Source organism: Ahaetulla prasina, chromosome 2, assembly GCF_028640845.1.
Source record: "Ahaetulla prasina isolate Xishuangbanna chromosome 2, ASM2864084v1, whole genome shotgun sequence".
NCBI lineage: Eukaryota > Metazoa > Chordata > Lepidosauria > Squamata > Colubridae > Ahaetulla > Ahaetulla prasina.
Window position 1 is genome coordinate 259,314,137 of NC_080540.1, and position 121,896 is coordinate 259,436,032.

The 121,896-nt window shown below is 38.0% G+C and overlaps 3 protein-coding genes and 1 long non-coding RNA gene across 8 annotated transcripts; 2 read left to right on the forward strand and 2 right to left on the reverse strand.

The window, feature by feature from the left end:
* Positions 1-12,184: 12,184 nt before the first annotated feature.
* LOC131193375 (uncharacterized) lies at positions 12,185-66,398 on the reverse strand. 3 transcript variants are annotated; one of them, XM_058173468.1, is made up of 12 exons: positions 66,271-66,398; positions 59,262-59,399; positions 57,549-57,598; positions 56,585-56,684; positions 55,032-55,120; positions 52,484-52,598; positions 47,534-47,653; positions 33,506-33,736; positions 19,898-20,056; positions 16,038-16,185; positions 15,707-15,850; positions 12,185-14,010 (listed from the first exon to the last, which is right to left on the reverse strand). In XM_058173468.1, exons 1-12 carry the CDS (start codon positions 66,319-66,321, stop codon positions 13,556-13,558), a joined length of 1,800 nt encoding a protein of 599 aa, XP_058029451.1. In that variant the 5' UTR covers positions 66,322-66,398; the 3' UTR covers positions 12,185-13,555. The 3 variants fall into 3 exon arrangements, with proteins under 3 accessions (XP_058029451.1, XP_058029450.1, XP_058029452.1); XM_058173467.1 differs by lacking the exon at positions 66,271-66,398 and adding an exon at positions 65,583-65,655; XM_058173469.1 differs by lacking the exons at positions 19,898-20,056; positions 66,271-66,398 and adding an exon at positions 65,583-65,655.
* Positions 66,399-66,695: 297 nt separating this feature from the next.
* On the forward strand, positions 66,696-84,183 carry RIOK2 (RIO kinase 2). Its single transcript, XM_058167901.1, has 10 exons — positions 66,696-66,852; positions 68,027-68,165; positions 69,683-69,799; positions 69,955-70,130; positions 71,811-71,899; positions 72,617-72,808; positions 73,299-73,391; positions 74,398-74,889; positions 77,248-77,344; positions 79,716-84,183. The coding sequence occupies exons 1-10, from the start codon at positions 66,787-66,789 to the stop codon at positions 79,875-79,877; spliced, it is 1,623 nt and encodes a 540-aa protein (XP_058023884.1). The 5' UTR covers positions 66,696-66,786; the 3' UTR covers positions 79,878-84,183.
* On the forward strand, positions 84,169-120,139 carry LIX1 (limb and CNS expressed 1). 3 transcript variants are annotated; one of them, XM_058167904.1, is made up of 6 exons: positions 84,169-84,292; positions 97,146-97,309; positions 110,085-110,225; positions 114,772-114,867; positions 115,717-115,794; positions 118,038-120,139. In XM_058167904.1, exons 2-6 carry the CDS (start codon positions 97,160-97,162, stop codon positions 118,320-118,322), a joined length of 750 nt encoding a protein of 249 aa, XP_058023887.1. In that variant the 5' UTR covers positions 84,169-84,292; positions 97,146-97,159; the 3' UTR covers positions 118,323-120,139. The 3 variants fall into 3 exon arrangements, with proteins under 3 accessions (XP_058023887.1, XP_058023885.1, XP_058023886.1); XM_058167902.1 differs by having other exon boundaries at positions 84,205-85,980; XM_058167903.1 differs by lacking the exon at positions 84,169-84,292 and adding an exon at positions 92,880-93,816.
* Positions 101,688-110,091, reverse strand: LOC131190567 (uncharacterized). Its single transcript, XR_009153297.1, has 2 exons — positions 109,087-110,091; positions 101,688-103,596 (listed from the first exon to the last, which is right to left on the reverse strand). It is a non-coding gene; the product is annotated as an uncharacterized LOC131190567 (long non-coding RNA).
* Positions 120,140-121,896: the final 1,757 nt, after the last annotated feature.

Below are 121,896 nucleotides of genomic sequence, written 5' to 3' on the forward strand. Positions count from 1 at the left end.
TTTTCCAATGTGTAAGACAGAGCATTTGTTGGTTCAGTACAGTCTGTGTTTCCATGCTTTGTTAGTAGTGTAATGTTTCTGGAGAAGAAGCTACGCAAGATTAAGTTTACAACTCTTAAAGCCTTATATTAGTTGCATTATTTGGCAAGAAACAAATAATTTATACAATGTGTAGAACAAAGAGAATGTTTCTGTCAAAATTGAAAATATATTGGAAAGAATGATTTTAATAGTTTAAATAATTTCAGTAATAGGTCAAATAGTGAAACATATTACTAAACATTAGCAAATAATTTGAGGCTGTGCTAAAAGCCTTGCTTAATTTCATCAGCATGAAATTAAGTACATGCATATTTGCATCCAATTTATATTTTGTAATTGTAATTAATCTTACCTCAGAGAAGTTAATGGCAAAATAAGAATAACTACAGGAATGAATTTTTAATTTGTGACTAAACTTTGGCTCTATATAATCATATTTATAATTTTATTCTATAAACTTCCTCTAACTCTGCCCATACAGATGATGATAAAATTCAGACATAACAAAAAGTCCGGTATCATCTGGTTCTAGCATAATTGATAATTATTTAAAGATAATGAAATCTTCCCAAAGTTAAGACGATGCACCATGTAAAACTAAGCATTTCAAGTAACTAACCATCCAGTAGAGAAAATATGGGGAATTGTAAAAAAAGAGGAGAGGGAAATCTTTGGAAGAAATAATGACAAGTCTCTGGGGCAATTGGTTCCCTGGCTCCTTCTCGCCTTTAAATCAACACATAGATTTTTGTTACTGAAACAATGTATGAAGGTAGTCCTCGACTTACAGCAGTTTGCTTAGTGACCATTAGAAGTTACAACGGTACTGAAAAAAGTGACTTATGACCATTTTTCACATTTATGACCTTTGCAGCATCCCCATGGTCACATGATTTACATTTGGATGCTTGACAACTGACTCATATTTATGATGGTTGCAGGGTCCCGGGGTGATGTGATCCCCTTTTGTGACCCTCTGGCAAGCAAAGTCAATGGAGAAACCAGATTCACTTAACAACCGTGTTATTAATTTAACAAATGCAGTGATTCACTTAACAAATGTGGCAAGAAAAGTTTAAAATGGGGCAAAACTCACTTAACAAATTTCTCACTTAGCAACATAAATTTTGGGGTCAGTTGTGGTCATTAATAGAGGACTACCTGTAATGCAGGGAACCATTAAGAGAATTATTGATCGATGATGCAGCATCATGCTGAATCCTGCCTATTGGTCAGCACAGTAAGATTTTTCAGAATAATATTATCAGCAAAATGAATCTTCCCAAAACAGGATGTCTTGCCTGATTTGCTTCCCACTCATTCTTAAGATTTTCTGTATCAAGTCACACATCTGGAAAAAAAATAGCAAACCACAACCGCATCTGGAAAAAAAAATAATTTAATGTGGCCCCAAAGTCATCAGAAATTGATTTCAGCTCAGAGAGGATTTTAAAAGAGGTCACAAATGCTCATGAGAAAGATGGTATGCTCCATTATCATAAACTCTGTGCATGTAGTTAACTTCCCTTGATAGCAACAAAAAAACAGGCACAGAATTGGAGGGGGAGGAATACTGCAGAAAATACAACTTCAGCAACCAAGTGGTCAGTGCCTGGAATGTACTACCTGTTGTGACCCAAGTTCCTGGACCCGGACTCCTGGACTCGGATGATTCAGAAAGTGAGGGAGAAGACCTGGCCAGCCCTGCTTCTCGTGAGCCCTTTCCCTCCCTGGCACCCACTCAAAGGGAGGAGGAGGGGCCGGCAAAGCCTGATTCCATGGAGCCTCCTTCTGATTTGGCAACGCCCCAAGAACAGTTTTGGAGTGATGCAAGATTACGAAGACGTGATCGGCGTGCGCAGCAGCGGAAGAGTTGGGACAAAGCCAAGTCATAATTGTCATGCAGTGACATCTGCAGAGACTATAAATAGGAGGCGGGACTTCCTGGTTTTTTGTCTTGGACAAAGTAATGAATTTCTTGTGGCAATCTGTATCTACGGAGGAAGAATATATTCGTGAGTAATTCTGGCCTTATCTGTAATTTCCTTGTTATCTCCAGAAACTTGGCAGGCCCGTGGGTAGACGTAGCCAGGACATTTATATATATGTAAATAAATCAGAAAAGAGGCCTCTGACTGACTCTTTGCTGGGAGTATTGGGGGAAGGGAAACAGAACATTTTGTCCAAGACCTGACTAAAACATCTTCCACCAAAGATGGACCAGCAGCAGGTACAGCAGCAGTTAGAGCAGCTACAAGCGGCTAATCAACAGCTCCAGCAGCAAGGGGCTCACTTGGCAGGCCAACTTGCTGCCAGGAATGTGCCTGCAGCCCGCCCCCCATCTTCCCACTCCTCCTCCTCGTCGCAAGTGCCCGATAACCGTGCCGGATAAGTTTTCTGGGCAGCCTGAGATGTTCCCGACCTTCTTGGGATAGTGCCAGCTCTACATGGCTATGAGGCCAGAGGATTTCCCAGACGACCGGGCTAAGGTGGCCTTCGTGATTAACCTTCTTTCCGGCTCGGCTGCTCGATGGGCCACGCCCCTCTTGCTCCAGGACAGCCCCCTGCTGGCGGACCAACAGCGTTTTTGGCAGCGCCTGCGCACCATGTATGAGGACCCCGTTCGAATGCTGACAGCAACCAGGCGCCTTAAGGAACTCCGTCAAGGGAAACGCCCCTTGCAGGAGTACATCGCCGAATTTCGTCTTTTGTGCCAGGACTCTGACTGGAATGATGCAGCGCTGGTGGACGCGTTCCAGGAGGGACTCTCAGAGGAATTGCAAGACGAGCTGGCCCGCGTGGAGGCGCCGCGGACCCTCGACAACTTGGTGCCCCTTTGTCTCCGCCTCGATGCCCGTCTGCAACGGCGACCGTCCCGTCGCACCCCCCGGGACCCACCATCGACATCTGCATCCCCACTTCCTGCACCACCAGCACCCAGGGTCGCCCCACGTTTTGTAACCGCTGCGGAAGAGCCCATGGAGTTGGGAGCGGCCAGACCTCGCCTGACAGCCCAGGAGCGGAACCGGAGGCGCCAAGGGGGATTGTGCCTGTACTGTGGGGGGCCCGCCACCGCCGCTTCTTGCCCCAGAAAGCGGCGGCACGCACGCCGTCCCGAATCACAGTGTGACCAATCGGGAAACGGAGCAGGCCCGACCTCGGGGAAACCCTAGGTCGGGCATGTACTAAGTCCCCACTGGACTTTGCGGAAGTAGACTCTGGGCCCCCTCGGCATCTGATTCTGGACACACGGATATGGTTGGGGAACCAGTCGGACGGGCTCCAGGCGCATGCGCTGGTGGACTCAGGGGCCACAACAAACTTTATGGACCAGGCCTTTGTGACCCAGTTTGCGGTCCCGTGGTTCCGTGGACCCTCCGATGCGGGTAGAGACAATTGATGGACGAGAACTGGTGTCCGCCCCATTAAATTCGCCACCCAGCCTTTGCGCCTGGCTATTGGGGACCATGAGGCGATCCAGTTTTATGTCACGGCGGACCTTCATTTTCCCTTGGTCCTTGGGTTGGCCTGGCCGGACCCACGATCCTCAGGTGGCCTGGTCGCGAACGCCATCTCTTTCCCGAGTCTGCAGTGCGTCGATCACATCCGCCACACCTGTGCCGGCCAGAACGTCCCCACCGCTGCCATCACCTTGCCTCCTGAGCTGACGGACTTCGCCGACGTGTTCAGCGAGAAGGAGGCGGACCGACTACCCCCGCATCAGCCCTACGATTGCCCCGTGGACCTTCTGCCCAACGCACCACTGCCTGTGGGACGCCTGTATTCCATGTCGGAGCCCGAGTTGGCCACCCTCAGGGACTTCCTGGACAAAAACCTGGCCCGAGGGTTCATCCGGCCTTCAAAGTCCCCTCTCTCGGCCCCGGTCCTCTTCGTGAAGAAGACGACAGGGGACTTGCGCCTATGCTGTGATTACCGCCGGCTAAACGCCATTACGGTGCGGAATCGCTACCCCCTGCCGCTCATCCCGGAGCTACTGGAGAGGTTGCGGGAGGCCACGATCTTCACCAAGCTCGATCTCCGGGGGGCCTACAACCTGGTGCGGATGCGAGAAGGAGACGAATGGAAGACGGCATTCGGCACCCGATACGGACACTACGAATACACTGTCATGCCATTTGGGTTGACCAACGCTCCCGCCGTTTTTCAGCACTTCATGAACGACGTTTTCCGAGACATGTTGGATCGGTTTGTGGTTATCTACCTGAAAGACATCCTGATTTACTCCCAGTCCAGGGAAAGCCACCTTCGACACGTCGGTCTGGTTCTGCAACGCTTGCGGGAGCAACAACTCAATGCGAAGCTGGAGAAATGCGTCTTCTTCCGGACTTCCATAGAATTCCTTGGGCATATCATCTCGCCCGAGGGCATAGCCATGGACCCATGTAAAGTAGAAGCTTTGTGTAGCTGGGAAGCCCCTCGTCGGGTGAAGGATGTTCAGCGCCTGCTGGGCTTCGCCAATTACTACCGGACCTTCATCCCGGGCTTCGCCACACTGACGGCTCCACTTACCCAGCTCCTCAGGAAGAAGGTTGCGTTCCGGTGGGGTCCCCCACAGCAAGAAGCATTCACAGCCCTCAAGAAAGCCTTCGTCACGGAACCCGTCCTGAGGCATCCCGACCCGCTCCGGCCTTTTGTGGTGGAAACGGACGCGTCCAATGTGGCTCTGGGAGCGGTGCTGCTACAGGCTCCGACGAATGGCGGCACACTTTTTCCCTGTGCTTACTACTCCCGGAAACTCAATCCTTCCGAGCGCAACTACACTATCTGGGAAAAAGAGTTGCTGGCTATCAAGGCTGCATTCGAGGCTTGGCGACACCATCTGGAGGGGGCCCGACATCAGGTGGAGGTCCGAACGGACCATCGGAATCTCGAGCACCTCACCACAGCTCGGAAGTTGAACCAGCGGTAGATCCGGTGGTCGTTGTTTTTTGCCCGGTTCAACTTCCGCATGACCTACATTCCCAGCGGTCACAACCGGAGGGCGGATGCCCTGTCCCGCAAGCCAGAGTACCTCTGCGCCAAGGACCCCCTTCCTCCACGGACAGTGCTGCCGGCAGAAGCCTTGGCTGCAGCACGGGAGCCAGTGGACTTGCAGGCCCAGGTGCGAGAGGCGCAGCGCCAGGACGCCTGGTCGCAGCAAAGGAGAGCGGAGGTGGGCCCCACGTCTCCTTGGACCTTGGAGGAGGACTTACTCAAGTTTCGGGGGCGATTATATGTGCCCACAGGACCACTCCGAGCCCTTGTCATGACCCAGTGCCACGACAACCCTGCAGCAGGACATTTTGGGTTCTTCAAGACCCTCCACCTGGTGACACGGACCTTTTGGTGGCCCCGAGTGCGGCATGATATACATGCCTACGTGACATCCTGCGTACCGTGCCGGCAAGCCAAGACGGCCACGGGGGCACCTCCCGGGCTCCTCCAGCCCTTGCCGACACCCGACAGACCCTGGGGGGCGATCTCTATGGACTTCCTGACAGACCTGCCGCCGTCCTCTGGGTTCACCACGGTGCTGGTGGTGGTGGACATGCTCACCAAGATGGCACACTTCATCCCATGCCGCGGACTGCCCACAGCCGCAAAAACGGCCCGTCTCTTTCTGCAGCACATCTTCCGCCTCCATGGTCTACCGGACAGGGTGGTTTCGGACCGCGGAGTTCAGTTCACAGCCCGCTTCTGGAAGAGCCTGATGGCTGCGTTGGAGGTGCAGGTATGTCTGTCGTCATTGCACCATCCGGAGACCGACGGGGGTACAGAGAAGGTCATCGGTATACTGGAACAGTATCTCCGTTGCTTCATCAACCAGCAACAGGACAACTGGGCCGACTACCTGTCCCTGGCGGAGTTTGCTTTTAACAACTCTCAGCACACCTCTACTCAGATGACCCCGTTCTTTGCCAATGTGGGGTACCATCCGCGCTCTTCCTCTGGCACCACCGGACTCTCCTGTTCCCGAAACGCAGACCTTCCTGACGGAATTGCATGCGGTCCAACAGTTGGTACGTCAGCAGCTGAATCGGGCAAAGGAGGACTACAAACGGTCCGCCGACCGCTCCCGACGGGCAACGCCCCCGCTGGCAGTTGGAGACCGGTGTGGCTCTCCACCAAACACCTCCCGTCCGACCGCCCGGTAAAGAAGTTGGACCACCGATTCATCGGCCCGTTCCTGTCGAGGCAGTCATCAACCCGGTAGCCTACCGACTGACCCTGCCACGATCCATGCGGATCCACCCGTTTTCACGGTCCCTTCTGGTTCCTGAGGCCACACCGAGTCCCCTTCGTGCCCAACAGCACCGTCACTGTCGCCGAGGACGGATCGGAGGAATCTGAAGTCCACAGCGTCTGAGACTCCCGCTGGCTGAAGGGTCATTTCAATATTTGATCGCGTGGAAGGGATATGGGACTGATTTCTCCTGGGTAGATGCCTCCGGCGTTCATGCCCTGACCTGGTGCAGGCCTTCCATGAGCAGAACCCAGCCCGACCGCATCCCGATCGTCAGCCCGGGGAAGGGCCCTGCGGTGAGGATAGTGTTGTGACCCAAGTTCCTGGACCCGGACTCCTGGACTCGGATGATTCAGAAAGTGAGGAGAAGACCTGGCCAGCCCTGCTTCTCGTGAGCCCTTTCCTCCTGGCACCCACTCAAAGGGAGGAGGAGGGCCGCAAAGCCTGATTCCATGGAGCCTCCTTCTGATTTGGCAACGCCCCAAGAACAGTTTTGGAGTGATGCAAGATTACGAAGATGTGATCGGCGTGCGCAGCAGCGGAAGAGTTGGGACAAAGCCAAGTCATAATTGTCATGCAGTGACATCTGCAGAGACTATAAATAGGAGGCGGGACTTCCTGGTTTTTTGTCTTGGACAAAGTAATGAATTTGCGCGGGCAATCTGTATCTACGGAGGGAAGAATATATTCGTGAGTAATTCTGGCCTTATCTGTAATTTCCTTGTTATCTCCAGAAACTTGGCAGGCCCGTGGGTAGACGTAGCCAGGACATTTATATATATGTAAATAAATCAGAAAAGAGGCCTCTGACTGACTCTTTGCTGGGAGTATTGGGGGAAGGGAAACAGAACACTACCTTACTCTGTGGTTACTTCCCCAAACCCCTATAACTTTAAACTTAGACTGCCTACTGTTGACCTCACCCCATTCCTAAGAGGTCTGTAAGGGGCGTGCATAAACGCACTAACGTGTTTACTGTCCCTGTCTTACTGTCCCCATTTATTCGTATCCTTATCCTGTAGTCATAATCATGTTTATACTTATATCTGTTATCTTACGTGTTTGACAAAATAAATAAATAAATAACGAATTTGGTTCCCACCTTCCCAACTACCACAGTCAATAGTCACTGTGCCTGGGAATAATAAACATTGTAGTTGAAAATGTTTGGAAGGTATCATATTGAAGGTTGCAATGTCATCAAACGATCCTCGATACCCACTTTTTATCTTTCAAGTTTTAACAAAATAATAGTTTTCTAATAGTTTCTAAAATAAGGAATTCAGGCTAGGGTCAACAGGTTGAATGTTGGTAAATCAATGCTGTTTAACTATTTATGTCAGCCCCTCTCATATCTGTTTTATAAATGAGCAAATAACTCACTGCTAGCCATTTTACAGGAATGACCAGAACATATTCCTAAAATTTTGAAATTCTAAAGAGGTGGAAGAATGTAGGGCCTTTCGGCTCTCTCTGCCTTCTAACTGATTAATTAATATTTTACTGTTTCAATCAGGCCAAAGCACTGCAGGGTTTTTATAATTTCCCAAAGAGAGGAGAAAGTTGTAATATATAAGGCAACATCATTTCATGTTCTTACTGCTGGAAAGACCCAAAGTCAGAAAGCAGCTTTATGTTCGAGGGTCTTCTGAAAGTCAGAGAAATAGACCAAGCAGCACTTCAATAGATGAGAGAGATCAGGAAATACAGTTCTTCACAGATAACTGGTGTTGCCACCTGCAGCAGCTACAAGTTCAGATACCAGAAGGAGAATGGACAAGAGACACTAGAATAAAAGCAACCAACAAAGCTTTATTAAATTGTTCTAGGTTCTTCAATAAGAGGCTCCTCTTCCTTCTCCCCAGTGCATGTGGAGAGCCCACCCACAAGGGACTGCCTTGGCTGGTCATTTTTTAAAGCCCACCAACTCTTCTCTCCCTCCCCCGCCCGCTTTGCTTAAATGCCTTTGGGGAAAATAAGTCTGTATATTTTAGAATAAAATTGTAAGTCTAACATCAGCAAAGGAAGGTTGCTGATGGTTATGGAATCAGACTACACTAGAGATTAGGAGATCGTGAGTTCTAATCCTTCCTTAGGCCAAGCGAGTCACTCTCACTCAGCGCTAGGAAGGAGGCAATGACAAAACACTTCTGTAAAATGTTGCCAAGAAAACTTCAGGGACTTGTCCAGGCAGTTGCCAGTTTGACTCAATGGCACACACACAGACACACTGACACACAGACACAGGAAAAGTTACATATTACTGAGAATCAAGTGCATTGTTAAGTGTCCAGTAGGTATTAACTTAAAGCAAAAATGGAAAATAATTAGCTAATTGAGATAAATAAATTGGAAGAGACTAGCTTATCTATGCAAGTCTTTGAGTGCTAATCAAAAATATAGACACACTACAACTGCTATTTTATTATACTTAATAAAATATGTTGAAATTATAGCTATATTATGTTTTGCAAAAATGGAAATATTTACACACACACAGGTCTGCTACAAAGGCTTATAAATAAATTTAGAATAATCTGGAAAAAGCAGGTAGCTTATAAAAGCTGCATTACAACTACCTGATTTGCAAAATCATGTCTGTCCATGCAAAATGCAGTCTAACAAATACAGTGTTCCTTCACAAAACAGATTTTTGCTATTATCATAATACGGCATTAACATGTAATTAATTGTACTAAATTTCCATAAACCTGTATCATACAATTAGAATGACTGGGACTGAATATCATTTTTTCTGGAGTAAGTTCAAAAGAAACAAATTCCAAAGCAAAGCAGTTTTTATTATTAAAAATGGATGCTGTGGATGATTTTCAAAGAAAACAGTTTGAATCCTTTGAAAATTAATTATGTTAACATTGCTTTAAATTATGTTGGTATCCAGACACATGTTTCCAGTATACAAATTAATTAAATCCTAATGATTTGTAATCTTTTAATGAAATGACTGTGTTGACAGAGGAAGTAGCATCAACCCTTTTCTTTTTAAAAAAAGTTTCCTGATTAAAATATCTAATAAAATTATAGAGGCTGTGGTTTTAATTTGTACTAGTTAAAGTCAATAATTTCCAAATAAATATCTATCATATAGTAATCTAAAGATTGGGGCGGGGGGGGGGGGGAAACAACACGTGTACAATCTAATTAAAATGCAGAGCAGAAGAAATAGTAGGTGGCTGAGGTTCTCAAAACTCAGAATAGATGAGGCTTATATATTATTCACAGAAAGCCAGCAGGATTATAAAGACTTTTAAAGCATGAAGTAAGGACTGCTGGCAGTAGGTCTCAGTTCTCCTCTTAGTAAGCCAAGAAGAAGAAAAAACAATCTTTGTAGTAGTAATATAAAAACCAAATGAATTCCAATTGTAACTCTGTGTAGTAGCAAGGCCAAGAATCATATTAAAAAGGAACAGGCAATCTGTTCAGCTGGTAGTTTTCAAGCAAAGCCCTTTGAAAGATCAAGTTTCCCCAAAATGGGAAATAGAACATTTTGCATTTGCATTTTCTAGCTAAAGTATCTAGATTATCTATACTAGCCATATTGTGATAGGAATTTCATTTATAATTTTGCTGCCTTGAGAAACCAAATTACCGATTTTCTATTCATGGGTAACTAGGGATTTTGCCTTAGTTTATCCCTGGAAAGAATTATCCGTCTCTGTTTTACATTAACTCTTGCCAGCTCCAAGTAGCCTTGTAAAACAACTGATTATTTATAGTTGTGCTCAGAATGAAATCTACACAGGTTGACAATACACTGGACTGACTATTCAATGGTTCTGATAGTATTGAACATGGGAGCCGTGACCAAATTGGTCTGTTTTCTCCCTCCTTCTTGTCAGACTGTTTCTCCCATAAAGGATTTTCCCAAACATACAAACTATTAGAAACATATTCCACCTTTGGCTCAGCTTTGAACGAAGTCAGTACTGAATGAATCATGTTCTTTCTGGAATCTGTTCACTTTCCTAAAAGTCCACCAGTTAATGGAATGTAATTTTGCCCTCAAGCATCAGGTCAAAAATGAAAGCCTGAACATGCTATATCCTGGGATGGTCTATAAGTGTCTTCAGACATACTTAGCAATTACACCCATTTCGTTTTATTTTTTAATTCTTTAATAAATGTATCTAACTGGGGACTGGATTTAGTCTTGTACATAACCTGGAGAGTGGTCTTAGCCACATGCTGGACTGCTAGATGTACATGATTACCTGGAATTAGATTAAAACTCTAAATAGAGATCCTTCTATAAGTGGAATCTAAAAGCCTGGACTCTTGAATGTCCAGGCTGTAGTTTGCAAATTAAAATGCAACCTGTTTTGCAGCAACTCATCAAAAGGTTCAAAACCAATAAATCAATCTACACTTTCTACTTTTGTTATATTAATAGTATCCTCAATGTGATTGGCTGTCAAAATTATTCTTCAGAGGGCATAGAAATCAAACTATGTGAGGAATAGTAAAAGATCTTAATATATTTGTAAAAAAGAGACAGTTGAAGGGAGATATTCTAATACAAGATTCAACAATCTGAAGGACTGTCATAGAAGAACCCATAAACTTTTGTTTCTTGTGTGCTCCACAGGGTAGGAGCAGAAACATTGGACTAAAATTACAAGGAAGGAGGTCCAGGCTAGACATCAGGTGGAATTTCCTGAGTCTATGAACTAAAAGTTAATAAAACAGACTAACTAATGAAATGTTAAGGTCTGCTTCACTGGAGGTCTTCAAACAGTCTGGATTGTTATTGTCAAAAATATTATCATGGGTTCTGAATTGAGCAGGATGCTAGACTAGGTCATCACTAACGTCCCATTTAACTCTATGGTTCTAGGTTCTGTTAAAGAAACTCTGTTGCCAAGCCATTTTAATTCATCAGACCAGCTCAACCCACCTGTATTAGGGAAACTTTAAATTCCCATTTTCAATCCAAAAATACTATTGAGAATTTCAATTCAGCTCTATAGATTAGAAGAGGGTACTTGGGCTACATTTCCCTTAGCAATATAATGAAATTCTGTATCATATGAAATGTAATATAGGTAGTCCTTGACTTTTGACCACAACAGGGACCAGAAAATCAATCATTAACTGATGTGGTCATTAAGTGCGATACCACACGACAGCTCTCAATTTATGACCTTTTTTGCAGTCATTATTAACCACTGCAGTGTTTAACAATCACATGACTGCTACTTGCACCTTCTTGCCAGCTTCTGCATTGACTTAGCTTGTCAAAAGCTGGCTGGGAAGGTTGCAAATAGCAATCATGTAATTGTAGAATGACTAATTGTCATAAGATCACATTAGCATAGGATGGTGGGCAGTAATAAGTGAGAGGACAGGTCATAAGTCACACTTTTCAGACCAACTTCCAATGATTGTTAAATAAATGGTTGTAAGTCAAGAATCACCTGTATTTTTATCAGTTACTCACATTTTGTATGCTATTATCCTACCTAAAAGTCCACCCTCCTCCCATTTTTTCTGACAACTTGTCTGTGTTTATTGCTGCTTTTATAAAGCAGTTTTATGTTTTATAGTGAGCTTATTTTTACATTTTAGGTTAATTTTTAGACCGGCCAAGTTTATTAGATTTTGCTATCGTATAAATTTTAAGCTATTCTTAAAGAAGTTTTAAAGAAATATTAGAAGAAATTATGATTTCAAAAATAAATTCAGTTTTGAAATGATTTTTATACTACTTTTACCTCAGAAACACTACGAAATAAACAGTAAAAGACGCACATGCATATTGAAACAAATATATATACTATACCTATATTAGTATCTTCTACTATTCTATAGAATTTGGTGGAAAATAAAGTAAATCTATAAGAAATATTGTACTCTAGGTCATTGACAAAAAATGTTTTTAACATTTCAGTAAATACAATAAAAAATAAATCCATTTAATGCATTTTATTTATGTGCAAGCTATGTGCACATCTCCAATCATATTAGCTCAGGTTGGTGTACAATAAATGAAGAAATATCTTCATTTATTTATCATTACAAAACTACTACAAAATCACTACCATTCATTTCTCACTACCAAAATAAAATCACAAAATAATTTCTGATAGTTATTCCTAATCTTTCAAAGTTATAATGTTTTGATTATTTTTATAAAACATTCTCTATATATTAGTTAAAATTGGTAAAATATTTTGAAGATTTTACTTGGAGCTCACTTCAAGCAACTTGATTAATCTAGCTTTCAAGCATGAATTCAATAGAGAATATGCCAAAGAGAGCGACTACATTCCTCTGACACACTAGAACCATATGAAGAAATATGTTTGGATTTATAAATATTACAATGCAAAAATTTAATTTCATAAAAAGGCAATAGTAAAGGAACATGCTTTCTACAGAACAGCAATGGATCTGGTTGAAAATATTACTATCTAAAGCACTTATTTGTCCATGTGCATAGCTATTTCCTATGATCTTGGTTCAGCATTCAAGAAAGCAGTTAAATTCATCTTTCTATAAAATAGTTCTTCTACTGACACCAAAAAACAAAATGGCCAGACTACTCAGCTTCTAAATGTCACTTAACAAAATCTTCCATCTACTTCATTTAATAAGAATGTGAGTAAAAGAATGAAGCGTGGGACAGGACTTTTAGACTGAACAGCAAAAAGCCTTTTATTGTGGGTATTTATTTCCCTTCCAAGTGACTACATGGTTGGTATCTTCCTACATATACATACATTATATCTAACAAATATTAATACTGAGTAATTCAGTAACTGTTACTTAAAATACACTTCTGAAAGTTCTTGAAAAATTGAGAGATGGAATTATATATGAAAAGTGTGTCTGTGTGGATGAGTGTGAGTGGATGAATGGAAGTGTGTGTGTAAGTTTATGTGTATGTGTGTATTTCTCTCATATTCATACATACACAAACACATTATATATTATAAATAAATATGTATGGAACGTAACTTTGGCTCTGGCAAGTTTCAAGGAAGCTGTCTGGGTCAATCAGATTTCACAGACTTAACTTATTGCTTTTACATATCTTCAGAGATATATGATGTTTGGGGACACTGCTATGCCTTTTGACGTTAATGTGAGAATTGCTTTAACGTATCAAATGTTTCCCATTTCCCAAACAGTTTTACATAACCATTGAAGTGGCACTGAGAAGATGCTGGAAAGGCAACATTGACTCCCACTCAATCATTTTTGTACCACAGGGTTTCTCTATACAAACCGTAACAAATGCAAAGCGAACTAATCTTGCCATGCTGCCCTTTCAGTGGCCTTCATACTCTTGCTCCTATGAAGGGTCTTTCCCTTCTGCTGAATAACTGTATCATCAGAATTGCCCAGTCTCTGCTTGGGGAGCAAACTGGTAGGTTCTTTCTCTGCAACAGAAGCTTGTTTTAGCAAAGGGTTAAGTCTGGTTGGAGGAAAATTAGATGGGAAATGAGGTTCAGACTTTTGGGAAACAACATTCAAGCAACTTGTGGTTGAAATTTCTTCATAATTAGGGAAATGCTGGAAGGTCCCTGATTTTTTCATCTTTTGCTCCCTTAAATTCCGAAGCTTTTCTAAAGCCTGATCCAGTTCCATCTGTAAGATTCCCATTTCGTTGGCTGCTTTATCCCGTTGTTCTCCACAGGCTTTGAGTGACTGTTCTAAAGATAGAAAGAACTCTTTTCCAAATTTTGACAGGGCTTCATCACCTTTAAAAAAAAGGCAGAGGATTACATTGTAGCATCATGGTTTAAATCAGCAGTTGCTCTCAGGTTGCTTGAATACATACATAGTTTTAAATAGCTTTAGTAATAACTAATTTTTTCCAGTTTATTGGTTTACACTCAATGTAGAAAAACCAGATACTACAAGGCCACATAAATCTTGTTGTTAAAGCAAATAAATGTATCATAGTTATTCTTCATTATCAAATAAAGCCAGAAACGTACTCTGCAATTGCTTAGAGATGTTATTAGAGCCATCAATGGGTTAATATACTGAATATGCCTTATACAGATAGTCCTTGACTTATGATCCCAAAATTTCTGCTGTTAACCAAGACCATTGTTAAATGAGTTTTGTCCCATTTTATGACTTTTCTTGCTGCAGTTGTTTAAGTGAATCACTGCGGTTGTTAAATTCGTTGTAATGTTAGCTGACTTTGCCTGTCAGATAGTCAGAAAAATTAATCACATGACCTCAGGACACTGCAACCGTCATAAATACATGAGATGCCAAGCAAATGAATTTTGATCACATGATCGTGGGAATGCTGCAATGGTTATGTGAAAAACGGCCATAAGTCACTTTTTTCAGTGCCATTGTGACTTCAAATGATCACTAAACAAATGGTTGTAAGTTGGGGACTATTTGTAACAGATTATACATACAATCTTTGGGAGTTTGCCATAGGCCCAAATTCTTGGCTCAATTCCTGCATGGTAATTAGGTTTATGCCTTTAAAAAAACTCTTTTACCTGCAAAAGTTAAGTCTTAAACTTAAAGGACTTTTAAATGAGAGTTAACTATGTTAGTTCTTGGTTTCAACTTCTCTGCTGCATTATCTTGACTATATCACCTCAAGTCAAAAAGATATTTGGGCCAAGCAGGTGGTATCATCATGATTCATCCAAATATGGTTTGGACAATGCTTAGTGTTACATGTGTCTAGATCTCAGACTGAACCACTCTTTCACTTGGATAGTTGTGACTAATTCCTTTTCTAAACAAGAGGATATGGTCAAATGTTATTTGTTCAGAGGCAGCTATCTTGCTGATATATTATAGACTTCATCTTTAACCATAGACATGCTATTTCCATTATACTATTTATATGAGGAAATAAATTCCACTTACATGCATATGATTCATTCTCCAAAATGAAAGCATGCTTATGAACAAAGTATTAGAAAACATTGGCCATGTTTCCATGTATCAAGTAACTATTAGGTTGGGGTTAAATTTACATTAAGGAATACTGTATATAGTCAACCTTACTAAAGATAGACTAATGTTAAATGTTACATTGCATCTCTTGACTACCCTTGCAATTAATTGTGACACTAAGTCTGTTGCAAGGATCTTGGGTGAATTGTTTCCTTCAGGTTTTTTCCCCCCATTAATAAAGTATTGAGCACTTGAGACAATGGATATTTTCCAGTCCATTGGAAAGAAGTGGCTTTTCCCCTTTACTCCCTTATGAAGGGATAGGGTATTTTCCCTCCTCTTAGTTCTGTAAAACCCATTCAAGTCAACCCCATGTGGAAAATCCTGCCATGAATTTAAGTGTAAATCTGTGTAACAATTTGATATTTGATCAAGAACAGTGATTGTTGCTTTCTTACTAATCATTTTTAAGTACAAGAAACCAAGTCAAAATGCCATCATACATTTACAAGTTCTCACCTTCACGTTGCTGACTTGCTGATGGAGTCAAAGTTTCAATAGCATATTGGATTTGTTCAGCATTGTTTTTAAAAGCAGTGAGAAAGTCTCTCAAAGCATCCTCTGAGGCTCCAGTTTTAAGTTTTGTGTAAGAAGAAAAAATATCTGCATGAAGAGATGGAAAGCGATAATTTCCTAGAGATTTTTCTCAAAAATATCATAGAGTTGACATATATGTTATTAAATTTGAATTGTTCTCAGGTGATTGGTGTTTAAATGCATCCTTGGTATACATTAGTACTAAGTACTGGATGTGATTGATACTGTTATTCCCAGACCTATATTCATTTACCTTGCAGTGGGGAACAAAGAACCATAGCAACATTATCTTGAAATGTGTGGTATGCTTGTTTTATCCCATCAAATACAGCTTCAATATATTTAACCTGAAGATTATATAAATTTCTGTGGAAATTTAGTTCAGCTTGCAAAGCAAGTATCTAAAAGAGAAAAAAGAGCACAAATATGATTGGAATTAGAAATCACTCATAAAAAGGGCAAAAAAATATAATTGCATAAACTATATGTAACAACCATTAATTCTATAAAATGTGCAATTCTTTCTATCAAATGCATTACAATGTAGAGGAAATCTATGGTCATGTAGCACATGAAAAATAGGCTAACTTGCTTTTTCCTTTGTAGATCATATTTTTGTAATTAAGTGTTATGACATTATGGAACACTTTTACAATTATAACCAAAGACCTCATCCAAACATATTACTAGCAACCTAAATATAACTAAATCACCATTTTAAATGTCAAATGTATCAACTTCCCCATATCCAGATTTGGGATTATCTCAAAATAAAGATGACCTTAAACGTAGCTCCCTGCCCCCACCAAAAAAACCCTTTCTAAGCTCATTATTATCTTATTAGACGATAACAGTTACTAACCAAACCTCTGAGATGCTAGCTGGTAGTATTTGTCTTTACCCAATACCTCTAATCCATAAACATGATAATATTTCCCAAACAATATACAGAAAATAATCTAGAATGAAGTTTGAATATTTGTCAAGTTGCTTTAAAAAGCATTACTTGCAATGTTTCCCTAAAACTTTTTAAATTATACTTTTTAATAGATTGCTTTACAGGGTCACAAGAAAACTTATATGGCAAGATTCATTTGTATTGTAAGGAGCAATCTTTCCCTTTCCTGCTTCAGTTTGTATAACTGAAGAGGGAGTTGAGCGTTACAACAAAATAAATTATACTTTCTAAAGTACAATTTATTGGGTGATTTGTTTATTTTTTTGCTACACTGATCTTTATTCCATTTGTGTTGAAAATATTTTTCACTACACAAGATTAATGAAATCCTTGAGATGGAATTAAATGCAGGCAGCAGAATAATACAAACACACTGGGAATTTAGGTTTAAATTTGAATACAACTTGCTACTAATACACTGTACTATAACATCAAGGTATCACAGAAGAGAAAAATGAAGACACGTTCTTTGCAGAAAGTCATTAAATATTCTCTTCCTTGCCCGCAGGGAGAATCCAATAGTCTATGGAAAAATAAATATTATGAAATAGGTCTGAGACAATTTTGACTTCAGGGTTATTGGCTATCTTATTGAACTAGCAGTCAGATTATTTTAGTGATCTAATGTACTTTCCCAGACAAAAGATAAAATGGTTCCAAGACAAAACAATTGAAAATGAAGAGCAGATTGGTTTTTCTATTAGAAAACTCCAATGAACTAGATCCCAAAGATACCATCCTGGCAGTGTCTTTCTTGCTAGAAGTAGTCCGCACCTTGCATGCTAGTTTCATATAAAAAATAAACAAACAAATAAATCAAAGTATGATGAGAATTCTGGAGAATTTTAATTTTTTAAATTTTCTAATCTAACCTAAGAGAATGTTAGAGAGAAATTATGTAAAGTTGTCCTTCAAATTATATATGCAGAAACACACACACACACACACACACACACACACAACGTACACACACAAGATATAGATAGTCCTCAACTTATGACAAGTGAACCCAGAATGTATGTTGCTAAGCAAGAAATTTGTTAAGTGAGTTTTTATGACTTTTCCTGCCACAATTGTTAAGTGAATCACAGCAGTTGTTAAATTAGTAACACAGTTGTTAAGTGAATCTGGCTTTTCCGTTGACTTTGCTTGTCAGAAGGTTGCAAAATCTTCATGATCACATGACCCCCCCGGAATACTGCAACCGTCATAAATATGAACTAGTTGTCAGGAATCTGAATGTAAATCATGTGACCATGGGGGTGCTGCAGCAGTCATAAATGGCCACAGGTTACTTTTTTCAGTACCACTGTAATTTTGAACGGTCACTAAACAAACTGTTGTAATTTGAAGATGACCGGTATCCAGTTACACAGACAAAAAGGATACCTATGACAACTGAAGATAAAAGCACTGTAAAAAAACTTGAAAAAGTCCTGCTCTGCAATGCTTTCCCTAACCTTATTAGTATTTTTAAACTTCTTTTTTTAAAAAATTCTCACATAAATAGATTTAGAACAATGCTAGCAAATCATTATATATATAAAATCCAGTTAGCTCTAAATTAACCAGATTAAGTCTCAATTTTTTATCAATTAATGGATAACTAAAGACATTACTATTATTTTAATTATAAGATACTCCAGAGGCTAGTTAATGGTATTTTAAGATATAAGTCCAAACTTTATTTTTTGTCTCAGCTTCAAATAAACAATTTAATATTAGAAGTTATTTAAGTTAGAGCAATTGGTAATAACGAACAACTAGAAGCACCAAGATAGGCATTTGTGTAGCTAAAATTATAGCATGATTTCATGTAAACATATCCAACAGTGTATATTCAAAGCAGCAGCATGGCATTTCTGTTACTCTGTTACCTTACCTTTTAAGGATACAAAAGAGCTGCTGAATCAGGAGAGGAAACCTTCTACTTTATTTTATCTATGTTATTACATAACAGGCAATGGCTTTTCTAACATTACTGGCACGTTTCAAGCTTTTTCTAATATTTCTTCTCAGTCTTCCCCAATATCCCTTCCATTAAGAATATCAAGACCTGACTTTGGGACTTTATGTTATTTATAGCATGGGCTGTAGTGATGGATTTTGGTTCTCCTTCTAAAAGAAAAAAGGGGACTATAACCATAACTGAATTGAAAATCCTTGATGTAACTGTTGTGCCAAAGTTGAAGATTTAATTTACTGAGCATTGTTAAATTGTTACTATCTTTCACACACAATGTCTAGGTCCCATTCAAATTGTTTCTTGATCACTGAAGAAGCATCTCTCCCAATATACATTTCCTGATAAATAAAATTCTGTGTGGGATGAGCTCTCCGCAGCACCCCTAGAATTAAGAAAGGTGCATAATGAGAGACCACAATGCACAATACCATTTGAATACTACTGTCTTTTTGGTACTGGGGAAGATCTAACTTCTTACTCATGCATTTGGATGTTAAAAATCAGAGCCTCATCATAATATTTGGTGATTGTCCATCCTTGTGTTACGGTCACTGTTGTTTTAATGTGTGAATTATTATACATTTTATTGCATGTTGTTTTATCTTACCTATATTATGGTCTGCAACTCATCAGACAATCATTAGAATAGTGGGGAGGCCATAGGTATTTTATTAAAGAAATGGAATACCTTCAAGCATTAGCTTACAGGTAGTGCTCAACTTATAACTATGATTGAGTATGGAATTATAGGTGTTAGTCATGCCAGTTGTTAAGTGGGTTGTCATTTTTATACCCAATTTTACAACCTTTGTAGCAATGGTTAAGTGAATCAATTGTCTACAATGACTGTTTTTTGCTGGAAATCAAAAGAAAATGCCAGTTTTTGGCAAAAAAAAAAAATTGCAGTTATGTGGCTGTAGAATGCTGCAAACGGCAATAAATGCAGGGCAGTTGTCAAGTGACCAAATGCAAGACCACAGGGGGCAGGCATCCATTGGAATTTCAAATTTGGGTCATAAGTAGGCCTGGGAAGGTTCATCATAAATTCGAATGATTACTAAATGACTGGTCTCAAGTTGAGGACTACCTGTAGTAAGAAAAATATGTCCAGTGATTGTGAATTACACAAAATTTCAATTTTTCTTCTCAGTATAAAACGCTGGGTTGCATTAAATTCACATCCACTCACCTGCTGCATTGACATTTGCCTGGAATAATTCTGAGCCTTTACAAAGGCATCTACTGCTCTCTTAGCCCGCTGCTGAGGGGCACCCTTGGGAAATGCTGGAAGTGTTGCAAGCACATTCTCCACAGTGAACTCCTGGCTCAAAGAATTTTCTAAAACATCCTGAAAAACATTTTGGAAACTACTAAAAGAAGTGCTTTACCCAGTACACATATTTATATATATTTTAATGAGGATGGAGAAATAATGTTTCACTGCCCTTATCACCACAATATAATGTTGAATTCCTGGTTCAATTACTCTAGATTTGCTCTTCAACTTCCTCCAAAAGCACTCCAGGCATTTCTTCAATTGCTTCATCACCTGGAGGTCCTTGCAGAACCAAGCTGTTACCCTAGATCACGATGAGCACACAGGAAAAGGTCCAATAGTAGCCATGCAGTCTGAGGCTTTTACCGTCTACTAATTCCAGATTATGATAAATATTCTCAAGGATAGCCTGAAGATCCTTCTGGAACCCAGTAGGGTCCATAAGTCGCATGGGGTGGTCAATCTAATAGGCCCTATCTCCCTGCATAACAAAAGACAATCAAAAAGTTATCAGACCATGACAACTGACAGATGGTAAGATCCTCTGCTACCAGATCACACTGCAATTGTTCTGAGACCAAAAAAAAAAAACCAGACCTAAAGTCCAACCACTAGTACAATCAGTCTTTCAGCTCCATGGTGGTTGTGAAGTCCTGACTTCCCCAGGACTCAACTCTGTGTGGCAGCAAGTTGAAATTCCTGAACCATGGGGTTACCAGAATCAGTCAGGCAATAATATCCAGAAGGAAAGGCAGGAATGGCACTGGGCAGCAGGCAGTGGTGAAATTCAAATTTTTTTATCACTGGTTCTGTGGGCATGGCTTGGTGGGTGTGGTATGGCTTGGTGGGTGTAGCTTGATGGGTGTGGCAGGGGAAGGATACTGCAAAATCTCCATTCCTGCCCCACTCTGCGGCCAGCCAGAGGTGGTATTTGCTAGTTCTCCGAACTGCTCAAAATTTCTGCTACCGGTTCTCCAGAACCTGTCAGAACCTGCTGTATTTCACCCCCGGCAACAGGGAAGACAGTACAACAGGACCAGTCCCAACTGTTTCCTAGAACCCAACTTCAACCAAAATGTCTTACATTCAGTTATGTAGCCCAGAACTTTAAAATTTCTTGAAACCTCATAAATGACAGTAGTCACCCAACTTCCTCAGCTCTGGGCTCAGGCTAATGTCAACCCTGAAATCTAGGCAGGCACATTTGTGAGAGGGGAACTCCCCATTCTGGACCTATCTAGATTTAGTTTTAATGCCAGGAGAGACATTGAGGATCTGGTAACCTAGTAAAAAAGGTGAACATCATGAGGGCTGGATGTCATGAGCACTCTCAAATAGTGAGAACCCAAGTACAGCCCACCATCAGATCCCTATGATACTTACCTGTATGTGACTCAATATTGGTGTTTATGCCTTTTCTTTCTCCTCCTTTACTTCCCTCATGCCCCTTGCTCCCCTCCCAGGTTGACAAACCCTACCCCTCACTTACTTACCTTCCTCTCACACCACACCTTCATACAATATAGTTACCCTAGCTCCTCATAGCAACACCAAGTACTTTGCCAGGCTATTTCTGGGATGTTGCTAACGTCAAGAAATGGATGCTGTAATAGGGAGCAGGTTGCCAGGTGCCCAGATTCTGAACATGGGACTGCAGGGATGCTACTACTAACTCAAGAAATACTCGTACCATACAGACTCATGGACAAGTCGAAAATTAAATTCAGCTTATGCACAAGTGATATGATAATATTGTACTATATAAGGAGTGGTATTTTTCAGGGTGTTTTGGTTAAAAACTCGAGGGTCGCTAATCCATAGTTGGGTTTATCACTGAGTATATATGGTACCAATAACTACAGTTGGGCAATATAATTTAAAATAAAAATAAAGTAGTTTCTATAATATATATAAATATTATATAATTTTATAAATCTTTGACATAATAAAACATGAGAAAAGGTTTCTGTGAATCAACACTAAGAATTCACCATACTACAACAGTGTTTAAGGGGTTAGGAGGCTCAGTTCTCCCATAAACCAAGCTTTAACATTCAGAGTGTGTTGAAATATTTTACTTTACAAAAGTCATTATTAGCATTATTTTTAAAAGATAAAGCTTGGGGGCCTGAGAAATAATAGCCTGCTACTTGCTGCCAAAAATACAATATATTAACAAAAATCTAGGCTTCCTATATTCAAGTCAACCTACTGAATTATACTGCGCTCTAATTACAATGGTTTCTACAAACACATTTTAATGTATATGTTTTATCAAGGCATTAAAATCACTGGTTAAATTGGAAAGCCTTGGCATACCATTATTGTAGCAAATTACTGCCATCTACAGACCAAAGAAAACAGTATTCACATTAGAAAAAGAAGCCATGTAATATCCTGTATTCTGATCTGTAAGTTTAGCAACTTTCTTTTATTTCCATATCTTAAGCCTTCAGTATCTGCTTCTTCTAACAATTCTGGATTTTGTGTTCATAGTTATTCTAGTTTGATTATTTATCGTTATTTCCAATTCTGTATTATTTTATACAAGCTAATCATGTGTATATTTTCCATACGGACTCTAGTTTAAATAAATAAAGCAGAAACCATAGAATTTTTTTCTTACTCAAAGTGGTCTTCCATTATCATATTCTTTGGCATTTTTAACTGGATAGGAGAACTTTATGCCACAAAGAATACAATAGGGAATCAACTATTCCTGAACGGTTCCTAACAAATAGGAAAAGTGTTCATGTAATGATTGATTTTTTTAAAAATTAAAGACAAAAATAAAATACATATTGATTTAATTACAGCAGTTATATGCAGGTCCAGCTGAAGCCAACTTTAACTGGCTTATATATCCAATTTATGTAAATTAGGTTAAAAAAAGGACAAAGTTTGAAACATAAATAATTTCAAGAAGCAAATTTTAATGCACTTAGTGATGGCAAGTGGTACTTTATGGTAGAACAAGCTGAGATAGGAAAAGCTCAAAAGGGTGAAATTTCCTAATAAAGAGGAAATTAAAAGCACAGTATAAAATAATTCCTGAGATGAAAGAAATGCAAAAGCCAATATATCTGCACAAGGATCTTTGTAAGGATCTATACATCAATATGGATATATATATACAACAAAAAAGAGTAGAGCTTAACAAGATACCATCCATGCAGGTAACACACATTTGTAGATATTGTAACACAGATTTGTAGATTAAAACAAGCTAAGGTTAATGAAGAATAACAAAAAAAAAAATCTCTTACACCAACATTCAAAATAAGGAGAAAAAAGGAACTGTATATAGCTACTGAATAAAAATAACAGAAAATTACCCAAAGACAAAGAAAAGGTAGAGTAATTCAATTTTTACAAAGTGTGAATGCATTAACCTGGACAATTGTGAGAAATAAATTGCGCACAGCCGTATTTGGGTAAGATGGGAGGGGGGGAATCAGGATGATAGCACAGCATCACCATGCAAGTCCCACTCCCTCTCTATATGTGTTGTGACCTTCCATGCTCACCCAAAAGGGGCTGACCTTGCAGTGTGACTTCGCTTTCATCATTCTGATGAAACTAGCAAGTTCTTGCAGATGCTACTGGCTGAAAAAGGATGACAGCTTGAACTTGAAAGAGATACCATTAGGAAACGTCTACTGACTTTCGGTAACTACAACTTTCAGAACCAGCTGAAATACAACCTAGGCTACTGAAGGAACTTCCTTGTTAGCATTGGCTGAACCTCTCTTCATTATTTCTGAATACTCTTGGAAAATGATTTAGTACCAGATGTCTTGAGGAGGGCAAACATCAAAAAGGAGAAAAGAATAATTCAGAAACAACAAAGAACTAATCTTCAAACATCTTGAAAAAATGCAATATTTGCTAGAAATCTAAAAGGATTTGTAGAATGTCATGCTAATCTAATTTCTGTTTTGTTAGGATAACTTCCTCAGTAGATCATCGAGGAATGCTCTGCATATACAGTAGTGGCCAAAATTATGGAAACCTTTTGGGAAAAGTATATTTTTGAGGTTTAATGGCTAATACCACTTTTTGGGGGGAGTTTCAAGATAATCATATTCCACTGCTGTAATGGCCTGGGAATACCCTAGACCTTAACCCAATTGAAAATCTATGGAGTCAACTAAAGAAACTTGTTAGGCAGAAGTGACCCAGCAATAAAACCCAGTTAATAGAAGCAATCATTCAATCTTGGTTTCACATTATAAGAGCTGCAGAACTAAAAGACTTGGTTCATTCCATAGGAAGACATTGTAAGGCCATAATTCATGCAAAAGGTTACCCAACTAAGTATTAACTGACATGATAATTTTTACATATCTAGTTTTTTCTATGTTTCACTTTTCTTCTTTATACTGTACCTGCAATTCTAATAGCAAATCCTTCAAAAAAGTTATTGCATTACATTCTTGATTAAATTATCTTTCTATTGATATATAATTTTATGGTACTACTCCCCCCCAAAAAAAGTGGTGTTATTAGCTAGTTTTAGAAAATACACTTTTCCCAAAAGGTTTCCACAATTTTGGCCACTACTGTAATATATTTTGTTTTGGCAAAGCCCTTTATTATTCTGAGTAGTAAATCAGTTAAATATGAACAGGATAACACATGTTATTAGGTGGGTCCATAGTAGTTTAAAAAGTATTTAAAGAAATGCTGATTAATAGTTTCTCATTAAAGTGGATTGAGTTACTGAAAAGGAATGTCACAGGTTTTGGTCCTGGTAGTTTTGTAAATTTTTATTAATGACTTAGATACTTATGAGATTAGAGATGATATAAAATCCAGTGAGATGGTTAAGTATCTAATAGAAAAACAAAAATCAAGATAATGTATACGTAAGAGAAGTGAACTGAAAATAACAATGTGGAATTTGAGAGACAAACTTCTTTTTTTTGTAAACACAGAACAAATGATAAAATAGGATGGGAGATGTGGAAAGCATCTTTGAATTTTAGTTGATCCAAGCTCCATGTGAGTCACCAGTGGGAGGCAATTTCAGTTAAATCCAACCTAAAAAGGCACTGAACACAGGATTTCATTCAATAGCCTAATTACCCTTTCTAACTATAAATCAATATTCCTGCTTTCTATATTGATTTATTGTTTACTTTATTTTCATTTCTTTTAAATTTAAATTTGCAGCAGTTTTTCCCCAGGATTAATACCGTGTTTCGCCAAAAATACGATTTACCCCAAAAATAAGTCTAGCCTGATTTTTTGGGGTGGGTCTAATATACACCCTACCCCAAAAATACCGTATTTTTCAGAGTATAAGATGCCCCCTTTTTCCCCAAAAAAGAGGGTGAAAATCTGGGTGCGTCATATACTCCAATGTAGCCTCGTCCAACTTCTCAAATAGAGGTTTCAGAGGCTGAAAAAAGCATCAGAAAAGAAGCTTTGGAAAAGAAGCTTCCAAACAGAGCTTCAGAGGCTTTTTTTTCTGAAGCTGTTTCAGAGGCTTTCAGACACAGAAAAAAAAGTTTTTTCTGAAACAGAGTTTCAGAAGTTTCAGAAGCCAAAAAAAAAAGCCAAAAAAAAAAAAAAGCAAGACACAGAGCTCACAACCAAGGAACCTGTTGCTAAAATTCATCTCTGGGAACAGCTAATTGGAGGTATTCTGGGAGGCCGATCCACCTGCCAATCAGCTTTTTTCTTATTTTCCTCCCCAAAAACTAAGGTGTGTCTTATATTCCGGCACATTTTATACTCCGAAAAATATTGTAAGTCCTAATGAAAGGGGTGGACATGGCCAGCACAGGAGGCAGCCTTTCCCTGGTCACCACCTGGCTGCTGGACCCCTTAACCATGGCCCACTGATCAGCTGATCCAGCAAGGGCTGAGAGTTCTGTCTCTCCAGGTGACTGGAGATATTTCCAGAGCACTCTTGCTAGCCCCATGGCACCAGGCAACCTTGCAGCCAAGGGCCCCTTTGTTCCAGAGCTCACCTTGTGGCTATGGAGCAGGTGGTGATCACAGTTTGCGCTCTGCCAGGCCTGAAGCTCAGGTGTTGCTTAGGCTGCTGTACGATGAGGCAGAAAGCCATGAGGCCCATCGGAATCAGCTCCCACCACAGCCACCTCTACCCGGCAGCTGCTGCTTGAGAAAAGGACAGGCAATTGTGGAAGATTGTGGGACGCGTGTGCTTATGATAGAAGCAAAGCCCAGTCTGTCCCTTTCAAGCAATCAAATGTCTGTGTATGTGAGAGATAATGAGATAGAGAAAAAGAGAAACAATGGAGAGGAGTAACAAGAATTGCAGGCAACGCTGTTTGAAAGGATTTCCTCTCTGCCGTTTCTCTTTCTCTTTCTCTCTCTCTGTCACACACACACACACACACACACACACACACACCATGAAAACGGCAGAAGGCAGGCAACCGGGTAAGGGGACTTACTTGCCCCGCCCCTTCCAGGAGCCCACGCACCCCATTTTGGCTCCCAGGTAAGTGCAGGGAAGCCTACTAGACCAAAAAGAGAGCACGGGGGTCAGGCACGGCCCCCCAGCAGCCAATTTTCAGTCCCAGGAGGCTGCAGAGAGGCCTAATAGGCCCCAATCAGGGGATCGGGGTGCCCCCACAGCCCGTTTCGCTTCCAGGAAGCTGCAGGGAGTCTTCCTAGGCCCAAAATGAGATAAAGGAGTTGACGCACCCCCCGTGCCCCATTTTCACTCCCAGGAGGCTGCAGGGAGGTCTACTAGGCCCAAAATGGGGAGTGGGGGGCAGCGCATCCTGCCCTTGGCCCATTTTTGCTCCCAGGGGGGTGATGGAGGCCAAGTGCTTCTTGTCACACCTCCTGGCCATGGCCACCATGGCCACGGCCCACCTAGATGGTCATTAGGGCAGAGAACTGGTTGTTAAATTATTTGAATCCCACCACTGCAATACATGTGTGAATATAGATGACTGCAAAACTCAGTGAATAAAAAATATTTTCAGCTAATGCAAAATGGCCACTGAATCCAGCTGTTTTCTTTCCACAACAATGTTTATATTACATATAGTCTTTCCTGAATTGAATCCCAAAATAACTCTTACTCTTTTAAGTTTGAAATATCCTTGAAAACCCTATTTCAATTATTTTCAGATCCTTTTAGAAGCCAAAATGAATTAAATTAAAATCTAGAAATCAGAGTTCCTGAACCTTAACTTAAGTCTTCATAACTATTATTATGTTTCAGAGATACATAAAGAGAATGGTGACATTTATGCACCCTTTCTAAATATTTACGAAATTCTAGCACTTCTAAATAACAGGTCTAGTGGCTCTGCTGAGATTTTACTACAAATGCTCCTGTGGTTTTGGCTAGACACTATATTCCTATCACAGATTTCAGGATCTAATTCCCAGCTACAGAAGAATTTCCAACCAATCTTATAATTAACCCTAGGAGTAATAAAAAAAAGATTAAAGCATCCAAAGCATACCGGAAAGAACACTAAAGAGAAATGGCTTGGTCTGTACAACAAAACAAGATGAAAGAATTTGGGGTCCTATTTTTCTGTTCCAAAAGAACTGACAGTATTGAAAACTGCTCCTTACATGCAGATTATATTTCCTATTTCCATATTTCTAACTGTTCCTTGATTTGCATGCAAAAAAATTGTATATAAGAAACAAAATTTAACATCTGGTACATTCTAGTACCACAGCACTGTAACAAATTGTTTTATAAATATATGCTTGATTGTGTATCTGAGCAGATACAAATCAAGTCATTTTATTATATAATTTAGCTAAAATAGTACATTTAATGGAGAATCCAGTGAATCTTGTTATATCGCTACATCAACTCAGGACCAGAAAGCATCAAATGTCAATTCCTGATTTCTTTGCCTTTGATTCTGATACTCTAGAGAATGTAGGTTTATTCATGAGACTTCATCAAGTCTTTTTTCTTTCCATCTCCATGGGAAGAAAACATAAAAGACTCTTAAATAATTCATCACAGTCACCCACTTACCAATCTCTCACTAACCTGAGGCACTAAATGTCCTTGCTTGCTAACACCATAAATAACTGCCCATAACCCTCTAGAGAATTTAGGTGCTTGTGCGCTCATATAGAGTTGTTGTTATATTCAAAAATCAAATTAGAGATAATTAGATCTACATCTATTTTAATTATTAATTAATACATTTTTGCCAAATCAGCTAATTCAAGCAAAACTGTTTTCACAATCCTTGCTCAACAAGGATTTTGTTAAAATAAATTAGCATATTTAGTACTGAGAAGAATAATACTAAAAATATAAAATTATAATTAATATATTGCAGCATAACAATGTCTATACAAATTCTATAACAAATGTTTATTCCTGAAAAACTAATGACAAGGTTGTTTCCTTTTCCTTTTCTTAATGTGTATTATTCTATATATGTTAGAAAGTTAATTACTACAAAATCATTACAGTATACACCAGGGGTGGTCAACCTTTTTATACCTACCACCCACTTTTGTATCTCTGTTAGTAGTAAAATTTTCTAACCGCCCACCGGTTCCACAGTAATGTGCCGTGTATCGTCTGCGCATGCCTCTCGCGCATTGTGGATTGGGTTTGGGGGGGTGCCAGCTACCAGCTCTGCTTGTCTGTTACAGCTGGGTGGTGTGGGGGGAGATGCATGAGCTATTCTGGGACGAGGCTCTTTTGTTTGCGGTCGCACTATAGTGCCATTTAATTTCACTTAAGTAACATGAACTAAACTTATGCGCAGGCGATACAAATAGTATATTTTCAGAAATTTAAATTGCCACGGGGAATTTTATGAAAACCTAATGAAAATGTTTTTAAATAATGCTATGAATTTTTTTTAAAAAGTCAATTAAATTAAAAAAAAGGAAAGTGCTTCAGTATCGGACAAAACCCCTACCGCCCACCATGAAAGATGGAACGCCCACTAAGTGGGTGGTAGGGACCAGGTTGACTACCACTGGTATACACAAAGCAGTTTTACAAATAACTATATACATAGACGTACTTCTTTCTAATCATAAGGAGCCATTAACTGAATTATATAATTAAGAATGGGAGAAAATGTAACCATAGTAATAGATACATCTTACTATATTGTGGCAAAATGATGGGAAGGAGATTTGTTGGATACTCTTTGCATGTGACTAGCCCATTAGCTACCATATTTTTCGGAGTATAAGATGCACCTTAGTTTTTGGGGAGGAAAATAAGAAAAAAGCTGATTGGCAAGTGTATTGACCTCCCGGAATACCCCCAATCAGCCGTTCCCAAAGGTGAATTTTAGCAACAGGTTCCTTGGTTGTGAGCTCTGTGCCTTGCTGCTTTTTTTTTTTTGCTTTTTTTTCTGCCTCTGAAACTCCGTTTGAGAAGCTGGGTGGGGCTACATTCAGAGTATAAGACGCACCCAGATTTTCATCCTCTTTTTTGGGGAAAAAAGGTGCATCTTATGATCTGAAAAATACGGCATTTAGAACTCGTGATGAAAAGTGGTTCCTTGATAGAACTCTGAACTCATATTTATAGAGAAATTCTGTGCAGGCAGGTGCTTTGCAGGCAGCTTATATTTATTATAGCAATCCAGACATCCCCAGAAATAACGTCTTAAGCAAAAATTATATTATTATTATTTATTAAATTTATTGGTTGTCCATCTCACCACAGAGTAACTCTGGGTAGCTTACAATGTTTAAAGATAAAACCCTTACACAATACAAATAAAATATTATAAAAATACAAATATTCAGCCCTAACTAAAAGAGGGAGTGGGAAGGAGTAGGATGAGCATGGGGTGGGGGGAGAAAAGTTGGGATCTGTTATTAATATATCAACCACCCCAATGTGAAGCCCCTCCCTTGGAGTCCCAAGCCAACTGAAAGAACCAGGTCTTTAAGCGCTTGTGGAAGGCCGGAGGTTGGAGCCGACCTCACTCAGGGGATTGTGGGGGGCAAGATGTTCCAAAAGGCAGGAAGGATAGTTGATAACACTAAGCACCAACAGCAGCATTCCTCAACCTGAGCACCTTCTACAATAACTGGAGAATAATGGGTGTTGGTCCATATTCTGGTAAGTCTGCCTTAAGAGAAGAGAATGGAAAGAACCAACCTTTCCCATTCATACAAATAGATTGTATCCATTTTGTGATTTTCCAGACAATTTTGGGGAAGGACTTGCATGATATTATCTTACTGTAAGATATATGATTAGGTTTTTTTCATTCTAAGCATTGTGTTCCTTCCTTCTCATCTGTTTGTATAGGAATTATAAAGCATGGGCAGCAGTAACTTTTCAGAACAGAAAAAGAATTAGGAGCTGTGGTGATGCAATGGTTAAAATATTGTAAAATGTTCAGAGAGTGCTGTAAAGTATTATAAAGCAGTTTATAAATTTAAGTGCTATTGCTATGGCTCTTTAGCAATGAAACAGAGTACATTGCTTACAAATTTGGATGGGTGGAGTTCAGGACTGAAAAGTAATCAATAAATGATCCCTTTATCTCATCTTTGGCATAAGGCTTTTACTTAACCATTCCCAAAACCCTGATTCTAATATTTAGAATTTTAACATGAAATATATTAATTTCTGAATTTACAGCAATATTTTGAAGTAACAGGTCCCAATATCTTCCAATATATTGATTTATAAAAATAAGCAACTGCATGCAGTCTAGATTCCTGTTCTTTTTTTTCATACAAATAGGTAATAAAATGTCACAAAACACCAAATTGTATATTAATCTCTTCATTTCTGGATTCATCTCATTAATTCTCAGCTCACACCTTCACCATATTACTCCGAAAACTGATACTATTATTGATTTTTTTTAAAAAAATCTCTGAACATTGAGATGGTCCTTTCAGCATCTACTAGCCTGAGCCTCAGGATAAACAAGTTCTTACTCATTCATGTCTAAAGGGCATTTTTGTCTGAAGGCATTTGCATCTTCTCCAAATAGCTATGACATATTTCAAATACTTCCTTTTCTCTTTACGGCTATGTTTCTTCCAGGAAAATAGCATTTTAGAATCCAAATAAAGCTCTGGTACCAAAAACTGATCTCATCATAGGGATGTAGAGGGATAATTATCTTGTAACTTTTATTACAAAAAGAGGGATGGAACCAATACGTTTATTTGCAGTTCTTTTCAAAATCATTTAATCATAAGAATTTATGTTCAATTTCTTGTGTAAGAAAAAGAGCAAAGATCACTTTCAAGTCTAGCATTAAAAAATCACCCTAAATTTTATTTTTCCCTTACAGAAATAGACCAGAAATAAGATATTCAATGAAATAAATTGAGAATATATTGAAACTATTTCAGACTAGAACAAGAAGCATAGTCACATTTGTCTTCCCCAAAATTGAGAGAAATTAATTTTTAATATGATATGTTTCTGAAAATCTTGGAATTTTACTAAGCTTATTGACATTTTTGTTTTGCAAATAATTTATTTTAGCTATACATATTGGTGTCACTCTTGAACTTGTGAAAGAAAAAACCAATAACTTAAGTGAGTCAGTAATAAATGAAAGAAATATATAGAGTTAGTCTTGCAAAAGTTAATTTAGTATCGTTTCTGGAATACAATAAGCTTTTCAATATTACAATTCTTATCTGTTTATACGTTTAATTATTTTTATAACAAAATATTTTATTTCTTAAAGAAAATAATACAATTCAATCTTAACTAATATTATTTGAGAATTAAACCTCTTTATGTTCAATAGAGCTGAACCCCAAAATTAACAACAGTTGGTTTGCATCCCTAATTATCTAATAAAACCAGATGAAATAAGAAAGTGAGCCATTTTAATTGTACTTTAGCAGCATTTTTCAATTAAAGTTTAGCTATAAAATTTTCACAAATCTACTAAAAAGTCAAAGCATAAATGAAAATAATTAGGAATATTTCAAAGTAGGTTACGATAGTTTTCCTGAACGCTATTCATTTGAGAGATTTCTAAGTTTCTTATGACTAATTGAAGATTTTAATCTGCATAAAGAGTTAAATTCTATTGTCTTGAAAGAAAAGCAACTTATTTCACAACACACTAATTTATCTCAATGCCATAAGAATCTAAGGGAACCTTGCCACAATATTTTGAAAATTTTCTAATCTTTTTTGGGAGACTCTACTTCCTACACTGAGATATTTATTTATATTGTTTGTACATTTAGATAAAACACTAAAATTGCATCTTGCAGAAAGACTCCTTTTACTAACAGTTCATTTTTTTCTAGAGGAGCAGACGTCAAACATGCTTTAACAGTTTATAAGTGTACTGTTTGTTGTCTGAAAATGTCAAGACCATTGCAAAACTTGCACTATGTTAGAAAACCTGTTTTTAAAAATGTTGCCAGAAGAGTGGGGTTTTATTTATTCAAATTAATTCATTTTCTTTAAAATGCTGTTTAATAACATTCGAAAAGATGTTTTATAGCATGCCACTACTCAGAAAATAATGCTTATTTCTATTCCATCAAGCTTCCAATGTACTGAAAATCTGAAGATGTTGATACATATTCAGTTAAAAAGTATTTATTGAGGGCATAAAACCAGAATGTCCTCAGATTTCAAAACAAAAACCAGAAAACAAGATCTAGAAAAAATTACTGAGGTGGATGATACTTCCATGGCACAAAGTGAAATAAATGAATACCCATATATGTTTTGATATAAAAAGATGAAGAGAGGAGCACATTCTTCTCAAATGAAAAAAGGAAATAAATCATTTTCAAAGTGCTTTATTAGCATATTACCTACAGTTCAAAGCCTTTGAAGTATAACGTTTTTTTCAAGATACTATCTAATTATCTTTCCACTTTCAAAGTCCTTACAAAGGACTACATCTCTAAAAGGTGAGCCCATTTTTAAAGTTCTTTTAAAGTCCACTTTCATCCTTGATATCAAATCACTCCATTTAATGGAGTCAGAATCTAACCCATTTCCTCCCTGCAAGAAGGGAAAACTGGAGAAGTTACACCAGAGGTCCTCCATGCTCCAGTGCTACCCAATCTTCACCTCTAATACGGAAAGAAAATATTGTGCCATTGCTTATAGCTTGCTCATATAATATAAGAGAGGAGCCTGAGTAGCAAACTCTGAAATTCTATTTCATGCTTAAAAAGAAATTTGGTATTGAATGCTACATTTGAGAGAAGGAAAGGAAGACGAAACAGACTATGAAGGGGGGCAAGGGATCCCAAGAGTGGCAAATGACTTTACATGCCTCATAATTTGCAATGATGTCATGTTACACAAACATTACTAAATCATGATTATTAAATCATACTAAGTACATATGACACATAGCATTTTAGCTAATGACAATACAAGTAAGTAATTTATGTCACATTTTCTCTCTGTCTCTGAGAAAATGACATCTTTTGTCTCAGGTCAAATAACACTGGAGAATATAACATCACTAAAGCCTGATTCCGAAAGATTTTGAGTATTTCAGCAGTATTTGGAGCAGTACTTAAAGTGCCACTTTTCAATATACCACATCTTCCACTCACCCAAGGAGCTGAAGGTACCAGAAGTGTCAAAGTGAGCAAATCACTGCAACATTCCTCCACAGCCTGATGACACTGAACTACTTGATTTATCAGCCGAGCATAAACAACAGTTGGTAGAATCTGATGAGCTGTTTCAGAAGACACTTGTCCCGGGGCAAGCAAGAAACTCAGATTTTGCCTCATGGCAAGCAGGTGCCTCCACAACTTGCTCAGTTTTCCTTCAAGAGCACTCTACGAAAACAAAACAAAAACGACAAATATGATAAACATCTGAGGAAATAAAAACAAGTTAATTACTCTGGGTGAAAGGCCACTTGCCTCATTGAGCACCTGCGAGCACAACAGCAAACACACTGACATTTATATATTTTTTAAAAATGTATCTTGGGAACTTGGTGAAACGGGAAACTTCAGGCATTTTGCTGTGCCTTCCCCCCCCTCTCCCTTTTCAGGCCATCTGTGGAGAACATGTGTTGAGAGGGCATGATCTTGACAAAGTCAAAAACACAATAAATTGCCAGACTTCTAGCTTCTTAAAATAAATAAAAAAACAGAGATCAAAGCCACCCTCCAAACAGGGCTGATTGGTTTTCCAAAAGAACAGCTTAAAGCAAGGGTAGTAAAAGGGAGGGAGAGATTAAAAATTGCAAACTTCTAAACAGAGTATTAGAAAAGTATAAACATGAGAATGTTTATCTTTTACCTACCACAGAATCTTATGTTCTTTTTCTGTTTAAACTTTTAGCCAGCTGTTACTTGCAATGTACTGAACAGCATGTTTTCATCAAGCGAAAATGAAAAAGACACTGTAAGAGCTCATTTGAAGTAATCAACATAAAGAGATTAGGTTTTTAGCGAAGTTCGAGACAAAGGCACAGAAGTGTAAGGAAAATGCTGCTAAACCAAAAACAAAGAAATTGACCAGCATCCATTCTGAAGATATAGACAATAAGTATCTATTTAAAATAACAAACAATGGGAAAAATGTGCTGCCCATGCATTTTTCTTCCTTGAACACCACAATGTGAATGAGCTTTCTAATTTTTATGCAGTTTTGAAAAATTCATTTTAATCACTGATGTTCCCCTCTGCTAATCATAATTATGCTGCCTACAACTGATATTGTTCATTGTATATAGAAAATTGCCAATGGAAAACATGTGTATTTCAATATAGAGGGGGGAAACCCATCAATACATGTGCATATTGTATATAGACAATTACAGAAAGGACAGTAGAAGGTACTCGCTACCAAAAGAAAACTAAATCACACACACAAACACATACCTTAGTCCATGCACATTTAAAAATGAGGCAATTGATCATTCTAATATTCAAAACGGAAAATAATTTACTATATATAATAGGGAGGGCAAACTGAATTCAGTTTTAGTTAAAGACACCTAAGTCATTCATTTCTTTGTGCAGAAGACAGGAAATAGCAACAGAGACTATGTCTGGAGAAAGGCTATTCTCATTGGCACAAATAGAGAGAAGGCTATTTTTGTCTTTCTTCTTCTGTCCTCTAATCCAAAAGGTATTTTCATTTAGTTCTAAAAGGTTCCTCAGCCTTTCATGAAAATAGTAAAAGTACAATGAACTACAAGGAAAGTGGGAAATAAGCAAATATAACTTCCTCTTCTAATGGATGTTCTTTATCAGGGCCTCTGGTGGCTCAGCAGACTGTCTGTTATTAACACAGCTGCTTGCAATTACTAAAAGTTCAAGTCCCACCAAGGCCAAGGTTGACTCAGCCTTCCACCCTTTATAAGGTAGGTAAAATGAGGACCCAGATTGTTGGGGGCAATAAAAGTTGACTTTGTATATAATATACAAATGGATGAAGACTATTGCTTAGCACAGTGTAAGCCGCTCTGAGTCTTCGGAGAAGGGCAGGATATAAATTCAAATAAAAAAAAAAGATTTGAAATGTTGGTATTTTGCAGATATTGGATAGATAGAATATAAATATTAGGTAAATATTGGATAAATATTAAAATGCTCCCTGAAATGTATTTTTGTAACTACAGAAAGATTCCTTTTTTGCACTATATTTTAAATTATTCACATTGCCTGATTCTTAAAAGAATCTTTTCAAATAATTTCAAAATAGTTCATTTTATTATTGGGATTTTTTGGTCTGAGCAGACAACAGATAAGAACAATGGACAACAAACAGGATCACCCAGGGGTGAAATGTAAAATTTGTTACTACCGGTTCTGTAGGCGTGGCTTGGTGGGGGGAGTAATGTGACTGGGTGGGCATGGCCAGTTGTTTTTTTTTACTTTTAAAAGAGGTTGGGAAAAAAATGCTTTTAAAAGGTTCTGGTGATCAGGCAATTCAGCTGGGATTGCCAGAGAAGCCTTTTAAAAGCTTCGGCCGAAGAGGTTGTAGAAAAAATGCTTTTAAAGGGTTCTGACAATCCCACCTGAGCCGTGCAACCATCAGAGGCTTTTTTTTTACTTTTAAAAGCATTTTTTCGCCAAAGAAAAAATGCTTTTAAAAGTAAAAAAAAACACCTCTGATGATTGCACGGCTCAGCTGGGACGGGGGTGGGTGGGCAGGGATTTTTGCTACCGGTTCTCCGAACCACTTGCCGCCATTGCTACCGGATTGGGCGATCCAGTCCGAACCAGGAGCATTTCACCCCTGGAAACACCTCAGTTTATAACACAAGAAGATTTCCCAATCAAGAGCCCTTCCTATTTGCCAAATACATTGTTCTTACTACTAAATGTCAGAAAAAGTTCTAACACATTTCACATTATCCAACTAATTTTCTTTATGCCCTTCATTATAGAAATTAAACAAGTTTTTATACTCACACTCAGAAAGGTGCCAGCATAAATTTGCTAATATGTTACACCAAGCCAGGGAACTGTATGCTAACATAAAATAAATAATATTTGCCTTAAAATATATTCAATAATTAGGCAGTGTAATAGGTGAGTTCAAAAACAAGTTCCCTTTTCTAAAATACCTGTATTATGCTTTCTGAACATACATAAAAATGATATAAAAAGGTAAAGGTAAAGGTTCCCCTCGCACATATGTGCTAGTGGTTCCCAACTCTAGATGGCAGTGCTCATCTCCGTTTCAAAGCCGAAGAGCCAGCACTGTCCAAAGATGTCTCCGTGGTCATGTGGCCGGCATGACTAAATGCCAAAGGTGCAGAGAACGCTGTTACCTTCCCACCAAGCATTTTTACATGCTTTCGAACTGCTAGGTTGGCAGACGATGGGACAAGTAACAGGAGCTCACCCCATTACGCAACACTAGGGATTCAAACCGCTTAACTGCCTACCTTTCGATCAACCATCTCAGCATCTTAGCCACTGAGCCACCATGTCCCTTAAAAATGATATATAGATATTTTAAAAAAGAAAATTCACCCTCTTCCCTAGTGATCAATGGAAGCACTTTTATTAGTAATCAACAAAACAGAAACTTAGCCAAAATAACTGTCATTATGCTTTCAAAAACACTATATCACAACATGCAGAGTACGTATACAAAACACCTCTTTCCAAATTATTAAAGCAGCCACATTTTTGCAAAGCTGAAACAACTGCCTAGTTATTGCCATGGACAGCCTTTGCATGCATGTGCTCATTTAGTTGCTTCAGTTCACTTTTTTCTCATAGCCCTCAATTTTAACAAGGAATATCATAATTAATGTAAAAGGCCAGGACTTACAGAATATGTATTTGAGAAAGTAGAAATATTATTAATTCTGTGCAATTTGTTTCAATTCATATCACCTGATATGATTAGAGACAGTCCTTTGCTGATCAGTGATTTCATTTGAAAGAAGTAAGGCAGGAGATTAAATATACCATATTTATCATATACCATATGATATATTTAATTCTGTGGTATGGTATAAGTATCTATTGTTCCTTTTCTTTACAAAGCAAACTCATTCACTGTTTGAAAGTAGAAGGAACATTGTACTTACCTGAATGTTCGTTCTATGTGTGCTGTGTGAGAGCCCAAGCAATGGGTGATAACCTTGTCTGATTGGCCAGAGACTGAGTGGTAATTTGTTTAGTCATGCCTCCTCCTTCCTGCTAGCTCCAGTTTGTTAATGATGGTCTGGATCTGGAGAAGACGTAAACTGTAATGATAAAAAACATACTTTTCCAAACCCTGGACCCCCGTTAGAAAATTAGGGAGAGGTTGGAGTCTCACGCAGCGCACATAGAATGAACGTTCAGGTAAGTGCAATATTCCTTCTCCTGTGTGCTGTTTAGAGAGTCCAAGCAATGGGATATGCCCAAGCTAAGCATCCCTAGGGTGGGGAGTAGAAACCTCCAGGGTCCTGTCAACTGGAAGAACCTGCTGCAAGATTCTTCTCCCAAAAGCCGCCTCTGCTGAAGCTGAGTTTGTAGTTGAGTTTGTAGTTTCTGATGAAGAGTGAAGGTAATGCCCAAGTGGCTGCCCTGCAAATCTCTAGTATAGAAGCTTGAGTGGCCCAAGCCACCATTGTGGTGGCACTTCTTGTAGAATGGGCCATAATGCAGCCCGGAATAGGTTGAGCCTGATGACTGTAAGTCAAAGAAATACAGGCCTTGAGCCAGTGACCAACGGTGGATGGAGTCACCTTTGTGCCCAGAGACCGGGGCTGAAAAGAGATGAATAACACCTCTGTCTTCCGGAACGTTGCCATCCTGGCAATGTATATGCACATGCCTCTGAGTACTTCTAAGGTGTACCTCCGGTGTTCCCTGTGATGTTTGGGATTTGGACAAAGATACAGTAAGATGACCTCATGGGCCCAGTGGAACCAGGAGTTGATTTTTGGAATGAATATCGGGTCCAGGCGGAGGATGACTCTGTCAGGATGCACTGTCAGGATGCTCTGTCAGGATACACAAATCCTTCTGTACTGAGAGAGCTGCCAGTTCTGAGATTCTACAAGCAGAAGTGATTCTACGGGACCGCCTACTTCCACCAGTAGCCTCACACCGACCAGTGCACTCTCACAGAGAGGGCCTCCTTCGGATACCGTCAGTCAAACAATGTCGGCTGGCGACCTCCAGGGGGAGGGCCTTCTCTGTGGGGGCTCCTGCCCTCTGGAACGAGCTGCCTCCGGGGCTTCGTCAACTCCCCGACTTCCGGACCTTCCGCCGCGAGCTGAAGACATTGTTGTTTCGACGTGCAGGACTAGCTTAAACGTAGTTTTAAATCGGGGTTTTAATTGGGGTTTTTAAATGGGGTTTTTAATTCGTATTTAAAATTTTTAGGCCATATATCGAATTAGTTTTTTATACTGTTTTTTAATCTGTATTTTGGTTTTTATTGGCTGTGAACCGCCCTGAGTCCTTCGGGAGAAGGGCGGTATACAAATTAAATAAATAAATAAATAAATAAATAAATAAATAAATAAATAAATAAATAAATAAATAAATAAATAAATAGTGATGAGAAAGGTGACCTTAAGGGTCAGAAGGCTCAGACTGGCAGAACTCAATGATTTGAACAGAGAGGACATGAGTGCCTGTAAGATGAGGGACAGGTCCCAAGAAGGATATCTGTGAACAGGTGGAGGTCACAGATTAGAAGTCCCTTTTAGAAAGCTGCAAACCCTCAGGTGTTGAGAGAGGGTTGAAGCTCTCTCACAGGAGAAAATGGCTGCCAAAGCGGCTACCTGGCTACGGAGAATATTAACCGCTAATCCTGTCTCTAACCCTTCCTGCAGGAAGTCCAATACCTGTGGAACAGTGGCCGATGTTGGGGCTATCACCCTTCTAGTGCACCAGCAGCAAAAAGAATTCCACATGGCGTTGTATATGCGGGTTGTCGACAGACATTGAGAAGCAAGGATGGTAGAGATTACTTTCTAAAGAATCGGTCCTTTCTTAGGATCTCCCTCTCAAGTACCAGAAGGCCAGCTGAAACCACTGAGGTTCCGGATGTAGTACAGCCCCCTGGCTGAGGGAGATCCTGTCTGGAGGGATCCTCCAGGGAGGTGATATTGATAGGGTCAATAGGTCCGCGAAACAGATCCATCTGGTCCAGTGAGAAGCTACGAGGAGAACCTCTGCGCCTTCCTCCAGGATCTTCCTGATGATCCTTGGTAGTAGAGGTGTCGGGGGGAATGCGTACAATGGCCCTGGGGCCATGGACAATGGAGGGCGTCCGTCCCTTCAGCTCCTGGGGATCTGAATCTGATGTAGAACCGTGGACATTGTGCATTTGCTGGGCTGGCAAAGAGGTCTACTTGGGGTGGGCCAAATTTGGTTGACAGCTGGAGAAACAGATCTGGATGAAGTTTCCATTCTACCTGATTGATGGTCGTTCTGCTCAATCAATCCACTTGGATGTTGGAGATCCTGGAGATATGTTCTGCCCGCAGAAAGAACAAGTGTTTCTCTACCCACAGACTTATTGCTGCAGTCTCACGCATCAGTGCCCTGGAGTGGGTACCCTCGACGGTTCACATGCGCCTTGACTGTGACATTGTCCATCAGTAACAGCATGTGGTGCCCTGACAGTTGATCTTGGAAATGGCAAAGTTCGAGCCAGCTGATGTCTTTGAGGAGGTCATTTGGGGACCATCGATCCTGAGTCACACAAGATTTTAGATCCAAAGAGGCTGACATCTGTGGTCCCATCCAAAGAGGCTGACATCTGTGGTCCCATCCCATCCAAAGAGGCTGACATCTGTGGTCAGGGTTAGGCAGGGATGTTCTCTGAAGGAACACCCCTGCTCCATGGCTGCTGATGTCCACCACTCTAAGGATCTGATTAGCTTGATCTGATCCGTTGGGGGAGTTGCTAAAACCCACCCCTTGACTTGGTAAAGGAACCATTGAAGAGGTTGGGAGTGCAACCTTGTAAGCAGGAAATCATTTTGCCTAACAATTGGGAAAGAAGCATCAAATATACCCTTCTGAAGGTTCTGACTTGCCTTATGATGGTGTGGACGCTGGAGCGATGCTTCTGGAAGAGGAAGACGAGGCTGGTCTGAATGTTGATCCTTGCTCCCAGATGGACCAGGGTGGTGGACGGGGTCATATGACTCTTTTCTCAATTCACGGTAAACCTGTGATCTTGGAGGGTTTGAAGTATGATATGGAGTTCTAGACTCTCCTCCTGAGGGGATGACAGAACCAAAATGTCATCCAGATAACATAGCAAATATATGGGTTTTGTCTGCAAGTGAGCAGCCACCACGTCCAGAAGCTTTGTGAATACTTTGGGGGCGGACAATAACTGAAGGGCAGTGCTCTGAATACAAATGTAGTCCCGCATAGGAAAACCGGAGGAATCTCCTATGAGATGGTCTGATGGGCACGTGCAGATAAGCCTCTCATAGATCTATTGATGTCAAGAGATTTCCCTGTCTGATGCCACCCAGAATGGTGTACAGGGATTGCATTTTGAAGTGTTTGTACTTGATGTGTGCATTCAGCTTCTTCAGATCTAGGATGGCTCTGCTTCCACCCAATTTCTTTTGCACTAGAAAGAGTATTGAATAGAAGCCGAATCCCTGATGATGAAGAAGTACCAGTTTTATGACCTGAATGGCCAGCAGGTGCTGGATTTCGGCTTCCATCAGAGACCACTTGGTGGCATCCCATGACACTGAGCATTGGATAAACCATCAAGGGGGTTCGGAACTGAACTCTAGGGTAAGGACGAGAGTTATTGTCTGCAATGCCCAGGTGTCGGTGGTTGTGTTTTGCCAGCAGTTTGCAAACCTGCCAAGGCGACTGCCTATGGGGCTCTTGTTGGGACAGTCACTTGGTCCGACAGTAAGGTCAGTAGCCAGCTCCCTGCAAGGGACGTCTGGTCTGTGGCTGTCTGAAGCGATCCCAAAAGGGGTGTCTGTCCTGTGGCCTGTCCACGGTTGGTAGAAAAAATCTTTGGTAAACTGGGCTCTGAAATCCCATGTCAGATGCTCAAAAGGACTGCCGATTCGTCTGTCTGCTTGCCTGTAGGTGTGGGGAACAATCTTCCTATTGTGCCTCGCCCACCCCTCTCTCCGCAGCCAGGCCCTCCCATCTCCTGCTATCTCAGCCAGAGACTGATAATGAAGACGAATGGCCTGGCATGCCTCCAGCCCCCAGTCCTGGCACCATGCCCGGACAGACTGAGCAAGACGAATGGCCTGGCATGCCTCCAGCCCTGGCACCATGCCCGGACAGACTGAGCAAATAAATCTCCCCCCCCTCCCACAGCGTATGAGCATGATGAGCATGAAGCCAGTCACGAGCTAGAATTGCCAGCAGCTGGAGGGTAGACAGATCCCCGCTTCCGGAGAATGGAGAGGCAACGTCAGCAAAAGGAAGGGAGGGGCAGGCCTGGATAAGTGCTGAGTCATGGAGCCACACCCCATGGCCTATATATAGGTGCCTGTGTGGCTCAGACTGGTAAGACAGTCTGTTATTAACAGCAGCTGCTTGCAATTACTGCAGGTTCAAGCCCCACTAGGCCCAAGGTTGACTCAGCCTTCCATCCTTTATAAAGTAGGTAAAATGAGGACCCAGATTGTTGGGGGCAATAAGTTGACTTTGTATATAATATACAAATGGATGAAGACTATTGCTTGACATAGTGTAAGCCGCCCTGAATCTTTGGAGAAGGGCGGGATATAAATGCAAATTAAAAAAATAAAGGATCTGCTTTCTGGCATTCCTTGAGTCAGGCAAAGTCTAATCTGATTGCTGAAGTCACACCTTGGATTCCTGCCTGCCCTGAGAACTCTGACAGGACTTTGGCAAAGCTGCAGAGGCTTCGTAGCCACGCTTGAGACAGACTTTACAGACCCAGCCGTCAGAGGAGGAGTGGGACACGACACTTCCTCTTATCTTTGTCCTCTACTAAGACAAGGTCTAGGGTTTCCCCGAAGAGAGACCCTCCCTTGAATGGCTAGTCGCCATTATGTTTTCATGTCAGCCTGCCAGTGCCTCAACCTTAAGAGGTGTCTGGATGTGACATTGGACACTAAGGCTCGTGAAGCAAATTTAGCCGAATTGAGCATTGCATCTGTGGAATATTCTGCAGCAGCAAACAGCTTATTTATATCCTGATGCAAGCGGGTGTCATCAGGAGATGCATGGGACTGCATTTGACGAAGCCAGATTAGGGATGTCCTAGAGAAAAAGGACACCACTGTGGTAGAACGAATGGCCCAGGCAGCTGCTTGGTGGGTCTCACAAGTGGCAAACTCTCAGTTTTCAGATCTTTGGCTGAATCAGAAGGAAGGATGTTAGATGTAGCCAAGCTGGCTGTTATGGCTCCAGTCCCCCCACCCTGGGCCTGGCCCCCTGCCAGAGAGTGACTCAGAGAGTGAGGGGGAAGGGCTGTCAGGGCTCCCTTCTACAGGGCTGGCTTTCCTGGCTCAGTTCCAGGAGCCAGAGGCAGGGCAGGTGGAAGAGGTGACGAGGCCTCTGTCTCCTGTATCTCCCACCACCCAGGAAATGCTTCCAGACCCAGCTGAGGACAATCAGTCCTGGTTAGATCCCAGGTTTCGTAGACAAGAGAGGCGGGAACAACAGAAGCAGGGGTGGGGCATGCCTAGAAAGAACTTGAACTGAAGTGCTGTTTATTCCTGACTTCCTGGTTTACATGCCAGCATCAAGAAAGATAACAGAAAAACCTTGGCAGACGCTCGCTGGGTTGCTGCCAGAACTGATAGCTGCCGTGGACTCAATTGCCGGCTAATTGAGTCATTTCTCGTGCCTCTTGGACTGCGGTAGGGGGACAGAACACTGGCCATTGAAACATCAACGGTTAGAAGTTTGAGGAGATCCTCAAGTTCTTGTTCCACCATGTACATTTTCCTAACCATACCACTAGGGGCAGAGATGGATCCGGCCTGATTCCCCTGTTGTTGTATGATGTCAACAAAGAGCTTGGACAATGGAACAGCCTCTTGCTCTGTGACTGGCTCGGTAAAAAGAAGAGCCGTGGGATCTTGAGGGTCCGAAGATTCCTCAGGTTGCCCAATAAGCGCCTCCATACTGGCTGTCGATTTTTCCTTATACAATAAGGTTTTAAATAGGTCATGATGGAACAGACCTGTGGCAGCGCGCTGGTCAGGGATGACCCTTTCATCCTCGGAAAGATTATAACCTGTCACATCCTCTGCTTTGCCCATAAGCGACATGTCACTATGTTGCAAAGGTGAAGGAGAGTGAGGGTCTAGAATGTACTCCCTGTCAGAATGACTCATTGGTGGAATGGCCCTTAAGATTCGGATTGCTGCTGGCACCGAGGCCAAGAAACCCCTTTGGATAAGGGTAGCACCAATGCCCTTTGTGATAGTTTGGGCAATCATATCACACAGGTCTTGTGACAGTGCAGTATCTTAGCCTTCCTCCAGGCGGAGCCCGGTCACGGTAGGAGTGAAAGTAGCAGAAGCATGAGAAACCCTATGGTGATGAGAGGGCCCTGGCTCTGGGTTGGTTACCCCCAAAGGGGGATCCATGCTCGTGGCCTGAAGCTCCTGCCTGGCAGTAGAATCAGAAGGAGACCAGCCAAACTGGTCTGGCTGGGGCTCCTGGATCAAAATGTCGTTGTCTAAAGAATCAGTTGCTTCCCTGCTGCAGGCAAGGATAGAAGATTCCTTGCCAGCCTCCGCCCTTTTTTGGGCCTTGTCAAATTGTTTTTCTAAGGCACATTGTTGCCTCAAGACATCCTTATCAGATACAGATGAAGTGGAGGCTTGTACAGAGGGCTGGGATCTAGTGGAGGGTCCCTTAGACCTTGATTTCCCTTTTTTTGTAACTGGAGCCTCCGAGGCTTGATGTCTGAGGAAGGAAGAGGCAGAGGTGCGAGAAGGAGAGCAACTGCGAGACGCCATTTTGAAATTCACGAGGTGGTTATATTTCAGCAGAAAAAAATTTGTTTGAAAACCTTGGATAATTGCTGCCAGTTGTTTTGTAATTACCTCCCTGGTGATTAAAAACATCCGTATGGAGGGCAGTTGAGGGCTGTAGCCATGCCAAGCAGACACAGGGCTTGAAAGCGGAAATAAAGTAAGGCTGCGGTGGGGGGGGCATCCAAAATGGCGCAAAGCCTACACAAAGGCTTCTCAGTGCTGATTACCATAGCTAGCCCAGGGAAGCTGGAATCCAACACCACGGATCCGTGCCCAATCCCAAGAGCACAGAACCAACACCACAGCTCTCCACGCACTAATCCAGCGCCACAACTCAAAGAAACTACCTCCAGAGCGAACAAGAAGCCGACGGCTCCACACTCTCTGCAGGCCTCCCAAAAGGGAATTTCAATGCCGCTGATCCCTGCGGTTCAGCTGATGAGTGTGTGGCTGGGCGTGATGCCAAAACTGCTTGTAAAGCAGCTACGAAGGTTTTCTAATATTTACTTTCTCCAAAACTCTGCTGAAAGAAGTCCAAGCAATGGAGCGCAAATAACAGAAGTCTCTCTAGGCCGACTGAGTTAACAACCTGGAGCTAAACAGAAAGGAAGAGGCATGACTAAACAAATTACAACTCAGTCTCTGGCCAATCAGACAAGGTTATCACCCATTGCTTGGACTCTCCAAGTAGCGCACAGGAGAATTAAATATACCATATTTATTTATAAATATAAATATGGTATATTTAATTCTATTTTTCAAACAGTTAATGATTTTGCTTCGTAAAGAAAAAGAACAATAGACTTCAGGCACACCGCCTATACTACTTAATTACACATAACGTTTAAAACCACATAAGATTCCCCATATATTGGAAGGCAGGCTGAATTACTTGTTAATAACAAAAGCAACTATAAATTATAGCTATGTATCCTAGTAACAAAATTAAAAAGTGGGAGATAAATGAATAATCCCCTCGTTTTGGATACATTTTAATAGAAAATCTCATTTAAATTAATTGATTGTAATGCTAAATAAAAGCATTATTATATAGGTTGCTTTAGTTAGTATGAAAGCTCCATAAATTTTAAGAGTAGATTACGAGGTGAAAAAAAAATTTAGAATTACAAACATGTACTAAAAGAATGAATGTCACTCTGTTCATATTTCTACAAGGTGACCTTTTTCCAAAGCTAATTAAAAATGTGAAATGTTCGCCAATGTAAGCTTTCTATTTGTCATTGCCCCTAACATGGAGTATTATGACTGTCACAGCAAATGGCACCGTGGAAGTAGGGCTTAACAAGAAAGCTTGATGCACGTATGTTAATATGCAATGCAAGCTCTTCTCAGCAGGTGCTCCATATGATGAAGTTCGTTTCATGAATAATTCAACAAGGAAGCTTCTTTGCAGAGACACCTTTCTCAATGTTTTTCAAGTGAGATCAGTAGAAATCAGGAGCTGTCATTGCCAATTTGCTTCAGTCCAGGTTCTTAAAGTGACACCTTCGATACCTTACTGAGGTTGAAATGCACTTTTCTTCTTTTTACATGTCAGCATATCAAGGACTGCTTTTGTTTTCCACACTTACCACTCCAAAATCAAGAACTGGCATTTTGTGGATAATGAACAAAAACTGAGAGTTTGGAAAGCAATGCATCATTGCTTGTCTTAATCACAAATGACTATCCCTGGCACCGGGACTCAATACATTTAAATTTGATCCGTAAACTACTGCTACAGAGTTGTAATTCAGCTCAAAACTCCAGCTGCATTAACATTTTCTCTATACTAAGCCAGAGCACAAATTAATTCTTCATGATACTATGGACTCTTGAGCTAGGTGAAAGAAATACACTATGAACAAAATACCTATCCTACAATGCATATGCTAGAATATTCAGGCACCACATGCGGAACAAATGTGTTGGCATCAATGCATAATCCAGTGTCTTTTAAAGAAAGTGCTCTTTCATTTTGTTTTAATTACATACGGTTTATATGACTGCTTATTAATGTCATTTATGTCTTTTCTTGGGAGATCTAATCCAAATAATTCTATCAGGTACATAATTTGCCATTATACTATAATGCTTTGATGTTTAAAAAAACCCTTTTCATTCAATTTTAATGAATCAAGGATCCAGGCATCTACAACTCAAAAGTAAAACTGTTTGTTATTAATACTAATTGGCATAAATATTTGAATATACAATAAATAATAAATGGGTAAGGATATATACATGCATAGCTTCTGGACTTCATTCCAGGCTCTTTACCATTGGTGGCCATTTGTATGCACATACTGTATTTCTTTAAAATGTAACAAAAAATTGTCTGATGTATTCACTCTCCTTAGGGTATATGTATATGTTGTTGTCTCTGTATGACTATAGGTTCTAAGGCCAAGCGTATGTGTATATCTATGTGCATGTTTGTGTGTATACATACATGAAGTTCTCATGTGGAAAGATACAAACAGGTTCCCTCGGTTTATGTGTAAATAAATCTAATCAGGTTGCTGCATATACATTGCATCTGCATATTTGCAGATGCTTCTCTATCCTCATGTTGCATCTGTGTGTATTGGTGCAGTGAACTACATATGCTCCACTTGAGGTCACATGACCAGGAGGGAAGATGAATGGAGTAGTTAGCAGCATTCCACTAATATTGTTTAGATTTGTTTTAGGCTGACCAGAATGATACGTTTGTGAGAAGGGCAACTATATTAGATAGACAGATGAGGGATGGATGGATGGATAGGATAGGATAGGATAGGATAGGATAGGATAGGATAGGATAGGATAGGATAGGATAGGATAGGATAGGATAGGATAGGATAGGATAGGATAGGATAGACAGAGACTGACTGACTGGCTCGCTTGCTCGCTCAACTTTTTCTTTGATATGTGGCACTGTTTTAAAAAAATTATAAAATCTTTTTCTCCACAGCTTCCTGGACGATCCAGCTTATTTCAACACTGGTCCTTCTTTTGTCAACTTCTGCTCTCCCAAATCTCTGCTATTTCCAGTTATTCTGCTGATAGACTGACAGATGGATAGAGTCCTAAGCCTCTTCACACTGTTTCTTTCCAACATTTTATTGGGTTGAACAGAATCAAATGACATTTACATAATGCAAAAACTAGGAAGCAACTAAAAATAATGACTTTCATATTATTAAAGCCTTACCACGTATCTAAGATTTAAATTTTCTATTTTGCCATAACAAACATCCAAAAGGGTTATCGGCTGGGCAACAAGATTCCCTCCAGATGTCCAAGGCAATGCAAGTTTTGACAGATCAGAAATCTGAAAGAAACACATACCATAGTAGGATATTTTAAAACAAGCTGAATTAAATAAACTACGATGATTTAGACTGGCTGAATTAAATTAAATTAAATTAAATTAAAAACTTAAATTTTAAGTTTATAAATATGTACAGGCTCTAAGAAAATTTCCTTCTTTTAATTATCAAAATGCTTTACTTCATTAATGTAAAAAAAAATTAAAGTTAAATTTGCATCTAGATTTTTTAATCAAAACACCAAAAGCAATTATTCTAACAGAGGTGTACCAATTAACCACTTCCACTTATCTAATTTCTTATTAATTTCTAATTACGCCCATTTCAAAGTAATCAATCTGAAGCAGACCTAAATTGTTCCTCAGAATTTTCTGCTTCATTATTAGTTTTTTAATAAGGAGAATATTAGCACTAGTTCAGGAAATCATGTTTTCCTTTTATCCCAACTGTTTTTTCCCCTTTTATGTGCAAGACTTAGCTTTCTCGAAACTAAATAATAGGAAGCATATTCTGGAAGTCCTTGAATACACTTGCAAATATTAAGAAAGATAAAAACTCAACTGGAAAAGATAATATAATACATTTGCCCTTTATGGAATATTATCTTGGATCACTTCTTTCTAATGTTTGATTGTCATGTCTAATTAATGAATTTTATTGTTTGATTGAAGGCTTTCTGATACATCACATATACTGAATTTAGTATTTTTTAAATCTTATATTAAGACTTCACACACACACATACACACACAAATATACACCATCTCAGTAAGTATTTTTCAATTTGCCTGAAGTATTCATGATTTGTGCTATTGGGAGGGGCAAAAAGGTCACTTTATTTATTCTTATTATTCTTTATTAGTTTTACAATCCATTATTTTATTTTATACTTTGCAGCATTAAATCTCCCTCCCAAATTCGGGAACAAGGTTTTTTTATCAGCTCCATGCCAGCTTCGAGTGCTTGATTTTTAAGGGCAATCACATGAAATTTTGAAAGCCAGCATATTTTTTCTCTTTTATTACTATTTAGAATAGAATAGAATAGAATTTTATTAGCCAAGTGTGATTGGACACACAAGGAATTTGTCTTGGTGCATATGCTCTCAGTGTACATAAAAGAAAAGATATGTTCATCAAGGATTTATATTTTATAAAGATTTATATTTTATACACAGCTTTACTCTTTAGATGTTCAAAACATTAAATGAACATAAAAGGTAAAGACTCCCTTGGTCATGTTCAATTCTAAATAAAAAAAAACATTCTTTTTCAGTACTTGGACAGAAACAAAGATCTAAAAAAAGGCAATATATTCAGATTATTCCTGTACATCAGAGCATGGTTCCACATTATTTATTTATTTATTGTTTCAATTTCTATACCACCCTTCTCCCAAAGTACTCAGGGCGGTTTACAGCCAAAGTAAAGACAGTTAGTACAATTTTTAGGATTTTTTTATGTTAAAAAAATGACATTTTTTTAACAATGACATTACGTGTCATTGCCTGCCAGTTCATTTTGTACTGCAGTTGGTCACTGACTTCCCATTCTTATACTGTAGTAGTACAATTATTTAGAATTTTAAAATGTGTCAAATTAGCAAAAAATACTGCAATTTATTTTAAGAACAAATACTATAATAATTTCAAAACTCCCAAGTATTTGAATACATGGGGAAACAGAAAAAGTTACAAAATATAGAAATGTTGAACGCTAGATCTTTTATAGTAACAATGGCTGCCATTATGTAAAGACTTACTAATGATGATGGCACCAAGGCAATCTGAACATCTAATTCTTACATCTGAGCCCGTTCTTTAATATGCCATTCACTGCTTGAATAAGAAACACTATATGGAACTGTGTATTTCTCAACAAGCAGCAAATTAGTTTTGAATAATCAGTTTTAGTGTAGAAATCAGCACTACTGCTGCATTGATGAGAAGTCATATTAACTAGTGTGTTCTCTATCCTAACAATTATAGAGTTGAAAATGAAATCTGCTGATGCATTAGTTGGTGATGTTAACATGGAAACCAGATCTGCAACAACCCTAGTTGTCTACTTTGCAACACATCTTCACCACGAAATGCTCAGCAAATACACAAGATTATAGCATGAGAGCTATGCAAGGCTATAATGGAACATATACAGTTCTCTGTACTGTATATGAGAGACTATTAGGTTTTAAAATGCGCTGATATGGCAAGCTAGGTGCACCCAAATCTAGTTTATAATGTTGATTTCCAAGCAAAAGCCCAAAGTCATCATCTGAATTTTGAGCACTGCTGCACATAACCTGACATTGCTGTATGTTGTGGCAAGATTAATATCCAATATTAATCCTTTGGATTTGTTGGTTGCTTGTTTATTGGATTCCTGGTCTCAGTCTGTATTAAGCCTATAGTTATGTTTATTGGTCCCATCTTAAGATATTGGTAAAAATGACTCTTTTCTTCCAATACTTCTGCCTGAGTTCACATATTACTGAAATATGGGAGACATCCCCCTTTGTATGTTGCTTGTTTGCAGCCAGCAGTGCCAGCCCAGAAAAATGTTTCTTGATATTTTACACTGTCACTAGTACCTAGATTGGCATTTACATCTTCTATAGCTTGGCTAAGGCATTCACTTTAGGCAGAAGTATCCACATAGATTTCATGAAAATGTGTTTCTCAGCTTCCTGAAGAGATATGACAATGAACCATAGACAAACCATTACTATGACAGCTTGATACCACAGCTTTGGCAAAGGTTTATGAACTGATCAGGTTATACAATACAATAATAGGAAATTTCTCCCAGCATGAATAAAATCTGCGTTCTTACACAGTATGAACATTTTTAAACTTCTGAAAAAGCAAAATAGTTATTTGCAGTTAAAATATATAATTTTTCAGTGTATTCTTCTAGTTGTCTTTCCCGCTGCCTTGAAAGAGGCGGTGGTGAGACCTCTCCTCAAGAAGCCTTCCCTGGACCCAGCTGTTTTAGGAAATTACCGCCCAGTCTCCAATCTTTGCTTCACGGCGAAGGTTGTAGAGAGTGCGGTGGCATGTCAGCTACCCCAGTACCTGGATGAAACTGTCTATCTAGACCCGTTCCAGTCTGGCTTTCGGCCCGGATACAGTACGGAGACAGCTTTGGTCGCATTGGTGGATGAACTCTGGAGGGCCAGGGATAAGGGTTATTCCTTTGCCCTGGTCCTATTAGACCTCTCAGCGGCTTTTGATACCATTGACCATGGTATCCTGCTGTGCCGGTTGGAGGGGTTGGGAGTGGGAGGCACCGTTTATCAGTGGTTCTCCTCCTACCTCTCTGACTGGACGCAGACGGTGTTGACAGGGGGGCAGAGATCGACTCCAAGGTGCCTCATGTGTGGGGTGCCGCAGGGATCGATTCTCTCACCCCTCCTGTTCAACATCTATATGAAGCCGCTGGGTGAGATCATCAGTGGTTTTGGGGTGAGATACCAACTGTACGCTGATGACATGCAGTTGTACTTTTCCACCCCAGGCCACCCCAGCGAAGCTGTCGAAGTGCTGTCCCGGTGTTTGGAAGCCGTACAGGTCTGGATGGGGAGGAACAGGCTCAAACTTAATCCCTCCAAGACGGAGTGGCTGTGGATGCCGGCACCCCGGTACAGTCAGCTGCAGATGGGGCTGTCTGTCGGGGGCGAGTCGTTGGCCCCGATGGAGAGGGTGCGCAACTTGGGCGTGCTCCTGGATGGGCAGTTGTCCTTTGAAGAACATTTGATGACCGTCTCCAGGAGAGCTTTTTATCAGGTTCGCCTGATCCGCCAGTTGCGTCCCTTCCTGGACCGGGATGCCCTATGCACGGTCACTCATGCTCTCGTTACCTCTCACTTGGACTATTTCAATGCTCTCTACATGGGGCTCCCCTTGAAGAGCACTCGGAGACTTCAGCTAGTCCAGAATGCGGCTGCGCGGGTTATTGAGGGAGCGGTTCGGAGCTCCCACATAACACCTATCCTGCGCAGACTGCACTGGCTACCTATTGTCTTCCGTGTGCGCTTCAAGGTATTGGTTACCACCTTCAAAGCGCTCCATGGCTTAGGACCGGGATACTTACGGGACCGTCTACTGCCGTCTTCTATCTCCCAGCATCTGGTGCGTTCCCACAGAGAGGGACTCCTCAGGGTGCCGTCAGCCAAACAATGTCGACTAGCGGCCCCCAGGGGGAGGGCCTTCCTGTGGGGGCTCCTACCCTGTGGAACGAGCTTCCCCTTGGGCTTCGACAATTACCTGACCTTAGGACCTTTCACCGCTAACTTAAAACCTATTTATTTCGTATGGCTGGACTGGCCTGATTTTTAAATTTTAATTGAATTTAATGGGTTTTAAATTTTTGTAATTTTATAGGGTGAAATATTATTTTAAATTTTTTGGCTAATTGAAATAAGTTTCTTAAGGGTTGTTTTTAATATTGTGTATGTTTCTGTTTGTATTTTATTTGGCTGTTCACCGCCCTGAGTCCTTCGGGAGAAGGGCGGTATACAAATTAAAATATTATTATTATTATTATTATTATTATTATTATTATTATTATTATTATTATTATTATTATTGTCTTATTCATAACCTTTTAATCAGCGGAGTAAAGTCAAATGGCAGCCTTGACCACATGGGTGAAGAACCGACTTCTTTTTACATCAATGCAATGTGTTGCACATATATAAAAAAAGATTAGGACTTTGATCACACAAACTCAACCGCCATCTTGACTTTTTTGACAAACGTAACGGATGGTCCTGGTCCATTAACTGAAAACAATTCTTCATATAGATAGATCCCTCATGCTATCAAAACTCACCTGCTGATGTCTCTGCAGTTTGTACCTCATTGTCTGGCACATCTCAAGTATTTGAAGAAGTTCTGGATGTGGAATGATTACTTTTGATGCACTTCCTTCTATGCTAAGGAAAGAGCTATAAATATTTGTATTGCATTAGAACTCTTAAGGACCGCTTAATTCATTTTCATGTCATATTTTTCATAGTTAGATAGCATAAATCTGTACTTCATTTCTAAAATTTCAGAGATCAAATACAATGTTTTTATTATAAAGCTGATTTTGCAGTAAAGAAGTTATTCATTAAAAACAGTTGAAAGTTCCATGTATCTGTTACCAGAGTAAAGCCAAAACAAATACAGATTATGAAAACTTACTTGAAAACACACCATTTAAACTTCTCTTTGATTCACTGTAATAATTAGGAATCAGTATGTTCCTTTTAAATAATAGGCATGTTTTCCAACCATATAATGAAAAATATACTAACTAGCTAGAAAAGGACTTGGACAAGAGATTACACATTAATTGAAGGGAGTGGGAGAAGGGAACTCAAAATAACCCCATCTTGATTTTGTTTAACATTGAGATGAAACAGAGAGAAATTTGAATAAGCTTTCATTTCTGTTATTATATCCTACAACAATAAAGTAGCATTCTTGGAATTCTGCAATGTCTGCTTCTTGACTTGGTGATTCTGACAGAGCTTACAATAGCAACAATAGACTTTAATGTCTGAAGAGTTTAACCATGGAACCCAAGAGCTTTGGAGAGAATGTCTACACAATATATTGGTGTTACTAATTTTCATTCTACAGCTCAATGCAAATTATCCTGGTCCCATGGTAAAGGCATTTCAGAAAACAAGAACTTATCAAATTTCAGTCCACAAACACATTTCCATAAACAGTGATCTATACCTGTCAACCCAGATATAAATCACTACATCCCAGAAAGGTCATCCCAGAAAGGTTTTCTCAAAACTCATACCAAACCGAAATGAGTTTGAAAATAAATGAAATTTACTAAACAGCAAGCAGGGCTGTGAATATTTTTTATTATATAAATCAATTCACTGTATCATAGCCTAAAACTGAATTCTTCTTTCTCTTTCCCTTTCTCTTTTCCATTAACTTTCTTGAAACAGTTTCTGATGTAGCCAGGGCAACATTGGCATTGTTAAGATATGAACTATCTTCTCTCACATAAGCTTACTCATTTCTTTTGATTACCAGGTAAATGCCCTTTTCAACATCCCCATTCCCTTCTGGAGTGTTAGTATACATTCTGCACCCACAGTCAATCAGATAAACTATTACATATTATTATTTAGTCTTATTAATAATAAGCATGTTATACAATTAATCTAATAGTTGAGTATATATATTCAAAACAGAAGAGAGGAAAGAAGGGTTTTTTCTAACTGCTTCTACAAAGTAAATATGTAAAGCTCCATAAATATTTTCTGAATCATAATTAATGGTTCATACACTGCCTGAGCCATAGCTATTGTTTATTATGACCAAAGTTAACTAATAATTTATGAATCCAACCAGTGAATTTAAAAATTATTTCACAAGATGGTAAATGGCAGATAAACACCTTTGATGGGAACATTCTAAGGGCTGGATTCCATTTCTACTTAGTTAAAAGGATAAATATAATAACCTACTAAAAGGATAATAATGAACAAAGGGTTAAACAGATGACCATGAACCACAAACTGCAAAAAAGCAAGCGCAATCTCAGACTTTATCAGCAACAATACAGTGTCAAGGTCAAGAAAAATCCTTCCTTTATCTTGTATTCATCGAATCACACTTTGTATCCATTTCTGAGCATTTTATTTTAGGAAGGATATATACAGTAGCAGGTTAGGAGAGCAACCAAGATGAGGAGAATATTAGAAGAAAAACTTAGTTAAGTTCTTGTTCCCCACACAAAACACAAATCTTACACATGGAACCAGTATCTAAAACCAGCCTGCATGGAACGAATTGCATGATCATTAGCATTCTATTTTGTTTCTTGCAAATCTATACTTAATTTAATAACTATTACTGGTAATAGCTGAAAAATTATTTAGGAAAGTCTTTATACAACTTTACATTAGCAGTGGATAATCAGTTCTTGTGCATGACTTCATTCTTGTTTGCACTAAAAATTCCAATCTATTTGAGCGATGTCTGAAAGTGTTTAGCCAAGTCAAGCTGGGGTCAAGCTTACTTGTGTAATGTTAGTAAATTTATGATTTATTGCTAGGCCCTGATCTGGTAACCTGACACCTGCGAGAAGAAAGAACACATATCAGCAAATTACTAAATAAATGATGAATGGATTCCATTAGTCCTTTCTGTTTTAGGACACAACATAAAATGTATGAACCTCTATAATATGTTACCTACTGTGTTTATTTTCTACCTACTAAGATAAACATGCATGTCTACTTCTTTAAAAGGGGCCTGTCCCCTTCTTTTAATGTTTAATATACATAAGCCTGTGACAATCACTTTCATATCTACTTCATTTCAAATAGTGGTGATATATATAGTGTCTTTCCACTGCTTACCTAACCTTGTCAATAAGAGCTTCTAAAGATGTGTTTAACTCCAACATAAGAACAGCTCGGGAATTTAATCCTTCTGTAAGCAGCACCACCTGAAAGCGAAATAAAAAACATCAGAGAATCATTCCTAAAAGCATTTCTGCTTTCTTGTCTCTGAGCAAACATTTTTTTTTCCTGTAAGAAACTGAAAAGAACATTCCCTCGTGACATCTGTAAATAAAAAAAAAACCATGAGGTTTAAATGGGCACAGTGCTGCATCGGTCATACAATCTCAAGAATAAAAACTATCTGTGGTGGTGCAGTGGTTAGAATGCAGTGCTGCAGGCTAACTCACTACTCACTCCAGGAGTTCGATTCTGAATGGTTCAAGGTTGACTCAGCCTTCCACCCTTTTGAGGTCAGTAAAATGAGGACCCAGATTGAATATCTATAAACCATTTAGAGAGGGCTATAAAGCACTATGAAGTGATATATAAGTCTAAGTGCTATTGCTATCTTCGGCTCTGGATCCCTCCACGTGTCCAGACTTTACTTCCCCAATTTCCCAGCTAGGATGGCTGTTGCTGGCACTGTGGGCATTTTTAAATACATGCTGAAACTTGGCACAGTCACAGGGCACTGGTGCATACAGTGTACATATACACCAAAGATCAACACTGAGCTACTGTAATAGTTTTTGCATTTATACAATCTCTATAGCATTAACAAGGCATTTGTATGCTTCATACATTGCAGTTCATCTTTGACTTATGTTCATAATTGAGCTGGGAATTTTGGTTGTATGTCATTGAAGTCATTGAGTGAGGTGCCCACATGACTGCTTTGCTCAATGACTGCAATTCTAGCTCTCCCCATCGCAATAGTTAAACAACCATGTAAGTTTTTAAATGACTATGCGAAGGTACCTCAAGGGATGGCGAGGTCCTGCCACTATTGGCACCTGTAGTACATATGAACACCCTCTGCATAAAGCACAACTTAACACATTTATTTATTTACTTACAGTATTTATATTTCCTATCTCATCCGTCCATACTATCTATTCGTAGATCCATATAAATGCTAATTTCCCCATAAGAGCTGTTTTTAAAAAACAGCAGCTTGTTTACAGATATAGTTGTAAACATATAGTTGCTTTATCATGTGCTTAATCACTTTGCTTCCCTCAACGCCCAGAACCTCATTACATTCAATGTAAACTTATAGCAGCAATGACCCAACACAGCCCTGCTGTTGTATTGATTAGGTGGAAGAAATGCTGATGATGAGGTATTAAAAAGCTGAAAAGCAGCACTTAGAAGATGTGGAATACAAAACTAAGTTTTGCTCCAAGATCAGAAAACTCTGATAATGTGCCTTTTGTTCAGAGTTTAAAATTCTCCAAACACTCATTCCATGATTAGAATATGCTGAGATTACAATATTTTATCTACCTCTATTTAAATAATTCAAAACACAATTTCAGAAAAGTGCTTATACTTGGCAGCTTACAAATATTTTAACTAAAATTAAATGCAGTTTAATTTTAATTTAATTTAAAGGTATATAGTATTACCTGCCTTTCCAGCTGTAGTGCTTGAGCCTTTAAAAAACTGACCCGTCTTTCATCAAAACATTTATTCTTTCCTTCTTCTATAAGCTGTTCATATTGGCTTCTAAAATATAAAATATCTTTTTTAAAATAATTTCAAAACTCACATAAGGCTGTACTGACCTTTAGTACTTTAGTATTATAATTACATTTTTTGGATCAATTTTGATGTGTTAAAAGTAATGTAAAAAGCATTACTTTTAACACATCCATTAAAATTGATCCAAAAATTGTAGTTAAAGTACATGTTTATTGTTGGGTCTCCTTTGAGCTGATCATTCAAAAATCCTACTACTTTTTTTCTGAAAATTGTCTACCTTTTATTGTACTAAAAATAAGTTGTTATTGTCTTGTGGAACCTACACTTTTTCAAAAAGCCTGCTAGTTTCTTACCATTTCCTAGTGGAAGTAAACTTCCTGTCTTTCAAGGGAAGACATAAGCTACCATACGGAAGATAAGTTTGAAGGTTCAAGGAGATTATATCAGCTTTGTCCTAGAACTGGAGAACTGAAGTTCTGTAGGGTATATACTGAGTGTTAGACATTCTCCAAACAGAAATGCCAATTACATCAACAATTAATTGCTATTTAATTATCAGTTTTGAGAATTGCTAGACATTTGTTTAGCTACGGGAAAGATAGGAAAAAAACTGTACCAGATTAAATTGCAATGATTGTTAAGAATGAACTGCATCCCCATGTTGATAGAAAAGATCCCCATATTCTTTAAACAGCTTCAGTCTAATGTGTAGTAAAGATTCTTATCAGTCTTTTTAAGTATCATGTGTAAACAAAGCCTAGTTCAAACTAGGCAACCTGACAATCTCATTCTGTTGAACTCTCAGAATTTTCTACCTAATTTCAACATCTACAGTTTTCAATATATCAAATCAGTTTTGATTTATATATAGCCAATATGTAGCAGTACCTTAAATCTTCCAATTCATTCTTTATTTTTATATTTTCTTCTTGCAGTTTCTAAAAAAACAAACGCCAAAGAAGTATAAATTAAAACTGATGAAAACAGAACTCTATTTATCAAACTTTTAATTTTTCTCCTCAGACTCTAATGTTTCACAAATCTAGGCATGCTGAATTATAATATCACCTTGAAGTACAATCATAAGCAAGCATATTTCATCAAAAAGAAATACTCAAAAATAGAAATACAGTCTTAGAAGTCATTTGTCTTCTTGATGCTTGTTAAATATAATTTGCAATTCCTAGTAAGATGCTTATTAGAGAAACCTTAGTTAATATCATAAATTATTCCCTCAGAAATTATAGGATGCCTCCTTCTTTGACAGAGGCAATTCTTAGACCTCAGGCAAATAGACAAATGTCTAACTCCCCATAGTTGGATAAAATGATTGAAAAGTGCTCACTATCTCAATTGACATAGATTATCATGATCAATTTAAAATTAACTTCAAAGTGAGCTAGAGAGTTAAGATTGGTTAGGTATAAATAAACAATTTGTTTTTTTCTTGACCTTTCAACATCTTTTGCTAACATAATTTCTAGACTTTTTTTGCAGTGTTCAATTCCATGTTTTCAGATATATTCAGAAAGTATTGGCTTAGATAATACATGAAACAGCAGCTATTCCATGGTCTCCAATTCTGTATTCAGTACTTTTTAATATCTACAGGAAATCAGAGGGACATCATCAGGCTATTCTGATGACATGCAAATCTATTACTCTTTAAAATCATCAAGCCCTAGCGACTCCACTGCTCCTTTGATAATGGACTGATATAAATTTAAATGAAAGATAAGAACGACAAGTTTATTTAGGAGGTCACAAATACAAGAAGCAGATCATCCATCATTCTTTGCAGAGTTACACATGACAGGAATAAATATGTTGTTTGGGTGTTTTTGAATCCAAAACTCTGTCTAAATTGAGGGAATGATTCTTATTAAAAGAGTCTTGCTCTTTTTCTTTTTAAAAAGCCTTACAATACGTGTTTATAAGAATTTTTAGTTATAGTTTTTACTGTTTTTCTCCTGTTCTCCTTTTGTTTAATTGTATCCAGTTCTCAGAGACTGCCTGGCAAGGCTTTTCAGAAATTGTTTGCCATTGCCTCCTTTGCAGGGTTGAGAGACAGTAATTGGCACAAGGTCATCCAGCTGGCTTTGTGCTTGACTGGGACTAGAACCCACAGTCTCCAGGTTGCTAGCCTGATGCCTTTATCACTATGCCAAACCGGCTCTCCCATTTTTAAAATGTATAATTAATTTATTGCAATTTTATATTTGTACTGTAACCCATCAACTGATATTTCAAAGAATTAAAAAGATAAAAAGAAATAAGGAAATAGCTGCTTTTTAATGTTAAAGAAGGTTTTATAAATTCAAATCCTTCAGAGAGCACATATATTTTCTTGTTTTAAAAAACAATACTACTTGTGTAATCAGATGGATTTCTGAACAATTGCAATGGTCTGACTATTTTACCCTTATCTCAAATTCTGTAGTGCTAAAATACTGTATTTAGAAGTAGAAAGTTCCAAGAATGAAAAATAAAGATGTCAGTTCCTATGTTCAATATAAAAATAGCACAGTAACTTGCTCGAATAGCAAGTCTTATTGTAATCCCTTTTAAACTCTGTACACAAGTAAATAATATTTTTTAAACCTTGTAGTCATTCAGGTTCTTATAGAGGATGTAATGTTCATTGTTGTGCTCATCTTCTCTAAGCAGCCAATTATCATGATATACTGAACACAGAGGTAGATGATTGCTTGCAGGGTCCTTCGGTTTGGGCTTTCCAACCTATAGCACAAGAAAAAAATGAATTTACACAAGCAGACATTAAGGAAAAAGGGCAATTTAAAAAGCAGGCAAGATGGAATAACACAACCATTAATGGTTTTTATAATTTTTAAATTCTCCAGACTTCAAATTAATCTCATGCCTCAGATTAAAAGGAACTGCTTATAACTAAGTGGTTTCTTATTTCTCCTTATAACATCTTTAAGACCTTTAAGAAATATGCAAAGATTGTTTGTTACCACACTGCATCAATTAAGCAGCTAGTAATAGCAATAGCAGTTAGACTTATATACTGTTCTATAATGCTTTACAGCATTCTCTGACCAGTTTACAAATGTCAGCATATTGCCCCCAACAATCTGGGTCCTCATTTTACTGACCTTGGAAAGATGGAAGGCTGAGTCAACCCTGAACCGGTCAGGATCAAACTCCTGGCTGTGGGCAGAATTAGTCTGCAACATTGCATTCTAACCACTGTGCCACCATGGCTCATTAAAGTATATATGTCCATTATTCTGAATGCATGTATTGTAGTCCTCAAGTTATGGGTGTAATGGGTAGGCTCCATTCCATTCGTACCTTGAGGATTCATAGGAGTGAATCTCGTACCTTGAAAGAAATCATCCCTTGCTTTCCACCCACACATTCACTGATCAAATGTGTGGTTCGTTAAGTGCCCATGAGGTATCTCAGGGTAGGGAAGGCCGGTGGGAGGGGCTAGTGATGGAACAGGCCTCCAAGGGCTCCCAACCCATTGATACCTCATGCTTCCCCCTCCCTTCCTGCCGTACCAGACTCACTTACCTTACAAGATCTATCTCCTCTGTGCTGGGGTTTCTATGCCTTTGAGGGAGAGTAGAGTTGATGGAAGCTCTTGGGTGCCGTAATATCACACAAGTTCAGACACCTATCCTCTTTTGTAGATACTGGGTGCCTGAACTCTCACAAGATCACAGACCCCAGAAACTTTCATTTTAGGTGTGAAAAGTGTTTGCGGTGTCTTTCTCCTGCTCCTCCCCCCCCCCAACTCCGTTTTGCCACCACTGGGACACTTTTCACCAGGAAAAGTGAAAAACCATCTGCTCCATTTTTAAGTGCCTCTTTTGCAAGAAAACGAAGCTTCCGATCCGCATCAGTTCTCCATTCAGGTGAAAAGTGTTTGGGTGCCTATGGAACACTTAGAAACAGATCCATCCGCTCCATATCCAAGCATCCCATAGGTGCCCAAACACGTTTTGGCCAGACAGAGAACTGACACAGGCTGCAAGCTCCGTTTCCTTGCAAAAGGGATGCTTAAAAACGGAGCAGATGGCTTTTCACTTTTCCGGGTAAAAAGTGTTCCAGTAGTGGCAAAAAGGAGTTGGGGGGGGGGAGAAGCAGGAAAAGTCACCACAAATAGTCTCCATGCCCAGAATGAAAGTTTCTGGGGTCTGTGATCTCATGAGAGTTCAAGCACCCAGCCTCTGCAAGAGGATAGGTGCCTGAATTCATGCAATATTACGGCACCCAAGAGCTTCCATCTACTCTCCTCTCACTGAAAGGCAAAGAAACGGCGGAATTACATTTGTAATTTCAGGAGTTATTCATAAACACTAGGGGGCGCTTCTCTCGTAACTTCGAATGGGTGCTAAATGAACAGTCGTATCCCAGGGATTAATGGTAATAGCCATTGTTTGCTTAAAATACACCAAAAAGGGTTTTTTCCTGAAATGCCATGGTTACACTTTATCTGACCAATGGTTAAAATGTGTTTAGTAGTGAGTAAACATAGTATGGAGATAGATTTGGCCCTGGGGAAACTTCTTTATTTTTAGCTGCATCAAGATATATTTCATTTTGTGCCTTTGCAATGATTTCTCAAGGCACAAAATAAAATGTAATTTTATATTTCTTAAGTCAAGAAATGAAGCTCTAGTTTACTATGGATAAAAGTAAAAATCCAAAACAGTTCACATTTTCACTATCAATTTGTAATTCTTTTATATGGCTCAATTCTAATTTTAAAAACTGTGGCAGTTGCAATGATTCTTAATAATCAAACAAGGATGTATGTATACATTATTCTAATGTAGACACATTTTCAGAAATATAGCAAGTCAATCCAGCTTCTCCAATATCCAAAAACTATTAGGCTTTTAAAGGTTTCAGGTTTAAGCAATAAATTTTAGCAGGAATTGAATTTTCTTTGATATGGCAAGTATCAAGTCTATAATTTCATTTTTCTATTAAAACTGTTCAAATTTTATAAGGACCTTTAGTAGTATAATTTAGAAAACATAAATGAATGGTTTTGTGCTGAGATTTTTAAGCTGCTGAACATTTATAAAAGTGAACAGAAATGCCACTGATTTTAGCAAGAAGTCTCACAGATACATCACATTCATTACCAAAAAAATCAATAACAAGGCCTTAGGTTTCTGTGCAGAATAGATCAAGCAATATCCAAAGCATCCATGTAATCTGAGAACAAAAATGCATTGCTTTAACATATGCTGAAATAACCAAAACAGGGACCAAAGAGTAAAACTATATATAACTTGATAAAGAGCAAGAAAAAAAGTATTAAATGGAAGAATATTCAATTCTTCGCTTTTTCTTTTGTTATTGCAAGGATTATTTTTTTATTCTGGTGTCTCTTCAATTTGTGTAAATCTTTCATCTTTTACAGTTCCAATATCCAATACTCATCAAAAAGACAAGGGCAGGTGTGTTCCAATAAGCATATGAAACTCATAATAATTTTATGTAAATATACATAAATTGTTTTACAAAGCAAAATACACTTTAGTGTAAATTTGACAATTTAAAGCATTTTCCCCAGTAGTAACCTCATTTGATATTTTTAAAAAATATCATAGTATTTGAACTTGCAGTATTTTTTTTAAATTATTTCTTCTAACAAAATCCCAGATCTATTTTGTCTGTTGTATTATCATCTTTTATAGAAAAGTAATATGCTGCCCTCTAGAGGCATAAAAAACTTTTATTGATTCTGAAAAGCTTGTAAAATGACCAATTCTTCTTTCCTAAAAAATGAAGGTAACACCTAGTAATTGAGTGTGTTATTTTTTCTAAACACCAGTCTCCTTCAGTAGGAAAGAGGTCAACTGAATTAAAATTCTTTTTCAAATATAATTATGTTACTGCATTTGTTTTCTTCTACAAAATATAAGAAAAGCAAACCTATGACAAAGTAATTATTTTAGACAGAACGTTTTGCATTTATATGGAATTCTGACTTTTGGAAGCAAATTTTGAAAGCTGGTAAAATATCAAGGACCCATCAGTATAATAAATGCCACAAACCTTGCTTACTCATATAAGGGCAGAGATTGCTTTCAGGAAGAGATAACACAGATTGATAAAGTTGCTAAAAAAAATTTTTACTGCCAACCTATTTAAAGCAACATAAATGTAAACTCTACACATGGACATCACTGAATGGATAATATTGGAATGAAACAGGTTGTCTAATCCAATATAGAAAACTGCAGTCAGTTAGGATATTCTAAAGTACAAATTTTGGAAGCCTATGAATTATTTCTGTCAAATATCCTAGTTAAGGTTGCAGTCTGTAAGCCATCCAAATTTGACATACTGGGAAGATGGATGGATGGATGGATGGATGGATGGATGGATGGATGGATGGATGGATGGATGGATAGATGGATGGATGGATGGATGGATGGATGGATGGATAGATAAGCAAGCAAGCAAGCAAGCAAGATGGCATCTGGACAGCATAAAGTCAGAATATAAAATATATTTTAAAAATATTTAGTTTGTTTATCAGAATTTTACATAATAGATGGATTACAAAAACAGGCAAGACTGTTTTTTCTACTATAAATTTAGATGCAGATTAAATGGACCTAAGATTCAGGCATGTACATTTCATCTGATCATTAGCTAAGATGCTGGTTTAGAAACTAGGAGACTAAGTTCTGGAGCTCTCCTAAGCTTGAAAACTGGGTAGGTAACTTTGAGCTAAGCAGTCTCTGTCACAGCCCAACCTACTTCACAGAATTGTGTTAATGGGGAAATGGGAATAGTTAATTCTAAATTCGCGCATACACACATATATAACAAATCTGAAAATCTTCAAGCACAGGCAATATAATTAATATGAGAATCCTTTGTAACACATAGAATGCTTATTTATTTTACAACATCTATAACCCATGCCAATCAAAAAACTCGAGTATAAGAAAGGTGGACTCTAAACTTGCCTTTGAAGATACCTAGGCACTATTATACATTCCTACTAAAAACACCTGTAACTGCACCACACCACAAACCACAATGTTGTCAAAAAGATAACATGCTTGGAGAGTCATAACCTAAGTACCATACCCATACCTGAAAGGCACTTTCCTTTTTTTCTTTTGATGAAGGTATTTTTTTTCTCTTTTTCTTTTATGTACACTGAGAGCATATGCACCAAAACAAATTCCTTGTGTGTCCAATCACACTTGGCCAATAAATTCTATTCTATTCTATTCTATTCTATTCTATTCTATTCTATTCTATTCTATTCTATTCTATTCTATTCTATTCTATTCTATTCTTTAATTGATCTAGAATATCTTTTCACCATTTTTTCACCATATATATTTTTTCTTTTAATACAAACATTCCATCTTGCATTAAACTGTGTCATCTGGGTATAAGATTCTTTGTGTCTTAACAATTAAACTTACCATCATATTCATTTCTTACATTCATTCTTATATTAATACTTAAATAATAATAATACTGATAAAATAACATAAACCTAACATTTCTCTTCTTTACTTATCTATTTTTACAATACATTGCTTTCATATTTATTCTCTAACCATTGATAAAATAACTCCCATATATTAGAATAATCTGATTCTTCCTTTTCTTGAATTACAAGTGTTAATCTGTTCATTCTAATATTTTCTTAATCACTTTTTCATCTATAGGGATCTCTTTGCTTTTCCAATTTTGTGTAAATACAATTCTAGCTGCGGTTATTACATGAATGATCAAATATATAGTTTCTTTACTATAAATTCCCGGTAAAATCCCCAACAGGAACAATTCCTGTTTTAAATCAATGTTGTTGCATCATCTTCTCCAGCCACATACAAATTTTTGCCCAGTATCTTTTTGCTTCCCATGTCCACCACATATGATAATATGACCTCGATGTCTGTTGGCATTTCCAACATTTAGTTGATTTATCTTTATAAACATTTTTGCCAGTTTTTCGGGTGCTAAGTGCCATCTGTAAAACATCTTATATAAGTTTTCCTTGTATCCAGTTGACAATGTTAATTCGTAATTCCTATCCCATAGTTGCTGCCATTTATCTAGCTCTATGGTGTGACCAAAGTTTTTCATGCTATCATTGTTTCTTTGACTTTTTCTTCTAATTTAATGCTTAATAAGTAACTGTACAATTTTTTATCCTTCTCTCTTCTATTCCTGTTAATATTTTATCCAATTCTGTCAGTTCCATATAAAAACCATAAAGTTTAGCATCCTTTTCATATCTAGATTGTATTTGCAACTGTGTATACCAATCCATATCAATCCCCTGCTTTTCCAGTTCACAGAACATATTTTCACCTTAATATGCATCGCTTAACCTGATAGGCTTCAGATGCCCCAAGAACTGTTATAAATCCCCCAAAAGCATAGCTGAAAACTGCAGGTGGGAATCATAGGAACTGAAGCATCATCCAGTACCTGGAGGGAACCAAATGGGGGGAGGAACTATTCTCATTTGGGGTAGGAGAAAAATGGGTCCACAAACCGCTAAAAAGTGTAAAAATCAGTTTTCTGCACCTGCCCAGAACTTTTCTTCTTATATTCTTATTTCTATTTTTTCCAGCCATTTGCAAGAAAGGCTCCAACGGAACCAGCCCCTATTCCTTGGCCCAAATGCATCTTTCCAGATTTTAATGTTTTGTTTTTTTTAAGTCTTGAAAAACACCCCTCGGCTTCAACATTTCCCTAAACCTAAACTCCCCCCCCCCTCTCCCAGCACAGTTCACACGTGCTGATGAACGCGGGACAGAAGAGGGAGGGAGGATGGCACAGCGACGGAAGCAAGGCTCCAACGGAATCTACTCCATCATCTGCCGGCCCACAGTCGGGAGGCAACGTGGGATGGGTTGGGGGAGAAGGGCACCGTCTTCCTGCAGCCGTTACCTTGGCTGCTGTCCGAGGCAAAGGAACCGGCCGCTCACTTCGGCTGTTCATGATGAGCCGCAGGGGGCGACCCTGCTTTTCCAGTTCACAGAACATATTTTCACCTTAATATGCATCGCTTAACCTGATAGGCTTCAGATGCCCCAAGAACTGTTATAAATCCCCCAAAAGCATAGCTGAAAACTGCAGGTGGGAATCATAGGAACTGAAGCATCATCCAGTACCTGGAGGGAACCAAATGGGGGGAGGAACTATTCTCATTTGGGGTAGGAGAAAAATGGGTCCACAAACCGCTAAAAAGTGTAAAAATCAGTTCTCTGCACCTGCCCAGAACTTTTCTTCTTATATTCTTATTTCTATTTTTTCCAGCCATTTGCAAGAAAGGCTCCAACGGAACCAGCCCCTATTCCTTGGCCCAAATGCATCTTTCCAGATTTTAATGTTGGTTTTTTTAAGTCTTGAAAAACACCCCTCGGCTTCAACATTTCCCTAAACCTAAACTTCCCCCCCCCCTCTCCCAGCACAGTTCACACGTGCTGATGAACGCGGGACAGAAGAGGGAGGGAGGATGGCACAGCGACGGAAGCAAGGCTCCAACGGAATCTACTCCATCATCTGCCGGCCCACAGTCGGGAGGCAACGTGGGATGGGTTGGGGGAGAAGGGCACCGTCTTCCTGCAGCCGTTACCTTGGCTGCTGTCCGAGGCAAAGGAATCGGCCGCTCACTTCGGCTGTTCATGATGAGCCGCAGGGGGCGACCCTGCTTTCCAGTGCTTCCCCTCGCGCGACGCGTTTCCCCGGCAACGGACCCTGTCAGATGGATACGACAAGAACCCTCAAATCTGAAGAAACCCAAGATTTCCTAGGGAGGTGTAAATATTTCCCTACCAATGTTTTAACTCTTCGCATTGTGACCCAAATTATATTGCTTTGCTACAAACACCGAGGAACGCTTCACTGGCGCGTTTACACAGCTGCCAGGATCCGCAAGGAAGAACGGGCTCGAAATATGTCCCCAACACGGAGAGGAGGAGGAGGAGGAGGAGGAGAAGAAGGAGGCGTGTGCGTTTTGGCGCGTGCGCATTAGACGGACAGGAACATGAGCGCGCATGCGTATCCCAAATAAACGAAACGAGACTGGTATCTTGGGCGAGATTGAGGCGTCGCTTTTCTTTAGCCTGCTGGCGAGTATCTGGACTGCGCCATGGGGAAATTGAATGTAGTTTTACTGCGATACCTTTCCCGGGATCATTTTAGAGTCCTCACTGCGGTAAGACAGGGTTAGCGGATTCGATTTATATAATCCAGCGGACGGTTTGAGATCTGAATTGGTCGGGACGGCCACGTGTCTCTTGCAAGAGATTTAGGATGGCTCTGGGTAAAAGCGCTGCGGCCGGAGTGGAGTCGTGCCGACCCTCCAGATGTTCTTAAACTTCCAGAACCCTTCGCTTTTAGGCATGCTGACTGAAATCGTTGGGGGTTCAGGAACATCTGGGGCTTCCACATGTGTTTACGGATGAGCTGCCGTTTGTTTTTGCTTTTTTAAAGTAAATAATGATAGAATACTTTGTCACTTTGAATGTAGACGAATCGGCATACATTAAAATGAAATTTCGTTGAATACAGCTCTCAAAAGGGTCATCCCCTCCAATATACACTACATAAACATGACAAAATAAATAAATACAAAATTTTGCATATACCCAGATGTATTATATGACACAGAGAAACAACACAATCTGTAATTCGGATGTATACATGTACATGGCAAGTTTACCAAGTTATGTTGACTTACCTTAAATCTGACTTTTGGAAAGATGATCGAAAGCAGAACCCCCCAAATACTGAAATGCCAAAAGAAGAAAAATACTGTTCTTGTGTGTATACACATTATATGTATGTGTGTGTGTTTGTATATATACACACACACATACACAAACACACACAGGATATTTACCCGTGTAATAGGGCTGTATTACTATTGTCCTTTTATCTTTCCTATTAACCTATATTGGTATCTATGATTATCACTTTGTTGTTTTGTATGTACATTGAGAGCTTATGCATCGAAGATAAATTCCTTGTGTGCCCATTCTATTCTATTAAACTTTAACCCAGACTTTCCAAGGATGCTGCAGTCTATGAAATGCAGTTCATTTTCTCCAATTATGCTAAATAGTTGGTGTGAATTACATGCTTTTGGAAGATACAGAGTTGGGATTAATCTGGACTCGAATTAAGGTCTGCCAAGAATTGTTCTATCGTTCATTTGCCTTGAGAATGCCATTTCAAAACTAAACGATCTATATTTTATCAGATTATAAATGTTAGGAGAAATGCATGCATTCAAAATATACATATAAATACATTTAAAAGAATAGGAAAGATATCAAGTTAGGCATCATAATACATTGTATTTTTATTCTTTCTCTTTGTTATTATAGGTAGAAATGGGCATGAAGAATCATGAAATAGTCCCTCCTAGTTTGATTGCCTCCATTGCCAGTCTTAAACATGGAGGTTGTAATAAAATTCTGAAAGAATTAACAAAACACAGACTTATAGCTTATGAACGAACTAAAAGTAAGTAATTTTTTTTTATTCTTCTTTGCATGTCTATATCTACCAACTAAGGTTAATTTTGTATTAATGCATTTTACTATCGTGTTTCAAATTATATAAATAATAAAAAACAGAGGACATTACATCATTTTATATACATGCAGTCCCCTTTACACTTAAGTACATAGCATGAGCTGTACCTTAGTATGTGCGAGGTTTCTTTCAAATTGAATACACAGTTATGAGGTTGTTCTGAAATGAACTATTTTGAATCCTTTCAGTGATTTAAAATGGTTTTTCCCAACTTTTTGTTCACGCGTTGCCTTGGGCTACAATGCCTAACACATTCAATAAAATAGAATATATGTTGCTTGGGGTTGAACTGTGCAGTTTGTTCTATCTGAGATCGGTTATCACAATCAACTTGGTTGATCAAACCAAACTCCAAAAATAACAAGGCCTCCATAATCAACATTACTGTTATATACTGAAATAATATATGCTACATGTCAGGAAAGATGACAAACTCATATTATTACAATAGCTATCGGAACAAATCCCTAGGTCTCCTGGAAAGCTAACTTTTCATAGTTCTACAAAAAAAGTCGCATCAAAAACTGGGTGGATCCTGTTTCACAGGGTAAGCTCATTTACAGAAAATATGTATCTTGGAGTGTCCATAGGTTATTCTATTAGCATCCTTCAGGCTCAAAAGACTATGGTATCGTGCTCTGGAAACAGCATCTAGTGTGGCTAAAAAGGACAATTTGAGATGGCAATCTCTTCCACACTGAGGGCAGATACATTCTGTCCCCTGCCCAGCCCCCAGATTTTGCTGGTTCCAGGACTGCCTCTTTGCCTCAGCCTGCTGAACAAATGTCTCTTCAAATTGGAGAAGGCCATCTGCGTCTTTAGCCTCCAAGCTGAATGATCAGAGGTCAAGGTTTCCCAGTAGTTAATGTCCATTCCCAGGGCCTTTAGGTCCCTCTTGCAGATACCCTTATATCGCAGGTGTGGTTTCCCTCTGAGGCACTTTCCCTACACTAATTCTCCATACAGGAGATCTTTCAGAATCTGACCATCAGCCATTCTCACGACATGCCCAAGCCAGCGTAGACATTGCTGTTTCAGTAGTGTATACATGCTAGAAATTCCAGCACGTTCCAAGACTGCGCTGTTTGGAATTTTGTCCTGCCAGGTGATGTTAAAAATACGTCAGAGACAGTGCATATGAAAGATGTTCAACTTTCTCTCCTGCCGTACGTAAAGGGTCCAAGACTCACTGCAGTACAAGAGTGTGCTCAGGACGCAAGCTCTATAGACCTAGATCTTTGTATGTTCCACAGGTAGACAGTTTTTTATACCCAAGACCTGGAGCATGTCAGTCCTTCCAGGTTGTATTCATCAAGCAGAAACAACAGGATGATTTGTGATGTTACTAACTATAGTTCAATATAATTGCAGGGTTATATCATCAGAAGGATAATCATATTAAGTTATTAACGTACGCACACTGTTGTCATATTTTAATTTTTCAGCTGTCTATGGTTATCGATTAACTAATGGAGGGTATGATTACCTTGCCTTGAAAACATTGACTTCCCGAGATGTGATCTGTTCTGTTGGGAACCAAATGGGTGTTGGAAAAGAATCAGGTATTTTAAACACTAGTTTAATTGGCAAGGAGAACTTGGGAAAGTTATCATAACCTTTGTTTGTAAATTCCCTCCCCCCCCAAAAAAATGCTGACTGTTGAAACTATCCGCTTAGTGATAATGTGCATATAAATGAATGAAATTTTGTTTTAAAGATATTTACATTGTTGCAAATGAAAAAGAAGAGCAACTTGTATTAAAATTGCATAGACTTGGGAGGACCTCCTTTCGGAACTTGAAAAACAAGCGTGATTACCACAAACACAGACACAAGATGTCATGGCTCTATCTCTCACGTCTTGCTGCAATGAAAGAATTTGCCTATATGAAGGTACTACTTATATATCCCTGACTGATGACCCAGGGTAGTTGTAATTGAGAATAAGATACATCCAAGGTTCAGTTGCCTTCTTGTAATTTCCTTTTCACTCATTAAAATGATGGTTTGATTTGGAATGCCCAGGCTTTTTTAAAAAAAATCTCTAATATGCTCCTGATAAATCTTGTAAGAATCATCACGAGTGCTTTGAGTTCATTTAGTTCATCCATGAAGAGGGGTGCCATGGCGCAGTCGCTAAGATGCTGAGCTTGTCGATTAGAAAGTGGGCAGTTAGTTCAGCGGTTCGAATCCCTAGCGCTGCCTAATGGGGTGAGCTCCTGTTACTTGTCCCAGCTTCTGCCAACCTAGCAGTTCAAAAGCATGTAAAAATGCAAGTAAAAAAATAAGGACCACTTTGGTGGGAAGGTAACAGCACTCTAGGCGTCTTCAGCATTGAGTCATGCTGGCCTCATAACCACGGAGATGTCTTTGGACAGCGCTGGTTCTTTGGCTTAGAAACGGAGATGAGCACTGCCCCTGCAGCCAGAAAACAACTAGCACACATGTACCCGGGGGAACCTTTACCGTTACCTTTTAGCTCATCCATGATTGTGATTCACAACTAGGTTTACAAATAACTTGTTATGTTATTTTTATCTTTCCCTTATTTTTTTCTTATACTATTATTTTGTTTTTGTTGTTTTCTATTTTATTAAATAAAAGCAAAAAAATAGATTTTACCACTAAGTGGTAGCAGAGTGATAATTAAATTTTATAATAATGTCTATTAAATATGGCTGACAGATTAGAATTTCCATAACTTTCATAGAAACTAAATCTGGAAATCCTTTATTGTGTTCTGGCCATTTTCATTTATATAAAGAATGCTATAAAGAGAAAAATGCAGAGAATGCAACCAAAACAAGATAGAAATTGGAGCATATGCCAAAAGAGAGACAAATAAAAAATACTAGGTTTATAGCATTTTGGGATATGAATAAACAATTTTCTTCTATGATATAACCATAGATCTTGAGATCATTCAAATCAGGAAAATTAGGCACAAAAAAAAATCCAACGTAGATATTTGCTGTCACAGGATTGTGGTGGACATCTTTGAAAAAGGATCAGTCAAACTCTTTTCTGGATGTTGTGACTAGTAATGGCTGCCAATTACTATGTTTAATACCACATTTAAAAATATTGTACATGCTAGCAGACAAGCCTATCCACTGATAAGTTGATCCTTGAGTTTTTAATCAAAATACCATGAAAAATGTCCTTCCCACACATAAACCAACCTGCATTTTTCATGGCTTAGAAACGGAGATATATATTGCCAAATATACTGTTTTGTAAGCTTATTCACAGTTGAGCCAAACTCAATTTTAGGGGTGTAGTTTGGCATCTAAAATTCTTAGGTTATCCACCAGTATATATAATAGTTTATTTTAATATCATTTGTTGAAGAAGTCCAGACATTTCCTGCAGTCAATACTTTTTGAGTGGCCACCTTAAGAAATGAGTGAGATCTTTGGCCTGATATAGCACTGCCACTCATATTAACGCATAATTTGCACAAATGTATTTGGGCTATTCACAAAAGTTAATTTAATAGATTAGAACAATTTGTTCTTCAAAAGGAAATTTATCTGTGTGTATTTCTTTGATTGTTATTTCCTCCTTGACCAGGCTTTGTATGACAGACAGTTTCCTGTTCCAAAACCATATGACTACAACAGACATGCAGTAGTAATGGAACTTGTCAATGGCTACCCACTGTAAGTATCGGTGCTTGCCTGGTACAGTTCTATTAAGCCTCCTTTACTTCCAATGTGGTAAACTGATAAGCTGCCAGTCACTGCTATTTGAAAAAAAACAACAAATAGTTTCTCTTCAGGACACATTTCGGAAGGAATAAGCCAAAATATGTCACTTCAATTACATGTGAACTGCCCTCATTTAAGGTAACCGATTATACTATGAGGTCTCCCAACTAGATCAGGGGTCTGGCTGGGGAATTCTGGGAGTTGAAGTCCACCAGGCTTAAAGTTGCTAAGGTTGGAGACCCCCAAACTAGATAGTATTGGCATAAATAGCTCTTTTCCCCACATTTTATAGTTGGCTTATGCTAGAAATTGTTGTTAAGTTTAAGAAACATTGTATTTTTTTCTGATATGTTGTTTTTAATTTTTTTAAAAAAAATATTTATGTACGTACACATACACACACATAATTGCACATTTAACGCTTATTAATAGCTGGGTGACTGGTATAATTTGTAGGGTTTATTGCAGCTGAGTGGACCGCCTTGAGTTGACCTGGCAGGGAAACTAACCAGTGCATATTTTGTCTCGATTTATATTTTTTTTCTGCTTTCCTTTGTTGTTCTAGTGATTTTTTTTTCTCTTCAGCCGATTGTATTCTAGGCAGTGTAATGTGATAGTGTTTTTCTCTATAGCTAAATGGTGCTTTTATCTTTTTAATTTTTTATGTAGGTGTCAGGTGCGTCATCTTGAAGACCCTGCCTCCTTATATAATGAGTTAATGGAATTAATTGTAAAACTTGCCAACCACGGCTTGATCCATGGTGATTTTAATGAATTCAATCTCATGTTAGATGATAAAGACCAGGTTACAATGATTGATTTCCCACAGATGGTATCAACCTCTCACCCAAATGCTGAATGGTGAGTAATTTCTTCATGTCTATGTGGCTCAACAAAGTTGCCTTGGTTTAAATTTCAACTAAAATCTTGCATTATTGCAACTCAGCTTTGCTGAATAATGGCTTGTTCACATAAGGACTACATTTTAACCCATAGCTTACAAGCCAGTATATCAGAATCATGGTAAACTAGAACCAAAGGGCTTTATGCATCAATCACTATGTAAAATAATTTATTCTAGGGAAGCTTCAATAATTACCTTTGTAATTTGATATTTTAAAGATTAATGTGAATTTGTATTGGAATAGTTTCCAAGAGCTTTTTCCTAATTTAATAATGCCATCTTGAATTTGTGTTTTCATTCTTGAGCTTGATAATTGGTTTTTAATTGTTCTCATTGTAAACTTTGTACCATGGATATTTTAATTCTTTTATTCTAATTAAGCCATGAAGAGTCTTATAGATTGTAGCCAGAAATAAATGAGAATCTTCTAATTATATTTTAATTCAGGTATTTTGACAGAGATGTGAAATGTATCCGTGATTTCTTCATGAAGCGCTTCAGCTATGAAAGTGAACTATATCCAACTTTTAAGGATGTTAGGTAAGTTGTATGGCATATTAATACATGAACATGTATTTCATTCTCCTTAGTCTTCTTCCATAGTACTGAATATACAATATACATTGAGACTTCACTTGTAGGTATATTTGTTATAGTAAAATTTAACTACCGGTATGAACCATGCCTCCCATAAGAAGCAATGCAACTTGTTAGCTTTTTCATCAGCCCTGTAGGATTTTGTTATAACCATTACATTAAATTGTATCTGCTAAGGACTCAAATCATGCACTGTACTTCACATGTAAATGTAAATTTTTATTAATCATGTAGGGCAGGGCTGTCAAACTCACAGCCGGCACCCAGTTTAGCGAAGGGGGAAAAAGTCACAATACATCATGTGATGAGGCAAGTTTGACACTCCTGATGTAGGGGATTGACTTAACACAAGGTTCAAAGTAACTATTCTGTAATAAATGGATGTTATTAATCTATTCCTTTCATTTATCTACAGTATGTTCTGCCATTTCAAGATGTTTATTTTTAAACATTTTGGGCATGTTATTAAAATCAATAACTATGGATTAAATTCTTCTTAGAAAGCAATGTATCCAAACAAGCGTTCTCTTTTGTATAAATAGACCTCAGTAACTTTGTTCTTACTGTGTTATGAAGGGAAGCCATTGTTCCCATTTACTTCTAGTTCCTACTATCATTTTTACTTATATTTAGACTTTTTGTTGATCTAAATGGGAATCTCCCTCTGTTTTTCTTTATAATCATTATCTAACACAGATTCATCTTCTCTTCATCCATCCCCATTTTTAAAAAACAAAAGATTGACTCCATTATATACAGCTAAACATTCTTTTGGTAATTTCTAGAATTCCATCTCAAGATCACAATTCTTTTTTCCTCCCCTCCTTTTGGAAAGCACTGGCACATTATAAATTAGCAATGTTTTTCGTTGGCGCGGGGGTCGGGAATATTATTATTTGAGTGTTATTTGAGAAATGATTTTTGTTTCACTTTATTTCAATGTTACCAGGAAAGAGTGTTCTCTTGATATTGAAATTTCAGCCAGTGGCTACACCAAAGAAATGCAGGAAGATGATGAATTACTTTACCTGGATTGTCCTGAGACATTTTCTGATATGCAAGATCCAGAAGGAGAGATTGCTTCATGTAACAGCGTAGATCCAATGACTGACGGGAACTTCATACATGAGGTTAAAAAACCTTCAGGAGATTTGTTGCAGACCCCTGAGGAAGATAGTGCAGATGAAGATGAAGACAGCTTAGATTTGCAGGGATTCAGCTGTGCCTTACAGCAGATTGAAGGACAGGTGATGACTGAAGAGAAGTCTGACCCTGAAAGCTCTGTCATTGATTTTCCTGGTGATAAGAAGAGCCTTGAAAAAACCACCCAGTTGGAAGACAAAGAGGTTCATGGAGAAGATGCTGCTGACAAAGAATATGAAGATGAATGCTCCGGTCTGGTTGATCTGTCTACATTAAACAGGGAATTTAGACCTTTCAGGTAGAGAGCTATATTTATCATTTAGAAGCCTTCTGTGTGTTGTTTCTGTGTTTTGCCTTTCCAGAAGGTGAGCTGCTCTCAACATCCTCAAGTATTAAGTATACAGTATATTGTTTGCAGATAGTGTTTTTAATGGTGAGTTTGTTTCAAATGTTGGCACATACTATGAGCTTTATTTTAACTTCCTTAAATTTAATATACTGTTTGGCGGGCTACAAAGTCCACCAGATTGTATTGCTATTTCTTAATTGACCCTGACATAAAAATATTAAAAATGCAGATTTCCCATTAATATCTACTAATCATTTAAATGGCATCTTGCATTGGATCAGTTCATGATAGAGGAACATGGGTTCTTTTACTTTGACATGAACTGTTATTTCTTATTTCCAAGAGCAACAAAAGATCTAATAAGTAGGGGGGTTTTTTGTTCGTTTGTTTTGAAATAAGGAGCTAAGCACAAAATAAATCAGATGGACCTAGAAAAATACCTATTTATTCATGTTTTTATTTTAAAAAAAAACACTACCAGAATTTCTTGCTGCTAAACATGGACAGCTTGATATTGGATCAATATAAGGGGAATGTTCTTATCCGGGAAAACAGTTGTTATTTAGCCAAAACACTTATCTGGTAGTTTGTTACTATGATAGAGACTAGCATAGTCATTCATGCCCTCGTCACTTCCCGCCTGGACTATTGCAATGCTCTCTACATGGGGCTCCCTTGAAGAGCACCCGGAGGCTCCAGTTAGTCCAGAATGCGGCCGTGCGGGTGATAGAGGGAGCACCGCGTTGCTCCCATATAACACCCATCCTGCGCAGTCTACACTGGCTACCGGTAGCCTTCCGGGTGCAATTCAAGGTTTTGGTTACCATCTTTAAAGCGCTCCATGGCTTAGGACCGGGATACCTTCGAGACCGCCTTCTGCCGCCGATTGCCTCCCAACGACCCGTGCGCTCCCACAGAGTGGGCCTCCTCAGGGTGCCGTCGACCAAACAATGTAGGTTGGCGACCCCCAGGGGGAGGGCCTTCTCTGTGGCGGCACCAGCCCTGTGGAACGAGCTTCCTCCGGGATTACGACAACTCCCCGACCTCCGGACCTTCAGACGTGAACTGAAGACTTTATTATTTCAGCGCGCTGGACTAGCCTAAGAATAAAATGTTTTAACTAAATTTTAAGGGTTTTTTAATTGGTTTTTACCGTTTTTAGTGATTTGGCTATGATAATATTTAGTTTTAATTGGATTTTTAATGCTTATTTATTATATTGTTTTTTAATATGCCTGTGAACCGCCCTGAGTCCTACGGGAGATGGTGCGGTATAAAAATATGATTAATAAATAAAATAAATGAATAAATAAATAAAGCATTCAAGGGTGGCAGAAATGCAGGCAGAGAGACTAGGTGGGCCACAAGCTGCCTGTCTTGCTTTATTCCATCCAATGTTTACTATTTGTTTCAGGTTTTCAGAATTTGTTCTGTGTACAGCAAATAGCTTTACTGAGTACTAATCAGCTTGCTTGTCTTACGTAGATAGAGAAGTGGGTTCTCCAACATAGGCTTCCATGTGTAAATAATGCCTGCAGTGGAGATAAATAGATGGTGTGGGTAGCAAGACAAAGGATAAATACTTACGTAGCTGCAAGATGAAGAGGTCAGGCTAAGTCAATCTCCTGCCAGTTCACAAGCAATTAAAAACAACTTGTAAGAACATTGGGAAGGCAAGTGTGAATAACCCTTATATAGGTGGTCCTCGACTTAACAACAGTTCATTTAGTGACCATTCAAAGTTACAACATCACTGAAAAATGTGACTTATGATCGTATTTCACAATTGCCACCTTTGCAGCATCCCAGTGATCATGTGATCAAAATTCTGATGCATGGCAACTGGATTATATTTATGACCATTGCTGAGTCCCAGGGTCACTTGATCCCCTTTTGTGACCTGGCAAGCAAAATTAATGGGGAAGCCAGATTCACTTAACCGAGTTACTCACTTTATCAACTGCAATGATTCACTTAAACAACTGAGGCAAGAAATGTAAAATGGGACAAAACTCACTTAACAAATGTCTCACTTAATGACAGAAATATAGGGCTCAATTGTGGTCATAAGTTGAGGACTGCCTGTACTCAATAAACCAGATTACTTTAAGGAACTCAAACAACGTCCGCCATCACTTCAGCAACTTTTGTGTGTGAATTCCTTAGTGCATTATATCCATTAACAAAATTGGGATTGTGGAAACAGCCCTTGTGAATGTCACTGTTCCAGTTTGTTTGCATTGGAAAAGTTTTGCATTAGGAAAACATGGATTAAAAGTGAGTGATTAAAAATATTTCTTATTTCAGGGATGAAGAGAGCCTGTTTCATGTCAATCAGCACAGGACAAGAACGACTAGTATGACTTCAGTATGGAGCACTACAAGTCAGTCAACAATTCCTCCTGTAAGCTTTTACATAATGGGTCTCAGGATCTCTCCTCCCATCGTCTACTGCCAAGCCTGACTGCATTTTCAGTAAAAGTTGTTTGGTATAATTTCACATGCATTAGATCTTTGCTAGGGAATAGAAATTTAATATTATTATATTGGTAATATTTTTTCAGCTATTGCCATTAAATAGATTGGTTTTAAACTTCAAGTAAAGAATGGATAAAACCAATTTAGCGGGATCCAGAATATTCAGTTTCTTTATTCTTAAGTTTCGATCATTTAAACAGTTTATTGTTTTAAAATGATTTTTATTGAAGGACAATTGAGATCTAAACCATTACCTTTAATTTTAAATTGTAAAAAAAAAACCTCTTAAAGATGCTTGTTTTGAATGGAATAGATATGACTTCTAATTAAATCATAACACAGATACCTCTTTTGAACCTTAAGGGGTTGATGGGATTATTGAGTTTTTCTAGTTATTTTTATCCTCAAATTAGAATTACGATGAAATTATTTAAAAATACACATTTTCTGTTGCTGTAGTATAATTTTGCAAATACATTGAATACAAATTTCCGAGCACAGCTTTCCAAACTAGCACAGATGGGGAGGTATGAATTCCTCCTTTGTTTTGGTGGGTTACCAAATGAATGCGGTGTACCCCTTTTCCCCACCCATAACACGGTCAACAAGATTAAAAGCAATCTACTTCACAAAAGGCCCTCTTGCTTCTTTCAAAGAGATTTTCAGAATGAAGTTTGAAAGGCCAAAAAATTGTCTCCCTGGAATCCAGAAATCCCCAAACAAAAGAGATGGACGGAAAAAACAATAGCATCTTTGTCTTCTAGGTGCTTTAAATTCCTTACAAATTACTGATGGTAAAGTAATTAAAAGAAGAACAGTATTGTATCTTCAGCATAGTATTCTTCAGGATCCTTCACTGAAGAATCCTGAGATGCAAAGCAAGTTGAAGAAAAGAGCTGGTATTTTTTGCAGGAAAAAGAGTATGGAAAAATGAAATTGGAGGGAGAAAAAAGAGAGAAGAGGTTATAATCTAGTTCCTACAACCTCTTTCTTTTCCTTGATTATGATTACTGGGATTCCTTCTTTTAGTCTTATCTTCAGAGTATTGAAAACCCTGCCTTGAAATAGATTTGACCCAGTGGTAAAAAGCCATTTTTGTATCGTGCCGATGTCATACATGAAATTTATTTTTTATGATACCTCCATTAAGCAAAGGCTTCAAATTTCATTAGATTTGTTTTAATTGGTCATTCTGTATAGATCCCTAATGTTTTGTATCAGTACTAATCGTATATTTTTAACTTTGTTTTTTATAATGTCCCAGGCTCCTTTTGGAGAAGTAACTTGGAGCAATGCAGGGGTGGGCTTCAAAAAATTTTCAGGGGATTCTCTGTCCAGTTGCTGGGTGCGTGTGGTCATGGTGGGCGTGGCTAGTTCCTGTCCTGTTCCACGGTGGGGGGGTATTTTTGCCCTCCCCTTTCCTCGAGCCTCGGGAGACTGAAAATGGCCTCCCAGGCTCCAGAGGCCCTCTGGAGGCAGGAAACGGGATCGCTTGTGGCCTTCTCAAACTTCAGTAGACCCATTTTTTGCCCTCCCTGAGCCTCCTCAGATGCCCTGCACTTACCTGCATCCAAAATGAGCCGCATGGGGACTTCTGGGAGGGGCAAGGTGGGTGAGGTCAGCCAGGAGTGAGATTTGGGGGTTCTACGAACTCCACAGAATCTTAGCTAAAGGTTCTCCGGAACCGCTGTGAACCCCCCGCAGCCCAACCCTGGAGCAATGTTAGTAAGAATCGCTTCTTTGTCTTATAAGCCTATAATATGTTTGGTGCTTCAGAAAACTTCATAACTAAGTGGCGATTTCAACCTGAAGATAAAACGCAGCATTCTTAGCACTTCGCCACATAGTTGCTAATGCCAGGCTCTCCTTTTTCATATTTTCAAGCTAAAATTTATGTATGGTAGCTGTGCTCATTAAATTATTTTTGCAATGTTAACTGAAGGGAAAATTTTCATCCTATCTAGTGAATCGGGTCTTAGAAAATATTTTCTAATCTATTTGTGTACTTCCTATGCATTCATTTCTGGGCATAGCCACAAGAGGGACTAGTATTCTTCCAGACAATCTCAAAACACATCTAAAACATCTTGCTTTTTTGCATGACTTGCTTATTCTCAAGTACATTGGTATTTTTTAATCTATTACAGGTTTTTGTAGGCATCAAGAGAAATTAATCTTGAATGCTCCCCAAAAATTGTATTTTGGTTGAAATAGGATAACGTGTAAGATGAATTGTAATGTTTTGATGTTATTTCATTGCAAACAAGACTAATGTTTTGATGAAACTATTGTTTCAGGAACTGGTAAAACAGAAAGTAAAACGCCAACTAAATAAACAACAAAAAGCTGCTTTCAGACGACGACTGCAGAAAGGAGAAGCTAACATTTACACCAAACAACGGCGGGAAAACATGTACAATATCAAATCAAGTTTGGATTCAGCCAGCTTCTGGGAATGACATCCTATGGAGAAATTTATCTTTTTTTCTCCCATCTCACAAATCAAACGAATCTTTTATTTTGAACTACTTGCAGAGGGGAAATGTCCAGAGTTCATAAATGTCATTAAACACAAAAATAATTGCATCTTCACAGCCTGACACAGATTTATGTAATGTGCATGATGACTGTCTTACACAAATGAGGCAAATGGCAATTGTCCTTTGTGTAAGACATCACAACACAAATAGTGTCCATTGCTGTGGAAATTTGGCCCATCGCTTAGAAAGTCCATTGCATAAGTTTTCATTGAAGCGATATATTCCATTCTTGTATCCTGAGTGGGGTTTTTAAAAATTTCTAAAGTAACAGGCTATATGAGGGTAGGGGAATAGGACTGATCTTGAACCCATAGGGTAAATCAGGGCAGACTTTTCAAGTCAGTCCATAACTTGGTTAAAACAAATTGCTATTTAACTTGACTGTGTTTAAATTGCCTTGAGGTCTATGCAGTAGTTGATATAAAACTTTCAATGATGCTTGGATCTTGGAGTTGTACAAATTTAACACTTGCACTGAATCTAAAGTTCTTTTTTCCAAACCCCAAAGGTTACCAATAAACCCCATCCAAACTGTGTCAGGTAATGAAAATGATATTGCACAGACCTTGCAAGAATGTTTCAAAAAGACAATGAGGTACTGCTAATATTTTTTCATATATTTATTCAACATTTTACTAAATGGCCTATTGCCAAGGGTCCTAAGCCCTATAGGTAGGCTTATTTAGTCAAAATGTTGTATTTTTAGAATATAAAAAAATAGTTGGCATGCTTCATCTACCATTATTTAAGAAAAACAGCATAAAAAGTCTATGTTTTGAAAAAAAATTTACAGGAGAACAGAGTAATAAAAAAAATTTATGACTTCAGAGATAAAAAGCTCAGTGGAATAAGAACTTTAATCACTCATTTAACAAGTTACATGTGTAACAGAAAGTACTGTTTTTTTAAACAGGAGCTGTTATTTTTGTGTTACGGACACTTCTTGCCCTTTAAGAACTTTGTACTAAGAGTGTTTCTGTTATTTCAGAAAAATACATTAAAATTATCTGGTATATTGAAAAATAATCAACTTTCAAGTAATATTACTTCCTATTGTTAACCAGAAGCCTAACGTAGTTTTATTATGTGACACAACAATTTCTAATTTGCATCCAGACAGCCTGCTAGATTGTAGTTCAGTGAACTCCCAGGAAGTAAAACCATGATTAATTTCACCAAGGATAGTGTGTAAAACCTACTTTCCAATAGCATTTTTAGGAATTTGCATGTTCTCTGTTCCTTTCTGTTATTCTTACCCCTTCATTTTTCATCTTCAGGTACATGCTGGTGAAAATTTAATAAGAAAAAAAAACTACTCTTAAATTAGTAACAGTTCAGGCTCTGTACATATTCAGTGGGGAGGGGGGTGTTTCTCCAGTTTCTGGAAGATTTGCAATAAAGTGTAGATCATTTGGGTGTTTTGCTATTTTTTTAACTGGCAATATGCAGCAAGTAAATGGCAGAACAGCCAGAGAAGGTGCCATCAAAAGAATAATGAAACCATTCATGATTTATCACCAAGCACAAAATATAAATGTTCACAACAAACTGAGAAAGTGGACCAATCAAAAGAGAATAGCACCAAATTCAATCACTGATCAATAGATACTTCCCAAGAAGTACCCAATCGTCAACCAATCCCCCAAAATTCAGATCCCCGCAAATTATAAATATGGCAAGAACTCACATTGATCACTGCACTTCTGAAACACATAGCAAAATGTGTGCAACACTTGTGCTATACACTTCTGTGCAGATTTTCCTGAGTCCAGAGAATCCCAAAGAAAGTATGTAAAAACAAAACTCAATTTGAGACTTCAGAATTATACCTAATTTTAGCTGACACACTACAGTCTCTATAACCGTGATGGCGAACCTATGGCATGTGTGCCAGAAGTGGCACGCAGTGCCCTCTCTGGGCACACAAGCCATCGCTACAGTTCAGCTCTGTTGTGCATGCACGCACGCCTCCCGCCAGTCAGCTGGTCTTCAGGTCTGCTGCTCATACATGGGCGTGGCACATGCAGGGGGCACTTGCCCATGTGCAGGGGGTGCGCACCAGGGGTAAAATCTACTGCCTTATCAGTTCGGAAGTGCACATGCCCCTGCGCATGATGTGCATGCACAAAACCTGCACATGTGCAGAAGGTAAAAAACATTAGTTCCTGGTTAAAACCAGGAAGTAATAACACCCAGGCGGGTGGGCGGAGCTTTGCTCCGCCATCGCTACTGAATTGCCGAACCACCAGCCATGATCGCTAGATCCGGTCAGAACCTGGTGCATTTTATCCCTGGTCCACACACATTGCATTTTGGGGATTTAGGCATGTGCATGCATGCATGCGTGTGCTTTGGGCGCTTGGTCCAGTAAAGGTTAGCCATCACTGCTTTAGAATGTGACCAAGACCTTATAAATAGAAGTAGTTCCGCTATGTAATGTTTGAGTTACAGTGAATCATCCTGTTGTAATATAATTACACATTGCATTTATCAAAGCATTTCTCCTTTCTTCTCTTCATCCCAAAGTTCAAGTGAAAGATTTTGCTGTTACAATAAGATTTTTATATTCATACACACTGGTAAACTAGGTTTAACCATAGTTTAATAATGATTTATTTTTAATAATGATTTATTATAATGATTCATAATGAAGGCCATTATGATTTCACTTGCCTGGCACAGTATTATATGAAGCAAAAATCAAACCTATATCATTAAATCTTAGTATGATGCATAAATAACCTAGCTGTGATCTAATGTAAATATAAATTTAATCCAAAATGTGGTAAATCAATAGAATTTTTTCCTTCCTTACAAAACAAACTTTGAATTGATTCAATTCAATTTTTCAACTCAATTAGAAAACATCAGATTCAATTCATACATTTTACTATCAATCCAATTTAGTAAATTGATTACATTCGGTCATTTGATGTGATAAACTCTACTCATGTTTTTTCTAGGCTCTCAGTTTATGGCTTGTTCGTAAGCTTTTTCATACAGTACAGAAAAAGTCACTGAAAGATAAAAGCAGTACATAAAAAATTAAATATAAATGTAAGAATTTGGCTCTAATCCTATGCACATACTTCAAAGTTATGCACCATTGAACCATTAAATTTACTTCTAAATAAAACAGGACTACTTAGAAAGGTATGGCCAAAAATAACCAATGTTCCCTAACTCCACTTTTATTTAGATTAAAACCTGTCTCTTTACAGATAGAAACAAGAGTTTAGCCTCAGGTTTTCAGTGTTTATATCTTTTAAGAAGATTTTTGAAATATCTAAAATCTTTAAAAGGTCAACATGTCATTTATACAAAGCATGAACTCAACCGTGCATCGTTCCTGTTTTATATACATACATTCATCAAATTTATTTACTAGGAACTTCAGCAAATATGTAGGCTAAATGAATAATGTTCCTAACAATCTGAACACAGCTGTACGCAGTAGGTGTAAAACATTCCTCAGAATGAACTTCTTCAGTATTTTTCTAGCTATATTCAGGATGCTTATCCAACTAATTGCAGTTTCAAAAGTTGCAATTGTTTACGAAACTGCTTAATGTTAAATGTGATTTAGATTTTAACAGGCTAATAGAGATTTGTACTATGAGTTTTAATACTCTGAAATTAAGGAATTAAATAACATTTGATGAAAACAATACCATAGAAGTTGGGGAAATCAAATTACACGATTATCTTTGAAATTATTTCTCTTCCAGCCTGCGTTAATAAAATAACTTCCCTGGCAATGGTATTATTTCCAGGTAAATTCTAAGTGCTGTTTAGGACTTGCATTATACAGATATGGTTACGGATGATTTCCTGAAAAATTATACCATAGGAACTTGCCCAATTTTAATATCTTTGGGGAAAGTCCTCCTTTGAAAGCCATAACCACCGGAAGCCCATTTCTGGTTCCATAGTAGCCTATGGAACTACTGGGCTACTTTCTCTCAGATATTCTTTTGTGAGAGACAAGAATATTTCTATCCAGACTACTTTTGGCCTGTAAGCCAACTTGTTGCCAAAGAAATCTGATGTATGAAAGTGCCATTTATTTATTCATACTGAAGTATGTTAAATTTTACTTTCAATTAATTTGTATTTTCAATTTTGCTTTTAATTCCAGGTAGTCCTCAACTTTACAACAGTTTATTTCGTTCATTTCACCTTTCGAAATTACAACAGCACTGAATAAAGTGACTTACTGACCAGGGCTTTTTTGTTTTTTGTTTTTTGTTTTTGCAGTTTTTCACAGTCTCACAGTTACAACCTTTGCAGAATCCCCATGGCCGTGTGATCAAAATTCAGATCCTTGGCATCTGGTAAATAGTTATATTTGTTGCTGTCTTCCAGGATCATGTGATCACTGTTTGTGATCTTCTGACAAGCAAAGTCAATGGGGAAACCAGATTCACTTAACAGTTGGGTTACAAATGTTACGATGTCAGTGATTCACTTAACAATTGTAGCAAGAAATGTCGTTAAATGGGGCAAAACTCACTTAGCAAATGTCTCACTTAACAACAGAAATGTTGGGCTCAGTTGTGGTAAACTGAGGACTACTTGTAATTTGTAAGTGTGGGCCTTTTTACATTTTATAAGTCTACTTTTATTTGTTTATTACTCTTCTTGGCTGCCTCAAGTGCTATTCTCTGCAAAAACAGTGAAATGTAAATTAAAGAAACAATGTTGATCTACCAACAGCTATTCTTTTCAGATTCATCATGATACTAAAGTGATTTCATGATGAAATTCGGAGGCAAACTCAATCGCAAAGAAAACTTTGGATTGGGGCTAAAATGTTTGAAGGTGTCAGGAAATCGTTGTTGTTAGTTACGAAGTCGTGTCCCACCCATTGCGACCCCATGGACAACATTCCTCCAGGCCTTCCTGTCCTCTATCATCCTCTGGAGTCCATTTAAGCTCACGCTTATTGCTTCAGTGACTCCATCCAGCCACCTTATTCTCTGTTGGCCCCTTCTTCTTTTGCCCTCAATCGTTCCCAGCATTAGGCTCTTCTCCATTGAGTCCTTCTTTCTCGCGTAGCGCGTGCACTTCCAAACCAGTAAGGAAGGTAAGTAGATTTCACCCCTGGTTCAAAGGCCTCAATTCTTTGGCTCTCAGCCTTTCTTATGGTCAGTGGTGGGATTCAGCCAGTTCGTACCACTTCGGGAGAACCGGTTGTTAGCTGTCTGAGCAAATTGGCAAACTGGTTGTTGGAAGAAATCATTAGGGCAGAGAACCGGTTGTTAAATTACTTGAATCCCACTACTGCTTATGGTCCAACTTTCACAGCCATATATTGCAACTGAGAAAACCATAGGCTTGATTATACACACTTTTCTTGGCAGGGTGATGTCTCAGCTTTTTAGTATGTATTTAGTAAGTCAGGAAATAAAAGAAGATATTTAAATCCAGGGAGACCATTTTTTCATTTAAAACGACAGCATTGCCAATTGCCTAAGCAAATCTGTTTGCAATTTACCACTGATTGAATATGAGAAATTCTACATACCTTGTCAATGTCTTTAATTTTTCACCTTTATTATTAACGTTATGAGTTTGGATACTTACTTCAGTTAACAAAAATCCAAACTCTGGCTCTGTCAATGTCAGGATGAGAAGAGGAATGCCTTTCTCGTGATTAGCTTCTCCAGCCAGCCAGTAGGTGGGTGTGTTTCACAGAAGAAAGCAGTAGTCAGCCTCCTTCAGTCCCTAATTAGCTCAGCCAACAACAAAGTTAAGTGAGCCAGGGAGGGAGACCCCCTAAAGGGACTTTTGAATCTGGCCAATGTCTGATTGGCAGATGTTGAAAGGGATTCGTTGGTAATCCAGTTCATCAATGAGCTGCATAAATTCAAGACAGGACTGGAAGAATTCCGGCATGTGGACACTTGGCGGGGGCAGTCTGGTAAAAGGCAGCTCAAGATGGACAGAACTTTGGAATCTCTACAGCACATCATTTCTCAAGTCCTGCCTCACAGAGACCCTACATTAGCATTTAAAGACTGTAAGTACCAAAGTTTCTACACTACTGGGAGGGTACTTGCTGAAATCTGTAGGACAGAGACATTGTAAAGATGTCCGTAATGTTTTATGTACAGATTCAATATTGAGAAAGACTAAGAGACTCTGTATGGTATTTTGCTTTCTGTCAGTGGCATATTTGACTTAATATTAAAACTGTTTTTACTGTCTTAGAATTCAGCACGCCCAAAAAATCAACTTTTGTGCGGTTTATTATATTGGGAATTACCTTTGTCTCTAGGTAGTTTGAATGTGTCTTATAAAAGGCTTATTGCAAAATATTAAGACCTCAATTTACATTGTGCTCTGTATAGGAGATCATATATAGTTTTGCATGTATGTGTTATTTTAATACATTTAATACAATACAGAATCTCAGTAAAAATGATTTTACTGCATGTGTGACATGCAGACACACAATTACTGCATAGAGCATTTAGTTTCACTATAGGAAATTCTAAATTGGTGTTACAATTTGTGCTGTGTTTCTTTTTTCCCATTAACATTTGTACTGTAATAAATCTACCTCTAAAAATGCTAATATCAATATCTAAAAGCTTTCTTTCTTCAATGCAATCTGAGCTTGCTAGTTTTGAATCATGCTTCTAAATATTCAAAGATGAACTCTCTTTTTTTTTTAAAGACTAAGTATTTTATATCTGAAAGGGGATTAGGGTCCTGGAATCCTAGGTTCAGAAAAGTGAAATTCTTGAATGCTGCAGAAAATCTGTTTTGAGCAGTTTGCAAAACTTCTTAGGTTTTTTTTAAGAATGTTCCATCACCTTCTTTGATGTCACTTTTTGTTTACTGTGAGTGTGAGGTAGAAAGACAATGGAGAGAGAAAGAAGGAGACAGAGGAGCAGTTAGTTTTATCTTAAGTTTCACATTTGCTTTTCAGAATAACATTTTTAAAAGTAGTTTATCATGAAATATGTTACAAAACATTAAGGATATGCTTAATCCTTATGTTAAATGACACTGCACAGAATGGTTCTTTCTAAATTGAATGGGATTAATGCTTGAAATAAGCAGCTGGCAAAGAACAGTTATGTATTTGTTACCGCATACATAGTTTGTCAGAAATCAACAGTTATATAAACAAACATGAACAGAACTTCCTTAGCCCACCCAGAATTAAAACTCCCTCCTGTTGCAACCATCCTACGTTCAACTGAGTTTTTTTTACTCTGAAACCTTGTAGGAGCAGATGCATTTTATAAGCAAGAAGCATTTGGTGTAGAAAAGATGGGAAGCTTTCTTTTCCCTTCTTTGTGGTGAATTCCTGAAAATCATCAGGCAAGGTTTTGACTGAAAGTATATTTACAGGCCTCTCAGATGGTTACTGTGACCACCCATAGATTATAGGGTGAGAAAATGGCTATAATAAAGCAGAAAAAGCACATGTCAAACAAGATGGGTTTAAAATATCATTTTAATGGAATCTTACCACAAAAGTGGAGCCACCATCAAAAGAGTATTTTCATAATCTTTGCGCTCTTCAATTATTTCACTACCTCTTATTTGCTGTGTTATAAACTGACTGCTCAAAATCACTTCTAAAGTAAAAATTATCCTTTAGTAAAGTAGGGGGCTTGAAAATCTGGTAATCATATTTCCATATAGGTGGCAAATTTCCCAATCTTGAAAATGAGGAATCCAGTTATAAATTCTACAGAGTACTGTAGAAGTATTCAGAGCACTCTACAGGATACTGAGAAGTATTGGATCTTCATCAAGCTATTTCTTAGTTCTTCAGTTGTCCCTCAAGTTTTCAGTCATATTATGTTATGAATCTTTAAAGCATGCTCTTGGCTTGGTAATTATATTTACCAATCCTTTGGTAACTATATTTACCAAGGGCAGAGCTACATTTTGTACCCCACAGTTTTGACAGCATTGAAGTGAGCATCAGGACTGTATGTTAATTTAGAACATGTTTTGTGAGTTCTACAAATATTGCAGTTGTCAAATTAATTAATTAATTAATTGTCTTTTAATGACCCCGTAATCCCTTGCATCGGGATGGAGTTGGGGCAACTGAATGGAGCTGAGTGTTTACTGGCCAGATGCCCTTCCTCTCGCCAATGCGAAGTTTGCTGCAGATATTTTCTCATTGTGCCCGGAGAGAGAAATATCTGCTGGATATAAATCAGAAGCCATGTGTTTTTTCTCTTCTCTTTTTTACAATGATCTTTGTAAAATGAATCTGTGTGGATGGTTGGATGGATGGAAAAGATAGAATAGAGTTGGAAGGGACCTTGGAGGTCTTCTAGTCCAACCCCCTGCTTAGGCAGGAAACCCTACACCACTTCAGATAAATGGTTAACTAATCACTTCGTTAAAACTTTCAGTGTTGGAGCATTTACAACTTCTGGAGGCACGTTGTTCCACTGATTAATTGTTCTAATTGTCAGGAAATTTCTCCTGAGTTCTAAGTGGCTTCTCTCCCTGATTAGTTTCCACCCTTTGCTTCTTGTTCTACCCTCAAGGGCTTTGGAGAATAGTTTGATTCCCTCTTCTTTGTGACAATCCCTGAGATATTGGAACACTGCTATCTTGTCACCACTATTCCTTCTTTACTTCACTCTGCTAAACAAATAATTCCATCAACTTTGTCAAACTATTTACTAAATCTGCACTACTATTAATCTTCTCATTGTTCCCATCACCCATCTCCTTCTCTTATGACTGTATGACTGTAACTTTGTTGCTCGTATCCTTACAATTTATATTGATATTGTTTCCTGATTGCTTATTTGTACCCTATGGCTATCATTAAGTGTTGTACCTTGGAATTCTTAATGAACGTATCTTTTCTTTTATGTACACTGAGAGCATATGCACCAAGACAAATTCCTTGTATGTCCAATCACTTGGCCAATAAAAATTCTATTCTATTCTATTCTATTCTATTCTATTCTATTCTATTCTATTTAAATAAGACTAGTAATATCAAGTTCCAGCAACTGTTCTTTATATGTTTTATCTTCGAGTCCCTTAATCATCTTTGTTGCTCTTCTCTGCGCTATTTCTAGAGTCTCAACATCATGGCAACCAAAATTGGATGCAGTATTCCAAGTGTGTCCTTACCAAGGCATTATAAAGTGGTATTAACATTTCACGTGATCTTGATCTTGATTCACGTGATCTGTTTATGCAGCCTAGAACTGTGTTGGCTTTTTTTGGCAGCTGCACCACACTGCTGGCTCATATTTAAGTGATTGTCCACTAGGACTCCAAAATTCCTCTCACAGTTACCACTATTGAGCAAGGTACCACATATACTGTATCTGTGCATTTTGTTTTTCTTGCCTAAATGTAGAACCTTATTTTTATCACCATTGAATTTCATTTTGTTAGATAGCGTCCAATGTTCAAGTCTGTCAAGATCCTTCTGTATATTGAGCCTGTCTTCTGGAATGTTGACTATTCCTACCAGCTTGGTATCATCTGCAAATTTGATGAGTTCCCCATCTATCACCTTGTCAAAATCATTGATGAATATGTTGGAGAGTACTGGGTCTAAAACAGAGCCCTGGGGTACCTCACTGCATACCTCTCTCCATGTAGATGCAATTCCATTGAGAACTGCACATTGAGTGCGGTTCATCAGCCAGTTATGAATCCATCTGGTGGTGATGCTGTCTAATCCACATATTACTATTTTATCAAGTAGTAGATTATGGTCTACTTTGTCAAATGCCTTACTGAAGTCCAAGTAAATTATATCAACAGCATTCCTCTGGTCCACTAATTTTGTCACTTTGTCAAAGAATGTAATAAGATAAGTCTGGAATGATCTGCTTTTGACAAACCCATGTTGGCTTTTGGTTATTACTTTGTTTGCTTCTGGGTGTTCGCTGATTTGTTGCTTGATTACCTTTTCCAGAATCTTCTCTGGTATTGAGGTCAGGCTGATAGGTCTGTAGTTTCCTGGATCTATTTTTTTTCCTTTTTTGAATATGGGAACAACATCAGCTCTTTTCCAGTCCCTGACTGTTCCCTGGTGCTCCAGGATCTTTGAAAAATATAGCTCAGTGGTTCAGTGGTTCACATCTGCCAGTTCCTTCAGAACCTTGGGGTGTAATCCATCTGGTCCTGGTGATTTGAACTCATCTAGGGTAGACAGGTGCTCACTTATCATTTTCTTTCCTATTTTAACTTGTGTTCCTAGTCTGTTTTTTGTGATGCTGTTTTTGATAGGTTGGACTATTTTTTTCTCTTTGTGTAAAGACAGATGCAAAAAACAAGTTAAGCAGTTTTGCTTTCTCCCTGTTGCTTGTCACCTTGTATTTGTAGGCAGGTAGACAAAGACTCCTATATGGTTGTCAGGGTCCTAAATGTTGCTCACCTACATAGTAGAAGAAAAACATTAACGTCTCTTTTTGTTTCCCACACCAGAACAATTTTGAATTCAAACCATCAGGGAAATGGCTATGGAGAGTCTCAGTCATCCAGGTCGTGGTTGTCCCAAAAGTGTTTTTTTAAAGACAACTGATTTCCTTTGTTTTATCTTGAAAACATTTCATTTTTCATCCAGAAAGCTTTTTCAGCTCTGACTGAATGGTGGAGGATGGAAGGATTTATAGTCCTTGCAGTCATCTGATTGTTAGCCCTCTTTCTGAGAGTCATTGAGGCCACTAGGAAGTTTATCTGTGCTCTCAGTGTCATCTCAATAGGGCAAATAGGTGTGGAACCTACTTGGAACTGCTGAAAGGACTGTGTTGTAAAAGGGAAATAGGTAGTGTTGTATCCCTCCCCCTCTGTTGGGAGAGGCCTGTTTAATCTTAATGTTTGGCCCCTCTTTCAAACTAGCGGTCCTCTCTGTCCATATTTCTCACTTCTCTAGGTTGAATCTGCTCACTTCTAGAAATCAGAGAGAGTTTTTCTGAGGGTATCACCACTGAAAGAATCACACTACTACCAGGGGTGGGTTCTACTTACCTTTACTACCAGTTTGCAACAGGAGCGCACACATGTGCACTTCTGCACAGATTGTCCATTATGACATCTGGGCAGGTGGGCGGAGCCTCCCACCGCTTTTACTACCAGTTCGCAAGAACTGGACAGAACCAGGAGCAACCCACCACTGACTACTACTTAGGACTCAAGCTTTCTTGATAATAGTGCCTCCACCTTTGAAGCACCCTACCACTTCAAATTATCTCATCTTGATCAGGCTTCCAAAGAGTTGTAAATCATAGTACTCTAGGTTGACATTTTGGAATAAATGAAGACCCTAAGGGTATTGTTGTTTCGTTTTGTCATTGATACTATTTAATTGGCTCTATTATTATGAAGAATGTACTTTACTAGACATGTGCTCGGCATGAGTGAGTGATATCTAGCAAAGACCACATTCCATTGGATACCACCAGGTGGTCAAAGCATAAGAAAAAAGCCAAACAAAACTTGGTGCCAAACATTTCAGGAAGGCCTGAAAAACATCAATCTCAAATGGAAGGATGTAGAATCTGTATGGTATATAGGTATAGATTATGGATTGAGACTTGTAGGATATGCTTGTAGCCCAATGTGCTTAGCACAGAACATGAAAGAGAAATTATTATTATTATTTTAATTCCATTCATTTCAGTTTGCTATGAGCGAATGAAAACCTTTTGGTGATGATTGGCATATTTATCAAAGTAAATAAACTGCTTTGCTTTTGTTGTTATTCCTGTATCCATATAGCTATTGCAGCATGCATTTTTCTCTTCATATACATTTAATATGTATGTGCAGAACTAAGAACACCTTTTGCAGCTTCAGTATGAGGTATCTGTTAAATTATAGCCCCTAATGGGTGGCAGCTGCCAGAAGGGGACATTAAAGTTATGTATGTTTAAATTACCTAATTTTACTGATTACGTGCTGCAGATTGATTGAGGAAATGGGAGGCAATTTTAGTAGCCTTGCATTAAAGAATTTTCCTTAAAAAAAAGAGGGTGAGGGGACCTTGAATATATACTAAACTCCAAAGAACTGTTATTTTTCCTACTCAATAGTCAAGCGGTTATTTAATATTAATCTGACAAGTTAAATAAAACAACCTTTCTCTTGAAAAGTCTTTTTACAATTGACTTAGCAGAAAATATATACTGCTTGTCTTCTTTATAAATGGTTTACTTGTGACCATGAAAGAGTCTCAGGATTCTGTCTCAGTACCAGACACAGCTAGGAAGGTTGCAACAGGCTTCTGCTCTAACATTCCTCCATCAGTTCTAACAATTTATTCCTCAGCTTTGGGTGGTTTCCTTCACTTCTGTGTGGTCTCTTTATTGCAAGTTAAACCTGAGACTATTATCTTCTTTGCCTCCTTGATGCTTTACGTATCCAGTGCAGGTCTCCATTATTTTTGCTGATTTCCAAGGGGCCCACTTCCACTTGATTAGTAAGGGCACTGACCTAGGAACAAACCTCCACTGAAAATATTTTTTTTTTTGCAAGCAATCCTAAACAGGACTATTCCAAAGCAACTCTTTGGCAAAGGAAAAATGTTCTTGGGATTGTATTATTTTATCAACCAGAACATAAGGGAAAGGAAGGGATAGGTTCCAGGTTACATGCTTGATAAACAAAATATTTTCATTAAAAATAAATCTTTCCCAAAATAGTGAAAAAAAAATCAGTCAAACTTAATCATTTTATTAGAAGTTCTCTGCTTTGTAATGACTTGTGAAAAATGGTCAAGAATAAACATGCTTATCCTTCAAAATATCAAAGCCTTGTAGTGACACTGCTTGAAAACAGGTAGATAGGTAGGTAGGTAAGTAGATAGGTAGATAAGAGAGACAGAGAGAAGGAAGGAAGGAAGGAAGGGGAAGGAAGAGGGAGGGAGGGAGGGAAGAAGGAAGGAAGGAAGGAAGGAAGGAAGGAAGGAAGGAAGGAAGGAAGGTAGGAAGGAAGGAAGGAAAGAGAAGAACAGAGAAAAGAAAAGAGAAGAGAAAAGAAAAGAAAAAAAAGAAAAAAGAAAAGAAAAGAAAAAAGAAAAGAAAAAAGAAAGCAGCTCATTTTCTATTTTTGGTCTACAGGATAATTTTGTTTTCCTAATTCACACATCTTCTTCCCGTTCCATATTGCAATCTTAAACCTAATTTGTATATAGTAGAATAGTACACAGAAAGAATGTCACAGAAATGAATAAATGTCATGACCGGAGAAATGAAAGAAACAAAGAATCCGTGACCAATATAGTGGTTTCTCTACTGGAAAAGCAGCCATTCTGTAATGGTTCTTCAGCTTTAATATTGATCATTTGATCATTTGTTGTTCTATAAATTAAAGCAAGTTGATAACTCATGTGTAAATAGCCATAAACAAATTGTTCAAAGCCATAATTAAGTTTGTATGTCTTTAGCTTTCTAAAATTTATTTATTTATTTTATTTATTTTATTTTATTTGCATTTATATCCCGCCCTTCTCCGAAGACTCAGGGCGGTTTACACTATGTCAAGCAATAGTCTTCATCCATTTGTATATTATATACAAAGTCAACTTATTGCCCCCAACAATCTGGGTCCTCATTTTACCTACCTTATAAAGGATGGAAGGCTGAATGATGCATCAATTATGGCTTAGTGTTAATAGCAATAGCACTTAGACTTATATACCGCTTTATAGTGCTTTACGGCCCCCTCTAAGTGTTTTACAGAGTCAGCATAGTGCCCCCAACAATCTGGATCCTCATGTAACCAATCTCAGAAAGATGGAAGGCTGAGTCAACCATGAGCCGGTGAGAATCAAACTCCTGGAGTGAACAGTGAATTAGTCTACAGTACTGCATTTTAATCACTGCGCCACCACAGCTCTTAATGGGTAAACTAAGGGCACTATCACATGTGTATGTGTATGTATGTATTTGTTGTGACCTAGGCCCAAGTAGGTAGTAATAAACATAGTCCGTGGAAAAACAAACTTTATTCGAACAGCTGGGAATTACTTCATTCCCAGCGTCGTTCAACTCAAAGTAAAACAAATGCCTCCCAACACAAATTCCTCAGTTATCTCACAAACCTTAGTCCAATTAGGCAAACTGCCAAAGGCCCTTCCTGGCAAATATCCAGAAGCCACAAAAACAAAGACATATACGAAGCAGAAGATGAAGCATAAGATGCAGCTACAACGTTGTTTTCTGGCAAAGCTCAAATGCCGGTGCTGGTCTGTTTTAAGCCTTATGGGAACGGCCAATCATCTCTTGGCCCTACTCCCGAGTTGTCCTCTCTACTTGAGCTACTCTTGTCTTCTGGCAGCTCTTCTCATGCATGCATTAGGAACAGGCTCCTCCTGTTCCTCTGCCTCACTACTATCACTCTCTGGAGGCTCTGGAGTCCGCACCTCACTCCCTGATGGCCCTGGCCTCACTCAGCCTCATCACTGTCCGACTCTGTTGCCAGCTCCATAGGCTGCTGACGGACCACAGCAGTATTATGCATGTCCTAGCTTTGTGAATGCAATCTCTAAATAAAAAAATACAATTTGAGATATACAGGTAGTCCTTGATTTATGGCCACAACTGAGCTCAAAATTGCTGTTGTTAAGTGAAACATAGGTTAAGTAAGTTTTACTCCATTTTACAACCTTATTTGACACAGTTATTAAGTGAATCACTGCAGTTGATACGTAAGTTACCTGGTTGTTAAGTGAATCTGGCTTCCCCATTGACTTTGTTTCTGAGAAGGTCACAAAACGTGATCATATGGCCTTGGAACACAGTAACAGTCATATATATGAATCAACTGCCAAGCATCTGAATTTTGACCACATGATCATGGGGATGCTGCAAAGGTCATAACTGTGAAAAACGATCATAAGTCATAGATAAAGCTAGGCTTTAAGGACAAATAGATGAAATAGTATCCCTTAGTGGTGATCAGAATTCAATTTTGTTAATTTTCTTTGTCAAATCTTAATTCTACAGTACTACTATACAATCACCTATTTTCTATTTTAGTTTTTGTTTACTTGGATGTCTTCGCTCTTCTGATAGGTAGATCAACCCCCTTTTTTTAACTCATATTTTATAACAGCCTTTCCCTAATCAGGTACCTTTCTAATTCGTTAGGACAACAAATCCAGAAAGCTAATCTTACTGGTAGTCCTGGAAGTCTGAATTGCTCCATGTTGGAGAAGGCTTTTTGATAGAGTTGGAAGTTTTCCATTAGATTACCTATAACAGGATTGTGAAACAAAACTACCTCAAGATTAGCATTATGGTATTCTTATATAAAGCTCTTCAATATAGCCAGACTATATACTTTTTTGAAGTAGCTATCAGTATTTTGATGGATGACATGAGACAAAGAATAATATAAAATGCATGTTTCAATAATTGAGAACCTATCCTGTAGTACTAAAGACAGCTATCGCACACTCTCACACTTGCCTCCATTAAATTTTAAATGGATCTGAAACAGGTGAGATCAGCTCAAAGCTAGATTGAAAACACATTACTTTGTTGTAACAGGGAGATCAATAAGCTAAAAGGAGAAATGTACACAACTGATACTTTGAATATCATATTTGAGCTTTGCTTTGATGTGTTTGATGTGTTGGCCACAATATGCTATAGAGTTTTGAGATGTTTTGATATTTTTCTACACGTTACCATTTTGATTTAATTTACTCTTTTATCCCCAAACCAAATTTCCTGACAGTGTGAGTCACTTGACAACAGAAATATTAAGAAAGATATCATTTAATTATTATTACTTTTATATCCTGTTGCAATTCAAACAAGCTTTTGGAAGTTTCCAAAAGGCTTAAATATAGAAGGATATTCGTATACGTGTGTACACACACACACACACACACACACACACATTCATTCTTATCTTCTTGTCAAAAGATCTGAAGGCTAAAAAGAAACATATTGTCTAATCTTAATAAAATTAGGTCCAGTTGTCTTTACGATTAAGGGGAAGAGAACATGTGAATTTTAACTAAAATTCCATGTACCTTTGAGATGTTGCATACAAGTCTATAAAGGACAGAGTCACATAAGACAATCAGCCTGTTACTACAACAGTTTATTACCCAAACAAGAGGCAGGTGTCCTTTCCACCCAGAAGATCCTGGCTTCTCTGAGATACAGTAGAAAGAGATGTAGGAACCTGAATCCTGACTTTACTAAAAATAGATTTTGTATTTAATACACAGCGGTTGCTGAGATTATTTCATAATAGCTCCATTAGCTGTTTTATAATTAATCTAATCAGAGGTTCTTGTATTCTGTACATCTTGTTTCCAGTTCATCTTGTCAAGAAATGTAATAATCTCACAGGAAATGATCAAAACTTGTTCTCTCTAAATCCAGAGTGCAAGACATGAAATTCTGTAATGGATTTAAGTTTGTGACTGTATTCATGACAGAAGCATCACAATTAAAAAAAAGCAAACAATATGACAAAATTTAAAACATAAAATATTGTACAAGATTAAAATACGTACAAATTAAAAAGATCTTGCCCAAAAACTAGCAACATTAATTGTGTTCTGTCATGCTACCATGATTTAAGTGAGATGAAGTGAATACTGATTCCAACTGAATATTAGGATTTCCCCCCCCCCAAAAGTAAGAATAGTTCATCAGTGAAACCAGTTTTCCAGAAAGATGGTAGCCTGCCTTTCCCTGGAGATGTTCAAATACAAGCTAGACAGTCATTAACTTTGCTTTTATCTGGATTCATGCACTGAACAGTAGGTTGGCCTCAATGACATAGTATGCTTCTTCCAATTCTATTTTTATGAAATCAGAAACAGTGAAATAATTATTGAAGTTCTACTTTAACTAATCAGCTTTCCTACTTGGAATGAAAAATGCCAGTCTATGTGAATACTTCAAATACTGAATCATACTTGGGGATATCTCCACTTGTAAGACCTTAAGCAGGGTTCCCAGTCCTTAGGACTATACGATGATTGGACTTCAACTACCAAAATTCCCCCTGGCTGAGAAATTCTGGGGATTGAAGTCCACGCATGTTCAAGTTGTTAAGATTGGGAACCCCTGCCTAGACAACTCCTTTTTAGCTACAGGTTGATCAGTTCAACAGTGGCATAACTCTTGTTTTGCTTTTAATATAGTGAAAAGACCATTTTTAGGCAATGATTTTGTGACTAAAACATTCACTCCTATATTTTGACAGTGAACGTTGTGGCAATGCTTCAGGAATTCTGGGAGAACAAACAGAAACAGAAAGGTGTATTTTCAAGTGAAGGCACTGTGGTATACGAGTCACTAAACTTGCCTGGGCCTCCATTTGTAAGTTATGTCACCCTGCCTGGAGGAAGCTGTTTTGGTAACTTTCAGGTAAGAATGTATAAGATAGTGTATTTAATGACAAGTATGAAATATGGAAGAAATCTGATTTATCATATCCTGAACTCATCAGAATTATGCCAATATCATAAGAGCCAAATTTGTGAGGAAATGTGGGAAAAAGATCAAATGACCTAGTGAAACCTATATGGAATTTCCCTCCCATTGGAAGCCCAGACCTTTTCCCCATTTGTTCCTCAAGGTTTCCTTATCTTCTGGAACAAATGCCCAGGAGACTTCTGGACGGTGGAAGAATCAATGATATCACTGCTTCCCTTGCCCATTTTGGTCTGTGGGTTCCTCAACTGGCTTAGAACCTCCTGAGATTAGAGGATCCTTACATTTACAAAAAGTTCATTGATGCATCTAACAAAAGTAGCAAAATATGGAGGCCAGTTGCCAGATAGCTTTTTCAAAAGGAATATTGGCAGATATCAATCACCAACTGGATCCTTTAAATCCAAATTTAATATTTGTCTCAATGTCATATAGCAGACCTTCACCTTCCTTTCCATTTCATGTAGACATCTGATGGGATCTGATTTTTTAAAAATTCTTCTTAAAGTACAGTGTACATTCTTCATATTAACTAGAGTACTGGATTATTAGATCTAATACTTAATATTAGATCAGGTCAAGACCACAAAGCAGTTAAGAGTATATCAAATGTGAACAAAGCAAATATGAAAGGTATTCAAGTATTACAGTTTAAGCTTTCAGCTTCAGTCCCTCTATATTTCATAATTTCATAATAACAGAGTTGGAAGGGATCTTGGAGGTCTTCTAGTCCAACCCCCTGCCCAGGCAGGAAACCCTACACCATTTCAGACAAATGGTGATCCAACATTTTCTTTAAAATTTCCAGTGTTGGAGCATTCACAAGTTCTGCAGCCAAGTTGTTCCACTTATTAATTGTTCTAACTATCAGGAAATTTCTCCTTAGTTCTAAGTTGCTTCTTTCCTTGATTAGTTTCCACCCATTGCTTCTTGTTCTACCCTCAGATGCTTTGGAGAATAGTTTGACTCCCTCTTCTTTGTGGCAACCCCTGAGATATTGGAACACTGCTATCATGTCTCCCCTAGTCCTTCTTTTCATTAAACTAGACATACCGAGTTCCTGCAACTGTTCTTCATATTTTTTAGCCTCCAGTCCCCTAATCATCTTTGTTGCTCTTCTCTGCACTCTTTCTAGAGTCTCAACATCTTTTTTACATCGTGGCAACCAAAACTGAATGCAATATTCCAAGTGTGGCCTTACCAAGGCATTATAAAGTGGTATTAACACTTCACGTGATCTTAATTCTATCCCTCTGTTTATGCATATTTATATTCTCTCCCTTCACCCCAATGTCAAGCCACCAGCAGTTCAAATATTATATGTTGTTTATTTCCAAACATAGAATCATATATAAATAGTGATGAATATGTAATGTTCAAAAAACAGAACCCAGAAAGGTGCCTTCCATTTCAAGAACAGGTGTCTAAAGGAAATCTATATACCCCTAATAATACTCTTGTACCTGTAACCTTTAACTGGGTGAAATATTGCATCATAGGGCAACCAGTTGTGAACTAAAGTGCCTCAAATAAACTAACTTACAGAATGTGTTCAAAATCTGGGTCCCATGATTCCTGTGGAATTGAAATTTGGCAAATTTATAAAATTATGTATTTTATGACATTAAAATGATCATAAAACAGTTTATGACATAATACAAAATATCACGAAACATTTCCTGCACTGATGTTTGACTGCTATACAGTTCAATATAGGCTTTTTTGAAAACATGTACATCTCTGAATATATCCCAATTTTTCCAATGAAGGCAATCCTGTACATTAGAGGTTCTGTCATTGATGATGGTATCGAAGAATCTGCTAAGGACACATCTCTGAAAGGATGAGCCAATGAGTCATTAAATGGAAGTTATTTTTCATTGTAAAGAGCATTGTATTAACAATTCTTTTACCTTGATGCAAACAGGATTGAATTATTTCTCTGAACTTGTAATAGTTGTAGTGCTTTTAGCTACCAGGGATTTGCATCTAATGAGAGAAAAATAATGGGAAGATTGTCACTAGTTTGCCTTTAAAGTTTTTCATAAAAACGATGCAATTGCTACTTTTTATTCCATCATCACTGTATAATATTTCACTCTGCTTTGCCAACATTTGCAACTGTGTCAGTACTCCTTCTATTAGTCTCATCACCTAAACTAATGTTTCCTAAATGCATTACAAAGGAGCTGACGATACACTTTGGATGCTCTTGGTTGACATGGAACATCCATTCTGTTTAGCCTTTTTCATCGATAGATATGATTCATAACCAAGTCTATCAGTGGAAGGCTTGAAAGGGTAATTAGACTGATTAGACAGGATTAGCCTGATGTACTCTTTAGACAGGTGCCTCTACTATTTTTTTTTAATAGATTGTTCAGGAACAAAGTAAAGGAAAAAAATATCCTAATTGCAAGACCAATTTCCAAAAGATGGAAGCAATAACACTGATTAATGGGTTGGCTTTTAAAACAACCCAATGCTCAAACCACCTTTTTCCTTTCCTACCTATGAAACACACTCAACAATAACAGGCAGAACATTCCACTGACTCAGAATCAGAGTAAGAGTTTGAGGTTGGGGTGAATTCCATCAGGTTCTGACAGGTTCTGAAGAACTGGTAGCAGAAATTTTGAGCAGTTCGGAGAACCGGCAAATACCACCTCTGGCTGCCCCCAGAGTGGGGTGGGAATGGAGATTTTGCAGTATCGTTCCCCTGCCACGCCCACCAAACTACGCCCACCAAGCCACACCAGGCCCACCAGGCCACGCCCACAGAACCGGTAGTAAAAACAATTGGATTTCACCACTGGTTTGAGGATATTTCTTTTGGGTGCATGTGAACCACCTTGCCAAGGCTTTTGCAAAACTCTCTACATTGATGTCAAACTAATAGAATATGGGATTTGAGTATTAAATTTATCATTTTTAAAAAATATTTGGATAAAAGAAAAAAGCTCACTATAGAATTGCAGTGGCTTCACACTGAGATTGGGAAGAATGACATAATTTTTTCTTAATAAATTATAGTTAAATTAGCTCATATCTCAGCTAGGGTGCTTTTTCTAGTTAAATATCAATATTGTGTTTAAGGGTTTTTTAAAAACGGAATCAATTAAAATATCTCTCATGCATATTTGAACAGTAGCTCGGAAGGATCTGAGAGTAATGAAATTACCTGCCCTCCGTGACTATGTAAAATCCAAGAAGTTTCATGGATCTATATCATTCTTATTTTCTTAGTGCCTTTTATACCAGGCATTAGCAGAAAAAGCCACCCATGAAAATGGTACTTCATTTTCCACTTATTGTACTGGAGGGCAACCAGAGGCCTATCTGATAAGCTTTTGGCTCCCCTTTCACTGAACTCTGATGTCAACCCATTCATTATTCTAGCAGATGGTTTTGCTTTTTTACCAATAAGAATGTCACTCACACAAGTATTTACTTCCGTAAAATGAAGAAATTTAATTTATCTTTAATTATAAATAGGTTTTAAATTTTCTTTTAACATTTAGGAAATAAAGAATTCTTGTAAAAGCCCTAATCAAAATTTGACTAGTATTGACATTAAGCTAAAAGATCCTACACTACATCGTTTGTGGGCATATTTACCAGGTATTAAACATGTTTTTGTTTTAAATTCATTCTAAATGTTTATATATATGAAGTTATATACAAAAAGTTTCTACATGTTATATCTAGAAGTAATCAGCTAATGGAATCAGGGTTCCCGTCTCAAAGGTGATTTTATTGTTTTATCAATCAACCTAAGACTGACTTCTTTATCAATCTCTGTGTCCGCTTTAGATTAAAACAAAAAATACAAAATAGTAAATAACCATTTATTAAGGAGAATAACCAATTCAATATAATTGTAACAATTGGGAATAAACTACAAAGGAGTAAATCAATACACTGACCCTATCCTGCTGAAAGAACTAATTCAATTGGGCCAAGACTATATGAACCATGTGAAGCAATAGAGAAGACACACCTTCTAGATTTCACAAGAGGACAATTTTTTACAGCTGGAACTTGAAGCATGCCAATTGGCCCAGATTTTACTGAACAAGCAGATCCCAAAGGTTACCAATTGCTAAACCATGTAGAGCTTTATAGGCAAGCTAACACTTCAAATTGTATTGTAGCCAGAATGCCACTCCTATCCCATCGGAGGTCATCCAAAAGTATGGTCAGAACCTTCGTGGTGTTCTACTTTGACTAACGAGATTTCTTTCACCTGTTTTTCACATATTAGTAAAAGTCCCTGTTTCATATTCTGTTTTTAATCCAACAATCCTCCTCCACTTATTTAGCCCCTTTCAGACAGATAGCAATAGTGCTAGCTAATCAGTAATGTTTTGTTTTAAGGCTTGAACTATAAGTGGAACTGTGGTGAGTAACTTTCTATCTACACTATACAGAAAGCCTACATGTGTATCTCAGTGTTTTATCCATATCCATGAATCTGACACAGCTGCAGCAGACCAACAAAACACTGCAGGAAGAAGTTCCTAGAAAGTTGATCAAGAGCTCTACTTCAGAGGTCCTCAGCTAGGGACCTAAATTTATTTTAACTGGATCCAAACTTACAACAACAGCTGATATAAGCATCATCATGCATGCATTTATCTTCTATATGAGCAGTACACTGAACTATAAATTAAAAAGGGAAACTTTTAGACATAAATAGGTCAGTGCAGGAATCATTGTGCAGGAAAATCTCATGAATGAACAATTAAATAGTAAATATGATCTTACTTCAAAAAAATCAAACATCTTACTCCAAAATCAATCTGACATGATTTACAATAATATAATGTATTGATGGGAAAAGTTGATTCAGAGCATATGCTGTAGTTGAGGTGCCACTGACTATAATGCAATCTGTTTCACATTTTAGCTGAAATATGATCATGATAAATAATGTTCTAAGAGAAAGTTCAGCTCTTTATTTAGTTGAATTAAAGGAAACCTGAATATAAGATTCAAAGTTTGCATTACAGCTAAGAAAATGAAAAGTAGCCAATAGTTAGGTCAATTTAAATCTTAAAATGCATGTTAAAGTTAATGCAGCAAAAAAAAGAAATGTTTCTAGAACTTGTTAAACCTTTGCATGCTTGCAACTGAAAATTGCTAGGGAGAAGTGAAAGTAATATTACAAAGAAAAGACCACATGTTTTAATAGATTGACCTAACAGCATCATGCTGGGAAGCATTGTTTTATATTTAGCACTATATGTTTAGGTTTTGTCTGTAATCTGTTGAATTTTTTAAAACAATCTTGAGATTAGGCAAAGAATTATAATTTCAAGAAAGTTATTCTTTCTAAGTAGCAAAAGCATTTCAGTTATGCCACTGGAGCGAAAAATAACCCTTCAACAAAAACTGATATTGCCAATCTTAGAATTTTGAAAAAATGTAATAGTGACTTTTACCTGTGATCATAAGGTAAGATCATACTACTAATCATAAAGCTTGGTCTTCCGACTCATAGGAGCTTTGCATTCAAAGTTTTTATTGTTGCTGTTGTTATCTAGTCTAACTATTTGCTGAGAGAATGCTTTGCAAGACATTGATTTCTGAGAGACCAATTTTGTGGTCCATATTTTTCACAGATAGATAGAAAATAGCATTCAGGCATTTCAAGCATTGCAAAGGGAAACGGGGGTAGAATTGCCTCAGTTTTCACAAAGTGTTTCATGTGGTTTTTTTAGATCCCAGCCAGAATGTACTAGCATCTGGCATATTCAAATTTCACTGCCTCAAAACATGGGGAGCATCTGCAAAGATATCTAAAGTTGATTGCAACTGATAGGCACAACTTCAAAAGATCTTGTGAAGAATAAATAGCATGAATGTTTGTTTAACAGATAGGAAAAGTTGTACACACTACAAGATTTCATCAGTACCAGTGCTGAAGATTGATTCATAAGGCATCTTAAAGTTTGGATTTGTTTAATTGTATACATAAATTGTAAAAAATGTGACTCTGGGAGACATTCAACAATCCAATAATGACAAATATAAAAACAGACACCATAATTTATATATTTAAACTGGTAACAACCAAATCATTCTAATTATAGCTATTGTAAGGGAGAGATAAAGTGATATCCTGAAATAATACCTTTCCTGGCATGTGCAGCCTGCCATCATTTGGACAAGTTGATAACTCCTTCCATCACCTGCTTTCTCCTTGAACAGATTTCTTTCTATTAAAAAGAGAATTAAAACGTTCCTATTCACTCAAACATTGTAGGTAAAGATCCTTAGATCACTCTAAGACCTAACAACATATAGAAACTCATATATCTAGTTGTATAGTAATACTTGATTTAAAAAACAAAATTCCTCTCAGGAAAAGAGTAGAATGTAATACTTTAGTTTCTGGGAACAAGACAGAAATGTATAAAACAAAATTTGTTGGAGGGTAACATAATGAATATATTAAGGAACAAAATGCAAATATTCTACATGAACAACCTTAAGGCTACTTCTCTCAGATATACCACAGGATAATTTTCTATCCCCCTTTATTTTCTTCATATTTTTTTTAAGCCTATTCTTTTCAAGAAGTGCCTGAGTTGTTATATAGCACAATAGTTTATAATATATATACAAACTAATTATGTCCCTTCTTCTTACTCTACTCCATTCATTTAAATATCCACTTCTTTAGCACTGATAACCTAACCCTTTTCATCCTCTGAAGATTCATTCATAATTAGAAAATGAAACAGTGCTGAAGCACTGTTTAAACTAAGTATTTTAACTTAAAATATATTTCTACAAAGGTCTGAGATATAAAATAGATCTTTTTACACAAATAGGCATTATTTATTTCTACATTAGGAAGAGCTCTGTTTTATTATTCCAAGTTTATTGTGATTTACAGAAACCTTTAATTCACTGGCCATGGACAATCATCACCTAAAATACATGAACATATGGTTTTCATCTCCTTCATTGTAGCCTTAGGTAACTTCCTGAAATCACATCCTTGACTCTTAGAAGGCATGCAATTGGGCCCCAGTCTCTACCTTCTGTTTCTATCTAGGGATATTTTGTATACCCTTCCTTTAATCTTCAAGCTACATATAAGCTGCTGTGAGGATTGTGACAAATAAGATCTTTCAATTACAGCCCCCAAACCACATTTTCTTCGGTTTCATTTAAATAAAAGCATTTGGGCAACTGAATATCATATACCCAAGTTATAACTTCTTGGGTTATGCCTCCTATAATCAAAATATATTCCTATACCTGTGAAATATTTCAATAGATACAGCCAAATTTTCCAGTATTCAGGGTCAAAGAATCAACTAGCCATCAGGAAGTTCAGCTATGTGTTGAGGTGGAAAACAAAGGAGATCTCGTCACATTACTATGGTACTGCAATCTCATTTCTGCTATGTCTCTGAAAGTAACTCTGGACAAAGAAGAGTCATAGCTTATTCTAATTTTCTTAAAGAAACACAGCTCAAAGAAGGCTATTGGGAAAGTGGGAAAACATAATTTTCACATACAAAATTCCTGTGATAGACAAATTATTTCTTACAAGATCATTTTCTATGTTCCTTGGACAATGCAAGTGTATTTCCTTCCCATGGAAGTGTAAACAGATGCTAACATTTTTGCTTTCTGTTCTCATTCCCATTTCTTCCATGCTTCCTTAACTATGAAACACTTTTCTGAGATGTCCTCATTTCTATACATGATGGTTAACATATTCCCTAATCTAATACATGTAGTGGTGGGTATACTGGTCCATAGACAGGCATAGGAAAGAAAATACAAGATCAGCTTATCTATATTCCCTTTGGGAATATATTATTAAGTGGCAGTAGCCATAAGTATAGCAAAACCTTACAAAGAAGACGAATGCAACTGATAAACAGCATATTCATGGAAGAAGCAGACATCTTTCAGTATAGCAAATAAGCCCCTGTAATTTAGAATTCATTGTTTGCATCAGGCAAGCAGTACATGGACACGTGGTTCCATTCCCCCCAAAATCAATGTGAAAAGCAGCATTTTTCAGGAGATGCTTTACAATGAGAAGAGTCCAAAATAAATGACAAGAGAATATGAGAACTTACTTCTGAGATCACTTTTTGAATTTCTTGTTAGCCCAAATCAGTTTCTAACCATTCTGCTTTTCAAATTATAAGTAGTAAATTGCCATTAAAGATATTTTAGATCCTTGTGGTCAGTGGTGGGTTGCCCTCGGTTTGGACTGGTTCTATAGAACCAGTAGTAAAACCAGCGGGAGGCTCTGCCCACCGACCCCGATGTCATCAGGAAGCGCGCGAGTGAGGGAAGCGAGCACAAACACGCGGCTCCGTTACGAACCAGTAGTAAAGGTAAGTAGAAACCACCTCTGCTTGTGGTTCCATCTATCCTTTATATATGGAAGAAAAAGAAATTGTACTAAGATGTTGGTATCTTAAGAGGAATCTGTAAGCAAAGATTGAAATAGAAAGTATTGGCAATATCATCTTAGAAAGCAAGAGAATGTGCATGAAAAGCTGTAAAACAAGAAACACAAGACTCAGCTTTCCATTGATTAATCTGGTCCATACTATGTACCCTTGAAAATAAAGTTTCACAGAATGAGGAATTAATAGACATGTAGGGATTTAACAGGTTCAAGGCTGAAGTCCTGAAATCATCTTATGGGGAAAAAAATAGCGCTTAAATTCATTGGGACTACCTTATTGGTTTGATTTTAACGTATCTGTATTACTCATTGTACAATAGACAGACTAAGGCTGGACACATGCAACAGATTGCCCATAGACCAAATAGAAGCCTTCTAAAACTCTTCAGAGTCCATAAAAAAGGCTACTCAAATTGTTTTCTTTTTAAAAGGGAACCACAAGGAAATGTGTTTATTCTGCAGGAGCTTCTATAGTTGTTGTTCAGTCACTAAGTCATGTCCAACTCTTCATGACCATGGATCATAACATACCAGGCCCTTCTGTCCACCACTGCTGCCTGGGGTTTGCCCAAATTCATGTTCATTGCACAGGGGTGAAATCCAGCAGGTTCTGGAGAACCGGTAGCAGAAATTTTGAGTAGTTCAGAAAACCGGCAAATACCACCTCTTGCTGGCCCCAGAGTGGGGGGGGAATGGATATTTTGCAGTATCCTTCCCCTGGAGTGGGGTGGGAATGGAGATTTTGCAGTATCCTTCCCCTGGAGTGGGGTGGGAATGGAGATTTTGCAATATCCTTCCCCAGGAGTGGGGAGGGAATGGGGATTTTGCAGTATCCTTCCCCTGGAGTCGGGAGCGAATGGGGATTTTGCAGTATCCTTCCCCTGCCACCCTCACCAAGCCACGCCCACTAAGCCACACCACCCCTACCAAACCATGCCCACAGAACCGGTAGTAAAAAAAAATTGGATTTCACCACTGTCATTGCACCAATGACACTATCTATCCATCTCATCTTCTGCTGTCCCTTTCTTCTGCTTTCAATCTTTCCCAACATCAGGTTTTTTTTCCAGTGACTCATCTCTTGTCATTAGGTGGCCAAAGTATTTGAGCTTCAACTTCAGTATCTATGTTTCCAAAGAACAGTCAGGGTTGATTTCTTTTAGGAGCAACTTCTATAATGATTATTAATGCAGTTTGTCATTGAGTCCGGTGATGAGAACCATTTTAAAATTATACTGTATTGGTCTTCTTTTAGGCTGAAAATACCCATATACCAAATTGCCAAATTCCTCAACTTTCTGAAAAGTCCACCTTGCCCAGCCAGCCCTCAGCTGCCTGGAAATTTTCATCCTTGCCTCATATGCTTCATTTCTACTGTCAATCCATTGTCCTGACCTAGAATTCTGAGTTCCTGCCTAATGTTGAATTTTGAAATTTCTTTCATAGTTGTAGAGCATTCACTGTAAACAATTTGGTGCACTATCACATTGCTTGGCCACAGCTAATATCTACCATTGTTTTGTTCTTTTATACCAGTACATCACTGCGAGGGAGTCTAGAATACAATATACAACATGTCCATTTATTTATTTTGCATATGGCATACAATGTCAGGGAAACCTACACGCTAGACACGCTAGTCCTGACAGCCTAAATTGCTAGTTCATTCTATTTGGTGCTTGAAGGCCTATCTTTGGTGCACCGCAGGGGGCAAACTAGCTTACATCAACTGACTAGTGGCGCTCAGCTTGCTGGCTTTTCCAGGCTCCACTGCCAATCTTGCTTTGTATTGCTTTGCCTCCATTAATTAAAAGGGGCAGACACCCTCTCATGTTCACACTAACTACTTCATTCTTTTCACCCAAGAATATTGCTACACTTTTTATAAACACTTCTGTAGAACAATCTGTGGAAATACCTTTGCCCTCAGGAAAAAAAAATGGCTAAGGTTTCCATAGTTCTCATGAATTCCCAGAATGATGAATATTGTTTATATGAGGATGAGTATTAAGGTCACAGGAGAAAACATAGGTACAGGAACTAAAATATAATGTTCAAAACTACTTAAACTTGTGTGTCACCGATTATTTTCAAAAAAGAAGAAAGAATCATTCTTGATGTGTAAATCTCTCAGCCTGCAAAGATTTTCTATTTGCTTTTAAATCTATGCAGTCTCTTTGATCTGTTACTTTGCTGGTCATACTTAAAATAAATAGTTTCTTTTATCTTGCCTTTTTACTGGGTTTAGCCTTTGCAAAGATGGTTTAAATCTAAATTGTTTGGATTGCTTCCTATAATAAGGTTTATTATTAAAAGCATGCAGTTCTGAATTTTGTCTAGGAATTTGAAAAAGTAAATATTCATATAACCCACAAGAGAAGGTTAAAACTAATAGAAGAAAACTGGTGAAGTACATTGACTTAGGCAATTCAAGAAAGTTGTAAAAGATGTGCAAGAAAAAGTTCACAGATTGTTCAGGAGTCTTTGTATCGTACTTTTTAGTAGATTTTTCAAAATACATCTGAACTAGCTAGTAGAAAGGAAAATGAATTTTATCTTTCTTGTTAGGATTTTGTTTATAGCAATTATAGCAAGCACAGCCAATGCTACCAATATTTAATCACACTGAAGAAGGAATAGTCTTCGCTGCATCAAGGGAGTGTTGAAGCATCTGTTTCTCTACTAAACTAGACATGCAAAATTCAGCATTGCAAAAAATTGGCAGTGGTAATGAGCTTAGATGGTATTCAAAAAAAGATTGGACAAGTTTAAGAAATGGAGCAAAAACCAAATGCTAGCCATTCTCTTGAACCAACCAATTAACCATAGATTATGTAAATTGCAGAAAACATCAGTAGGTAGGACTAACAAACTATGTACAGCTTGCTAGTCTTTCCCATAACTAAGGCAGTGAGCCAGCATTCAACCTGAATCTCCTGAATGCTAGTTTAGCAGGGAATCAGCAGTGTGCTAGCACATGTTGCTTGGATTGTGTCTATTAGTTTCTTTGCCAATGGACACCAGTAAACCAATCATTCATAATCTACTTGTATTATTCATTGTTTACTGGGCTCTCCAAGCTAGGTTTTTTTTTAAAAAAAAAACAACAACTTTATTTATTAATCAAATGTTCAGACCTCCCATCTCACTCTATCTTGACAATATAAAATTAAAAATATAAAATTCATATTAAATATTTAAATAGCTTTTTTTAGTTAGCCAAAGAAATAAACTTGGTATAGATTATGGGTGTCAAACTCACCGCGTCACATTGCTATCACATGACGTTTCATGACATTTTTCCCATTCGCGAAGCTGGGATAGGCGTAGTCTGCACGAGATGCATCCAGCCCACGAGCCACCAGTTTGACACCCCTGGTATAGATGCTTTCCCTGACTTGTTTCAAGTGGAACAAGTGCTGGATACTATTGACAGAGTAAACAAATTTGTAAGGACAAGCAAGAAACATCAGTGAGGAATTACAATTTCATTTGCACAAGCAAATGATGCATATGACATCACTCTGACTTCTGTAGTTGTAAACAAGCCTCCAATTGTCTATAGTTTTCTTCCTAAGTTGTCGATTGGAAGACATGGTAGGAATAAATATCATGTGTTAACTTAGTCCTTGTTTTCTGCTAAGCCAGAATCCTGATAATTGTGATTTGGCATGGCATACAAATATGTATGGTGTTGTTGTTGCTATTTGCCTGTCTCAATATATGGCCCATAAACTTCATTGTGTTTGCCTTGTGTTTAAATATTCCACCTGAGTGGAAGAATGTGCCTTTTATTCTCATTATGCACTGTTTTATAAATCTCATCTCCCCACCATTAGTTTTTTTTCTCTAAACTTTAAAATATCCAAATATTTTAGTCCTTCCACAGAAGAAAGGTGCTCCAGCTCCTTGATTATTTTGGCTGCCCTTTTCAACACCTTTTGCAGCTGTCTAAGTTATTCTTATGAGATGGGTGAATGACCAAAGCTTCAGAGTATTATTGGACTCTGTACAAAACAAGCAGTTCCACATGAATTACTAAGAAACAAAATGGTTCTTCTAACCCCAGAAGAAGTAAAAACTGGCAACCATGTGGGAACATTCAGCTGATGATGACTCATCTCAGAAGAATGATTTCTTTTTAAGATTTCAGGCCATCAAGTATTCTTCTCTTTGGCATTAAGTACAATAAGGACAACCTCATCTTATATAAAGACGGGAAATATGTTGTCCCAGTTCTAACATTTATTTGTATTTTAGTGTTCCCTGAGTAGGGCAGAAGCACGGCGAGATGCTGCAAAAGTGGCTCTTATCAATTCTCTGTTCAATGAGTTGCCTTGTCGCAGGATCACAAAGGAATTCATTGTGGAGAGTGTCCAGGAAGCTGTGTCTTCCACCAGTGTAAGTATTAGCCATCATTTTGTGTGCTGTATTCCTATGTACTATATTTATGATAAAATTACAAGCAGTTTGACAGATTGAATCTCACCAGGCTCAAGGTTGACTCAGCCTTCCATCCTTCCGAGGTTGGAAAAATGAGGATCCAATTGTTGGGGGCAATACGTTGGCTCTGTTATCCACTTAGAGAGGGCTGTAAAAGCACTATAAAGCGGTATATAAGTCTAACTGCTACTGCTATTGCTATTCACGTAAGGGCAGTGTGAGAGTGTCTTGACTGATACATTTTTGCACTATGATAAATGTCTCCCTTTTGACCCAAACACCCTTTCCCTCATACAAGTCAAGGCTACATTTTAAAAATCCGTAATCTGTTTTGTTTCTTAAGGGGAACGTATCAGGTTTTCCTGGCATATTGTCGAGTAATAGAAGTTACAAGCACTGATGTTACATATGCCAAAAATAAGGAGTGTTTTTTTTTTTAAAATCAGAGCTGCAGTTTAGGCTTTAAAACTGTACAGTATTTAATAGAGACAGGAAGATGGGGATGATATGGTGATGTCAATGGGAGGTAGAATTGAACATTTTTGTTTGATTGCAAGTGGGAAAATAGGTGTTCAGATTTTAGATACTCATATTGTATTTTCATCAAGGTTACACCATCAATTACATTTTGCTCATGATGAGATATAGAGTGACAAAAGCAAAGTGAACTGTATGGGGTCAAGTGCCCTGGAAGTGATTTTTAAAAAGAGGTAAAAACTGCATGTGGGATCTGATTTAGCCTTCTGACATATCCCAACAATAGCAATAGCACTTAGACTCATAGACCACCCCATAGTGCTTACTGCACTCTCTGGGCACTATACAATGTGAACATATTCCTCCACCACCACCACTACCACCACCTCCAACAATCTGGGTCCTCATTTTACAGATTCTCAGAAGAATGGAAGGCTGAGTCAACTTTGAATCCCTCAGGATCAAACTCCAGGCTATGGGAAGAGTTAGCTTGCAATACTGCATTCTAACCACTGTGCTACCAGGGCTCCTACCACTATTACCCATTTTGAAATAAAGCTGTAAAGATGATAACAAAGTAAAACAGGCACCAAAACCTAAATAAAAGTTTTGATTTGATTTGACTCTGAAAAGCTGACCTCTAAAAAGACTTAGATTGGGAGACACGTTGGACATAATTTCCACATTTTACTGGAGCTAATAACCACTCACTCATGCTGTGTAGAGCACTCATCAAAAATAGGATTCAGGAAGTTGACCAGAACTGCTCTGAGTCACATCAGTGCCTTGATTATCCAGTTTCAATACAGAAAATATATTTTCTTTTCAATAAAAAGTAGAACATTGTATATAATCCAAGCATAAACCTGAATTAGAAATATTGTTTTACCGATGACTAGGTCATTGAAGCAATGAAAGAAAAAATATGTACACTCAATAGTCACTCATGCATACTGAGTGTATCAATTAATTTTAATGTTATTAAGACAAATGCTTTAAAATGTCTAGTTATATCCTGCCATTCCCTCAGAGAATATATACTTTCTTGAAATGAGTTATAAAATATAAGGAAATTCAGTAATGGCCCAAAGCCTAAAACAGAAGTATGAATTATCTGAGCTCTTTTATTCATTTTCCTATATTTCTGTCCTTTTTTTTTCTTTATTATTTCACTGCCTCTGGCAAGGAAATAAGTTGGCAGGAGCTTTTGTGAAACAGAAACAGAATCAGATGTTAACATCTGCATTTGGGGTTACCTCTATATTTTTCATGTGTTGGTTTACAGTTACCGTATGTTGTCATCAGCTACTGTGTCCCATCGAGGAAGTTTCTGCATTTACTAATAGATAATTTTTAAAATAATCATTATGCTCTTCTTGAACAGGCATTGTATATGTTTCCTAGTTATAAAGATATAAAAACATCAAGTAAGTGCATGTTATAATATAGCTATTTTTAAAAATATATTCTTTATATTATGGATTTATTAAACATTAAAGCCATTCCTTCCCTTGAAATAAGACTATGAACAGTTCTAAAACTCAGTTAGATATCCCTATAAGTTTTCTATATGCCAGCCAAAGATTCCAGTTTTTTAATGCTGCACAAGTAAACATTAGAAGAGAAATATATAATTTGGTTTTGGTGTTCCAAATATTTCTAAAGGATAGTTAACTATGTATATATAAAAGCCTATACATATAACAAGAGTAGGTGATGTGAGGCTTTCGAATACCTTGTCATAGCTTCAGAAATTCATATGGAAGGAGGGAGGGAGGGAGTGCAATATTTAGTGCAATTCAAACACATCATAAGAAAAAGTTGGTCATTTTAGTTATAGTTCCAATAGACACACTTGGTTCCTGCCAATGTCTGTGATTTACAAATAAAATAACAGAAGGAGAGACAATGAACTCATCCCCTCTCCATCACTATCATCACGATGGAAGTATGTCTAATGAATTCGGGATTGATGGGTAAAGATAATCTTACTGGAGCCATATTATATCTTACGGTTATTGGTAGTAGGGGCAGAAATCTATTTCAGTAAAAGCTTGTGGATAATCTAATCAATAATGCAACAAAAGTTAAAGAAAGAAAATAAATATGCTGACCTCTGCTGAATATGTTACTTTAGTCTCCAACAAACATAATGAAATCTTTCCCTCACTATGGAAGAAACTGCTGATAGGAAAGGAACAGGTGGACTGGAATTGCTTGGAAAGGGGTGACCTCTAAAATAAATAACACTCTTCCTCCTCTACTAAACATTTTGCTTGTATGATTCTAGGTAGATGGAGAAAGTGTTTAACATTATGGCGAATTTATAAAGTAGAGGAGGTCTGCAAGTGAAAGACATTTTCTTTTCAAACCTCTTTACAAGTCCTGAAAAAGGCTTTTAAACATCCAGTTCTGTTTTTGAGAACAATGCTATACATTTGGGGAAACTAAGCCATTATTAATTTACATGTGACTTTTTAAAGAAAATCATTTCATGCAATATGTATTTTTTTTCAATGGAAATTTTCTAAGGTAAAAGCTTAAAATCCCAGAGTTCTAAGCAGCAGTCCTCAGGGATATTTAAAAGCCAGCATAAATATTGTAGCAACACCATGCACACGTTCTTGCATTTCCAAAGCTATAAATCTGCTAACAGTTCCAGTGCAGAAACCATTTTGTGGACAATGCTCTGTTCAGCTTTGCACAGCTGCTCCAGAAAGATTGTTAAAAAGAAAAAGGAAATAAAAGGAGGAAGTATTTCATCTTAGATGGTTGCCACAGAATGGATAACAATAGCACTGGGTATAAAGTTTTGATTCAAGCAATTTGACAAATTCCACAAGTCCGCTTACAACAATGAGTTGAACTTTAAAGCCCTCATAAAAAGGAAAGAAGAAGGAGAAAGGCAGAGAGAGAGGGAGAGAGAGAGAGACCCCAAAGGAAAGTTCCATGAGGTATTATCCCTTCCACAAACATGCAGCTTTCTCACACCAGGTTTTTGTGTACAAAGAAGGGAAAGAGAGAAATGCATATAAATGCAATTCTATTTCTCATCTAGACCCTCTTCCAGGGCAAAGGTCAATATAATGGTTGTGAACACAATTCACACACACATATCATCTTTTACATGTGAAAAGAGCTGGGCTTTCAATGTGTGATCCCAGCCTCCATCTTGACTTTTTTGACTCCTCCTGCAAACACCTCTGATCTGTTACATTATTATTCTCTGAGTTACTATAACAATTCCAGTAATTAAATTGCAGGTACTAAATAAGTAAGTAATATGGTAACTAGGTAAGTTGGCCTTGAAGAGACCAGGTAGATTTTCTTCTTTATGGAAAATATTTGCTGAAAAATCTGCTGCTGTCCAGGAGAAATTGAAAATCAGATCTACCACAACTAGCTTATATCAGACCACAACTTCTGACAGGACAATTCTTGTAATTGCTCTTTTTTAAATACGAAAGGAAGATGTGGATAAATGCTAAGAAAGTGAGATAGGCTTTGATTTACAACCACAATTGAGTCCAAAATTTCTGTTGCTAAGGAAGACAATTGTTAGGTGAATTGTGCCCCATTTTATCACCTTTTTTCCACCGTGGTTAACGAAATCACTGCAGTTGTTAAGCAAACCTGGCTTGTTGGTAGCTATCTGGGAAGGTTATAAATGATGATCACATGACGCTGAGACGGTGCAACTGTCATAAATACATGCCAGTTACCAAGTGTTTGAATTTTGATCACATGATCATGGGGATGCTGCTACAGTCAGAGGTGTGAATACCAGTCATAAGTCACTTTGAACAGTCACTAAATGAATGTTTGTATGTTAAAGACTACCTGTACACTTAATTAAGGCTTAAACTAGTTTTTATATAATGTGTATACTTTACATAAAAAAGTATCTCATTGCTTTTATTGGAAAAGATTCATGCCTACATGAGGTGTAAAAACTGAATACATTTTTTTCTCTGCTTAAAATCAGCTTTCATAATTCAGTTTTAATTTATCTCTTTCTCCTTTCAAGGGTACTTTAAATGATGCAGATGATCCAAGCACAAGTATTGGAGCATATCACTATATGCTAGAATCAAACATGGGGAAAACAATGCTAGAATTTCAGGTATTTGTGGTGGCTGAGTCATTTGTCCAGAATTGTCAAGAAATACAGGATGATTTTTATATGTATTGTTTTGTTTTGTTGTTGGTTTTTTTGTTTTGTTTTTTTGATGTTCCATCTCTCTGAACAAATTTCTTTTAAAAGTTTAGGTCTTACAGCTTTGCTCTTGTTTTCTATTTTCTTGGGTTCCTGTTGCTAAGAATAGAATATCCAGATCAAGGAAAAGCTGTGTTTACTGGAATAAATGACAAAACTTTTGCAGAGTGGACCATTGAAAATATTTCCTTTTGTGAAGGGCCTTAGCAATCCAACTGCAACACTCATGTTTCTATCACAATAGTTTTATAACTGTTATTTTTTTCAACAACCACCACGCTGAAGTAAGAGAGAAAACATATTTATTTATGTAATAATTTATTTAATTTATTATAGTAAAAGTCAATAAAATAGTGTAGCATCCCAAAAGCTATGTCTTTCAATGGATGCACATCCAATAAATGTGTATGATAGTCCAACATTAACAGAAAAGGGATTTGATGTTTGCAATGAACTAAAGCCACTTTTAAAAGGAGAAGCCTGTATAGTTAAACCACCTATTGTAAAAATAGAGAAATAGGCTTGCACGTAATTCTACTGCTCTAGACCAAAACGTATAATAGTATTTCTATGGTGATTTGCAGAAGTGTAATTTTGAATCTCATCCATTGCTTGCACACCAAATCCTGCAATATTTTCACTTAAAAATGCTGCCCAATAATTAGTTGTTAATAAAACTCTTGAAACCAGATTCTAGTCCTAGGCTTCTGAATGCATCCTCCTTGTTATCTCCCCTCCACACCCCATTCCCCCTAGGAGCTTATGATCGTGTTTCAACTTCTGCACTGGAATGGAAGCCTTAAGGCCCTGCGTGAAACTAAGTGTTCTCGGCAAGTATGTAGCCTTTTTTTAAATAGATTTTTTATTTTTAAATATACATCAATATCAATACATCAACAGTGTGGCCTCTGGGTATAATTCATTTTGATACAAACATCAATAATGATAATCGTAATAATTGTTATATTAATCAAATTTATATAATCCTAGAATTGATATACATGATTTTTTAAAGATAATTATTCAATATTTCAATATTCTATTTTAATACCAATGATGTTATAAACGTACATGGTAGTACCACATTTCACCCTCTAGTCTTTCTCATCAAACTGTTACTTATATTCTATTATATAAAAAGGGGGAAAAAATTATATCTGCTAATATTCCCCCTAAATCAGGTCACTATTACTAATCCTAATATATAAAGGTGTGTATTCTTATTTCTTCCTCTATAAATTTCTAATCAGGCCATCATTATAGTAGAAAAAAAGAAGAAGAAAAATCTATAATAATTTCTTTCTATCCATTGTCTCTCGCCCATTTTAATACTTCAATTCTTATTCATTTTTTGGCTTGCCTCCCATATTCCTGATCTTTATCTCTATCAACATCTGTATCTTCCCCATTCAGACTAAAGATTTCTCCCATCTCTATCCTCCTAAGCTGCCAGTCTCCAGAATATCCATCCACGCCCCCTCTCCCTTTCAAAAGTATCTGCCCAATTATCTGATTCCATTTTTAAATCTCTTAAAGTGCTTTTCCCTTGGTTTATTTCATCAGAAATAACCTTCTAAAATGCAACACTACAGTAATTGTCAGTTATTCCCAGCATTTGTTTTAGAAAAGTCTACTTGAAGTTCTGCTGTGTAATGTGCTTCCTCTTTTCTATAAATCATTTATTGTGGTTGATCTGGTTCAACTGACTAGCAATTTTCAAGTCCCATTGCTAGAAAATGTTTAGTTTAAATTTACTGCTTTTCCAATTGCCATTGTAATCAATGTTGCATCTAAGATATTGGAGCATGAACTGGGCATCATAGCTCAGGAGAGCAATCATTGAAAACACAATAAGGAGGCAGAGACCTCCCAAGAAAAATGTTGTAAAAATGTATAATCAGAAATTGTGGACAAGAGTTGGGATAGAATGAATAGGATCTACATGTATAAACAATGTAAAACATATATACATAACACTAAACATTTAAAAAATTAAATAAACACAAGAAATCTCTGATTTCAATAATAGATAGTTCCAGCTTATGTTGGTCGTAAACAGAATTCAGCAGGCAAAAATTCATTTCATATTAAACATATGCTGAGAAATATCTCATACAGTCCAAAAAACATGTTTTATTTTTATTACTGTAAATAATTACTATGTTAATTAACAATGACAGCTAATATCAGTTTTTGCTGATGGTAAAATGGTAAGGAGGAACTTTCTTGTAAAGAGCCTGGATTCCAATCATACTGTCTCTAGATGAAAAACTGAAATGTAAATTCTGTAGCATAAAAATCCCATTTTTAAAGTACCATGGCAGCCCTTATGCCTGCACACCATTTGGTGATGCACTTTATACATAGCCAAAAAGCATGCAAAACGGCAGATCGTGAACAAATGGGTATGGACATATGAAAGCAATAATTAAAAGGGCTTTAAGATCTTTTAAATACAATGTCTAATTTTATGACATTAGAAAATAATTCAGTCCTTACTGTACATTAACCTAAGGCCTTTGGGTGTCCTTCAAGTCAGTGATGACTTTGGGTGGCTTCAGAGCCTGTTACCTTGTATGACGTTAAAAAAGGATGACCTTGACAGGTGAAGGAAGTGCAGACATGCAGGATTTTGGTACTATAGCCAACCTTAATAAAAGTATTTTTAGCCCTATGTGGATTTTCTTTCTTGGTCTGGTCTATGTCATATGGCTGACATTACAGTGTCATATGGCTGAGATTCTTGGCAATATTTTCAGAAGTGGTTTGCTATTGCCTTCATCCTAGGGCTGAGAGAGTGTGACTGGCCCAAAACCTTCCAGCTAGTTTCATGCCTAAGGCAGGGCTAGAACTCACAGTCTCCTAGTTTCTAGCCTAGTACCTTTAATCACTACACCAGACTGGCTCACAGCCCTCTTAATTGCTCACATTAAAGCTCCTACACAACTAGAACTGCAGTTCATGGCATGGTTCTTTGGTGGGATATGTTACCTGGTTCTCCAACATCTATATTTTAGGATGTGTTTAATTTGCTATATTGATTGCTAACTCTTCTTTTTGGGGCGGGTGGGTCATAGGAAGTGATTTCCTACTATTCCCAATACAATTTAGATGAACGGATGAGAAGTCATATGGCACTGGACTGGCTCATGAAAGAGCAAGAAATTCCGGGCATTATATCACAAGAGCTACAAGTGGCACTTAGAGAGCTCGAAGAAGCAAGGAAAGCCGGACAAGAGTTGCGGTTTTACAAAGAAAAAAAAGAAATCCTTGGCCTGGCACTGAGTCAGCTGTATAGCGATTCTGCAACTACCTCTTCAAATGATGATCACATGAGCCTAGCCCTCAGTGGCTATCGTTAGCCTACATTTGAGAGATGGCATTATTGTATGGCTGCATCTTGGCTATTCAGATCAATAGGAAGTAACTGTTTACCTTACTTAGTGTACTGTATAATGTACTAAATTGAAAATCTCAGATTTCTTCCTTGATGAGAAGAAAGTATCCCAAGTACAAAAGAACTCCTTGTATATCAAACTAAAGTTCCCAGGAACTAAGGAAAGGACGTAGGCTTCAGTTTATCCTGCTTTCATCAGATGGGCAATGCCTAAAAGTGACAATACGATCTGAGAATGGACCGAGGGACTTTTTGTAGTAGCTGTTTAAGTAATAATAACATTTAGGCTTCTAAATTCTTTAAGAAGAAGCACAGTTAGTTCAGCATTGTTGATCAGAGCTTTTGGTGTACTAATTGAGTTTATTCGTTGGGGAGACATTTGAGAAAGAAGTAATATCCTTGCAATAGGCAAAAAAACCAAAATTGTGTAAATTTACTAGTCTTTTTAAATAGAGAACAATAAAGTTTTCATATTAAAAATAGTGACATGCTCTCAAAAAACCAATGAAATAATTTTAAAATATACTTAGTTGTAGCAAATCTATATCAATTACTTTTGACCTAAGAAAGAGTGGGGGGAACCTCAGGTAGTTGAAAGAAGCCAACTTTGGTCTAATTTGCTAAATAAATTAGGGAAATAACATGTAAGCTTGTTGCCGCTGGATAAAGAATCAGATGGCTGCATTGATTGCTAGACTATTTTATTTTCCTATGCAAATCAGAGAAAGAAGGCGATATCGTTGAACCACAATTGAAATAACTACACATCTTATTCAAAATTCCCATACATAAACAGGTTCTGTAAATACTTAGCAGGGTAAGACTGGCTGCTATATCAACATAATGTCAAATCAATGCTGGAAGAGTCAGAATAATACTGAAGTGTATAGCTACCAGATCTGGACTGCAGAAATTCGAATTCGGATTCCTTAAAATGGATGCATCTGTTTTCAGGATTGCACAGAAGCCTCAAAAAAAGACAGATTGCTCTGCAAGAATAGCAGAGAGAAGCTGTTCTCATGCAAACACTTTGGAGTCACTTCTCAGGTGTTCTCAGCTTTACTGACTGTCATCACCACCACTACAACAAAAAAAAAATCACATGTATTTTAGCTTTGAAAACAGTAATTTAGAATCATTCAGCATATTTCCTGGAACCATATTTTCCATCTATCTACACATGAAACAATGTGAATGTGTACAATGTGTACAATGATAATGTAACAATTGAATTTTAATCTGCTTTTAAAATTGCCTTCAAGCAAAATTATTCAGTGCTACTAGCATTTCATTCATCATGGATTTCTGATTTAGCAGTAATCTTGGCTGATTAGCTCTTCACTGTTTCTGTATCACAATACATTGTTTATCAAGCACAGTCCGGACAATCTACTCTGATTGTCAGATGCAGCGTGGCTATCCATAACACAAAAGAGTCATGTATATTATTATATTATTGTGAATAACCTTATATTCACAACATTGCCACAAAATGATATATAGTAGCATATCAAGTAAGTTGAGGGCTTTTTTTTTTAGTGTTCATCTACAATTGTCATCCTTGTGCTACAGCAAATTATTTTAGTATTAAAATAAGATGCGTTGTCTATACAGAATTACAAGAATGTGCAAATGAAGGAACCATCATATTAAAAATGGCTATTGTGTATTTCGTATTCTGTTTGATCATCTTCGTATGTAGAATTTGGACAGTAATTCTGTAAAATAAAGTGTTCTGAAAATAAAACAAATGAATGTTTGGCATATATGGAAAACACAGAAAAAAGAGACTTACTGTTATTGCTTATTTCTCTGGGGCATAAAAACTTACTTTAAGGCCTGTTTCATTCTGTGATTTCTTTTAGGATAAGACAAGTGTTCTTGAAGCCTAAATTTGTAATGAGATGTCAAAAGAGAAGCAAGTTTGCCCAGAGAGAAAACAAATCTATCTCTTGCAAGGCAGAAGAAAATAGAAAGGTGCAGAGGACAGAAGTTTGTCTGATTTTATTTTAGACATATATTTAAATATGAGTCTTCTGAAATCTCTAAGCAGTCAGGCCCATTGATTTGCATTCAATGTTGCATGTTACTTTCAACCTAAATTTTCTCCTATTTCCATTTCTAATCTTACCAAATGTAAACCTATGTTTACCTTAGAAACATGGGGTGGAATCAGAGGTGGTATTCAGCAGGTTCTGACCAGTTCTGGAGAACCGGTAGCGGAAAATTTGGGTAGTTTGGAGAACCGGTAAATACCACCTCTGACTGGCCCCTCCCCCATCTATTCTCTGCCTCCCGAGTCCCAGCTGATCGGGAGGAAATGGGGATTTTGCAGCCCATGGCCACCAAGCCACGTCCACAGAACTAGTAGTAAAAAAATTTGAATCCCACTACTGGATGGAATGTCACAGAAACAAAAGCTGTGTGCATCTGTTTGTGGATATGGGAATGAGTAGAAGAAAATGTCATAGTTTATGTCAGCTCCCCTGATTCACCAGCTGCCCTCCTATTATATTCTTGAAAAGGGGAGGAAATTGCAAATAAAATACACATGTGCCATGGCTCTGTAAATTTCATTTTCATACGGTGGTTTTCTCCTAGCAGTAGGAGACCTTGCTGATTGTAATAAAGACCTACTTGAGTTCACCAATTGTTTGTAAAAAGCCAAGGCTCCTTTGCTGCTAAGCCATTGAAGAGGGGCTTGAGGAGACTCTGTCTGGCCACGTGGGCTACTTCATCCCAAGCATTGCTATTTTCACATACATTGAAGGTTGGGTTAACAGGATCCAGCACAAATGGCCTAAGAGAGAGAGAAAATATCCCATATTGGCAAGTGATATTTATTTATTGGGCATTCAAAGATGCCATGCGACAAGACACTTGACTGAGTTCATCTGCTCCTAATGTTCACACATGCATACATTCCTTCTCATCCAGTCTAGAATTACAACTCTCCCTGCTCGTCCCTTTCACAAATCATCTTCATTCTCATGTGCTATTGCTTTGGTACAGTATTGCCTTCTGCAGCAATAACTTAACCTTTAGATGGCTATTAAAATGTCCCTGGAGCAAAACCCAGAAATATAGAGCAAGCAGATTTGTATTCCATAAGTGAAACAGCAGTTAAATACTAACAAGAGCATAGGTAAAGGTAAAGGTTTCCCTTGCACATATGTGCTGGTCATTCCCGACTCTAGGGGGCTGTGCTCATCTCCGTTTCAAAGCTGAAGAGACAGCGCTGTCCGAAGACATCTCTGTGGTCATATGGCCTGCATGACTAAATGCCAAAGGTGCACGAAATGCTGTTACCTTCCCACCAAAGGTGGTCCCTATTTTTCTACTTGCATTTTTACGTGCTTTCGAACTGCTAGGTTGGCAGAAGCTGGGACAAGTAACAGGAGCTCACCCCATTACACAGCACTAGGGATTCAAACTGCTGAACTGCCAACCATTGAATAAAATATCACAAGCCCAGTCCTTCCTCCTGTTTGCTAGACTGGGACTATAAATGAAGAACAGACAAATATATGGAAGTCTTA

Excerpts from the sequence above, each read along its gene's own strand:
- LOC131193375 (XM_058173468.1), bottom strand. The coding sequence starts at position 66,321 with ATGAACAGCCGAAGTGAGCGGCCGATTCCTTTGCCTCGGACAGCAGCC. Across the intron at positions 33,737-47,533 it reads ATTTAAATCTTAGATACGTG|AGTGCTCTTGAAGGAAAACT; the intron begins GTAAGGCTTTAA and ends TTGTTTTCGTAG. Across the intron at positions 20,057-33,505 it reads TGGTACCTTCAGCTCCTTGG|GATGTTTTAGAAAATTCTTT; the intron begins GTGAGTGGAAGA and ends AATGTTTTTCAG.
- RIOK2 (XM_058167901.1), top strand. The coding sequence starts at position 66,787 with ATGGGGAAATTGAATGTAGTTTTACTGCGATACCTTTCCCGGGATCAT. Across the intron at positions 68,166-69,682 it reads AGCTTATGAACGAACTAAAA|CTGTCTATGGTTATCGATTA; the intron begins GTAAGTAATTTT and ends TTAATTTTTCAG. Across the intron at positions 72,809-73,298 it reads TCTCACCCAAATGCTGAATG|GTATTTTGACAGAGATGTGA; the intron begins GTGAGTAATTTC and ends ATTTTAATTCAG.
- LIX1 (XM_058167902.1), top strand. The coding sequence starts at position 85,899 with ATGGACAGAACTTTGGAATCTCTACAGCACATCATTTCTCAAGTCCTG. Across the intron at positions 85,981-97,145 it reads TACATTAGCATTTAAAGACT|TGAACGTTGTGGCAATGCTT; the intron begins GTAAGTACCAAA and ends ATATTTTGACAG. Across the intron at positions 97,310-110,084 it reads GCTGTTTTGGTAACTTTCAG|TGTTCCCTGAGTAGGGCAGA; the intron begins GTAAGAATGTAT and ends TTTGTATTTTAG.